The sequence below is a fragment of the Esox lucius genome, chromosome 7 (assembly GCF_011004845.1).
Source record: "Esox lucius isolate fEsoLuc1 chromosome 7, fEsoLuc1.pri, whole genome shotgun sequence".
NCBI classification, from domain to species: Eukaryota; Metazoa; Chordata; class Actinopteri; order Esociformes; family Esocidae; genus Esox; species Esox lucius.
In genome coordinates this window covers 10,547,946-10,677,050 of record NC_047575.1, presented here as the reverse complement: position 1 = coordinate 10,677,050, position 129,105 = coordinate 10,547,946, and the positions used below count along the sequence as shown (strand labels likewise).

General features: G+C 41.5%; 10 protein-coding genes and 1 long non-coding RNA gene across 14 annotated transcripts; 8 read left to right on the top strand and 3 right to left on the bottom strand.

Moving 5' to 3' along the window:
* Positions 1–3,302: 3,302 nt before the first annotated feature.
* LOC105010878 lies at positions 3,303–4,917 on the bottom strand. Its single transcript, XR_828042.4, has 4 exons — positions 4,804–4,917; positions 4,332–4,472; positions 4,164–4,226; positions 3,303–3,883 (listed from the first exon to the last, which is right to left on the bottom strand). It is a non-coding gene; the product is annotated as an uncharacterized LOC105010878 (long non-coding RNA).
* A 1,561-nt stretch (positions 4,918–6,478) lies between these two features.
* On the top strand, positions 6,479–39,340 carry zbtb20 (zinc finger and BTB domain containing 20). Its single transcript, XM_010870539.5, is given in 6 exon segments — positions 6,479–6,915; positions 10,386–10,489; positions 29,766–29,938; positions 33,634–35,136; positions 36,659–36,963; positions 36,965–39,340. Coding segments are annotated over 3 exon segments (2,025 nt in total). The 5' UTR covers positions 6,479–6,915; positions 10,386–10,489; positions 29,766–29,938; positions 33,634–33,653; the 3' UTR covers positions 37,202–39,340.
* Positions 39,341–50,574: 11,234 nt separating this feature from the next.
* On the top strand, positions 50,575–58,817 carry si:dkey-251i10.3 (Utp14 domain-containing protein). Of its 2 annotated transcripts, none has more exons than XM_010870542.5 (15): positions 50,575–50,745; positions 51,252–51,342; positions 54,536–54,606; positions 54,772–54,836; positions 55,033–55,181; positions 55,275–55,430; positions 55,522–55,641; positions 55,798–55,892; positions 56,145–56,268; positions 56,402–56,479; positions 56,681–57,077; positions 57,181–57,620; positions 57,758–57,942; positions 58,071–58,170; positions 58,260–58,817. In XM_010870542.5, the coding sequence occupies exons 1-15, from the start codon at positions 50,693–50,695 to the stop codon at positions 58,539–58,541; spliced, it is 2,406 nt and encodes an 801-aa protein (XP_010868844.2). In that variant the 5' UTR covers positions 50,575–50,692; the 3' UTR covers positions 58,542–58,817. The 2 variants fall into 2 exon arrangements, with proteins under 2 accessions (XP_010868844.2, XP_010868843.2); XM_010870541.5 differs by having other exon boundaries at positions 57,178–57,620.
* A 4,878-nt stretch (positions 58,818–63,695) lies between these two features.
* On the top strand, positions 63,696–66,318 carry si:dkey-251i10.2 (Reeler domain-containing protein). Its single transcript, XM_010870543.4, has 5 exons — positions 63,696–63,962; positions 64,901–65,013; positions 65,253–65,362; positions 65,812–65,876; positions 65,989–66,318. The coding sequence occupies exons 1-5, from the start codon at positions 63,773–63,775 to the stop codon at positions 66,096–66,098; spliced, it is 588 nt and encodes a 195-aa protein (XP_010868845.1). The 5' UTR covers positions 63,696–63,772; the 3' UTR covers positions 66,099–66,318.
* A 1,402-nt stretch (positions 66,319–67,720) lies between these two features.
* On the bottom strand, positions 67,721–70,191 carry si:dkey-251i10.1 (uncharacterized protein LOC100038774 homolog). Its single transcript, XM_010870545.5, has 4 exons — positions 69,988–70,191; positions 68,551–69,034; positions 68,311–68,451; positions 67,721–68,159 (listed from the first exon to the last, which is right to left on the bottom strand). The coding sequence occupies exons 1-4, from the start codon at positions 70,096–70,098 to the stop codon at positions 68,002–68,004; spliced, it is 894 nt and encodes a 297-aa protein (XP_010868847.1). The 5' UTR covers positions 70,099–70,191; the 3' UTR covers positions 67,721–68,001.
* Positions 70,192–76,693: 6,502 nt separating this feature from the next.
* wdr55 (WD repeat domain 55) lies at positions 76,694–79,690 on the top strand. Of its 2 annotated transcripts, none has more exons than XM_034293287.1 (10): positions 76,694–76,747; positions 76,868–76,927; positions 77,026–77,064; positions 77,183–77,328; positions 77,423–77,523; positions 77,695–77,782; positions 77,931–78,110; positions 78,235–78,334; positions 78,554–78,723; positions 78,962–79,690. In XM_034293287.1, exons 1-10 carry the CDS (start codon positions 76,700–76,702, stop codon positions 79,296–79,298), a joined length of 1,269 nt encoding a protein of 422 aa, XP_034149178.1. In that variant the 5' UTR covers positions 76,694–76,699; the 3' UTR covers positions 79,299–79,690. The 2 variants fall into 2 exon arrangements, with proteins under 2 accessions (XP_034149178.1, XP_034149179.1); XM_034293288.1 differs by lacking the exon at positions 76,694–76,747 and adding an exon at positions 76,751–76,768.
* A 5,159-nt stretch (positions 79,691–84,849) lies between these two features.
* LOC105010885 (UDP-glucose 6-dehydrogenase) lies at positions 84,850–89,209 on the top strand. Its single transcript, XM_010870547.5, has 12 exons — positions 84,850–84,962; positions 85,882–86,050; positions 86,137–86,238; positions 86,393–86,593; positions 86,695–86,892; positions 87,008–87,155; positions 87,301–87,395; positions 87,512–87,642; positions 87,758–87,900; positions 88,086–88,177; positions 88,333–88,443; positions 88,604–89,209. Exons 2-12 carry the CDS (start codon positions 85,889–85,891, stop codon positions 88,706–88,708), a joined length of 1,488 nt encoding a protein of 495 aa, XP_010868849.2. The 5' UTR covers positions 84,850–84,962; positions 85,882–85,888; the 3' UTR covers positions 88,709–89,209.
* An 814-nt stretch (positions 89,210–90,023) lies between these two features.
* Positions 90,024–91,834, top strand: LOC106024347 (putative nuclease HARBI1). 2 transcript variants are annotated; one of them, XM_013134355.4, is made up of 4 exons: positions 90,024–90,510; positions 90,599–90,714; positions 90,808–90,919; positions 91,010–91,834. In XM_013134355.4, exons 1-4 carry the CDS (start codon positions 90,075–90,077, stop codon positions 91,408–91,410), a joined length of 1,065 nt encoding a protein of 354 aa, XP_012989809.1. In that variant the 5' UTR covers positions 90,024–90,074; the 3' UTR covers positions 91,411–91,834. The 2 variants fall into 2 exon arrangements, with proteins under 2 accessions (XP_012989809.1, XP_019903998.1); XM_020048439.2 differs by lacking the exons at positions 90,024–90,510; positions 90,599–90,714 and having other exon boundaries at positions 90,724–90,919.
* Positions 91,568–100,972, bottom strand: LOC109615974. The gene is made up of 9 exons (XM_020048440.2): positions 100,903–100,972; positions 98,414–98,644; positions 92,974–93,044; positions 92,718–92,891; positions 92,557–92,624; positions 92,412–92,471; positions 92,196–92,261; positions 91,934–92,071; positions 91,568–91,648 (listed from the first exon to the last, which is right to left on the bottom strand). The coding sequence occupies exons 2-9, from the start codon at positions 98,626–98,628 to the stop codon at positions 91,643–91,645; spliced, it is 798 nt and encodes a 265-aa protein (XP_019903999.2). The 5' UTR covers positions 98,629–98,644; positions 100,903–100,972; the 3' UTR covers positions 91,568–91,642.
* On the top strand, positions 100,432–110,889 carry LOC105010884 (M-phase inducer phosphatase 1-A). Its single transcript, XM_010870546.3, has 15 exons — positions 100,432–100,589; positions 100,923–101,043; positions 101,283–101,368; positions 101,771–101,813; positions 103,597–103,630; positions 103,716–103,781; positions 105,247–105,435; positions 105,583–105,666; positions 105,746–105,952; positions 106,038–106,130; positions 106,228–106,290; positions 109,295–109,393; positions 109,496–109,629; positions 109,799–109,910; positions 110,097–110,889. Exons 2-15 carry the CDS (start codon positions 100,934–100,936, stop codon positions 110,241–110,243), a joined length of 1,467 nt encoding a protein of 488 aa, XP_010868848.1. The 5' UTR covers positions 100,432–100,589; positions 100,923–100,933; the 3' UTR covers positions 110,244–110,889.
* A 1,877-nt stretch (positions 110,890–112,766) lies between these two features.
* On the top strand, positions 112,767–128,703 carry LOC105010888 (GDNF family receptor alpha-4). The gene is made up of 8 exons (XM_020047926.3): positions 112,767–113,291; positions 120,778–121,041; positions 121,141–121,233; positions 121,429–121,780; positions 123,169–123,278; positions 123,712–123,846; positions 125,301–125,458; positions 126,321–128,703. Exons 1-8 carry the CDS (start codon positions 113,240–113,242, stop codon positions 126,513–126,515), a joined length of 1,359 nt encoding a protein of 452 aa, XP_019903485.1. The 5' UTR covers positions 112,767–113,239; the 3' UTR covers positions 126,516–128,703.
* Positions 128,704–129,105: the final 402 nt, after the last annotated feature.

Below are 129,105 nucleotides of genomic sequence, written 5' to 3'. Positions count from 1 at the left end.
ATACAAACTAGATTAAGCAGGCAAAAGCACACACGGCAAGTAGGCAAAGAATCATCAAGGCAGGCAAAAAAGGTCTAAACACAAATAATCTATACAAAAAGCACTCACAGACTCACTATCTTCACATTTTGTTGTTATAGACTTCATTTATAATTGAGAATTGAAGTTCTCTTTTTTTGCCATCAATCTATTATACGCTATAATGACAAAATTAAAACACGTTTCTAGAGGTTTTTGCCAATTTACTTAATACAAAAAAGGAAATATCTCATGTACATGAGTATTCATAAACTTTATTCAGTACTTTGTAGAAGCGCCTTCAATAGCAATCTTTTCCCTCAAGCTTACCTACCTGACCAAGGCCCTTCTTGATCATTTTCCCAAAACTTTCATTGTTTTAGAGGTCCTGTCGTGGACTGTGAATTGTGGCCGCATATATAGACGTGTGCTTTTCTAAACCATGTCCAATCAATTTAATTTGTCATTGGTGTACTCCATTGGTGACATTTCATGGATGTTCTAAGATGACTTATGTACCGTTTGCTTACACTTGGAGAATTGGTAATATATGTACCATTTGTGCAGAAAACATGAGTGAGCAGGCAAAACACGTCTTTTATTTCTTATGAGATTCACATTCAACTGTAGGTCATAACAGAATGGCACAATCATAAAACAAAACATGGCAACAAAGAAGAAAATGAACTGATCCCTGTTCAAATGTTTGCATACCCTTAATTCTTAATACTGTGTATTGCCCCTTTAGCATCAATGACAGCGTGCAGTCTTTTGTAATAGTTGTCTATAAGGCCCCAAATTATTGCAGGTGGTATAGCTGCCCATTCGTCTTGGCAAAATACCTCCAGGTCTTTTTTTTTTCAAAGCACATTTGAGATCTCCCCAGAGTGGCTCGATGATATTAAGGTCAGTAGACTGTGATGGCCACTCCAGAACCTTCACCTTTTTCGGCTGTAACCACTGGAGGGTCAACTTGGCCTTGTGCTTAAGGTCATTGTCATGCTGGAAAGTCCAAGAGTGTCCCATGCACAGCTTTCGTGCAGATTGGCTGCCAGTATTTTCTCATAACATGCTGCATTCATCTTGCCATCAATTTTCACAAGATCCCCATGCCTTTAGAGCTCACATACCCCCAAAACATCAGTGAGCCCACAACATGCTTCACAGTGGGGATGGTATTCTGTTCACTATAGCCCTTGTTGACCCCTCTCCAAACATAGCGCTTATGGTTGTGACCATAAAGCTCTATTGTGGTCTCGTCACTCCAAATTAAAGTGTGTCAGAAGCTTTGAGGTTTGTCAAGGTGTTGTCGGGCATATTGTAACCAGGCTTTTTTGTGGCATTGGCGCAATCAAGACTTCTTTCTGGCAACTCGACCATGCAGCTCATTTTTGTTCAAGTATCCTCGTATTGTGCTCTTTGAAACAACAACAACGTTTTTTTCCAGAGCAGCCTGTATTTCTTCTGAGGTTACCTGTGGGTTTTTCTTTGTATCCCAAAACAATTCTTCTGGCAGTTTTGGCTGTAATCTTTCTTTGTCTACCTGACCTTGGCTTGGTATCAAGAGATCCCAGAATGTTCCACTTCGTAATAAGTGATTGAACAGTACTGACTGGCATTTGCATGACCTTGTTACACAGGTCTTTTGACCGTTCTTTTCTGCTCCCCATGGCTCAGTATCTAGCCTGCTCAGTGCATCCGTGAGAGTTAACAAACTCATCGACTATTCATACACAGACACTACTTGCAATTTAAAAAGGCAAAGGTGTGGGAAATTCACCTTTAATTGCCATTTTCACCTGTGTGTGTCACCTTGTGGGTCTATAACAAGGCCAAACATTCAAGTGTATGTAAACTTTTGATTTCTGTTATCATTATGATTTAAAAAGGAGCCAAACAACTATGTGGTAATAAATGGCTTCATATGATCGCTATCCTTAAATAAATGATCAGTCATATTTTTTTTTGCATGATCAGTCATATTTTCAAAATCAATTACAGAATTTCACAATTTCAGCCAGGGTATGCAAACTTACGAGCACAACTGGACATGAGATATTTCATTTATTTATTTTCACTAAATTGGCACACAGTAAAAGTTTTTACTTTGTCATTATTGCAACAAAAAAAAGTATTATTAATTATAAATTAAGTCTATAAACACAACAAAACATGAAGCAAGTGAAGGGGTCTGAATAATTTCCAAAGGCACCATAGATAGCCATGATGACACGAGGGACAGATTTTTGCCAGGCGAATTGGGTTAACCCTCTTGAGATAAGTTCCATTGGATCTGCGGTGAACAGAGTCAGAACAGAGCCAGGACCCTTGTGTAACATCCTATCCAAAAGGTGGCACATTACACAGGACAATGCCCCATTTCCTGGGACATTGGAATTTGATCTATTTGACCAGAGGACCCTCCAACAATACCTCTAGTCAGAACCAACTCTGCTCAGCTGTAAAGGCAAGCTAGCAGTGGGATACAGGGTGCTAATACAGCCTTATTTAAGCGTAATAGCATGTTTGTCTGTTTTCTTAATCTGCCATGACCTGCTGACTGTAAACACTGTAGAATCAGCTAGAAATGTGGAATCTATGCTGGATCAGATTTCTGCTTTTCTGTGACAGCATGAACAATCTCTGAGAACTCTAAGATATACTTTGACAAGTTGTTAGTATTGTTGTTTGTATATACTTCACATTTTAACATAGTTTGGATTATTTTAAGTGTTTTGCTAGTTGGAGATTTTACTGTTTAATACTTTTATACATGGTTTTTGGTATGATTGTAAATTGGTTAATAATTTGTTCTATGACCTTAAGATACCATTAGAACTTACTACTACCATAGTACAGTTGGTCTTCATGGTGACATAACACAGAGTAATCAGCTCACAAAGGATAGTTAAAATAATTAGAACCCCAAGTAATTACTAGGAATTAAATTCGGAACAATCTTTGTTACTCCGAGTCTCATTATTTGCAACACTGTGGTGCTGTGGTTGCCTACCCATATGAAATGCATCAGGAGTTTCAAGGTCACTGTGTAGCTATGGCAGAAAGAGAGGCGCCATGGCCTGTTGCGGTCACTCCTTCACATGCAGAGTATGGTCAATGAAAAAGGGTTGGGAAAAAGTCATAAAAAATAGGCGAGATAGGGCATAAGGGAGGAAAAAGACCAGGTGCCCAGACAGATACCAATAAATTATAGAGATTGCCTGAGGAAGAAATTCTTCCAGAAATATTTGTCTAAAAGAGACATAGATGAGACCCTTCTTCAATTCATGTAGTTAATGCTTTTAATGAGCTCCAGCCTTCAACACACAGTAAACATTGACTAAATATCTTGAAAACGTCAAAAGCCTGCATCACTTCTTTAGCATATTAAGAGGAAGTATTTTCATTATGGTGGATAATCTAAATAGTCTTTTGGAAACTATCTGCCTGGGACAATAAACTGTACATTTGTTTTGCATTTCATACTGAATTGAATAATTCTGCACTTCTGATTTTAAGCACGTATCACATCTATCATAAGGTTGTTTGAATGTCTGGTCTTGCTAAATTGTAATTTTGGGTATAAGAAAGCTAGCCGATACACATACATTTAAATAATTGGTGTATAGATTTCTAAGAGTTTATGGTGTGACAGTATATGTTTATTCCTGCAAATGACCTATGCTAGCTGATGTTTTGAAGTCTGCTAGGGATATACAGGCAAACACTGTTAGCGTTAAATTATGATTTACTCATGGCTGAATGAGTTAGTTGTCTTCTGCAATGCATGGTAGAACAGGCTGCTAGCCTACTCTCTTTCCTCTGGTTTGGCATTGGATTCCTTTTCTCGAATCATCAATTGCACCTAAGTTGAAAAAACAGAGACTTTCCATTAGTGAGACTGAATTCTTGGTGAAATTACAGGAACCCAAAACAATTGACCACTTCTACTAAAACCCCATCTCTGACAACTGTTTATTTGTAGCAATACAAACTGGATTCATAAAAGAGACAGAAAAAGGCTAAAGACAGTTCAGACTAGGCCAAATATCCAACTGATTTAGTAACAGTACCAGTATGGTCTCTAGGTCTACACACATACACGCACACTATGGTATATAGTCAACATAAAGTTGTTATCTAACCTGTTCTAACATGAACTGAAGAGGATCCTCTGGCCTGTCAAAAACCAGGTTTTCAGTAATCTCCTATAGAAAGATCACACAAAAGGATGATCCGACTGGAAATACTGAATGTCTGTCAATGGTTCATTAAATACAAACTTTGGTTTCACTAAAGACTAATTTTCTCACCTGAAAGATCTCAAGGATGTTATGACTTTCCATGTATTTTACCGATCGCTCATAAGGATCCATATAAGTTGGCACAGAATGTATAGACACATCAGCGGTCTCTGTTATAAGCACGTTGTCTGTTTTTCCTGGGTCTACCATCTGGACCAAGACGTAATTACATTGTAATTTATCAGTACCATACTGCATGAAGCTAGCAACAATCTACATGCATTCTGAGTTTCAGTGAAGCAGTTGGCAGGAACTGGAATTAAAGAAACATAAACAATAAAATGGTCTGGCAAATCACCAGAACTAGTTTTTTCACTAGTGGTGGCTGAGCATTTTAAAGTGACAGGTAGCATTTTATACGTGTGGGTCTCAAATTACGTTTGCTTTTATCAGGACTAGCTCTTACCTATCTCAGTAAACAAATACATGTTAACGAAAATGCCTGTAGTTAACGAAATGCCTGACATTTACAAACACCCACCTTTTCATTAATTATGCGTTGTTTTTCCTCAGACACTCCAAAATATCAACGCCAATTATGTTTTGGCGCAATGGTGGCTGGACGCAAAAAAAAAAAAAGCAAGTAACCTGGGTGTGTTGGTGTTTCCCTGGCAACTGTAAACAAGAACTTTAGTGAAGTAATTTTCTACACATTTCTAACGCATAGAAAAGGCGCCAAAGGAGCTCAGACAGTGTTCATTTGTACACATCCTGGACATAACCAGTCTGTCTAGTAGATGTGGTGAATATCCTAATGATTTTCCTCCTCATATTTTAAATGAAACAGTCGAATATGAATACCCCTATATGAAATGTTTTTTTACATATATTACATATAATTTACAATAATTCTTGAAACACATACGTGTAACTAAGGCTCTCTCTCTCTCCCTCTCTCTCTCTCTCTCTCTCTCTCTATAACTAAAAGCTGTGTGGCGTCAAACAATCGCCATTTCTAATAAATGTATATATATATATATATATATATATATATATATATATATATATATATATATATATATATATATATATTTACATTTATATATACATTTGTGTAGCCTATTAATTTGCCTATTAAGTTGTAGCCTATTAATTTGGCGCAATGTCTATAGCAGTATATTGGTTTATGTAGACTTAAGTAGGTTAACAGTATTTTTATGTAGGCTGTAGAGTGTGTGTCTGTGTGACACCTAGTGTGTCCTCTCTTGAACCCGCAAGGAAATTACATCTACAATATCCGCGAGATGGCGCTCCTAATCAACTAAATGTACAGTTCACATAAAATCCGGAAATTTACCATTCAGGATGAACACTTATTAGAAATGGCGATTGTTTGACGCGACACAGCTTTTAGTTGAGATTTGTCTTGCTTGTACTAAGAGAAAGAGAAAATAACGCGTATTATTCATATGCTACATTTGCAGAATGGTTCTCGCCATGTGTTATTTCGTAGCGTTATCACTGAAGGCCGAAGCACGGTTATTTTTATTATTAGGCTATGAGTCACATGTAGCCTAATTATCCTAAAACAGAGCTTTATTCACGTATCAGAACTTCTTGATAAGAATTGTTCTATGTGAATATGTGGGACTTGGTATTTTGTCATCAACATCTCGCGATGTCTGTAAAGAAGCGTCTATCTTCTTTTAAAATATACAATAAACATTAACTTCAGCTTTAAGACTGATTATTCTGGTCTAGACATCAGACAAGCGCGCGCGCACACACACCTGTCACTGTCTAGACAGGGAGGGGGCATGAAGGCTGGAGGAGGGTGGGGGGTCCCACACGATTCAGTATTGCTTTACTTCATGCCAGTCAGAACATATCTGTGAACGCATTGGAGAACAAAAAAATTCAATATTACTTTACTCAATCTGATTGGCCAGCTAAACCGTCAACGTTTTTTTCACTTGGCTTGAGGTCAGCTAGGGACGTTAAAAAATAAATAAATGAGAAAATAGAAATGCGTAGAAAGTAAAAGACACGGCAGGCAATCTAGCTTGTTGGTACTAACAATGATAGGCAGCGACGTCATCCAATATGAAGCTGCGAACCAATCGGTAGCAGTTACTGACAACGACTTTGTCCAATGCAAAGTACAGACACATGATAGACATTATTCTCAGTTGACTGCCCTTTTGATCAAGAATGGAGTAGTGCGACTTGAGAGATCTTTTTGTAAACCAAGCGTCATGATTCCAATATAGGCCTACTATTTCATTTTTGTATTATTAGTAGTATTTTTTTTAAAGTGTGTAAGATTACATTAACACTTGATGACCTGAATTTACAAAAAAATTGTTACGAACATTCTGCGAACAAGAATAACATTCTGCATGGATGACAATTCAACAACCAGAAAGTGGAAATTAATAAAGAAACTACGGACTTGGGTTTTCCATATTGGATCAAACAACTTCCCTGTCTGCATAAGAGGAACGTTTACAATTTCAGAGCCACAATGGAGACAGTTTCACCGTCCCACTGCGCTCCGTAGAGAGTATGTACGGCTCAATGATTGGGGCAAAACCACGCTGACCGATTTATGTTCCAACCTACACCGCTCAAGAGAGGGCTCTCTGTTCCTATCGTAAGTGAAAAGGCGTGCCTGTCCAAAATATTCAACGTATAGTTAAAAAATGGGAGGGCACACTTGAACTCGTTGAGGTCCTCTATGAAGGTAGGCTGCAGCGTGTGTTTATTGATGAGATGAAAGAAGATGGAAGTGGGAAATGAAACAAAGTAAGGGAAAATATTAAAAAACTCGAAGCCTTGCCGGGGAAAAACCGGGGAAGCTGTGAAACGCTGTCGCCACTGGAGAACAAGCTTAGGACAGCAGGTAAGAAATAGGAAAAGTGAGGGAAGTGGCGGGTGTTATTACTACCTATGTTAGGATATTTATTTATAAGAATGCAAAATTACAGGTATCCCAAATATATGAGATATACTAAACTTAATACTAAGTAAAGCTTAGAACATAGGTGTAGGCTACAGAACATTTTACCCTGAGTTCCATTGGCTACATTTCTGGATTTCCCACCCAAATGTAAAGCAGAATGAAAAACTTTATTTAATTCCAGCATTCCAAAGGTTAATTGAACAAGAACTTAAATGCAGAATTATATATGATATTGTGGGGTTTATTGATTGCAGTCTGGTTTTACAATAGTCCGTTTACATTACACCGGACAAAAAGACGCGCTGCTGACTGTCATGACGTCCTAGGTCGCCCATCTGTCATTATTCTCAACATCAATGCTTATTTCCTTAGTTTTACTCCTTTCGATTTTGGTCAGAGATGTGAATATGGTTGACTATTCTACTTTTGACGGTTTAAAAGCGCCATTATGAATTGGACTCCATGATTAAGATTGGATGAGACAAAATAAGAATCATTTACATGAAACATCTGGGCTGCGTGCAGGCGGTGTGCGTAAAGCGGAATAAACCCATTTTAAGGGTCAATAATTTGTGAATGAGAAGCAGCGGACTTAAAACTTAAAACCACACTATGCTGTAGTCTGTTGGCTATTTTCTTGGAATATGTCCAAAATTGTCAAGCCTTTGCAAGTCAACACTTGTTGGCCCGTATATTGGACGAAATATAAGTACATTTCCACGAAAACCCGCTGGCACATGCAGTAGCTTACTAAATTCAAATGTATGCATGGTGTCTGACATTTTTCAAATTAAACGAGACATTAAGAAATGACAGAAAGATAGTTATATATACGGCCAGTATCCTGAGCTAAAAGTATGAAAGACACTGTGGATTTAGTTTAAGCGATAGTAGAAAAACTGTCCATCTGCTCTGGATTTTGGTGCCATGTTTTACAAAATGAATGCCCTCTTTTATTGTCACGATCTGTGTTGCGCAATGCCAGCTATATTAATGCACATGACCGTATAGAAGAGAGGGCCCATTTTAAACACATTTTAAACTAGAAACATATAATTAGGCATACGTATATAGTTTATAAGCTACTTCTCACTATTTCCCCACATAAATTTAGCCCAAAGAGATGGTCCGGTTTGTGTGATAATTGACGGGTGCCTGAGGCAGTGAATTGGCTCATCAAGACGCGGGCTTATCCACTGAGATGTGGGCCTACCCACGAAAACAGATAGTTTTATTAGTTTTGTCAATTTTCGTGACGGTTGATGTGACAGTTGATAAGGGGGTCAAAACATCCTATCCATCTCCCAAAGTTATTCAGACAAATCGCTTATTGCCTCTGCACCGCATGTAGGATATCAACAGCAGACTTGGTCAACAAGGTTAAGAGTATATCGTATTAGAATGAAACGGCAGAGAAACATAGATCTTCAAATCCTTTGAAGTGATAGCAAAAGATTGTTTCGCGGCACTGGTTAAGGAGTTGACTGGGACTATTTGAAACACTCAAAGAGATGACCTTGGAGCTATGACTGACTCAGAATAAGACTCCTCAGTATGTGGTTCTCTGATATTACAGCAAACTCAGTCGAAACTATAATCATACAATCTAAATTGCATATACTGAAGTGTCAGATATTTTTTTACAAATGTTGCAAGGGTTTTGTTGTGAACAGCATGCTACTTTATAAGCATAACTTTGTTCATTATGTCAATCTTTATTCAATTCAGTCATATTGTTTACTATTTCCCTTTCGGATAATAGCATTTTTAAGTAACGGGTTTGGCTTGTATCCCAGTCATGGCCTAATAACATGGTCATACACTATTAAGGCTTATCTGACCTATATTTTGTATAATAGGCTTACCATAAATATGTTGGAAATACCGGTTACTTCACAACAAAAACTTTGCTTGGCATCGTTAGTTGTAGTGAATATCCAGTCGTAGGGTCTACGTTTTTACTGGACATTTGCGCTGTCGGATGCAGACATGAGTGAGTTAGGTGCCGCATCTCCTCCTAAATGTATGCAAATGTGGTTTGGCTGTTATTGTGACGTAATTTACATCAATAAATAAATAGGTACATTTCCATGATGAATGTCTATGATCTTTGAAAAATAATTTGACCAAAAGTATTATCTCACTTGTTCAGTTGAGGGTGCCATTAATTGCAGTGGTGTTGTCCGTGATTTCAGTGAGGTCTGAATCAAGGAGCGTCAACAGGTGTAACCTACATCATTCACAGGCCTTTATAAAGTGAAAATCTATTCATAATGAATGAACAGCTGATCTTCGGATTGATTCCATAATGTTGTTGGGCCAATAGGGTAGGCAATAACCTGAACAATTTCAATTACAAATTTCCCATCACAAAATAATAATAAAAACATTTAATAGCTCAAGAGCTTTACTAAATTATAATGTGAATAATAACCTAGGATATACACAAATAATAATATAGAAAATGAGGTCATATATATATGAACATTATTGTTTCAAATAACTGTTGATAATTAGCCAACATGAATGATCAAAACATATCTTGCACTGAGATACAATTCCAAACAGAAATGTAAATGCCTACAAGTATGTCCCATCCAATTTAATGTATCTATGTCATGCTCCATTTTCTTTTTGATAACGAGACAGAAACCAGCAGTTTTATGTTAAGTGTATTGGTTTAAAATGTGATGTTTGACATTATTGCACTTACTAATGGTGTACAGTATGATGGATTCAATTATAATTGTTGTAATAAGTGGCAGTATCACACAATAGGTATTGCAATTGAAGCCGGTTGGTGGGACATGTTGGTACATTTTTTAGACACACATTTTGGCATCCAACAGCCATCTCTGCTTTTTGGGTTCAGTTCAATCATTTTTTATTTTTTTTTATTGTTCATTAATTGAAACCCAACAGATTTTAAACACGTCCAGTTTCCATTATGGTCAAATGTACATTCTAATTACAACAAATAATATGTTTTTAGATTTTGAAGAAAAACCTCACTTATTCATGTTACTATTCAGTGGGTCTAGCAAAGTAGGGAGGTTTATTTGGAAACAATGTTTTACTAGTGTTTTCAGTTAGTATTTATTTATATGCAAGATGTCAAGTTTTGATTCATGATAACTGATTCAATTTTTTGTCCTTAGCAGTAGGTGTGTATTGGCTCACCAACACACTGCCAGGACATCAAATGTGATCTGTGATGACATTACCACATGGGGAGGTTTCGGAGGTGTCCAGTTTAAATTGAAAGGTAAGCCATATGTCTATTTGTTTTCAAAGGCCAAAAGTATGATTCAAATTCCCTTATTATAAAATAAGTTCCAAGATGCATTTTCTAAATTATAGCTACTAATCTAGAGTATTTTTTATTTATTTAGCAGTTTCAATATTCCGGTTCTCTTGTGTAGCCCATATGTTAAGTTTCAGCCTCTCAGTTTTCGTGAATCCAACTTAGGCCTGATGTTCATTCGACACTGCCCTTCATGCAGAGTGTTTTATAGTGTTAGTACGCCCAGCTGTCGGTTTTCTGGCAACTGGTCACTAAAATATTGACATATCAAGACATTTGTAAATGGAGGACCCCCCCCCCCCCCCCCCCCCCCGTTATTGTGCATCCCTTCCACAAATGCTGGGGCTTGTCTGTCTCTCCAGCACAGCAAGCCTTTAAACGGAAGACGTAGAAAACCGTCAATTAGCTCAGCAACAGCTGTGTTGTTCTCATTTGCTGAGTAAATCAGTAAGTGGGAAACTAAGGCTCTCCAACACATTATGTAAGGATATTTGAGCATTAGGCTGTAATTAATCTTGTTCTCAGACAATTCTGCCCCAAATAAGTGAACTGGGCTTGTGGACCAAGGTGTTTAACTTGGACTTTGGTAGAATAGAAAGATCGGGAAAAACTCATGGCAAATAGGAATTGGCTTATTCGGCCTAATTTAGCAACCAGTCTTCATCCACAGCACCTTGCCCCTAAACCTCCCCAATGGCCCGATATACTGAAATAAATTATGAAAGACGCTTTACTTGGCTTGACAGGTAGTACAAGAGGGGGCTGAACACAGACCCCTGGGGCACCCCCCAGTTGAAAGTCAGCATGTCGGATTTGCATTGGCTACCCTCGACACCTGGGTTCTGCTTGTTAGGAAGTCCAGGATCTAGTTTCTGAGAGAAGCATTCAGTCTCAGGGTCCTGAGCATAAAGTAGAACTTGGCAGAGATTACAGTATTGAACAGTTAGCTGTTGTCGATGAACAGCTTTCCCACATAGGTGTTTCTCTGGTCCAGGGCAGCGTGTTGAGCAATAACGATCATGTCATCCATGGATCTGGTAGGGCGGTGTGCAAATTACAGTGGGTCAAGGGGAAGCTGATGCGGTCCATTATCTTCCTCTTGATGCACTTCACAAAAAGAAAAAAGTGAGTGCTACACAACAATAGTTATTTAGACAGGTAACCTTAGTTGTCTTGGAAAAATGGTGGACATCGTGTAGCATGATCGCAGACTGGGATAGGAAGAGGTCCACCATTGTTCCAAGACAAATAAGGAATGGACAGTATATTTCAGTGTATTCCGTGGCACAGATGACAACATTTGTCATTTCTTTTGAGATATATTATAGACCTTTCAGAAGGATGCTGAGATGTCCTACTGCTTATATCTCCTTTTTGTCCTAAAATATATCCTTACAAACAAATGTTGCAGAAGATTAATTAATTGTATTAATAAGATGACGTTATCATAGTCTGCTTTCTACATCAGTGCTAGAATCAGGCTCTACACAGGTTTCATCTGATTGGCTGGTTGAGGGGCTGAAACACAAGTGTAATAATGTACACTGCAAATTGTACAAAAACAACATACTTTTTCAATTAATTTCTTTGATTAGAATGAGACACAATCACAAATGTCATTCTTTTTATTATTATGAGTTCCTGGTCACTTTACAGTCTTCTCTGACTCATAAATTGGCTGTTGACTTCTCTATCTCCGCCCCCCCCCCCCCCCCCCGCGACGTAACTTGGCTGTTGACATGACTTGTAATTATTTGTACATTCCTAGTTTTGTATAATTTGCTGTTTCACTTACTTTAACTTTGTGGGTTGTAGCCACCTTCTGTTAGCAGCCATTCTTATGACTACTGCCAAGGACATATGCTTGGTAGGCTGTTGAGATAGTGAGGGCACCCTGCCATGGGTGTGCCTATGTCATGTGGAGGTGTTGGAGGGAAAGTGGAGGGAAGTAAAGAGGAGTGAGCCTTCCATTGCTAAGTCTACTACAAACACATCTAGGAGGGTTACCATGAAAACTATGTAGATGTTCAAACCACAACTGCATTGATCACTAGGCAAACTATCTTAACATTCACAACAGGAAGAAGCTTCAAGCTTCAATCTCAATGTTTTAATATTTATCTCAAAGCAAACTACACTGCATTACTACTTACACGTTCCTTCTCCACAATGCCAAAACCCCCCACAAAAAAAACAGAGAGATAGTAAGTAAGCTACCAAATTCCGGTAGCTGACTGGCTAGATGGCCAGTGCACTGTCTGAGCAGATCACTGACTGGTGTTAACATTCTTCCCCAGTGACAGTCATCTAGGCCTCAATACTGACTTCAGAACTGTGTATGTAGTCTGAGATGCTCAAACCCAATAGATTTTCGAGTAGGTTTAAGGACAAATATCCACTGAGTATGCCTATAGGGCTCCACCTAAAAACTGTCATGTCAACTGGTGATTACATTGCCGCTCCCTGTCCAATTAACTAGATAGTAGTAATAAAAAAACAACAAAGAGTCTGATCAGATACTTTTTTGAAAGCATTTTCTATATGGCTTTCGGCCACTAGGCCTATATTCCCTCCTCTGCCTAGGTTACCAAGGTCAGGTTTAATGTGACTTCTCCACACAATATGTCCTTAAGTGAATCAGCTTGATCGTCAGATAGTCAGGCTGAATTCAATCAAACCCACAGTGCAGCCAAGCCACACGGTGAGGAATAACATTGTTTCGCTGTTTATGTATTGGGATTTGTTAGACAATGTTTGAGTGAAATCAAATCCAACAAACCCATTATTATTCAAACCATGCATTTTCTCAGTACACTCAAAGAGTTATGATGGAGTAGCAAAGGAAACACTAGCACTTAAAATATTTGTGTATACTGTATATTGTAATTTCTCTCATGTCAATATCTAAGGACTTTGTAGCTACAGTAGTTTATTGTTTCAGAATATCTTTTTTCTCTTTCCTGTAAGCACGGTCTGTCGGTATGGTCTTTGTTGAACTTGTTGTGCTGTACTTTAATTCCTTAACATACTTTATTTGGGTAAAAAACTTATGGCATGTAAATAGTTTCTCCTCTGCTATACTCTTTAAACACACACAAAGCTCAGGCATTTCACTGATGTGAGAAATGCATCTTGGATTCTAATAGAGAAGTTGTATGTTTGCCAACGTGCATGTGTGTCCTCGGCTAACCCCGCTACCCATATGGTTTTCTACAAGTCATGGTGAGATCACTGTGTATTGAAAAGGGAAAGGATCTGGAGATGGTTTTAGAAAATAAATAAAATAGACTTTTCAATACTTTTTGCCAGAGTAAGTTAATATTGTTCTTGTTTACACCTAGGCATCCTGAAAAGCCTTTTAGGCCTAGTGAACAAAACTTAAACAGGCTGGCCAAAACAGTGAGACAGACTATAACCCATAAAAAACAGTGACATTTGTGTGCAATGGAAAAACCTAAGACATATTATCTACACAATGGCATTTGTGTTAAAGCAAGAGTTGACCCACTAAAGTAAAGACTATTAGGACTTTCCACACTTCGTTACTGCTTTTTATATTGCTGGTAATCATATCTTTAGATGTGTCGCTTTACCCATGTAAACAGTTAGCCCTAGTATTACGAAACACTTTCATTTTGTTCACAAACAAATCTATCTTTGCCTAATGAATATCGACTGAAGAAACAGACACTCTGCTTTTGCGTTCATGCTCTATCCTAACACATCCCGCATGAAATGGATCACGATTATCAAGTGATTCTCATAATAGACTCTTTACATAAGCTAGCTTTTCAGTATTATTTTTAGAAGGTATGCTGCCTGATTCAGACAATTTAACATCTAGGTAGTTAACATATTTAGAAGATGGTGAGACAAGTGTGCTTTAGGGGTTACAAGAACACAGGTAACCTAGAGGATATGACCTGGTGATCCAGACACTGTTATTATTCTTTCATGTAAAACATACACTATTTTTGTTTGTAAGAATTTCTTAACACTCCTTGCTTTTACATGTTGTAGCAGTTTGCATGTCAAACACTGTAAAAGTAGCTTGTCCTACATATTTTTTAAGGTCTGTTGTGTAGTTATACTGTGTAGTATAATACATATCTGTAGCCTGTACAAGCGTTGGTGACCTAGTGCGGGACATTTTACATTCTCAAGGATAATGACAAAAGTATTCTATGTACATTGGGCCTGAGGAATTATTTGGTAGATTGTAATGTATATTAAAACAAAATTGCTGGTCAACATTTTATTCGTCTTCTGACTGCACCTGCAACAGCCTGGTGTAGTATCCAGTATATAACCAATGGTTTAGTCCTACCCAGCTTTAAGTATTATTGCCATTATATGTATTAATTTAAGAAATATATTTTACATGTCGTCTTGTGAAGATGATAGCAGATTCAAACTATTTCCATAATTGGGTTGTTGTACTTTTCTAGACACTGTTTCTGTTCAGCAACAACACAATATTTGTAATCACTGTTACCTTACATTCAACCTTAGATTAAATGGGTTAAGAGTCCCCAATAGGACATGTCAATATTGTGACAATGACAAGTGGTTTATGTTTTATGGGACTTGTAAACTTTTAATGCAATTCTAGTAATCACAGACTGTCCTGTATGTTGGTTTGTCTCTTGATTGAATCATGTTACTATTATTCTCTAAAACAGAAAAAAACAATAAGCTTCTGGTTCATTGCTTCATTCTTGTGTAATGGCTGGCATTCTTAACAAGTTCTCCTTGCAACACAGTTATTCAGCTGTGGGTCATATTTGTAAAGACCTTATATTTCCAGGTCGGCAGTTTGGGTCAACACTTCTGGATTAACAGCAGACAACGCCATTAAATGACATACTTTATAAATACTTGGTATAAATGTGTATTAATTATTTTTTTCTATTTTGGATGTGATGTGTAATTGGGTACTAAGCTTTTGTAGCTAGTTACAGTAGATGCCCGAGAAGCTGGCCAGCAGGCCATTAGCACCGAAGTAAGCCTAGTCTCCATTTGCCAGCATAACAATTATAGAGGTCAAAGGTTATGGGAGCTAACAAGATACAGGGATATTGTATCTCTTTCATATAACATACCCATCTTCAGAGATTTATGTTGTGTTCGGCTTTGGAGTGTGTTAGGGTGTAAAGCGATGGGAGTGCTTGCGGTGTGAAATCTATGATTCTTTTCCCAAAGATTCCTCATTACATCCGATAGTACAAGTGTTTACTGTTTCTCTTGAATTCTATTTTTTTTCCTTCTTTTTTTTCATTCCAAATTTGGCAGTTGGTATGAACACCTGCCGTGCCAAAATAATAAGACTGCAATTGTGCAAAAATCTGCTTCAGGGTTAAAGCATTTTAAAGACGGTCACATGAGTGGTCAAATGGTTTATCTTCTGAATGGCTTTGTGAAACACTAAAATGCATATCGAAAGGCAGCCAACCATGAGATTCAAGCAGAATCCTGATATTGACTGCTTTTCCAAGTTCTGCATTTAGGCCTACGGACACATGAACATTATACTAAATCAGTGGTTTGGGAATAATTAATGGTTGAGCCTTTCTTTTAGTTCATGTTTTGATTGATGTGAACATTCTTGATATTTCTTAGTATTTATGAAAAAGCCTCATGAATTCAAATTAAATCATGTTTGAAATTCAGTAGAAGGGGTGTTGGTCAGGAGTTTATGACATGCAAATATTTTGGTGAGTTTTCCAGCTATAGTTGGTGAGACGTGCTTATGCTTGTTTCAATCATGATGGCATAAGATCATTCATCAGACATTGCTGCAAGCTGTTATGAATGCTGATGTCATGAAAGGTTTTCAGGTCTTTTCTTTAAAGTAGCCATGGATCACATTATTTGATTTCTTTCTAATAGGGCTGTTGTCAGACCGTCTTCTCACTGCTAAGTATATGTCTAAAGGCACACCTGCATGTGTGTATGTCTGTGGTATGCATGTAAACACCTGTGCTTGTGGGAGAGTGCAAACCCACTATACTTTTTTACTCCTGATCTAATCACACAGGTTTATACTCATCAGCAAAAACAATACTTGGAAGAGCATGATGGTTCTCTTTTTGTGGGAGAGGTGCAGAAAGAGGGAGGAACCTGTAGCAGGCTGCACTCTCCATTGACTTACATAGAGCTGGCTTATTCTGTATACTCTAGTTGTAAGTGGGTTTATTGATAGATAGATTTATATATAGGTCCAGATCATTATAAAGAAGTGTACATCTTTAAGATCTAAAAAAAGAGAGAGAAGGTTATAAAATCAGAATGGCTTGGCACAGATGCTTAGGAGGAAGACATGCCCTGATCTTTAATGCTTCCAAATCCGTTTGTAGTTGTTGCATTGAGACATAGCCACGGGTACTATTGGTTATTATGAGATTGGGGAAAGGGAGTAGAAAGGTGGAATGAGATGCACAGTAATATTTGACATGCATGAACACACATTGGCCAGTTTATTAGGTACACCTATCTCTTACTAGGTGAAACCTTCTCGCTTCCAGAACAGCCTGAATTCTTCAGACCATGGATTCTACAAGGTGGGGGTAACATTCCTAAAAGGATGCTGCTCCATGGTGACACGATGGCATCACACACTTCCTACAGATCGGATAGTGGTACAGCCAGAAATTGTCATACCTGGTGTGTTTGTCTGCTGCAAAGGTCTGTCCGTAACAAGAAGCTTACAAGTTCCATGATGCCCGTCTGCCATGGTGCGCCATTATGGTACTGCGCCTCTTCATGGCCCGCCTTCATTTCTTACACAATTCTTGGCATTCTCTTTTCACCTCTCGCGTCTTCACACAGTTTTCAACCACAGTACTTGTGCTGTATTTTGTTTGTCGTATCATTCCCAGTAAACTATTGTGTATGAAAAGCCTAGGAAGAAGGCCATTTCAAAATGTCTACAACATGTAACCGAATGCCTTGATGCCTGTCTGCCGGCTTTCTGTAACAAGCTACAGTCACATGGTTCACTGACAGTATAAGGGATCCATTTTGGTAAATGGGTAGGTGTGTCTAATAAAATGGCCACACGGTATATATCAAAGTATATATGCAAACGTAATAAAAAAAAGTTTCCTTTTTTTCCTGTTTGTGCGGTCATCAGGAATTACATGACTTGTGATCTATTCCTGTGTTAGGTTGGCATTTTAAATTTTTGTTAATAAAATGGGATACTAAATAAATGTGAGATCCGGATATTATTTAATCTGTTCATTTGCCGACACGACCGTGCAAACCTCCCTCTTCAGCATAAGTGAAGTTAGTTAAAAAAACAGCGAAAGTCGGCTTCTTAATAAGTAAGAAATAAGCAAACTTTATATGTCGACACTCAGAATCAAACAGGCTTTTCAAAATATGGCAGAACATTAATTTCAGACATTAAGCCTCATCAGGTAGCCTTATTTCAGATGTGTCCATGTAAACAGGATTATTCGAGACATCGTTCTTCTTTGAAAGCATGTAATGTTATGTTTAATCACTATTATATGAATCTGCCCCCCACTGCTAATCTCCTGGCATTGCTGAACGGAACACATCTTCTCATCATGGCTAATGCTAATGAGTGGACTACTGGTTTACACATTACAGTATTTGGCTTCATTACATACCTACATTACTCAGCAAATATCAGAAGGGTCACAACATGTCTGCCAGAAGAATGAAAAATATGCAGAACCTTTTTGGTACAAAAATTGAAATAAAACAAAAGTAAAGTCAACAGCAGTTTAACGGACAACAGAACACTGGGTATACTTGCGAATAAGCCTTTATTCAAGAGGGATGTTAGTCACTCACTGTGTGCTTTACTTTTTTCAGCCATCCTGCTTTTCATACAATCTTTCCATTACATTTCTAGCTTGTTCTGGATCTTAAATTTTTTTTTGCAAAGCAGGCTCCAGTTATGTCACAACCAAACAGGACCCTAATGTATGTATTTTTGTAGGTTGTTACATAACATTCTCAGTTGTGCTTTTGTAACATTTCATAAATGGTAACAGTTTTTCTACCGTTTCTAAACTTTTATGGTAATTTTATTGGAATCAATCATTTCAACAGCCTGGCCCTTAATTTAGTATGGAGGTCTGAGTGACTGTCAAGGGAGGTCTAACCACTGTCAAGTTCATTGTTTGCAATGCAATAACAGATATCATTCATTATAATATTTTTAAACCGTTGTTGAAGCTATACATTGAAGCTATACAAACCCACATGACCAAAAACATTAACGATGGAGTATGATTAAATTAGACTAGAACATTGCCTAAACCCTCCAAATCCTATTATTGTTGGGGGGTTGTAAGCTCGTGTTTCGTTGATGAACTCATTAACGTGTTGAGAATTGCTAAATTTCTTCGTTCTACCTTTATAAACATGCCCACTGTTTATGCTTCAGCTTTTTTCAGTCCAGTACATTTTGAAAATGTGAAGAATGTGTAAGGAATGGAACATCTCATGTTAACACAATGTTATCTTTTTTATTAGGGATTTTATTTATAAAAGCAATCTGTAGGAGTTTGTTAATGTTGTTTTTAAATGTGATGGATTTTCTGCCACCAGAGTTCATCAGCAGACAAAAGGTAAATCAATTAAAACCTGAGATTAAGCTGTTGTTTTCCATTCATTCGAATAAAGAGTGTGGGTGCATTTTGGGTGCATTAAGCATATTATTAGGTATTTTTCATGTTTACACTTAATAGCACGAGAGCTTGATTTTAAAACACTCAACTGTAATAAGAGATTTAGTACTGTATATTTCTCATTAATTTAATTACCCAACAAATATTGTCTGGAAAGGACTGAACATCCATATTCCCAATAATGTATTTATTTGAGTGGCATTTGCCATATTGTTCCATTTACAGCACCTTGTGATTATTAATTTATTTGTTAAAATAACGTGAAATGTTACACTGACTGAGTAGATGTGCCCTATGTATATTTGGTTATTCAAGTTATTTAAATACATTTTAGATTTGTGTGAAATTCTAGAAATGCTGTGATGAATCAGTGGGCCTGCTGAGGCTGGGGTTGACCTCTGTCAGACTGTACCTCAGCTACATCAACAATACTGTGACAGAAAACAAATTATGTATGAATCACGTGTGCCACTCTTATGACATTTGTGCCCATAATTATTTCATCTGGTGTAAAACAGTTTTTTTTTTGTATATTTGCAATTTCGTCAGTAAGCAAATACTTAGCATACAAGTGTTGAAAGCTGACCCATTTTCAAATGCTTTATTTCCGGCAGTGTGAATTACATGGTGACGAAACAACGCTTGAACCAGATTGTTTTAACATATTGAATCCCTCATTTTTAACTTGACCATTATTGATACAAATCAGGTGCAACAACAGAAAGCCATGAAACACTGCATGCTGTTCGCTGTTAGCAGTTTTCGGACTCATACAGTAGGTCCAAATATCCTTCTGAATGCTACAGTGGGTACAACACAATACACCTCACAGATTATTCATCCCCCAAGGAAACAAATGGGTCGGTTCATTTCCATTAAAATCAGCCCCCCCCAACACACACACACACACTCTATAGGCTCACATGTATCAAGGAGAAAGTATATGCTTGTTGTGTGTATTGTAAGTCGCATTTGCATATTCAAGATGTATATTATTCACATGGCTGACATAGTCTCCTTTCACAAACCCGCCTCTCATCTCCGTCCTCAACCCCATCCCCCACCTTTTCATTTTCCCCCTAGATTAAACTGATTTCCAAATTCGGCGCAGTATTCTTCAGGAGGTTGCCAACTAATTAAGGCAGCTCTGATTAACCTGAAGTCTGACTGTTGACGGTCCTCTTTTCCCTTTTTCTCTTGCTTTTTTTTCCTCCTGTGGTCTTTGTTGTGGCAGCAGGGCAGGGAGCTGGCAGTCTGTAGCATTGTGTCTGATTTCTAGCAGACGAACTGACCTCTGGGGACTTATTGACAGCTAACCCTACAGAGTAGAGGGAGACACATAGTGAAAGAAGGGCGAGAGAGTAAAAAAACAACCAAAGGGAGAGCTGTGGAAATGTTTCGGAGGAGATCAATATCAGACAAACGATGCATTTTGCCTTTTTCTTTTCTTTTTTTTTTAAGAAAGAGCAGAGTATTTCCCCAAGTACAGTTTGACTCCCTCTAAATGGGGGACGAATATAGAAATGATACAGATTTTTTGGCAGAGGCTTAAGGAGTGAAAGAAAATGGCTGCCTCCAAAAAGGATCTAATTAATTTTGAAGGATCATCAGCCCCTTTCGTCCAAGGCAGGGGAGGGAGGAGGGAGGGAGGGAGACCCCTGGACTGATTAGCATTCACCGCAGGTAGGAGCTGGCTGCTGCTCACCCACTGTGTCACAGCTAAAATGGAATCAGTGTTGTGAGTGGCAGTCTGGGCAGCTGAAGCTTGCTTCCCCCCGGTCCGCTCCTTTGTTGCCCGTTTTCACCTCACTTCACCCCTCAGGCAGGTGGATTTACATGTCTAGATTGCAACTGAGGGGAGGAAATGTATATGCTTGTGTTGTCTAGAACCAGCCATGCAGAGGCCTTTGTCGTCGGGTCACCATAGAATGACAGTCAACACACTATTAAAACCGGCATCGACTGGCTCGTTGTATACCACCGTGATTTCCTATTTCATTTCAGCACTTTGTGGCACTTTTCAAATGATCTATGGTCAGAATAGAACGAGGCCTTTTATTTTCTTGGTGTTTTTTTCTTGGTGTTAGGAGTTTGTGAGTGACTGAGTGAAGGAGTGTGAAGGTGTGAGTAAAGGAGTGGAGATAAGATGTGAGTAGGTGAATGAGTGTGTGAGTGGAGTGAAAAGGTGAGTGAATGCATAGAAGAGAGTGGGGTAAATTGATTTACATTCAGCATTAAAATAATATTATTCTTTCTAACAGGGATATCTACATGTGTTTTAGGAAGTTGTACGTACCTGGAAATAATTTGAATGAATGTGAACATAACAATTTTGAAAACCTAGCTTCAAACGTGTGATCTCATGGTATAGAGTTAATTGAGCACAGGGACAGAGCAATTTGAGCTGCCTTGGGGTAAATTGGTGATGGTGTTTTGTGGGTAATGGACCTTGCTTACCACTTCTTTCAGGCGGTTTTCTTTTTTCACAGACTCCATGAAATTATGACCTTTTCTGAATTATTTGGTCACAGATTCATTTTGTGGTTATTTCCTAGATGTGACTCAACTAAACCATTGGCTTAACTAACCCCACCCTCCCCTGCTGTCTATACTATTTGTGTTAACCCCACCCTCCCCTGCTGTCTATACTATTTGTGTTAACCCCACCCTCCCCTGCTGTCTATACTATTTGTGTTAACCCCACCCTCCCCTGCTGTCTATACTAGGTGTGTTAACCCCACCCTCCCCTGCTGTCTATACTAGGTGTGTTAACCCCACCCTCCCCTGCTGTCTATACTATTTGTGTTAACCCCACCCTCCCCTGCTGTCTATACTATTTGTGTTAACCCCACCCTCCCCTGTTGTCTATACTATTTGTGTTAACCCCACCCTCCCTCGCTGTCTATACTAGGTGTGTTAACCCCACCCTCCCCTGTTGTCTATACTAGGTGTGTTAACCCCACCCTCCCCTGCTGTCTATACTAGGTGTGTTAACCCCACCCTCCCCTGCTGTCTATACTAGGTGTGTTAACACCACCCTCTCTCGCTGTCTATACTCGGTGTGTTAACCCCACCCTTCCCTGCTGTCTATACTATTTGAGTTAACCCCACCCTCCCCTGTTGTCTATACTAGGTGTGTTAACCCCACCCTCCCTCGCTGTCTATACTAGGTGTGTTAACCCCACCCTCTCTCGCTGTCTGTACTAGGTATTTTAACCCCACCCTACCCTGCTGTCTATACTAGGTGTGTTAACCCCACCCTCCCCTTCTGTTTTTACTAGGTGTGTTAACCCCACCCTCCCCTGCTGTCTATACTAGTTATGGTAACCCCACCCTCCCCTGTTGTCTATACTAGGTGTGTTAACCCCACCCTCCCCTGTTGTCTATACTAGGTGTGTTAACCCCACCCTCCCCTGCTGTCTGTATTATGTATGTTAACCCCACCCTCCCCTGTTGTCTATACTTGGTGTGTTAACATGTGAAAAACAGGACGAATAGAACTATGCACCATGCATTTGACCTTTAGTTACTGTTTGGGACAGTGGCCATATTTTTTAGGCAATGTATGTTATAGGTCAAACAATGACTACTTTCCCAGCAAGTGTGTTTACACAAGAAACTTTATAAGGGATCCGCAAGCGTAGAGGCTGGGACCTTGTTTTGATTGTATGCATTATATGGGGTCAGTAAACAATTAAGGGTGTCATATTGGCATTGATGTGTTCCTGCTGTTGCCATGCAACACTCAAAATCTTTTTAAAGCTGCATAGCAATGGCTCCAGACTCGGTTCATAGTATCACTGGAAGGTCTTTTGGTAAGTTCTGCAAATATTGCTGCCTTGAGAGAATCACCAAAATCCTAGCTGTGATTCAAACACGAAAATGGCTACAATTTGGCTACAAGCTGAACTGTGATGTTGATGTACAAGTTAAACACCAATGTTTTCAAACTGATAGGGCTGGGATAAAAACCACACCCAAGAAAGAGCTTAGGTATACAGTAAAACTGAATGACTGAGCCTGTAGTATAGCTGTGGATTGTCAGGAACCTCATGATAGAATATTGTCATAATACTTAAGTGTCGATGCGATATACACTGAGATTTGTTGTTCCAAAAACATTGCTCAGCGTATGTCTGCTGCAGAGAGACAAGAGCGAGCCATGAGAGAAACATTGTTTTATCAGCCATGAAAGGAAATGTGCTGCAACCAATTGATTCTCTATTTTAAAAGAAGTCTGAGAACAAGTTTCCAAGGAACAACTTTTGCGTTATTGTCCAAACGGTACGGTTTATCATCCAAAACAATATGACAATAAGTAACTGTATCAAGTCTTCCTCCCATCTCTAGTCTGTAGGGTGGTTTGGATCAGCAGGCAGGCTCCTCGTCTTTGCTCAGACATATAGAGGGATGATGATGTTTTGGTATGGAATGAAATATGTATTGAATAGAGAATTGACAATGTGTGTTGTCACACTGGGAAGAGTGAAGGTTATCATCGTTTTTTGTGTAAAATAAATGCATTTAAGAATGAACATCCTTTCAAGTGTTTGGGTAGAGCATTGGTATTCAGTTCTGTCCCTGGGGACCTGAAAAACATCAGTTTTTTGTTTCCACCTGCACCTCATTGTACTCACCTGGGGTCTGAGATCTGGATTAGTCCCTATTAGCTGGAGGGGATGAAAACCAGAAGGGTTTTGGGTCTCCAGGACTGGAATTTATTAGCACTGGGGTAGAACATCTGGGAGGTATGTGTATTCATAGGGGAAAACCAGAAGGGTTTTGGGTCTCCAGGACTGGAATTTATTAGCACTGGGGTAGAACGTCTGGGAGGTATGTGTATTTATAGGGGAAAACCAGAAGGGTTTTGGGTCTCCAGGACTGGAATTTATTAGCACTGGGGTAGAACGTCTGGGAGGTATGTGTATTTATAGGGGAAAACCAGAAGGGTTTTGGGTCTCCAGGACTGGAATTTATTAGCACTGGGGTGGAACATCTGGGAGGTATGTGTATTTATAGGGGAAAACCAGAAGGGTTTTGGGTCTCCAGGACTGGAATTTATTAGCACTGGGGTAGAACGTCTGGGAGGTAATGTGTATTTATAGGCGTATTAATATTGTAGACCAGTGGTGGGCAAAAGGCAGCAGTTTTTGGCTGCCCCATAATGTTTTTGGTAAATAAAAAAGAAATATTCCCGGTTTTTCAAATGAGAATTCACTAAGCCCAAAAATAAGTTGTATAGCTAATATTTCCTAAATGAAACTTTATGGTCTGAGTTCCTGGATATTACAGTCTATGTTGACAAAAGAAGGACCTTTAAAAACATTTTAATGCTGATGTTGGACGATAATTATTTAAAGGTCTTTGATCCCCAGACTCAAAGAGTGGGATATCTTTTTTTGGGCAGCTTTCAAGGAACAACATGCGATTGAATTAATTTGTAAGGTAAAGGCTTAGTAATTCAAGAAGAAACTGATATCACTTTAGAGACACCTGGTGTATTTAACCATGATAGAGGAGGTAGAGTGCCTTTAATGTAGTCCATGGATGTCCTTAACTTTTTTCTTTGACTGTGAGCAACCCACACTGTCAAATAAGTCATTCAATGTATTGGTGGATTGCTTGGCCAAGTTAACCATGACTTGTTTCCTTTGAGTGGAGATTTGTTGGGCTTACACATGATGCATGGCAGTTTTCTCTTTAGAAACATGGTGCCATTTTGTCTTACGCAACCAAAAAAAAACATTGTTACAGCTTTATTTACTGAGCCAGAAAACTATAGTTCAGTTTGACAATGGAGTGACAAATACTATTTATGTTGATGGACACAAACATTTACGATGAGGTGATGGTCTGTGTCAGTTGTTGGTACTATCCGGAAAAAAATTATTCCAAGTCGGTGCTCCAGCTGTCCATGTAGAAGAAAACTTTTTACTACCTGAAACTTGTTAGAAAATAGGTTTTACCTGGAAATAGTTATACTGGGAACAGAGAATGTTGCTCACTGGGACCAGCAAAATAATTATGCTACAGCGATAAATTCATCATCATTTGTTTTGTCTAGTATAACCACCACAGGTATTATTTAGCAAACAGGTTACAGAAAAAAAAGTTTATTTGTTTCTTTGAAGAACACTTTTTTCTAGGTAGAACCCTTTTGGTTTCAATGTACAACACTTTCCACAGAGCAATCTACATGGAAACCAAAAAAGATATACCAGGAACATAAATTGCAAAGGAGAACCCTTTTAGAAGCTTTTATTGTATTACTAGATATGCACGTCAGTGTATTCTCTTACTTTATGATATTTTACTGTATGTCAATGTCATAGTTTTTTTCCAAAATGTTGTTTTTGACTGCTGCTGTGCATCTACAAAGCAGTGTTTAATTACATTCATCTGGCTGGTCTGCCAGGGGCATAGGCCTACTAATACAATGGAAAGTATGCAAGGATAAACAAAGACCTTTTTAGAAAAATAAATATTTTAGCTCAGAGCAGACTGCACAAGATAACCAAAAGCAAAAATCTGATGAAAAGATAAAGCATTTATGGAGAAAAAAAACTCTGTATTCATTGTAGTCACATGTTGAGACTTTTTTGTCTGCTGCAGTCAGGGATTCAGGATTGGCCTCTTATAAAGTTAAAACATGTTGTCTGATTGGATGGCAGTCCATATTCCCTCTTGTAAAGTTAAAACATGTTTTCTGACTGGATGGTAGTCCATATCCCCTCTTGTATGTTTAAAACAAGTTGTTTGACTAAATGACAGTCCATATTCCCTCTTGTAAATGTAAAACTAGTTGTCTGATTGGATGACAGTCCATATTCCCTCTTGTAAATATAAAACTAGTTGTTTTACTGAATGACAGTCCAAATTCTCTCTTGTGAAGTTAAAACAAGTTGTCTGATGGGATGAAAATCCATATTCCTTCCTCTACATTTAAACAAGTTGTCTCACTGAATGACAGTCCATACTCCCTCTTGTAAATTGAAATGAAGTTGTCTGACTGGATGACAGTCCTAATTCTCGCTTGTGAAGTTAAAACAAGTTGTCTGACATGATGACAGTCCATATTCCTTCCTGACAATTTAAAACAAAGTTGTCTGTTTGGATGACAGTCCATATTCCTTCCTGTATATTTAAAACAAGATGTCTGACGAGTTGACAGTCCATATTCCCCCTTGCAAATTGAAATCAAGTTGTCTGACTGGATGACAGTCCAAATTCTTTCTTGTGAAGTTAAAACAACTTGTTTGACTAGTTGACAGTCCATATTCCCTCTTGTAAATTGAAAACAAGTTGTCTGACTGTGTGACAGTCCATATTCCCGCTTATGAATTTAAAAAAACTTGTCTGACTCAATGACAGTCCATATTCCCTCTTGTAAATTATAAACAACTTGTCTGAATGGGGGACAGTCCATATTCCCAGCCAGCTATTATTAAGATGTATATCTCCTTAGAAAAAAAGTTTTGGTTATCCTGATATTCCTCAGTTTATTTAACATAGTCCAGTGGTCCTGTATGGCTCAGTTGGTAGAGCTTGTAACTCCAGGATTATGGAATCATATCCTGGGGCCAACCACACTTAAAATGTATTCATGCATGACTGGAAGTTGCTTTGGATAAAATCATCTCCAGCATGGCATACATTATATATGTTTCTGTATTCTATTTTAACAAAGATGAGGGGGTTATGGGGGGGTTATATAGGTCGTGTGGTATATGGCCAATACACTACGGTTGGACAACTTTGCTTCCAGAACTGCCTTAATTCTTTGCCACCTGGATTCTACACGGTGTCAGAAATGTTCCGCAGGGATGCTGGTCCATGCTGATACTGTTGTACTGAACCATTATTTGCTTGTATGTGGCCCGTCTGTTAGCTTGCATGATTCTTGCCATTCTCCTTCGACCTCTCTCATCAACAATCTGTTTTCGCCCACAGGACTGCTGCTGACTGGATGTTTTTTGTTTGTCGCACCATTCCCTGTAAACCCTAGACACTGTTGTGTATGTGTGAAAAGCCCAGGAGGGAGGCTGTTTCTAAATTACTAGAACAGGAGTGCCTGGCACCGACGATCATATCATGCTCAAAGTCTCCAAGGTCACTTGTTTTGCTCATTCCAACTTTTTTCGTTCTGTAACTGAATGCATTGATGACTGTCTAGCTGCCTAATATAAAACTAATTGTCTGTGGGAGCGATCCATTTACCTGAACAAGGAGGACTGAGAAACAGGCCTCTGAAACGTCCAACCATGTTGTTCTGTTTCTTATCACACAACTCGGTCAATCAGGAAGTAGTCCAAAACCAATGCATTTAGAGGAGAGTGCTCCTCCAGCTAATTACCACAGTTTAACTTGAAGGTGCCCGACCTGCCACAAGGAGTCACTAGATTGAGTTGTGGCAAGGGAATCCAGTCTGACCAAACGCCCCTTCAAACTGTACAGTGCAGGGGCAATTTTCACATCTAGTGCCTTAGACCACCTTTTTAAAGGCATTTACATTTAATTCAGCTCATGTTACTACCAGAAAGAAAATAGGATCTATTCGTTTTTGGTGTTCAATATATTGTCAATTATATGTTAGGGAAAGACCCCACAGAATGATTCAGAACATTAAAATACATAATTGTCTTGGTAAAATGTTTTATAACAGAAGGAATTGAAATTTCTCAACCAAAGCACACATTCAAAGCGTATGTATAGTGCTTTTCATACAGAATCTGAAAGATGCTTTAAAAAAGTTCATAATTTTTTTGGAAGGTAGATGGCAGTTCATGAGAGATGGCCTTTGACAGCAGTCTGATGATGCTGTGCAGTAAAGAAAAGCAGCCTGAGTGATTGAGTGCAGGTATGGCTAGTGTGGAAGAAACAACAGTGAGTCAGTGAGGTCCATAGTTTTTCCTCGGGCCTTTCTGTCTTTGAACTTCAAAGCTCTACTACTCATTCTCTGTAGGTAAGTAGGCTGGAACATCCACCGGCAAATGCGTGGACCTACCTGGCCAATGCTTCGGTAGCTTTAAAAGCCCTACAGACCACCACACCTGGGCAATGTCAGTAAGTCACAAAGTGCTTTTACAAATCCCCAGCCAGAAACCTCAAAGAGCAATGCAGATTTGAAAGCACAGCGGCTAGAAGCCTAGAGTAAATCCGTGGCTGCAAGAGGGCGTCAGTCCTTTTCCAGGTGTATTGAAATAATGATACATGAACATTAAGGCCATATGCAAGATGTTCAGACCCTCATTGATGATTAGCAGGATGGGGTCACCTGTCCATTAACAGTCTCCTCTGAGGCCCGCCTCCATCCCTCCCAAGCTCACATCAATGGCACCATCTTATCAGAAACCAGGACAGGTAGGATGAAAAGCTGGAACCGTGTTGATCCATCATACAAATCTAGCGATCTATATGAATGAGTGTGACTGGCCAGACCTAGTAAACAGACAAGACCGCCAAAGACAAACCTACAACTCTGTGAGTCACCATTAGCTGGAAAGAAATGTATTGGAAATAAATATATAAAAACCCTTAAAATATTTAGTCATGTACAATTTACAATTCACAGAGCTGTCCGTCTAGGCTTCTTTCCTGCACCATGGCAACAGTGTTTAAATGAGAAAAAGAAAGAAAGAAAGAAAAAACAACAGGACAGTCGAAAAAAATATGAGTATTCATGATTTGATCGGGTTTATATGAGAATTACATTTGGACATTTTGTGAACACGGTAAAAACTTGAGGATGCATAAATGATCTATAGTTGTATGTATGGCCTGTTCTCTGCGAATCACATGCTTGTCATTTTGTCAATGTCTTTTTGTGTTTCTTCATGAATGCCTCATGTGTGATGGTATAGATCAGTTGACTGTCACAGGGCCATACTATAGGATGCCATAGTAACACCATTTTGGGTTATTGTATGAAACAGTACAGTGAGCTATAGAGAGCTACGATTGCGTGGGTAAAACATGGATTTGAAATTCCATTCAGTACTGACAAGGTACACACACCCCCTCCACAAACACACACACCACACAGTTGGAGACTTTTGTATTGAAGAACTGTTGTTGAAACATTTTATTAAATCTATTCAAGCTTCTGTGTCCTCTGCAGGTCCACTCAAGGCATGTTCTAGAAATGTCCGGTCTCACTAAATGTTTTTCTGACATGGGATTATGAGCACATCGATATGTCCAGAACCTTTGACCTTTTAATCAGAATGAGTAAAAACATGCTTTAAGGATATCATATCATTGTGGGTCAGTCAGACTGGAATGCGGAATGGAGGGTGAGGTTTACTGACCAGTAGTTTAGATAAAGGCTGAAAGGAGATTTGGCCCTGTGACCTTATGATTTTCAACCTTGACATATAATTGGCGGTAACGTGTCCAGTAGAGTAAACTGCCTCAAACTGGTCTAGAAGGTTCTCTTACTCTTGTCGGAAATTCCTAACACCTCCGGTGAATTACGTCCACATCACCGATTCGGCCGTTTACTCCGGTGTCCGCGCGTCAAGGTCAGAGTGCGCGTTGACTTATGAATTGTCTCTTTTCTCTCCCCCACCCAGGGTGGTATTGTAGAGACCACTGTGGCAGAGCGACCTATGATAGAGGCGGCAGAGAGGACGGAAGCCTAGCACTGGCCTTCCCTCAGCCAACTCCACCAGCAACCTGTAGCGGCGTAGCCCCCTGCCTCATCACCAGCCTCACACACATCTTACCAACAAAGCGTCATCTGACTGTGAGTAGACCCACCCCCTCCCATAGCTAGCCTGCTCTGGCCGCTGTATCTCTAGCAGGGCGTGTTTCTCATTTATTAACAGGCATTCGGTAATGTTTTATTAATATACACCATAGCTGTCCTGCTGTCACTGCAGTTTGCAATCATCACACTTTTTCTGTTTGCGATTCAATTAAGCTTAATGGCTGTGAGCTCATAATTTATTTATTTTATTTTGTTATACACTTTATATATATTATAATGTCATATATACATATATATACACTCACCTAAAGGATTATTAGGAACACCATACTAATACTGTGTTTGACCCCCTTTCAACTTCAGAACTGCCTTAATTCTACATGGCATTGATTCAACAAGGTGCTGAAAGCATTCTTTAGAAATGTTGGCCCACATTGATGGGATAGCATCTTGCAGTTGATGGAGATTTGTGGGATGCACATCCAGGGCACGAAGCTCCCATTCCACCACATCCCAAAGATGCTCTATTGGGTTGAGATCTGGTGACTGTGGGGGCCATTTCAGGACAGTGAACTCATTGTCATGTTCAAGAAACCAATTTGAAATGATTCAAGCTTTGTGACATGGTGCATTATTCTGCTGGAAGTAGCCATCAGAGGATGGGTACATGGTGGTCATAAAGGGATGGACATGGTCAGAAACAATGCTCAGGTAGGCCGTGGCATTTAAAAGATGCCCAATTGGCACTAAGGGGCCTAAAGTGTGCCAAGAAAACATCCCCCACACCATTACACCACCACCACCAGCCTGCACAGTGGTAACAAGGCATGATGGATCCATGTTCTCATTCTGTTTATGCCAAATTCTGACTCTACCATCTGAATGTCTCAACAGAAATCGAGACTCATCAGTCCAGGCAACATTCTTCCAGTCTTCAACTGTCCAATTTTGGTGAGCTCGTGCAAATTGTAGCCTCTTTTTCCTATTTGTAGTGGAGATGAGTGGTACCCGGTGGGGTCTTCTGCTGTTGTAGCCCATCCGCCTCAAGGTTGTGCGTGTTGTGGCTTCACAAATGCTTTGCTGCATACCTCGGTTGTAACGAGTGGTTATTTCAGTCAAAGTTGCTCTTCTATCAGCTTGAATCAGTCGGCCCATTCTCCTCTGACCTCTAGCATCAACAAGGCATTTTCGCCCACAGGACTGCCGCATACTGGATGTTTTTCCCTTTTCACACCATTCTTTGTAAACCCTAGAAATGGTTGTGCGTGAAAATCCCAGTTACTGAGCAGATTGTGAAATAGTCAGACCGGCCCGTCTGGCACCAACAACCATGCCACGCTCAAAATTGCTTAAATCACCTTTCTTTCCCATTCTGACATTCAGTTTGGAGTTCAGGAGATTGTCTTGACCAGGACCACACCCCTAAATGCATTGAAACAACTGCCATGTGATTGGTTGATTAGATAATTGCATTAATGAGAAATTGAACAGGTGTTCCCAATAATCCTTTAGGTGAGTGTATATGTGTGTGTATGTGTGTACACATTTTTGGTAGCATGTCTCAAGATAAAATCTTGATGGTAAATAGACTCTCTGCTACATAGATTTCATTTTCACCGACAGGTGGTCAAAGGTAATGACTTGGGTGTTCTCCTTTTGTTGACCTAAAAGCAAGACGTGTCCATGAATATGCATAATACTTCATTTAGGAAGATCTTGATAATTGCATTTTACATCAAGGGATGATGCTAGTTATTTTGCCACCATGCTGTCATCAAAGACTAGCCTAAACCCATTTTAGTGTCACCGATATGACCAACTAAACTCTGTGTTTAACCAATAATTTTGGAAAGGTTAGTCGACTGTGGACAGGCATGAAGGGTTGACCGGTTTAACACTTAGTAACCCCATCGAGACCTCGCTGCTCTCAAAGTGCGATAGCATCTTTGTCCTGACCAAGTCTGAGGCACTCTTCAGTTTCCAAAATCCAAGAAGAATCTGTGTATCACTATGGTAGATGCCAGATGACAAATTATTTTGCTGTTTACTTTGTGCTATTTGCTTCTTTCTTTTCTTTTTTTTTTTTTTAAATGTTTGGAGGGACATTTGTTAAATCGGTATATAAACTTTGTATTGCATAAGCTCATTGTAATTACCAGGTGATAGCAGTCAGGGAGGCCAGGTGCTGTAAGAATAAACGGTGTTTGATGTGCTCTACTGTTTGCAGCCAGAGAGTAAAGGGAGAGCTGGGTACCGAGTGCTTTTAAGAACCCTTGTGCTCCCGATGTGGGTTATGTGGATGAATGAAATTATGTAAAACCTATAAGCCTACAGATTGTATGAACAGGTGTTCAGTCTTACAGAGAGGCCATTCATGTTTTTTTTATATAATAGAAAGGCTGTTTGCTAGAAGGCTAATGCTATATAATATGTAGTGATATGATTATTTTTCAAAAATCAGAATGGTTAATTATTATGTTATGTGGATGAGATGTTATGGTCGAATAGTAGTCCAAACACCATATTTTTGCTGTTGTTTGAATCTAACTTGCATGATGTGGATTGACAAAGCTATTGGACACCACTGAATTTCATTTCCATATTCGGTCTTGTTAAACTGATTTCCAATTGATAAAAGTAAACCATTATTCAAAGTCAGATTTGTGTCGTCTTTGTTGCATTTTGCTAATACTACATTTAAAAATGTGAGTAGAGCTGTAAGAATGCTGGACTCGAGAGCAATACCGTAATGATGAAATATAAAGGAGCCATCTTTGAAGATTTCTCTCTAGCTGAGCCAATTTGGAGACGTTTGAGTAAGTTTATCATTTAGTTTATGTTCAGGGCAGACACTCCTTTATATGGGAGACTGGCCTAAACAATCGTCAGGTAAAATGTTAGCAACAATAGGTTGGGAGAAAGGTCAAACGTAAACACTGCTTAGACCTGATAATGTCCGGAAATTCAGAGAGAGGTGTGTCGGGTAGTTAGGGAGCACCATCACAGTGCATGTGGACGGCTGATGAACGAGGCCTAATAGTCTAAAACCCAGAGCACCACCTACTGGGGATTTGAAGCCTCATCCAAAATAATATCACCAGACTTGTAAGATGGGAACAGAACTAATGAGACGGGAACCATCTTGATTGTCTCCTCCCCTCCACTGCACTATACATCCTTGTTTTGGTCCGTCCGTCCGTCCGTTTGTCCGTCCGTCCTAAGCAGCCAGTTTACCTTGAATGATTCGATTGTTGCAACATCAACAGTTAGCAAAGAACACAGGGCTGAATGGAAAAGGTCACACGGTAGAATGAATTACATTTGGCCTGGCTGTAAATCCTGATGACGTGCCTGGACCAACATTACCCTGTCGTTATTGAGTAATCTATATCATCTTTTTTTAATTTAGACGCTTCTCATCGTGTGGTTTACATGTAGACATTTTTAAGGTTGATTCATTACGTAAAGGGAAGAGGGCCTCTGTCTGCGTCTGAGCTGCACGTATTCAGGGGGTGCCTGACGAAGAGAAAACTCTGTCAATCTTGGAGGAAGACGGAGTTGAATAGCATTTTTAGTTTAGGTCATTCCACCACAGTAAAACAAACACATTTTGTTTCCAAGAAGGCCTTGAGCTGAGTCAGGTTTGTAAAGGTGTGATTTAATGTCACTGCCTTCAAAGGGTTACATAATGTTTTAATTATCTCGTTAAACCCTGTGTGTTCTCCTTCCAGGTGACATCAGTTGCAAGGGGATGACCGAGCGCATTCATAACATCAACCTCCACAACTTCAGCAATTCTGTACTTGAGACCCTCAATGAGCAGCGCAACCGCGGCCACTTCTGTGACGTGACCGTTCGGATCCATGGGAGCATGCTGCGAGCCCATCGGTGCGTGCTGGCTGCCGGGAGCCCCTTCTTCCAGGACAAACTGCTCCTGGGCTACAGTGACATCGAGATCCCCTCGGTGGTCTCGGTGCAGTCCATCCAGAAGCTGATAGACTTCATGTACAGCGGGGTGCTGCGGGTGTCCCAGTCCGAAGCCCTCCAGATCCTCACCGCCGCCAGCATCTTGCAGATCAAGACGGTCATCGACGAGTGCACCCGCATCGTATCCCAGAACGTGGGCCTGGCCGGGCCGGGGGGGTTCCCCGTCAACCCGGGGGACTCCGGACAGGAGACACCACGGGGCACGCCCGAGTCGGGCACGTCGGGGCCCAGCAGCGACGCCGAGTCGGGCTACATGCAGGCCACATCCCAGCAGAGCCTGGACCGCGCGTACACGTCGCTCTACTCCTACTCCGGCCTCTCGCTGCAGAATGGAACGCGCGAGCGCTCCCACTACGTGACGGGCTACGACCCGGCCCCCGGCGCGCGCCGGGACCAGCACGACCAGGACCCGCCGTGGATCACCCGAATCCACGAGAGGTCGCAGCAGATGGAGCGCTTCCTCTCCACCCCTGAGACCACCCACTGCCGCAAGCAGCCCCGGCCGGTCCGCATCCAGACGGGAGGAATGCACATAAAGCAGGAGGCGGACGACGAGTACGGCTGCTACGGCGTGGACGAGTGCGCGGATGACCCGGACCACGTGGAGGGCGCAGAGAGTGAGCCGAAGGGTGAGAGCTTCGACTCGGGGGTGAGCTCGTCCATCGGCACGGAGCCCGACTCAGCGGATCAGCAACAGTACCTGGCGGGCTTCGGGAGGGACGGGGGCGCCGACGGGCAGCAGGGGGAGAGGACCCCCGTGCAGATCGAGGTGGACGACTCCTCCCCGGAGCAGACCAACGACGGGGAGGACGGGGGCACGGCCCAAGGCGACGGTAACACGCCGCAGAGCCTGCCCGGCTCCATCATGGCTCAGTCACTTCTCTACATGCGCCAGGCAGAATCACACACCAGCAACCTGAGGATGCCGATCACCATGACCAGCAACACCCCAGTAATGGGCACGGCGGGCAACTCATACCTGCCCACTCTGTTCGCCACGCAATCGGCCGGCAGCAACAAGCCCTTCCTATTCAGCCTGCCGCAGTCCATGGGAGGCCAGCAGACCCAGTTCGTGGCCGGGCAGTCCCCGTTCCCCCAGCAGCTGACGGCACAGCAGCAGACGGCGCGGGAGCAGCAGCAGGCGGCGGCGATGGGGCAGGGGGAGAAGAAGCCGTACGAGTGTACGCTCTGCAGTAAAACCTTTACCGCCAAACAGAACTACGTCAAGCACATGTTCGTACATACCGGTGAGTACGACACGACGCCGCGCGAGGCTTCGGCACAAAGTGACACGCGAAGTGGACTGTCGTTTTAGTTTCGACGTAACAATGCGTAACGTTCACTTAGGGGTGGTTAATTAAATCTAGCGGTTTGCCGCGGTTGACTCCAGGATTTAGGGTTTTTAATTAAACAAACAACCTCCCCTCCGAACCTTGCTCCTCTGTCCTCTGTGGCCTTTTGAAAAATGTAAAAGGTAATCTGGAGACTGAACGTGTAGTAAAGTGAGCCTGTTTGAAATGAGATTGTCTTTCTCCGCTTGCACGTTGTCGAGCAAATTATGTTTACGGAGGTGGATCCCAAAATTAATGTGTAAAGTGATAAAAACCTATTAAGTTAGCCGTGCAAGATTTTTATTGATAAAACAATGAGTAGAATCTTTCTTTTAAATATGATTTTATGTTCCAAAAAACTAAAGTTTATTAGTTCCGCGTCATAGAGAAGAGAGGACAAAGAGAAAATAATTCAGTTGCTTTACTGGCTGGACAAGTTCATTCTTCCTCTGAATTACTCAAGTAAAGAACTGGAAGTTTCTGGAATTCAGGGCAGTTGGCCAAATGGAGCTACTATTGTTTGATTACAAACAACCAAGTAGCTAAGAATTGGTTGCCCAATTCATTTGCCAGAATTATTTTAATTAGGAGTTTTTTTAAGTGTTTATAATGGGCCATAATGATCGGGCTACCAAAGAAATGTGCCTTTGTGATCTTAATGTAAATCCCTGATATTGATTAAGCTGTGCTGTATACAGTAGTTCAATTATTCCTGGTACACTGAAAAATGAATGGAGGCTGTCTGCATCATAACTGATATAATGTATTTGATTAATGCAGGAAGTAAAATAAGTCCTGTATGCTTGCCAGTGAAGCTAGTTCTGAAAAATATGACAAATTGATTAGGTACCATTTTTTATTTTAGAGTTTTATTAGTGTGTGGTCGCTGCATAAATATTATGAGATAAAAAACAGGGATGGCAACTACGACTGAGCTGGATGTTGGAACGGGTTCAAATTTGACCTGAATACATAAATGGGCTTCACATCCAGTTAAGAGCAGAATGAAAAACCGTTGAGTGATGCACATCGCATTGTTCATTTTTAAATAGTTTTTGAAAATATATTCAAACCGAGATCATTCCATTGATATCTATTCACACACTGTGATACCTATTCAGAAACCGAGAGAGAGAAGTATTGGCGCCTATTGAAATTTCAATAATCAGACGCAGGAGGACGAGTGCAGCCATCCACACAAAGAGCGCCTGGCAGTGACGTCAGGCAAGGGCATCGGGTTCGGCTCGATTTCTGATGGTCGCTCTCGCCCGTTTTCGCGTGAAATAAACAAAACACGCTACGTTTTCAAGGCTGCACTGGAAGAATTGAGTTCCATTGTCCTTGGTTGTTGGTGGGCTTTGTCTTGTGTTGTGTGTGTTTCTTTCCATGACTCCCCCTGTTCCTCCTTCTGATGACTGTGGCTTCTGTCTTCATCCAGGTGAGAAACCGCATCAGTGCAGCATCTGCTGGCGCTCGTTCTCCCTGAAGGATTACCTAATCAAACACATGGTTACACACACGGGCGTGCGGGCCTACCAGTGCAGCATCTGCAACAAACGCTTTACCCAAAAGAGCTCGCTCAACGTCCACATGCGGCTGCACCGCGGGGAGAAGTCCTACGAGTGCTACATCTGCAAGAAGAAGTTCTCCCACAAGACCCTGCTGGAGAGACACATGGCCCTGCACAGCACGGGGGGCGCCGTCACAGGGCTGTCGGGGGCGGCGGCGGCGAGCGGCGCCGGGGGGGGGCCCCGTCTCCATACCGATGCCCATGGCCATGCCCGAGCCCGGTGCCGGAGTTGTGTCCCTCGCCATGCCCGTCAGCGGAGGCGTAGGGGGCGGGGTCGGAGCAGCAGTGGGCGTGGCCGCGGAGGCAAGCTGCCAAGAAGGGACCAGCTATGTGTGCTCCGTCTGCCCTGCCAAGTTCGACCAAATTGAGCACTTCAATGACCACATGCGAATGCACGTCTCTGATGGATAAGTACAAATAGATACACTTCTTTAAAAAAAAAAAAGAATGAAAAAGAAAAATGGCACTAGAATTTTTGTTTTTGTTTTTGGGGGCATGAAGAGTAATGAGTATAGACACTGGCACATTAAGTTTCCCAGAAAGGATTTTTTTGTTTTGTTGTTATTCTAAAAGAAAAACAAGATGGTGGCCTTAAGGCTTTGTAGTTTGATGTTGATCCACTGGATGGATCCTAACTACAGGCCTCTAAATGTATGCTTTCCTAAAAATACTGATTTATGTGTTGAACACTACCGAAAGGCCTACGAAAGAAACACACACACACACACACACACATACACAAACTCAAACTCACACACCTATATTCAGTATAGATATACAATTGTATGAGTGTACGTTCTCATGTGTGTATGTGTCTACTCGTGTGTGAGACTTTGTATTAGTACGTGACTGTTTGTGTGTGTGTGCGCGTGTGCAAACATTGCCATGGAATTTCGTACATGGTAAATGTGATCCCGTATTGACCGTTTTGGACACTATTATAGACGTCCGAGCTTACTGTGGTATAATTTTCAACAAAAAAAAACTAACTAACAAAAAAAGATCTGGCTTGGCCTAAAGAGTCACAAAAAAAATATTGTTGGTCACAAGTTTGCCTTCTTATGTTGGATAAGAAAAGGAGAGTAATTAATTTGACACTGGGTTTTTATTTATTGTTATGGTATTGAGGGATTACAATGCAGCTGTTCTGGAGGTACAAGTTTATTTGAATAATTGTACTGAAATGTAACTTCCTGTGAGTTGGTATAGGAATGGTTATTTTGGAATACGTTTTATTGTCCATGCATTTTGAGGGTTCAGGTTAAGTTTACTAAATTAGGGTTGTTGAGAAGACAGTATTTGAGCAAAAATGTAATATTGTTAAGATTTTATTTCATTTGCATACTGTACACTGCCACTAAAATCTTAGAAGACTGTTAAGGCTGTTAGACCTCTTCCACTTTCAAATATGTTAGATGACAACAGACGGAAGATTCTTGACATGGGTTTATAAATGATTTAGTTCTGTTTAGATTTGACGTACGCAGCTGTGGCAGACTTGAGTATGCTACCAGACTCATCATAACTGCTGCTCTTTAACTCGCACCAGACTGTTATCAGCTGTAAATTACAAACATGATTCGTCATTATTACTACAATACAAAATATGTTATTTGACAATGGAATAGTTTACCAGGGGAGTTTAGAACAGCAGTCAAATGGATTACCAGGAAATTGAAAATTATTCTGTGAACTTGCATCGGACAGAAATATCAGGTTGTGACCCTCCTTCTCTGTATATCCTGTTTTAAGGACATGACATGGCTATTTGAGCCGGTGGAGGAACAAAAATGCACTACTCCTGAAATGATAGCTCCACCTGGTGGAACAAATGACATGTCATGTTTGGACAGGAAATACAGACTCGAGAAACACACGAGCCAAAAGAAACCACAATTAACCCTGGTTAATAATTACTTTATAATATACCACAACTTGCAGATGGACTTTCCAGACAATAAAATACATTCCTGTTTTCAAAGACCTAGCAACACAGTGTACATTATATATTTGGGAGTAGGGTTTGTCCTTCAAGAGTCCCGTCACTTATAAGCTCTGCTCTGATATTTGGCTTGTCGTTCTTGCATTCTATCCAAAATAAGACAAACATGTCCGCCTGCAACTGCAATCTGATGATCTTGCTAATTTCTTTGAGTAGACACACCCTGTAGTTATGACGGCGAGAGAATAACTAACAACAATTACAGTAAAGTCTGAAAAACAAACGTTGTAGATTTAAAAAAAAAAAAACAAAAGTGCTACTTTTGCACATTTTCTTCAAATGCCTGTGCTTAATATTGAATTGTTTTACTTAAGAAATGAAATTCTATGATTTTCATTTGTTAATTTTCAAAGGAAAAAAAGCTTAAAAGCTTATTAAGAGGACTGCATTACTTTCTTGCATATATGTTGCACTGCTTAAACCCATAAGTGCACTACTGTTACCAGAGATATTATAGTTTTAGAGAAAAAAAAAGAATCATTTTTGTATCTATTGTTTGGTTGTAGAATTCACGTGTTAGAATAGCTTTATTCCATTTTTTTTTTTTTCAAATAAGGCAATTAAATGTTTCTTGGCTTTTGTTATCGCTTGCTATTATATGTATTTACTTGTGCTGTGTTTGTGCAAGCGTTTATTTTTATTTAAATCCGAACCATCGTGTGAGCTTGTCTCTGTTTTTAACCTTTTAATGTATTCTTTTCAAGAGTTAATCCCCTCTAACAGCAGTTATCCCATCGCATACATTAGAACAGATGGTGAATTTTCCTACAAAAGCATTCATGCCAAATCAAACCCCCCCCCCCCTTGCCCCCCACCCCTACCCAAAAAAGGAAAAACATATAGTGTGAGTGGACAGAAATGACATTAGTGTTTTAGGACACATTTCTTTGAGAATATCTGGTGGGGGTGGGAGACTGTACGCAGCTTATTGGCTATTTGTAGATTATACACAAGTGTGCGTCTCGTGCTTGTGTGTGGGTCTGTGTGAGTGTTTGTGTGTGTTATATAAACTGTCGGTCCCTCACGTGGAGGTGGACTACCTGAACTGTAGGGCTTCCTTTGCAATATGCAGTACAGGTAATATGAGAAGCGGTTTGGCTCACCCTCTTGGGCTAATAAACATATTTCTGTATACATTTACATCTATTGATCAAACATTGATACCAGTTTATATATTGCCCCTATTGGAAGGAGTGCGTGGCATTTTGTGCCTAGCGCTTTAGTGAGTTTCAAATGGTAGCAGCTGAAATAGATTAAGCCTACCTGAAAATTCTGCGTTCCGTCTCTGGCCTATTTCAATGGTGGAACAGGGATGTGATGAGGACTATTGGTCAGAAACTTCATACCGACTGCATTCGTCAGAGAGGGGTCCTCGTATTATGGTAGTATCCATCTGGACATTGACAGTCTGTAGTCTTGGGGGAACAGTCTGTAGTCTTGGGGGAACAGTATGTAGTTGTGCATTTGAAGAGGCAAAGTCCGTAACAGATTGGCTACAGTGTAAGGTACTGCTGGGATCTATTTTTATCACGTTTCTATTGCTCTGCCATGCAGTTTAGTTGGTGTTAGTGTCATTCTCTGCTTTATGGAATAGCCTAGACATGGTCAACCAGATAGGCAGGGCAGTACAGTCACTTGTTTAGCCCAGACAAACACAGGACGAGCAATGCACTGTGAAAATGAGTCCAATCTTCAGTTTTAGAAACATTTTAATAATGTCTGCTCAACAATCTCACTCCACAATACCACATATTTATAGTGAAACCAAGACCAGGCAATAGTTGCTTCCAAATCTAGTATCGGTGAGATATTCTAGCATTATTGTGTGACTATGTCGCAGTCTATTACAGTCAGCCTAAATTATATTTATGTAATAAATGAATAAATGCACTATCGACTGTAGATGTTTTTCTAAAGTACATCCTGAGAGGGATTGAATGGGAACATGACATTGATTATGGTGAGGTATACTGCAGTCCTCTTGGCCTTCCTCTGCCCAATGGTTGACCTCACTCAAACCAGTGTTTCGCAAACTTGACGTAGAAGCAGAGGGTTAGCATTATTAACAGCTTAACGTTATATAAATGGGTGTTTTGTCGGAAGTCTCTCCCTGGCCTTACTTATTATAGCTCTCTTTAGTTCCTTATTGTACCAGTGGCGGATGTCTTATCGTTGTGTTCAATCAAGTCAGTTAAAAAGTAGGGAAAACATGCAATGCAACCCTGAAATACACCCCCTTGGTTTATATATATACAGTCAAGAAAGAGTTTGTAATTTATGTTTGTAAGATTCTTATAACAATGTATTTTTCAACTATACAATATATTCACAGGTATAGAATTACGTAGAATTAAGCCTTCAGCTTTTTGTTCAGTGTTTTAACAGTCATTTTCTTATATCTCACGTTTTTTATTTAGTGTACAGACACAGGGTCTGCTTCGTTGTCAGTTTTACAGTGTGTTTGAATCATCTGTGTGCTTGTGTTTTCCAGGGTTTTACTTTACCCTTATTTTCCTTGCAACCATTGTGAACTGGTGTATTTGTGACTGGGTTTTTTTTTCAGTCAGTGGGCATAGAGAGGATAGAGAGCCATCACAGCTTGCCAGAAGCGCATATCTTCTGGACGGACACATTACAAAACCTCTTTTCAAACAGGAGATCCATTCAGAAAGACATATTTTGAGGAGACACATAACTTGAGCGGTGATAAGGCTTTCGTATTAGCTGAGGGTGATGTTTCTGGCGCCTGTCATATTCACTGTGATGTTATTGAGAGTTCTCCTTTTTAACGCCACACCGCATGTGATGTAATCGGCAACTGGTACAGCTCCCGTGACTTAGCGGGCTTATAACTGCTCACGCTGTTAATCTCACAGCTCCCGGTGACTCTACGTTAGTGTCCTCACAATTGTTTGATTCACTCACGGTAACTTGCAGTAACTCGGATATTAACAGACAGTGTGCTTACTGGCATACAACATATAGGTGAAATCCAACAACATGATATCAGTTGAATCTAATGGATATACTGTATAATACACGTTTTTCTTCGTCAACAACTTTAACATAGATAAGAGAAACATTTTGAGATACACAGAACTGCAGCTAAATGAATATGCTTTGAGGGATATAAGGAGTATGCCTGTCTATCAAGTGCCTATTTGTACATTACTAAATCGTCATAAAGTAGTTTTGCTCTTCTACAGTGCATTTCCCAAATATATACAGTATATACACATGATAATCTATACACAAATGATAACAATATTTATACTACTATAACAAAAATGTTGGTCACCCTCAACATACTGCATCCTAAGAAAGCCCTTTACAAATATCTTTATCCACCTCAAATCATCTATTTATATAAGATAGATTTGTGTTTTTATTTCCTGCTGTCCTACATAGTTTTGTAACTAATACATATGAGAAAACAGCCAAGCTAAACAACTGGAGTTCATCAACTGTAATAAAGATTTGCTTTAAGGGTGTTTCCCAAACTCCTCTTTAGTAAGACAATAAGTTAGCATGTATAGTAGTTTGATATAGTAGTTCTCATCCTCATGTTTGCCATTACACCCAGAAAGCCCTGTTCGGTTTGTCTAAATATAAAAACGATGTCATCCAAAAGATTTCACATGGTTTTCTGTAGTTTTCCCGGGTTTTTAAGCACACCTGCAACTGTCATGACTTCTGGCTTATCAGCGCTATCAGTCTTCTGAACCGTCATGATTACATTTGGGGGGTGGATTTTGTTGTAAAAATAGAAGAAGAAAAATCTAAAAATAAAAGGATAATATTGATTTTCTTGCCTTCCACGTTTTGTGAAAATGCCTAACATAAAGTCAAAGGTTGTCCGTGGACATATCCTAACCGTTCTGAGAGAATACACTGATACCGATCTCACTTCAGACACCTCAGTCAGTTGAGCGCAGTACCTGCATTCACTCTCTGGTTGTAGTTCATATAGACGGATTGCGTGTATTCTTTTCTTTCTGCTGCGCAGGTTGGGCGGTGGTAGGCTAATGATGCTTCTAAACCCCTGCATCCGGCCACATGTGCACCTATAGCACTGTACATGATCAGTGACACAAGGGCAATGCCAGATTTGATTTAGCTACTCCAGTCTAGCCTGAGTACCAGACTCTTTAGCGAAAGTTCCTTGCCACTCTTTGTCATTGCTACACGAAATGGAGTACAAGGAGTGGAAGGTAAGCTGAACAGAATGGGGCTTTGGCTAACTCCAGCCTACAACACCACAGCAATACCAGTTAGTAGTGTAATCAAGTTTAACTTGAAGAGTAGCAAGCATTTGTCTCAGTGTTAACTATAACTTAAAGTGTCCTTGGAACTCAGAATCAGACCGCTACCCCGCCATTAGACCATCTTCAGCATTCTTGTCATCAACATGGTTGTATTTGAGTGTTTCTCTAGACAGGGGTCAGCAAAAGTGGCTGTTTTTTGCCCCAAAAACATTTTGGGTAAAAAAAATGTAGGAGTTGTTTTATTCAATTCTTTTATACTATATAATCACTTAGAATTCAGAAAAACAATTCCAGTGTTCCCACAAATTAAATAATAGACAATGTATGAGTGTATATTAATTTAATCAACTGATGAAATCATTGGTATTCTCAAATACAAACAATTTTGGGGTTAAATTGTGGTTAATGTCTCTGTGTCTTGAATTTATAGGGAAAGTTGTTATATTAGTACCCAATATATGTAGCCGGTTAAACTACAAGAATTATAATCAACAACAAGAATTCTTATTGGGCTAAGAGGTGAAAAGTGTTGGAGTCTCTATTAAAAACGACAGATTTAAGGATCTGGATTCAGTCCACCAACACTATTTGCTGCTCAACTCCATTGCAATTTGTGGTATTGAGTTTTCTCGGCTATATAACACATAGCATATCAGAAATATGCACATTCCTGTAAAGTCTAGAACATTCCCTGTACCCCTCGTTGTCTGACATCAGTCTATATGACTATGTTGTCGACGATTTATGACTCCAAAAGATGACAAGATCCCAACCCCCTTACTAGAAAACCAGATCAATTACTTCTTTTTACAATTTGCTGGTCTGCTGGTTATTTGTCATGTGACATCTTCCCCTCTAAATTGGTTTATGTTTAGCTGAATTTCTGTAATTATCCCACTCATGCTGATGTTTATTTTAGTGTCACTGGCTTGCTGAACTTTATGATTACAGATCATCAGTCTCAGAAAAGCATTGCTTAGCATCTCAGGCATTGATGATCCGGCGAACATGTCCCTGCATACAGGACGATGGCCTGCTTTCTGGCACGGTGTGTGCTCTTTCTTCTGGAAATGTCCAAATATAGGCTGCCAATCGGATAGTGTTTCATATGCAATATCTCAAACTCTCCCATAAATGTTGTCACTTCGATATGGAGAACACTGAGTCATCCAGAAGCTGTAGAGTTTCAAAGGTGCTGAATAAAAGAGCCTCTACCGTAGCTTGCTTAGCACCTTGGATAATCGTCTTGGGGCTTTCAGCAGGTCTCTTGCACTTCTCACATGAAAAACATCACGTATGTCTATGGTGAGACTAAGCAACATGCACTGCATTTGTGTAAACAATATGTTGTTGGTTTATTTTCTTTTTACACCTAAAATGTTCGGTGAACACTTTTCTGTTGACTTTCTGCTGTGTTCCACATACTTGTGGTCTGAATCAGCATGCAATCATATATAATTTGTTTGGACATGCAGAGCTTCCATTACAATACATTGCTTTGTGTTGTTTTTGAAGGTGTTGTGGTTGTAATTATATTTACCTGTTGTGATATGGAACCAAGCAAACCATTAGGGATCTATTGAACATGTTGGATGACATATGTTTGTTTCCATAAACACCAAAGAATGATAGGAATATCACGATGTCTGAGTTATAAGCAGAGAGAACATTATCTGTTATGGACGCGATAACAACAATTACCAAGATGTACTTTCCTGTACATTTGTATGCGTTCAAATCTGGCTAACGTTATATATTTCTTTTGATACTCAAGACAGGGTGCTTGTGAAAATGCGTTTCTGCGTTTTGTCCTCTGATCACTATTGGTAGGCTGTAGTTTAGTAGTTGTGTTTATGTGCCTAATGTAGAGCAAAATAGCTTTTCTAAAGAAATTCAGCAAAACCTGAAAAATAATAATAAATCTGACACGTAGTAGCTGTGATGTAAAACTATAGCATGGTATAACATGTATAAGATTGTAAATGTTTCATTGTCCCCTGCTTAAAAGTAATACACAATATCCATTATTATTCTTTCTGGATACTTAGCCAATTGATTTAGGCCTTTCCAATACACATTTGTCTTTTATTTGCTACAAGTGTCTGTTATTCCAGCTTTTAGTAATGAATTTCTTCCTTCAATAATGTTGATTTCAAAGCTTTTTTCTCAGATTAACAATATGCACTGGATTGGTGGAAAATTGAATAAAAAATTTGGTGCCATGCACAATTTATCTATTTGCCAGACAAAAAAAATAACAGTTGCAAAATGGTTTTTTAAACATTGAAAGATTAGTAGTGAATTTATAACGTTTCTTTTCTTATTTTGAGATGGACCAAGATGTTAGTTGCTGTTGCACATATTTGTTTATTGGTTTTGCGATGTGTTGATGCCATTAGATAAGAGTAGAAAGATGTATTTTGCCATTGCCCAAAACAATCAATCAAATTAACGCTAAGATGTCTAAATCTGATGTAAGGGCTCATTTTTGTACCCCAATATCATATGAAAAGTTGATGCCTAACCTAGAGCCTGCTAAAGATATTTTTTCCCAGAGAGCATTAAACCCAATAACCAGCTGACATTTGATAAATAACAACAGCAAAAACAACCAAACAGTGAAATAATAATAATATTAGTTGAGTTGTATTTAAGCCCCTTTGAAGTCTTTGTAATTTTATTTTTAAGTCATCACTGTATGACTATTACATCACTGTGTGCTAAAAGATAATAACTCCAAAGTATATTTTAATAATGTATTTCCCTGAGCCTAGTATGGCTCTTAAAATGCTTTTGGAAACAAATTGGAGGATATTTATAAGGTCTAGCACCACATACCCGCTTATCCAGGAGAACAATCATTGGTCAATTGTAATCAGATTGAGATGTCATGATGTAGGACAAAAGATCCATCCCACCTGACTAGGCATTTGTTTTAAACAGCTCTTAAAAGGCATTATCATAACTTTCAATGACAAAGTGTGGAAATATACTTTTTTTAACACAGAAAAAAAAAAAACATTTTAAATGCACTGCCCCTTTTAAAATCTTGATGATGTGGACCAAATTTCCTATCAGTTGGTGGCATACATGATGTTGATTACTACATTATATATTTTTTGTAATATGAATTGTTCATATCAAAGAAGAATGTAACCCCATGGCAAATTTGTATTTGGTAATATTTCACTTATTGGTGAGGTATGACATAGTTCAAAGCTTTTTTCAAGCTGGATGTGTGAAATATGAAATGAATATGATAAGTTATTTGGGTCATGCTTCTTTAGTGTGGTGGTGGCAGAAAGTCATTGTCTCCCTTGGACATTGTAAGATCCAATCAGTGCTGAATCAGAAATTCTGTGTGCTCATGTGTAGATTTATGTTACAGAAAGCGTAGCTTTTTAATTAGACATTCAAGCTTTTTGCTGCCATATCTTATAGGTGTTTATGAAAAAATGCACCTGCAGTGAAATATGAGGTGCACTTATATATAAATGTATTTAATTAAGAATCTTTTGTTAGGTTGTGTTGCCTGCTTTGGCTTGCGATTTCATTATCTTCCTGATCAAATACTCCATATATATATATATATTACAGTAATGAACTTGGCAGAAGTGGAGCTGTTGTAGTAAAGGTAGTTAACATCACAAATAAGCAACCCTGACTTATATGCTGCAGTAATGTTGTTTTTTCAGTTTGTTTCCTTTTATTTGTGCTCCAAGTTTGGTTTGTATTTTTATTACTGTTATGAAACAACCTTGTTTGAATTGTATGACTGCTGTTTTGAAATAGGTGATAAGGGTTTTTTAAATGTATGTACAAGGAAGTTTTATACTTGGACTTGTCAAACACTGGACTGGAGTGAGTTATCCAACATTTCCAAGTTGAGAGCTATTATATGAGAGACATGAACCGACTGCACAGAATACAGCTTTATCAAACCCATTTCCCAACCAATGGTGTGGGCCCACCCTACTGGAGAAGGAACTGTGACAAAAAATGCCTAGACTTTTCCTGTCTTTATTGGGGGGCTCATGAGCTTTTAGTGAAAATTTTAAAGTATATTTGCACCATTTTAATTCAGTTCAATACGGTGCTCAATAGATCAACTTTGTAATTTTTTTTACATTTCTGGACCTTATAAAATCTGGCCTTCACTATAAAATAATGTTTTCAAAATTCCCTATTCTAACAAAAGACTGATAAAGATAGTAGGCCTATTTGCTAAAATATCAAAAGGGATACCACTTGATAGTAATTTACTAAAGAAACAAAACCACTCGGTATATGTTGTCTTTCCATCTCAACCAAACATCACGGTTGTGCCCTGCATTGACCTTAACGTCTGTCTTTTGCGAAGCCAACTACCACTTATCAAACCAGAAAAGATATTTGCACTAAACATATTTTGGTCTTTGTTGATGAAAAGCAATACAACACAAAACAATTAACCTATTCTTCAATTCAAAGTATCTGAAATAACGGAGCTCTCTGTGCACAGGGGTAATGCTGTGTAAAAAGGTTATATTTGAAAAGTTTGTTTTTTAACATTTTGTGTAAAGGTACGGAATTGAAACGTGTTGCCTTGGCAATGCACATTATGAACTTGGACACATACATATTGTTTTTTTTATTTTAATTTTTTTAGAGTTGACGTGTTTGACCAATCAGAAGTGTCCGAGTCTGGGGCGCATAGTCGATATGTTTCCTCTTGTGATTGTTTTGAACAAAATTTAACGAATCTTACAAGCCCTAAGTGAGGGACAGGAAGGAGTTGGTAGTCACAAGATGTCCCACAAACATGCACTCATTGTAAAATGTCCTCATCAAAAATATGGTGGTAACTGAACAAAAGGTAATAAGTATGTTTTGTAGACAATATTTTCATTCAAATGATGCCAACATACAAAATTAAACTTCCTTCATGATAAAACGTATTTTTCTCGTCACTGACTTACTCATTTTTGTTTAAAAACAATCGTTGAAGTCAAATCTCGGTGCACACACCTTTTAAAGACAAAAAGATTACAACATGTCTGAAGATAAACACTGATGGACGGGAACTGCACCTTTCTTTGTAAATTCTAACACCAGTTTAGCTATCCAAAGAATCAAATTCCACCCAAATATATTATTATTGTTGTTATTCATAATTTCCCATAAGGAAAAAGGCAGCCAGAGTAAAAGGGTGATATCATCTTGGAGTCTTAAAAATCATCAATAACTTACAATAGCAGTCATGACAAGTATGATTTTTGGTATCTGGAAATAGTAGCTTTCCTGTTATTACCGCTTTGTGGTGTTGTTAAGAGGTGTTGCAGTTTGTCTAAATATGTTACGTGTTAGAGGAAGCATAAGTATGTGCCTTCTTGTAATCTCCTTGGTGAGCTTGTTATTATTGAGAAGCTGAAGCCAGCCAATTGTGTTTGCACTAAAACCAAATTGCTTTTGTGATGTAGGCTATTTAAGCAAGCTTGTTACGTCACTTTAACCGTACAGTATGCATGAGGGTGAAATTGGTAAGTTCTAGGGTTGAGCTCCCTCCTGTCTGTTGATCTGTTAACTAGTGCAGCTTATGGAATCCTCTGAATATATCTGAGCTCCGTACTGTGTTCAGTTTTTAAATCCATCTCATTCATTATATCCCCCAAGCACGCTCCACAGTAAATAGTCTCTGTGGGCTATCCATTCTCTAAAAGATAAGCAAATAACATAACTCGAGTCCACCTTTTTATGGTCACATGCCACAGCTGAACCGCTGCATTACTGTAGTAAGAGATATTCAACCGTTTGTCTCAATCCACGGGGATGCATGAGTACAAGAGGTCGCCTCAAGACTTGGTCTACTTTATATTGGTTGTTCTTGAAAGTTTGTGTTTCTAAATTATTTTTGTTTGTTGAAATCTAAGAGAAAGACCTACATGCTTTGAGTCTTACAAATGCACCTTATTCATGTTAGTCTGAGTGGAAAAAGGCTGGCTATGTAATATCTCGGATTTAGCACCTTACTACACAGCATGTTTTCACTTTATGCCAGTTTTGCTATTCTTCCGTGCATATGATTTCCAAAATAAACCTTGTATATTTTGTGAAAATGTTTAAAGGGATGTGCCAAAGTTTGGAGGCGATCTCCCGAGTTTTTATGCTTAGTCTATAATTTTTTTCTTTCTTTCTCCTTCAGTTATCACAATGGTATGTCAAACCTTTCCTATTAATGTGTGAAAGCAAGTTATTTCAGCAAACAGTATCATTACCTGCCATTTTACAGTAAGCCCTGTATTTCACGTATATTTACCAGTGATGTGTATTTGTTATTATAAAGAAAAATAGCCGTAAAGCTTCATTATGTTACATAATATTGTGACTTTTTTCGAAAAACTGTGAAGACTTATCTTGCATATACTTTATACAGAAGTATTAAGCCTTAATACAAAAGACTAAAAAAAGTGTGGAAGAATAAACTGATTGTTGCTAAGTAAGGATGATTTTTGTAAATGTTACCAGCACTTTTTTTGTAATTTTCACTCTCTGAGGTATTGTAAAAGTTCACGCTGTTTGTGAAGTTTGATTATGAAGGAATAAAAACTAGTACTTTCCTGTACTTCACAGAAAGTAATGTGGTGTGTTTTTATTTAATTAAAGGACTTGCCCAGTATACAATACTTCTTACCTGTTGCTTTAATTATTTAAAGGGTCCATACTACATTAAAACCACAAATATCCAAATAATATTGACCTTTTTGAATGGTCAACTTTCTAGAAGGCTAACTATTGCGGTTTAGGAAACAACATTTCCCGCCATTACAAAGTGATCTTATTAATGTATTCAAAGTTATCATAAGAAAGAAAGAAAAACTGGTAGGCAGATAGGTAGGTAGACACAGTCAGGTAGGAAAAACAAAACCTCTCAAGTACAATCAACATCAAACACCAGAATCGACTAAATAGAATCTCAGTTAACACAGAAGTACAGAGGGCCTATTCGGGCCAAGGTTCAGCTCAGGAGAAGAAATGTCGAATTTGTGGCCTAAGTTATTGGAAAAACAAATACCTATACATTCAAGTTGGATGGGCATGATTAAAATAGTTATTTTAGTAGAATGTCGGGGTAAAGACAAAAGGTCAATTTCAGCAAGCTCTGATTGCAGTGTCCCGTCAAAGATGTTTACAACTACACCAAGATACCGGGGAACTAATGAAGCCAGTAGGCAGAACCTGGTGAAGGTGGTAAGAGCCAAACGAGATCATAGTGCGCGTGTGCAGTAACTCAATTGCTCATACAATCTTAAAACACACACTTTTTAAAAACGTTGGCAAAGAATTAAGTCTACAAAACCTCTTACATGGTTCAAAACATATTTTACTAAAAATACTGAGATTAGACGTTTCATTGATGAGAAAATTAACTGAATGTCAGCCCCTGTACAATTTGGCTCCAAAGAGTTCCACTTCCTCTATACGTAGGGACTGGAAGTGACGAAAGTGAGGCTTCAGATTTACCATCCTATCTGTCTTCCATCTGTGGCGCAGCATTGATGTTTCGAGCAAGCCGGCGGAAGCACGAACTTTTACTACAGCTCACGACATATTTAACTCTCATACGGCACTTTCATTGCACGTGTGTTTTTAGTCAAAATGGCTAAGTCAAAAACTACAAGAAAGAAAGGAAAAGTTACGAAGATGACAAGGTTTGTAAAATGAAATATCTAGGCTATCTAACTATATTCTTTAGCATGCGATTTGTTAGTTGAAAAGTCAAGAGCCAATAATGATGCCAAGTACACTAAATTACGTAAGCCGGATAGCTAGCGTTCTACATACCTGTCTGACTAAACATGTAATCGTGACTTTCCATAGCAAGACAATTGACTGAATTGTTTGTTAGCGCCGTAGTTTGTCACACAGAGCTTCTGTGCTAACGATCACTACAGTACTATAATAGCCAAGATCTAGACACATAAGAATTGTACGGTACATAACTGTTTAGCCAGGCATATTTGACCAAGTGGTGTATATAAGCAGGATTCAATAACACAGGAAACAACACGGAATTGTGCCCTGTAAAATGTTACATAAAATTGTTTGATACCTTCACCACCCCTGCATATCTTAACCAAGCATAATACGATGGCAATAGTGTACAATTGTAGGTCTAAAATGTGTACAGTAATAACAGATTTGTCACCTTCCTTAGTGCTACGGTAGTTGTTCAAGGAACAGAGGATGACGAAGAGGAGCTTCATCAGGCGCTGACAGAGGATGTAATCAGTGCCAGTGAGGATGAGGTGGGATATATGCACACGCACTTATGGCAGACATACAGGTGCATTAAAAGAAATATGGATGTCATGGAAAAGTTTTTTTCCGTAATTCAAAACACATGAACCCATGATTGAGGTTGGGGGGTACTGAAGGCTAAGGGAGTTAATTAGCTGACTAGAGCTCTTCTCAGGTCGTCATTGCGATATTATCATTTTAATATTTTGCGATACAAGATTTTTGATTTCCATGAGCTGTTAGCCTTAATCATCACGATTGAAACACAAAAGGCTTCAAATGTTTTACTTTGTGTAATTAATCTAGAATATATGAAGGTGTCTCCTTTTGATTTGAATTACAGTGGGAAATGAGCATTTTCACAATATTGCTAGTCTGTGTCTACAGGTGCATCTCAAAAAATTGCATCTGACTAGTAACTGAAAGATTGCCAGTCCGAATCCCATTCTGTTGTTTTGCCTTTGAGAAAGATAAACTGGAGTTGCTCCCTGGATCCCCAATGTAAGCTGCCTCAAACATCTCTCCAAAGCAAAAGGGATATTTTTTATTGAACCTTTGTCATGCAAAATAATGTCATATTCCCCCCCCCCCCCCCCGCCCCGCCCGTCGTTGCTGTAAATAAGAATTGGTTCTTAATCTACTTGTTTGGTAGAAAAATAAAGTAAATCTTGTGGAAATGTGTGTCCAATCAAAACAAAAACTCGACTGATTTTAAACTTCACAATGCCACATTAGTTTTTGTACATTATAAATCAGTCTATCTGATTATTGTTTCCATATTATTCAAAATATAGTAGTTTGGAAACTGGCCTACATTTTTTGTTCCTGCTTATTAAATGTTCTCCATGCATGGGTTTATGCCGATTTACAATTGAAAGACCATATTAAACACTAAAACAATTAAATATATTGGTAAACAAGTTTAGCATGTCAAAAAAACATTTGCTGCTGCTGGTATTGGCATAGTGTTATGGTTTGTGTTGGAGGCATTTTCTGATGGTGCAAATTATTGTTCTGAAACTGTTGTCAAATAACCTATTGCACAAACATCAGTTTTTTAATCAACTTTTTATTTGGTTATTCTTTCTTGCAGTTGATTGTTCTCTTATTATTAGTTCTACCAGTAGCCCACTAGTTTGGTTTATGAAACTCTGTCATGACTATATGTTGAATATATACATTCAATGGTTGAGCATGAGTGTCCTACACTATGCCTAGGACACATTCCAAATATGAGTGTCCTACACTATGCCTAGGACACATTCCAAATATATGAGTGTCCTACACTATGCCTAGGACACATTCCAAATATATGAGTGTCCTACACTATGCCTAGGACACATTCCAAATATATGAGTGTCCTACACTATGCCTAGGACACATTCCAAATATATGAGTGTCCTGCACTATGCCTAGGACACATTCCAAATATATGAGTGTCCTGCACTATGCCTAGGACACATTCCAAATATATGAGTGTCCTGCACTATGCCTAGGACACATTCCAAATATATGAGTGTCCTGCACTATGCCTAGGACACATTCCAAATATGTGAGTGTCCTGCACTATGCCTAGGACACATTCCAAATATGTGAGTGTCCTGCACTATGCCTAGGACACATTCCAAATGAAGGGATGTGTCTGCAGAGGCCCTGTAGTGATCCACGGCCATCCAGCAGTAGAGGAGACAGGGAAAACCACGTTATGTCATTTGGCACAGCATGTCTTTGACGCTGTCCATTCATTTACAATCTACATTTATTGCATTCTAACTACCACATGTTGAACATAGTCTGGGGACAATAGGGAATGGGACATTTGTCTATTGTCTTTGCTGGTTGCCTCCTGTGTTGCACGGTTGTGCGTTCTCAGAAAACAATGTCTCAGTGTCTGCCAAAAAGTAACACAGAAGTTTCTTTTTTACATATTAAAAAAAGAGATTCAGATTTCAACATATTAAGAATTGACTCAGTGTTTCTAAAGCAGTGTGCCCAACCCTTTTCTTGGAAAGCTGCTGTTCTGCCGTTTCTTCGGACCCTAATCTAGCACACCCGATTCTACTAATGAGCTGCATGAAAAGCCTAGTCAGGTTAGTCACGACTGGGGTTGGAGAGAACCTACAGGATGATGGACCTCCAGGGACAGGGTTGGGCATCCTGACCCAGGGCCTTGTCCTTGGGAATTTTGTGTTTGAGTCCCCCTGGCCGACCGAAGGTCCAGTTGAATGACACAGCCTATTTTGGTACAGGACATGAAACATAGTTTTAAATGAGATCCAGCAAATCTCAATCATTAATAGTGACTAAATGCATTAGACATACTAACTGTTATCTGGACTATTGTAACTCATGTCTGTAGTATGGCATCAGCTGGACTATTGTAACTCATGTCTGTAGTTTGGCATCAGCTGGACTATTGTAACTCATGTCTGTAGTTTGGCATCAGCTGGACTATTGTAACTCATGTCTGTAGTTTGGCATCAGCTGGACTATTGTAACTCATGTCTGTAGTTTGGCATCAGCTGGACTATTGTAACTCATGTCTGTAGTTTGGCATCAGCTGGACAGTAAAGTGTGTGAATACTATGACTACTGAATAGGCTCAACTTGACTTTAGAACGTTTTCTGAAATCCTCAGAACATAGGTAAGCTAGAAATCAGTGTTGAGGCATGTAGTTTGGTTATATTTTCATATTCAGTTCTTCATCAATCTTTTTTGTTAAAGATAAGTCACTAAAATAAGTATACCTTTGAAATGTCAAAGCACTGAGTGTACCTGAAGCTTTTTATTCTCAAAGACTGTCATCATACTAATTTTGCTGTGAGAAACCTACTCTGTCAACAGAGCTCTGTGCTCATTATCAGGTTATTAGGTCATGAAGTCCAAGTTCTTGGATATAAAGTTAATGATCAAGACCCCACTGAACTATTCAGAATGTGAAAAATCATATTTCTTCTATAATGTATGCTCCATTGAGTCATTAAAGTGCATTTTAACAGTAGCACCATATTTGTCTTTGACATTTTCAAAGCATGCAGAAGGTTATCATGTGCCTCATTAAAGCACATCATGAATTTTAGTACCATGTGGAACTTGTTGTTATCTTGCACCGTTATGCCTTTGACCGGGACGTCATTGCAATTGAGAATTGGTTTTCCTGGTAAAATAAAGGTGAAATGATTGTGTTTTGGGTGGTGCAGGGAGGCAGCGATGATGAGAGGAAACACTGCAGACTCCTGGAAGCCATCAGCTCGCTGGGGGGGAAAACAAGGTTAGCCATGTCAGAAGTGGATAATCATGCTTGAACGGTATCTTCCTGGACACGGGTACTCTGCCCTTTCACTTTTAGTTTTTTCTGGTATGTTATGTTCAAATTGTGCTTTTTGCTCTTGTGTTAATTAATTTTTTTGTTGATGTGCATTATTATCAATCTTAGGAAGAAGCTTACGGAGCGTTCGGAAGCAAGCATCCAGGTGTCAGAGTTCACAGTCAATGCGGAAGGTAAACAGTGCTGAACGTCCCTGAGGTCCCTGGACACACTGCTGTTGTAGTGATATTTGGACAGTTCAATAGTGAAAACATAAAAAGATTTCTGTAGTGACAGGATCCAGAAACAGTGAGGGAATTCCCAAACTGTGATATGACATTTGACATTTGACTGAGTCTGAACTGTACTTCCACGGGTCATTGCCCACAGGGGAAGGAGACAAAATCAATTTGTCGGACCTCATCGGAACCTTGGATAAAGCCCCAACTGCCTTAACAGCGACGAAGAAGCAGCTGAAGAACCTCGAGCACAACCACACTGCCCTGGACACGCCACTGACCAGGAAGGAGACCGAACAGGTAAATCACGAACACAGGCAACATTCTGAGTCTCGAATCCAGGCTCTGTTCACGCCTGGCAGGATTTGCAAAAACTGATACATCCTTTCACAGATCCAAAGGGTGGTGGCTTTTGAGAAAACGTCAAAAGAGGTGTCCCGCTGGCAGTCTGTGGTGGTTCAGAACCAGAAGGCTGAGCAGCTGGTGTTCCCTCTAAACCAGGAGCCCTCTGGCCCCAAACGCATGGAGCATGTGGTGTCTGGATGGAAGGTGGGTGTGGAGAGGAAAAAAGCACCGTTGGATTTTTCTGTTTGTGATCCACGATGATAAGCTAATTTCAGATTCTTGTCTATCGCTCCAGGCCCAAACTCCCCTAGAACAGGAGATCTTCAACCTCCTGCACGTGAACCAGCAGCCCCTCCATAACCCTGTCCTAACCCAAAACGAGGAGGCCACTATGAAGGCCATGAGTCTGGAGGAGGTGAGTCCTTAGGTCAGACACCACCTCCACCGTGTGGTGAAATGGGAGATGATGGGTGAGGACAAACGGCAGGCACGCGAGGCTGCTCTGTACTTCATCTAGACTCAGTACGTAGACAGAAAGGGACAAACAGTATCGTGTGTTATTTCTTTTCAGGCAAAAATTCGTCGCGCAGAACTCCAGAAAGTCAGAGCTCTACAGTCTTACTATGAAGCAAAAGCCAGACGGGAAAAGAAAATAAAAAGCAAAACGTGAGTTATATATATATCCTTAAGTCTCATTTGGCACGTACTTCATTCAGGACTGCATTGGAGGTAAATTCCTAGCTTCTGTGTAAGCTCTGCTGGAGGACCATTCACACAGAGCAAATGGAAACCCAATGAACTGGGAAAAGGTTGTTTAACTCACTGCAATCAATGTGGCACATGTATGGTGTAGCATCACTGACAGTAGATGCGTGAAGCACAACAATATCATGAATAGTATTGTGATTCCTTCCCCAGATACCACCGGGTTCAGAAGAAAGTCATGCGTAAGGAGTATCTGAAACGGTTTGATGAAATGGTGAAGACAGACCCGGCTGCCGCCTTGGAAGAACTCAAGAAGATGGAACTGTCAAGAATGAAGGTGAGTAGCTTCCTGAGACCCTTTACATGAAACGAGAGATTGATGGGAGCAACTTGACAGGGCCTAAGAATAAATTGTGTTTATTAGCATGAAAGCGTCATCTTTTTGCTCTCTTTCATGTCTATTCCACCAGGAACGGATGTCTCTGAAGCACCAGAACAGTGGCAAATGGGCCCGGTCGAAGGCCATCATGGCAAAATACGACGACGGGGTAATGTGCTTTCAAGCTGTTTTATACGGCTGTCTTTTGATCTGAAGGAAGTGACACTACCACTTCTATTGTTTTCTGTAAACATACTTGAAATGTATTGGCCTGGAAGTTTGAGAGAACCAGTGTTTACAGATCAGAGAATAGTAACACAAGACCCAACACTGGAATTGTAAAAAAAAACATTTCGATTCTGGTACACAGGCTCGCAAAGCCATGCAGCAGCAGCTGGAGGTCAACAAAGATCTGACCATGAAGTTGGTCATCCCGACTAACGAAGAAGACGAGGACGAGGTCGCAGAGGCCTTGCCTGACTTTGTGAACGACGCTGAGCCCATCCTGGACCCGATTAATCCTTGGATGAGGGGCAAGCTTTCCACAGAGCCTGCGGCGCAGGAGGAAAGCAACTGCCTGGTGCCTCCTGCAGCGGGGCCCGGAGATGTGAAAGCAGGGGATGGACCGGACCTCCTCCGAGAGGAAGAGGAGCAGGTGGAAGAAACTGAAGAGGAAGCCATTCTTAGAGGCTTTGAGGAGAGGCGGAAATTGCGTCGAGCTAAAGACGCTGTGGAGGTTGCCCCTGTGGTCATGGAGGAGAGCGAGGGTAAGGTCAAGCAATTGATCACTACAATTCACTCAAGAATGAATTGTCAGCATGCTAGGGAGAGTTGGACCATATTTATTCGCCCTAATTTTCCCCTTAGCAGAAATGCCAACTGGGAAGAAAGCTGAAATGGTTACGATAGAGAGTTCTGATGATGACGACGAGGTCGTTGAGATCTCAGAGTTCACCAGCCTCTACCGTGGGCTAGTGAAGGACCACGTGGAGCCTCCAGTAGAGCCTCCCAGGGCAGGGGCAGACCCATGTGTCAGCCAGGGGGAGGGCCCTGCCCTGCTGGAGGAGGGCCTGGTGCGGGTTAGGACCCTGGAGGATATGGAGCTGCTCGGTCAGGATGTGTCTGCCTGCGAGCCGGCACCTCAGACCACCCAGACACTAAGCACAGAGCAAACAGAGCCTCAGTCTGCAACCAAGCAGGCAGATGGAAAGAGAAAGAGGAAAAAAATGATTGATCCCAATGAGGTTTTGACCAAGGAAGCAAAGGTCATCAAAGTGCCGTTTGCTCCAACAGCCGTTGAAGATGTTGAGGTAAGGAACACGACTACTTCAAACCTGTGTACTTTGATCTGCATTTGGAAAAATCTATTTTTTTATCTGTCCAATGTTGTTATCTGGTTAAATAAACTCTGCTTTTGTTCTTGTTGTGCAATGTTTTTCTGTTGCAGGACACAGATGAGCAGAGGTTTATCATTAAAGAGGCCTTTGCTGGGGATGACGTCATCTCCGACTTTCTGAAGGATAAAAAGAAACAAGAATCAGCGGGGATGCCGAAGGTTGTCGACCTGACGTTGCCAGGTTGGGGAGAGTGGGGGGGTGGCGGTCTCCAGCCATCTCGGAGCAAACGCAAAAGGTAAGTCCATGACAACGGCATCGCATTTCTTCAGCCGGACTTGCATGTTCCACCATGCAAGTACCTTCAGCATCGTCTGGGTGGTCCTCCTAAAGTTGGTGTTCAAATTTGTTTTTGGTTGGCTAAAGATTCAGGATCAAAGTTGCACCACCACCGCCAAGGAAAGACCAAAAGCTCCTTAACGTCATCCTCTCAGAGAAGCGGAATTCCTCCGTTGCTGCACACCAGGTGACCTAGCTCGTTGACTTACTGTTTGACTCCACTGCTAACTGTTTTCAGTTTTTTTTGTCCTGACCGGTCCTCTCCATCTCTTGCAGGTGAGTCAGGTAATGTTTCCATTCACGAACCCTGCACAGTTTGAGCGCACCATCCGCGCTCCTGTTGGACACACCTGGAACACCGGGAATGCCGTGCAGAAGATAACAGCGCCAAAGATCGTGACCCAGTTAGGCGCCATCATTGAGCCAATTTCTCGGGAGGAGTTAGTAAAGGGCGAAAACCAGGCTGTTACAGGGAAGTCAAATCTGAGGTCAGACCAAGGCCCTCAACAGAAAAGACGCTCACAGCAGAAGAAGAAACACAAACACAAAAAGAACTGATTGTCCTCCTTTAAATGTCTTAGACTCACTGTTCTTGCTACTTTGTAAGGAAAGCAAGTTGACCTCTATAGGACTGGAGCTGGTACGTCTGATTTAACATGGAACCGTAGTAAGATCATGACCTTGTGAAATGTATTGTAAACCTGAATCTGACATATTATCAACAAAATAACAGGTAATCATAAAATCTGAACATGACTAATCCAAACACCTCTGGGGTTGTCATTTTCTATGAGTTATTGGTCTTAAAGTTATTAATAAAACATTGATGTAACAGATCAGCGTTGTCAATACACCCCAGACTGGCTCTTCCAGGTCTGTTCTGCAGTGAATTTGAAGCATGCTATTAATGGAAAGAGTTGATTTTATTGTTGGGAACAATTTTTTTGTTGAGTATGAAATCGCAGCTGTTGCATCACACCAAGCTGCTTGGGTAACTAGAGAGGGCTGGACTAATCACACCCACGTTCTGTCTTCCTGCTGAGTCCTCTTTCATTTCTGGACTGAAATATACTACCTATTAGTGAAATTTTTTACATGGACCACTCTTTAAATCCACAACACATACTCCTTGGAAGGACCCAAACTCATTGGTCCTCATCAGTTATGTTCCATTTCAGAATGCTGAGAATAATTCTGAGGCTCTGTTCAGTGGCTGCAGTAATAATTAAAATATATACTGTTACAAAATTCACTGTGCCCGCATTTTAATTCTGGAAAGTGGAAGTGTGTGAGACTTGGGACCTGTCAACCCAAAAATGTGGATTCAGTGGAGGAAGTTTTCTATCCCCACTGAGATTGAAAAATCAGTCTCAACAATATTTCTTTGGCCGGGGAAAATACAATTTCTGGCTTTGAGGGTTAGATCTAACAAAAAGGTACAATTGAGCATATATAGTGTTTGAATTTGGGTTGGTGGCAGGGGTGACTGGTCATTACGAGTTGTCAACAGAAACAACTGCAACAAAATTATTTGTATTTCTTGAAGATTACTTCCTATAATTTATTATCTATGAATATAGCATCTTCCTAAACTGCGTATCATTTGTCTTTGGATTTTATTTCATGTTCATTGGTCCCTGCCTTGCTGCTTCAGGCACGTTCTCAGTCGGATCATAACGTATTAAACTTTTTTTATTATGAAACCGCACTGCAGGGGCACGACGGGTCGCTGGACTCCCTGAATCCTGGAATATTCATATACATTTTCTAGACCGTGAGGGCAATTCGAGACTTCAGAGGCACTATGTCGCTCAGCCCATCTTCAAAGGGACATCTAGCATTGTACAAAATGAACCGTTACACTGTATGTATGAAGTGTGCAGGGAGGAGATAGCCAAGCAAGTGGACGAGACATCATTTGTTGCCATACAGACAGATGAGACAACTGATGTCTCCTGTAAATCACAAATGGTGGTTGTGTTGTTATACATGTTGCCTGACAATACAGTGACAGAGAGGTTTTTGGAGTTTGCGGAACTCAAAGATAAAACTGGACTCTGCCTCTCTAATAGCATCAAGGGTGTGCTGGAACCACTGAAGCTGATCGCTCAGACTTATGATGTCTGTAATGAGTGGAAACGTCCGAGTGGTACAGACACTAATGAAAGAGACATACCCACATGCCCAGTTTGTTCACTGCTCACCAGCTGAACCTGACCTTGCAGCAACATTGAAGGATGAGCATCCTGAAGGTGTTTTTTGCAGATTTAACTGCTTTTGCCACCATTTTCTCTGGCGCTCCAAAACGTGTTGCGGCACTTGCTGAGGCAACATAGAGATGCATTCCAAGGCCACCCGCTGTACGATGGAACTTTAAAAGTAGAACTGTCAATGCAGTTTGGGAAAACCATGCTGCGCTGCTCCTGTGTATGGAGGACATACGCACACAACCAGGATGGGATTAGGCCACCATAAGTGAGGCAACCAGCCTGTCAAAAACACTCCGGGGCCGAGCCTTTCTGCAGATGATGAATTTTTTTTCTTCCTTCTGCCAGAAGTTGATGTTTTATACAACACTTTGCAAAAACGGAGGATCGATGCATCTGGGATTAGCAATGCGCTCACCCGTTTCAAGGAGAATGTCCAGAATATGGGAAGCAAACTGATGAATGGGCTGTCACCGTTCACGATGGAACAGAGGAGCCAGGCTGACGAGTAACCAACACAGCGCCGGTGATGAAGGAGGCATGCGACACAGTCATCTCCCAGGTGGAGCAGAGGTTTTCACAAAGTGACCACCTGATCGCTGCTAAGCTGGTTGACAGCTCGCTCTTCCCACAATTTGTCCTGTCATTCCCTACATCTGAACATATACAAAGCATATTTTATCATCCTGCCTTTCTGGTGCTGGTCCGTGCATTGGTCATATTTTTGTACTGGATCGATTGATATAGATGATGACGAGTGTCAGTGTGTCCATGCTTATCTAATAAGGTTGTTGTCATAGAATGGATCTGTATCCCTAGAAAGTAGTTTTTCTGCTTCCTTGTGGCCTTCAGTGGTGTTGAGCTCATTGCTGTTCGCTTATGGCCCTGTAGGCACATTGGTTCTAAGCTTGGTTGCATTCCTAATTTAGGTTTGTAAATGTGACAGTGGTAATTTTACATGTGTGTGAGAGAGAAGGAGAGCAATTACACAAGGAGGTCTCTCTCCAGTATGTGTACTACAACACCTGGTATAAGCAAGCCGCTCTGTCGTTAGAAGTGTTTTGTGGAGCCACGCTGTTTGTTGATGTGTTAAATAAACACATCAGTAGCAAGAGGGAGTTTTGTAGCTTTACTGGTATGTATCCTATATTTTGAAATGTTTTACATATATAAAAACGCCACTGCTTGGAGGTTAAGTGTTAGGGTTTAGGTAAAGGCATAGAAGTTATTGACATTAAGGTTGAGTTAGGGTTATGGGTAGGCAACATGATTTCTCAGTTTGGATCCACACAAGGATATTGTTTTTGTCCTTTGTTTATTCAGAGAAATGAGTCTGAGACCAAGGTCTATTTTACAGCTGAGCTCTCTGTACATCAAAGTTAAAAGACGTTTAACCAAGAAAAACAACACAAAATATCAAATAACACTTCAGGCCGTGGAACACTGGACCAGCTCTATACCCTCTACAGGGTGGTGGAGGGTTCATGGGAGTTTGCCCAACCAGTCCACATGTAGGGTGACCAGACGTCCCGAAAAATTCGGGACAGTCCCGAAATCCAAGCAGTTGTCCCGAATCCTGCCCTAATTGTCCCGAAAATTAGAACGAAGTCTCAAAAGCAGACTCTCGAGTAATGATATATATTTTTTTTTGACTCTCGATTAGTTCTAGGATGATAGAACATTAAAAACTGTCCATGCATTGAGGCGTCCTGCAGCCAGCTCCCATCGGCTGCTCATTGGCTGCAAGTTGCAATAGTATCTATAGGTGGCTACAGGCGCGAATTTTCATTCATTCATTTTTGAAATGGAGGCTCAGGCTGGTGTCAAGGTCAACACGTAGCTAAAAAGCAAAAACGCCTCTGCAGATACCGGGAGGACTGGGTAGGGAAATACCCCTGGATTACTGCAGTTTTACGCGATGCTGACCACATGTGTTTTGTGGATTTGGAGAAGGCATTCGACTGTGTCCCTCGCGGCATCCTGTGGAGAGTGCTTCGGGAATATGGGGTCCTGGGTCCTTTGCTAAGGGCTGTCAGGTCCCTGTACGACCGAAGCAGGAGCTTGGTCCGCATTGCCGGCAGTAAGTCAGACTTGTTCCCAGTCCATGTTGGACTCCGGCAGGGCTGCCCTTTGTCACCGGTTCTGTTCGTAATTTTTATGGACAGAATTTCTAGGCGCAGCCAGGGGCCGGAGGGTGTCAGGTTTGGGGACCACACGATTTCGTCTCTGCTCTTTGCGGATGATGTTGTCGTGTTGGCCCCTTCAAGCCAGGACCTTCAGCATGCACTGGGACGGTTTGCAGTCGAGTGTGAAGCGGTGGGGATGAAAATCAGTACCTCCAAATCCGAGGCCATGGTCCTCAGTCGGAAAAGGGTGGCTTGCCCACTTCAGGTTGGTGGAGAGTGCCTGCCTCAAGTGGAGGAGTTTAAGTATGTAGGGGTCCTGTTTCACGAGTGAGGGAAGGATGGAACGGGAGATTGACAGACGGATCGGTGCAGCTTCTGCAGTAATGCGGTCGATGTATCGGTCTGTCGTGGTGAAGAAAGAGCTGAGCCGCAAGGCGAAGCTCTCGATTTACCGGTCAATCTACGTTCCTACTCTCACCTATGGTCATGAGCTTTGGGTCATGACCGAAAGGACAAGATCCCGGATACAGGCGGCCGAAATGAGCTTTCTCCGCAGGGTGGCTGGGCGATCCCTTAGAGATAGGGTGAGAAGCTCGGTCACCCGGGAGGAGCTCAGAGTAGAGCCGCTGCTCCTCCACATCGAGAGGGGTCAGCTGAGGTGGCTTGGGCATCTGTTTCGGATGCCTCCGGAACGCCTTCCTGGGAAGGTGTTCCGGTCCCGTCCCACCGGGAGGAGACCCCGGGGAAGACCTAGGACACGCTGGAGGGACTATGTCTCCCGGCTGGCCTGGGAACGCCTCGGTGTCCCCCCGGAAGAGTTGGAGGAAGTGTCTGGGGAGAGGGAAGTCTGGGCATCCCTGCTTAGACTGCTGCCCCCGCAACCCGGCCCCGGATAAGCGGAAATGATGCCATGCCATGCCACTTCAGGGTTCTACTGTTACGTGTCTAAGGTCACCATGTTTTTGGTTGAGATCCAGTGGTATTAAATAAAAGCGAAAATGTCCAGGACGAGTACAGTAATCCACTGTTTCATAGCAGTTCCTCATAATGGTCAGTTAATGCTTGCTGTAGACGTGACTTGCAAAGGGTATTTGCTGTGAAACGTCTTTACTTGGTCATATGGCGAAAGCCGAAACCTTCAACTGCTGCTCAAAACGTTTCATTTCAAGACACGAGCTCAGTGGGGCTAATTTTCATTTTTCACAGCTGTATGTGGAGAAGAATGAGCTGCTTGTGTCTTCGGACATCAGAAGGGGAGAGGATGAAAGGAATTGGGATGGGGGAGTTCAACTGTTGTCCCTGCGCATGTCATATAGCTCATCTGACTCCCCTGTTTGTCCAAGAGTGACTCAGCAGTAAACTCAGCTTCTTAAAGCCATCTCTCCCGTTTCACTCACTTCACCCACCTGCCCTGTTTTGTACATTGTCCCGGACTGACTGGGGCTGACCTGAACTGATGGAGTTGCTGTTTGTTGCTGTCTTCCTGCAGCTGTCCTCTCCCTGCTTCGGCTATCCCACTGGGGCACCCACCTCCACCTGTGAGGACATGATGCCTCGACACGCTGGGGTGCAGCCACAGCCAATACCAGCACCCTACACCATCCTCACCAGCGCCAGGAAATTTCAGACGGGCAAGCCCGTTACAGGTAAGATGTTGGGACAGGATGGCTACACCTTTGAGCTCTGGACATTTTCAATTAAACTAGATGTGATTTGATGGGACCTGTGAGACTTGTCTTGTTTGTGAGGACTGACATTATGAAATAACCCAAACGAATAGTCCTCAAATGAGCGAAATCTGTTGTTTTGTCCTAATATCCAGTTCAACTGTATGTTTGTGGCAGCAGGAATCAGGCTGGATTCCTGAACCTGGAAGAACTTTAGTAATGTCCAGAAAATACTAACAGGGACAGTAGAGAAAGAAAACAGCCAACTCCCTGTTTTATCTGATTGGATAGGGTCACTTAAGTCAACGTAGACTGACAGCAACCTTTGTTTTACAGTGGTTAACAGCTATACTTGGTTATCTTCATTTATCCAACATGTTTGGATGCAATTATGTGTTATGTGTTTAACTTATTGTGAAAAGTTTTTTTTTTTACTGGTATGTTTTTTAGAATGCTGTTATTGAGGAGTATGTGTTTTCTATCCCCAGAAAGATCAAATCAGTCCCAATAAAGAAAATTCTGTCCTAACAATATTTATTTGGCTGGTCCCCATTAGGGAAAATTATTGTGTGTGTTGCTGCATGCTAAAAGTACAGCTATCATGATTATAAATGAATTCAGAGACGATTGATTAGTTTTACTCTGGTAATCTAGTAATCACCAGTTGGAGGGCCATTCAAGTGGGGTTTTCATTTCTTCTTGTGAGATGTAACTGAATTCACTTCTATCAGAAACACTCAATTTCTCTGAAAGCAGCCCGTGGGATCCCAACTATCAGTAGGTGAGATTGTGATGTCTTACATTAACTCTGTCCCTATGCCATAGCATCAACTACTAGTCCCAGATTTCTGCAGATAATTGGTGAAGTGGCACATCTGTACTGCTTTGAACTATGTATGTTTGTGTTTCCCCGTAAGTGACCATAACTGGGTCTGACTACAAGGGTGTGCTTCTGGAGGCCCGATCAGCAGCCAGCCAGACAGCATTAGGAACCTGGGGAAATCCTCCTACAAATACAAAATTCCTGAAGGTACGCGCAAACCAGTTGGTGTTCGGCATGGACCCAGTGGTTCCACAAAATAAACAGAACATTTTAGAATGGCGGACAGTGGGGGGATCCAGGGGTACTGATGCAGCGTGGGTTTGAATCCAGCCCACTGGCCTTTCAACGACAACTACATCGTTCCCCACTTCCCTGTCAAAAATTGCATGAAAAAATATATATTGAAAAAGGCATAGATCTGATGAGCATATGATGTTGTCCCCAAGTGTTCAGGGAACGCACAAGGTGCCATCACCCATGCAAACACCAACACCAAGGACAGCACCACTACGTTTTCCTGGATTCCACCCAACATCAACAGCACTATCTACTTCATGTAAGAGCTAGCGCATGCACACTCCTTTGAACAAATCCTTGGTAGCTCTATAGTCCCATTCATACCTGACGTCCGTCCTTTATCCTAACTAATGTTTCTACAGTGTCCTCTGTATTTACAATACTAATCCAATGCCCATAAAAGTGTTTTTATTTTCATTGAAATGTGACAGGGTCAGGGGTCGCCCTGATACTAGTTGTAGGTTTTCATACAGTACCCTGACCAGTCTGATTTCACGTAAATATTGCAATGCGTTTGACTGAACTGCACCCTTCATTATCCATTGTGGTCTTCAATAACTACACAAATGATAATGTTGTTAAATGCGAAATAAGAATTTAAATAAAGTCAAAGGTAGCATTAACTGTTGGAAAACAAACCTGTTTACCTCATACGCAGCTTGAATTCGACAGTCGACCTTTCATTAATCTTCACTGCACATTTTACAGGGCCACTGTAGCCCAAGAGCGCACTGTCTACTGGTTGAACATTCGATCAGAAACGTTGACCAGAGGTAGGTGTGCCAGTGGCATAAATGTACTACGGTAAATTAGATCACGAACCATGTAACTTTATCTACCGGGTATGTTGGAATATCAATTTCTACTGTATTTTATCCATCGCAGAATCGGGTGGAATTGATCTGGCTGCAGGCGGACACCCAGGGATGGCTGGTCAAGGATTTCTGAAGCTTTTTGCCCTATGTCTCCTGGTGTTACTGATCACCCCAAGATAGTCACTTCTGTTCCCTGGAGGTTCTTGTTGATTAAATACTATTGAAGCGCTGGTTTTCAGAGCTGCTTGAAATAAAAATAAAAAACACCATATACATTCTCCTCATGTGCTTGTCATGGGCAATGGTCTAATGAGGTCCTGCGTACTGTAATTCATTGCATATTATCCCAGGTGTTGTTTTCTTAATTATTAAAGGCATCATACAGCCAACATTTGTATTACATCTGTTTTGTTTTTTTGCTGGTTCTCTTGGGCATTAAATCCATCCATTATTTTGCCACACCTATTCCTCTATTACAACTAAGCTGTAGCCAGGCAGCTGAATTCAAATATGTTCAGCCATTTTTCTTAACCCATCCAATCAAATCAACTATAAAAAGCTCTTATGTCAAAAGGTCTGGGGTGGTTGGGCGAAAGACCAATTACTGGAGAAATTATGCATATATTGAGCTGCTGTAGAGAACATACTAAAGATATAGAACCACAAAATGTTAGTCAGTTACATAGTCAGAGGTGTGAGATTTAAAAGCTTGTGTTTTAGTTTGATTGTTATAGTAGGTGGGCAATTTGCATGACATTGTTTGAAAGGGTATGCAAAGTATTTACCTCCTGGCCTTACTAGGAGCCTATTCAGACTGCAGCAATTGTCATGAAATCTATTTAATTTAAATAAAATGAACACCATATGTAAATACAACTTTCAATACACAATGTGAAACTCTCGCTGCACTGTAAACGCAATACATTTGTGTGCTTTGGGCAGACCCCTGACCTGGTGAGCAATAAACTCACTGGAAATGTCTACTTGGTGACTAATATGGTTCTTTCTGCGCAACCAGTGTTCTTACTGGTGATAGAACTGTGTGCGAGTGAGATATTTTCTGTTGCTTCCAAAAATTTTCTCAGATTCCATTTATGGAGGTAGAAGATACAGGACTTGCTATGTCTACTCTCATTCCACTCCAATACACATTGAACAAGAGTGTCTTTAGAGAGCTCAAGTAGCCACAGTGTTTGCTGGAAAAGGTGTCCCACATGACAATTGATATTTTCACCCACACAATAATTTTTATAGTATCTCCCACACAAATCTGGCAATAAGCCTCTCATTTGAATAAAACTATTGTAGCGTAAAATCACTCACAGGAATTTGCCAGTTTTCCAACTTAAAATAGAAGAACCTGAATACAACCACCATAAAAAAATGACAGAGGGTTTGCTGTTGCAATCCTAATGAATATGCATAGGACCACAACAGACTTGTTGGTCCAACTGGTATAAATTCTTGCCATAGACAACAAATTTCCTGACAATTCCCATCTGCTCAAAAAAATTTCCCAAGACTAAATTCTGGCACCTTTTAAAACATCCTGTAGCAGTTCATTACATGCAAAAACTCAAAAAGGTTCACTAGTTCAGAGTAACTACAAAAATAACAAGTCAGAGACTAAGGAGATAAGACCAAGTAAATATAGCAGCAACTTGAGCATAATCTCCTTGATTATCCAATCAGTGCTCACTTCCCAATATCTCAACTAAGCAGACATTCCACAAACCTACATACCACTAAAATAGCTGACAGAATGATAGCAACACCCAAATGAAGACACATTTGACAACATCTTAGTAGGCTTGTCCAATACAATGTATTTATTCAAGTTGTTTACAAATAAACCCACTGGAGGACAGGAGTTCTTTCTGAGGTATCTTATACAGGAATGACACAGGTGAGAGAATGAAACGTTTAAATTGTAAGATGCACAACTTACAGCTGCCGGCCTTTAACTAGTTCAATACTAGTTGGTTCCCATAAATAAGGCAGAATGCAAAGTCCATAGGAATGAACAATTTTGTTACATTTAACAATTTAATGTAAATTTGACAGTGACGTTAAAAAAAGGACTTTAGAGAACTTTCTTAAGCTCGTCGTACAAGACGAGCACGAAGGCGCCTCCCATGCCGCGGAGAACGTTGGACCAGGCTCCCTTGAAGAAGGCTTTGCCACCCTCATCGCGCAAGATCTTCTTCCAGCAGTCAATGGTCCCACTGTACATGATATCAGCTGGGGAATAAATAATGGAAGATGCCGCAAGTTAGGACGTAATGCCACTGGAAAAGCTTTGCATTGCTGCAAGTCTTCCAGATGCGAAATTCCTCCAGACACATTGAAGCACAATAACACTAAAAGGGGTTCAGTGGACTGGGACACTCACCGCCTTTACGGCCCGACTGCATCATCATGCGACGGCGGACGGTGTCGAAGGGGTAGGAGGTCAGTCCAGCTACGGCGGTTACAGTCTGAGCAATCGCCCAGCTCACGAAGATGGAAGTGTTCTTGGGGTCAGGAAGCATACCTGTAGGCACACGCAACATGAGTCACACGCACGTCTAACAAGTGTCCAGGAAGAAACGGCTTTAAGAAACAGTCTGCATGAAAAATAAACGCTATATACCTTTAGCTGTGTCATAAATGCCAAAGTAGGAAGCTCTGTAGATGATGATGCCCTGGACAGACACGTTGAAGCCCTGGTACAGACCCCTCAAGCCATCAGACCGGAACGTCTTGGCCAGACAGTCGGCCAGGCCATTGTACTCCCTAGCACCAGCCTTTCCCACGTCCGCTCCCAGACGGGTTCTGGCGAAATCCAGAGGGTACACGAAGCAAAGGGAGGTGGCTCCAGCAGCGCCACCGGAGGCCAGGTTGCCAGCGAAGTACCTCCAGAACTGCTTGCGCTTGTCAACGCCGTCAAGGAAGATACTCTTGTACTTGTCTTTGAAGGCGAAGTTGAGGGCCTGGGTGGGGAAATATCTGATGACATTGGCAAGGTTACCTCTCCAGAAGGCAAGGAAGCCCTGCTCCTTGGGAATGCGGGAAACACAATCTAAAATACCCTTGTACTGCTGGTCTTTTGCGATCTGCTTGCTGGCATGTTGGACCTGTTAAGAAAGGAGAGTTGAATTACATTTCAATCAGTTAGATGAAATATACAACCCAACCTGACAAGATGGTGAAGCAATCTGACATTGTAAGCCCTGAAGCCATACACCGTTGGGCCTCACATTCCAACAGTCACTTAAACCCTTTCTAAAACTGTCATCAATTTACCAACTTTACCAACGCATAACTAAATAAACAGGCACAACGTAGGTAACCGTTGGGTACTGTCAGCAGGTAAAATTTGTCTGAAATGTCAGCAGAGGAGTAAACACTGGAATTTAAAGAAAAGGCAGAAATCTAGGCCAACATCGGAGTTCTACAACTACACTACCATACCTGGCAAACTGTTCGCTATCTTGGCCTACGATTCATTAAATACAATTGATATCACTGGTAGTTATTTATAACTAGAGTTATTAAACCAAACTAACGAGTTAGTAAGCGTATTCAAGTACTGTACATTGTTAAACGAGTTGTATCAATAGCCAACGTAAGTTATACAAGCTGCCCTCCAGAAAGAGGAATTGTCCAATGTCACACACCCGACCGGCTTTGTTCGCTAAAGTTAGCTAGCCTTGTTAGCATTATGTGGATAAGCTAACCAACTAGAATGCGTCATGTCAATGACATCGTTAGCTAACTGGCTACCTGTTAGCTTGGCTCGTGTAGGTCATTTCAAACATCTCATGACCTCGAATAAGTCAACTACTGGAGTATATTTATTGAATTAAGTTGCACGTTCTGCATATAATAAACACAATATACCATTACAGCGAACTATCAGTGTAATAGAAATGGGAAAAAATAACCTTAAGGGTGATAATCAACGTGCATTTCTCTAGTCTTTAAATACGGCTAGCTTGCCAAGTTTGCTAGCAGTCACGCTAGATGATGCTTGGCAATGCATGCATTGGCGCCGCAGCATCGCTAAACTACGCCGGATCATAGCTACCTGAAGAAGAAGCTTGACTCTCTCGATAGGCGCAACCGCAGTTTTGGAGATGGCAGCGGAGATACCACCAGCCAAGAAATCCTTGGCGAATGATACTGCAGTTTCATTCATTTTAAACTGATTTTAAGTTAACGTGCAAAAAGAAATATCCCCACTGCCCTCCAAAAGCAGATAGCCTACCACGATGAAATGGCCGATTTTATAGATGCGTATAGATTTTTAGAATTTCAGCAGATCGCGAGACACAACGGGAACTCATATTCCATTGTCATTGGTCCATCTTAACATATAGGCAGCGTAGACATTGCCTATATAATAAGAATGTCCTCCCCAATCCTAATCACAACAATTAAGACCCTAAATCATTACCCATGTTTCAGTGGTAGCAATTTAAATCTACTCTGATTACACAAAAAACTATTTATATTTTAGGATTTAATATAAAGAGAAGCAACATTACACATACAACTCTGTTTCCAGTCTCTACTGAATGTCCAGATGATAGGAGGTAGGATATTTGTATAAAGTAATATTTTTTGTTTGTCAATAGTAGGGCCACAGTGTCACCGGACCCCCCCCCCCCCCCCCCCGTCTCAGTTCCAAGGTGTTACGCTGCTATATTATTGTGCTGGGGGATATGAGGGATGTACTACTAACTTTTCTCAGTTTCCTCCAGTTTTACATTTTAGAAGGAGATGAGGTCCTGGTCCACACCTGCGGATTACCTGGTTTGGGGGGGCCCGTTGCTGTCCCTGTCCTTGTCCACCTGGTCATACTTCTGACCTAGTCTAAAATCAAATAGACTCTGGATTTAGCCCAGAGAAATGTATTTATTATTCCAATTGGACTCTTAATATCTCACCTGGCACAGCCAGAAGAGGACTGGTCACCCCTCTGAGCCTGGGTCCTCTCTAGGTTTCTTCCTAAAATTCGACCTTCTTAGGGAGTTTTTCCTAGCCACTGAAATTCAACGCTACTGTTGTTTGCTCCTAGGGGTTTAAGGCCGGGTGTCTCTGTAAAGCACTTTGTGACAACTGCTGTTGTAAAAAGCGCTTTATAAATAAATTTGATTGATTGATTGAATGTAAAAGTACACAAATGACATTCAATATATTTATACATTAAAATAACCCAGTAATCTTAAGGCCCCAATGTCTCTTGACAACCATTCACAATGTAAACATGAGTCAAAACGTCTCCACATGGAGCTTGAGCTGATGTTGGGGAGTATTGTGTTATAATAGTTAAGACAGGAGAAGATAAATGCATCTATTAGGATTTATGTGACAGGAAATAGGGAGGAGCTGACTTTGACAATGATACGGTACATATTGACAGACTTTTAAAACACCTATTTACAGGTGACATCCTCAATACAGATTTAATACCAAATGGAGATAGAGACATACCTAGAGGAAAAGCAGTATCATAACATCTTAATCATCACTAACACATATTTGATCTTGAGAATATGATCTTGTTTTTATATTTAAAATAAAACAATTGAATCAAAATTACAGATTCATAGTTATGTTTAAATAGAGACCAAGGCATATCATATTAATATCTTCTCAAACCATTCAAGAACTACCCAGACTGCTGAGGTCCAGCTGCACTCACTCACCTGTAAATGAATAACGGATACCGGAGTTAAAAACAATGTTAATTCTAATCCCTCCACGATTGTTTCCCAAATCGTGTGTAAAGGTTTTATAACATGATGTCAGAGGTGTCAATTTCACCTAGCCATCATTCTAACAAAACAATGCATTTGGTATGCTTTCATTTGCAGTGTAGATTAAAGTAAATCTGTTCTTACTTGGGGCAGTAGAGGTGGGGGCTGTGGAGATTCGTTCAGGATGTTTGATGGGGGCATGCTCATTGGAGGAGGAGGGGGAGGTCCTGATAGTGGAGCCAATCATTGTCTTGTTCTCATTGTCTCCAAGCACCTGTAGAGTTGTCAACAACATTTAATAAATAACAGTGAATGAACAACAGGTATTAGCCTGTGTGTGTTTGATACTCCATAGCCTGCCGCCTCAACAATTGATTAGACAAAGTCACCAAAAGGTATGAACAGGTTAACCTGGATAGGTTTCTTGTCCTGCATTTCTCTCTTTTGACCATAAACCCAGCAAATGGCTTCTATCCGTCCACCAATCACATCAAGTGACACCCAACTTGCTACAAAATTAGAAACATATCTTTACTTTCAATGCAAAAGCAATGCAACTTCCAAATATAACCTAAAACTGACAGCTTAATGCTATCTCTACCAAATTTTAAAGAGGTTCTTTGAAAACGTGGGCGTTCTAAAATGTCATACCATGAACACGCAGAACTCCATTTACCTATTGGTCAGGGTCAGGACAAAATCAGGGGGAATGTCTGCCTTGTAATAAGGCTTTATTAAATAGTTCTTTATCCTAAGTGGATGTCTTTCTCCATTAAACTTTAATAATAAAAAAAACAATTATTTCCACAAAATGGGACCAATAGTATAATGTAATCCACATTATGTTAGTACAAACCCGATTCCAAAAAAGTTGGGACTCTGTACCAATTATGAGCAAAAAGGTATGGAATAATTTAGAAATCTCATAAACTTATATTTAATTCACAATATAATATAGATAACATACCGAATGTTGAAAGTGAGACATTTTGTAATGTCATGCCAAATATTGGCTCATTTTGGATTTCATGAGAGCTACACATTCCAAAAAAGTTGGGACAGGTAGCAATAAGAGGCCGGAAAAGTTAAATGTACAGATAAGGAACAGCTGAAGGACCAATTTGCAACTTATTATGTCAATTGGCAACATGATTGGGTATAAAAAGAGCCTCTTAGAGTGGCAGTGTCTCTTAGAAGTCAAGATGGGCAGAGGATCACCAATTCCCCCAATGCTGCGGTGAAAAATAGTGGAGCAATATCAGAAAGGAGTCTCTCAGACAAAATTGCAAAGAGTTTGAAGTTATCCTCATCTACAGTGCATAATATCATCCAAAGATTCAGAAAATCTGGAACAATCTCTGTGCGTAAGGGTCAAGGCCGGAAAACCATACTGGATGCCCGTGATCTTTGGGACCCACAGACAGCACTGCATCACATACAGGAATGATACTGTAATGGAAATCACAACATGGGCTCAGGAATACTTCCAGAAAACATTGTCGGTGAACAATACCTTTGCTGGCTAAAACTCTATAGGTCAAAAAATAAGCCATATCTAAACCGGATCCAGAACCACAGGCATTTTCTCTGGGCCAAGGATAATTTAAAATGGACTGTGGCAAAGTGGCAAAGTGTTCTGTGGTCAGACGAATCAAAATTTGAAGTTCATTATGGAAAACTGGGACGCCATGTCATCCGTACTAAAGAGGACAAGGACAACCCAAGTTGTTATCAGTGCTCAGTTCAGAAGCCTGCATCTCTGATGGTATGGGGTTGCATGAGTGTGTGTGGCATGGGCAGCCTACACATCTGGAAAAGCACCATCAATGCTGACAGTTATATCCAAGTTCTAGAACAACATATGCTCAACATATGGTTAGTCAGCCAGATTGTAAACAACAGTGTATTTATTATTGATTCCGACACAATCCAGACCGTAAGGAGGCTGAAAATAGAGCATCTGACCAGTAAATGAAGGGTAGCTAGATTGAATCCAAGGCCCTTCAAAAAAATCTGTTCTGTCTTTGAGCAAGACCGTTACCTTATTTGCTTCCTAGCTGCCCAATTTGGCTTCTTCCCACTTTAGTAGAATATAATGGCTGGAACTTGTGTTCCGTTAACGACTAAAACCAAATATAACCCATTAACAAGCATTATTAGACGGTAAAATATAATGAACAAATAATGGCACATTGTTTGGGAGAAGCAACTGTCCCTACAGATGAACACATACACTTACATATAGGAAAGTTCGCTAGTTTTAATGTTACTGATGGTGACCTTGACATCATCGTCATCATCACTGTCCTCTTGACCTTTAGAACCTTTGGCTTCCTTTTGAAAAAAAGGTAAAAGCATGATAACATTAACACTAATGAATTCTCACACCTGCTCACCATTATTATGCCAACACACACCTCTTTGGTGGCCCTGGAGAGATTCCTCTGAATTCATTAGTTGGATTAATATCATTGCTGTGTTCAAGTATGAACCATCAGAGGTTTTGAAATATATATTTTTTCTATAAAAACAAATCAAACATTCTAGTGTATACAACTTCTCCCTGCCCAGAACAAAAACCTCAAAATGTTTCTCTCTAAGCAAGTAAATTCATTATCTATACATACAGAAAAACTGAAGAAAAAAAAATCGAACTTAATTTGATTATACCTCCAACTTTTTCCAAATAACAAAAATTATTAAATTTACTTAAAATCAATGTCAGAATAACTGTAAAAGTTAAAAGATAATGTGACATTTTGTGTTATTGAAAGCATTAAAGTCATCTTACATCTTTAGCTTTCACGCGGCGTGTGTGAAGTAGGAGAGGTACAGTGGCCTAGGCCTAGAATTTTCTTCAGAGATACATTTATACGTTCTTACCTAGGCAACCCCTCTGGGTCTTTGTTTCTTGGTGTGTTCCTCTAAGAAAAAATGACATGATTGTTAATTTCAGGTTCAGTTGCAGTTTCTATCCTAAGACAAAGTTTTACGGCAATTTCCTTTGGCACACTGCATAGCCTACTACACTGCTTATTTTAGATAAGGCGTCACTAGGTGAGCAAATCTACGACGCACCAGAATTCCTATGTGCTCTCAACCATCATGATGAATATTTATCTACATCTGAGGGAACTAGTAAAGCATGACAAGTGTGTGCATCCATCTGGATACATTTTATATTCAGCCCCATAGAGACAAAACTACACTTCAACCTTTACAGCCTCAATCAATGGGACCGACGATTCTGAAATAGTAAACACAGCCATGGTTTAAATGCATACAATGTTTTGGTATTTTTCTTTGATCGATCCGGAAGCTAATGTGTGCAGAATATCGATGGGCAATGGCATATAATATGCCTGATACACCTCTGCCATTATCAGGTCCTCAAAATCCAATATAGGATCACCTGATGACAGAGGTTATGACAAATAGCCTCCCTCTTTCAAAAACACCCGTCTCTTAGCCAACTCGTGAAGGGGTGCTCTTTGGGTCAGAGTGCCTAATTTGTAACATCACAGGGTGTTTTCTCATGGCAGTTATATCATCATGACTCAATCCATCAATCATGATTGGTAGTACTCCCACTGGTAATATTATTTCCCACAAATTGCTACAAACAAAGTATTATTTTTTATAGAACTTGTTTCATTCACAACACTCTAGGGAAGAGCCTTGTCAGAGACCTGAAGACTAATTGCAAATATGCCTAGCCTACCTATGCAGTTATTCACAAATAGAAATTGGCAAATAGTACTTCAACATTATCAACATTTCCCAGAATGCTTTTTTTTTTACGTTAATGCTTCTTCCAACTGACATAGCTAGAAAGTTTTTCACAATTTACAGTCATTCTGATTGCAGATCTTAAAATAGTACAATTGTTGAATACCCAATCACTATTGCTTATAACATCACAAACAGTGTCTAACATGTATACCTGTGGTATAAATATACCATGGCTATCAGCCAATCAGCATTCAGGATACTAAGCTCCCAGTTTATAAAAGAGCAGTAACAAGTGACATGATGTCATACCAGCGGTGTATACAGCAGGGACATCACTAGAAAATAATGGATGGGGGGCTAAGCTTCGTTTTGGGGGGTAAGGGCATACTCCCCAAAACATATTTTCATCATGTATTTTTAGAGTAACAATGGATGTAAAATCTATCAGAATAAGGTTATTTTTTGTCACGGTTTTTTGTCTTAATAAAGAAATTGAAATCCACTGTCTTCATCCATCCAACACCAACACAAGTCAACTGTAGTTTATAGTAAATTAACATCTACATAGAGTATATTCATGTTTCTGAGTAAGATTTCTCTGAATTATTTCAAAAACAGATTAGCCCATTCATCTCAGAATAAAGTGATTAAAAAATGTATCAATTAAAAAGAATTACATTTAACAACAGGCTCTCCTTTCCTCTGAACAGAATACGTGGCAATACGTTAACTTAAAACCCAAACAAACATGAATTTGTGAAACAGTTACTAGCAGGCACTTTAGGGAAGCATCTACTGTAATCACGATCTAAGTAACCAGGTAAAGGGAGTTCATAACTAACCAGTCATCAATTCAATAAAAAGGAAGAGTGTAAATGTCCATTTAACATCACTTGCTAGTAACGAACTTTGTTTCTCTGGTAATTTTGTTCTAAATTAGGAACTTCCCAAAACTGGTGAACACTGCCGAGTACATTTACTTTGTACCTTTTCCACCTCTGGTAACTGGTTAATACACGCAATAGGCATTCGAAGGTTTGTGGCACATTGCCAATGTACCACAGCGTTGTAACCAGGCACTGAGAAAGAAATTAAGCCTAAGAATAGCTCTTATTGGCGTTATTCACACGCCTTTCCGATTCTGGAAAACAGTTTATTAAGACAATAAACATGTTTTCTCATACCCGTGATATATACATATATTTTTTTATTAGTCGATTGGTTCGAATCAGCTCTTTTATAATTCACCTACAGCTCTGGTGAATTTAATAACATTCGAAAACGTTGCAAGATTTGCGTGCTTGAATGTTTCTGTCATGTTTGACGTCATCATGCATCATGGCCGCTTCCTTGGTGAGACCACGAGTATATTCAGTAAACGACAATTATTGTGTTGTCCATCTTAAATGCAAATGTCTGAACGTGAGAGTAGCCTTTAAATAGTGTTGTTTTTCTTTCCCCCATGTTGTTCAGGAAGTGGATACTTTTTCGACAATGACTGGTTCGGGTGACTTGAAAACAGAAGATGTCGAGGTATCAACATACTACAGATCCAGTTTGAATGTGTGCCTGTTACCAATTCTAAACTATTTTTGCAAGCCAATCTAATTATTTTGCAATCCTTTCTATAGGACAAGTCTGAACAGGAACCAAATGACGAAGATGCCGAGGTAGCAATTTAACAACAGTCATGCATGCAGCTGAATATTAATGCTCTACATTCTACCCCAACTGTGCTTATCACCAGCAGTCTATTCTAAAAGTCTTCCCTCTCTCATATTTGACTAGGATGACGAAACGGTGGAGGAACCAAGAGAACCAAGGATTCGTGAAACACCAGAGGACATCAAACTCGACGCAATTGTCAACACATTGGCCTTCCATCCAAAGCAAGACATTTTTGCTGCCGGAGATATTGACGGAGATATTTATGTGTAAGCTATGGAACCACTTGGGTGATGTTTATGGACTTTTCCATAGATGTGAGTGTCACTGTGTACCGAAAATACCATTGTTTTGCATTCACAGATACTCCTACTCCTGCACGGAAGGGGAGAGCAAGGAGCTATGGTCATCTGGTCATCACCTCAAGTCGTGTAGGGAAGTAGCTTTCTCTCATGATGGACAGAGTAAGTGTGATACCCGGTCGGGTTGTCTTTATTTATTTTGCATGTATAATACCTTCTGTGATATCCTAAACATATTTGTAAACACAACAACACTTGCTGGAGCCTGTCTGTTTGAATGTTACTTTCTAAACGTTTGAACATAAACTGATATTTAATTTTCTGTCCCTGTAGAACTTTTCAGTGTGTCAAAAGACAAGTCAGTCCATCTCATGGATGTTGAAGAGGGAAAACTTGTCACGCGCATCACCAAAGCCCACAGGTAAACTGTCTTTAGGAGTGTATATATGTAGAAATTGCTGATTTGTTCATTTATGTCTGAGATTGTCCAAAGCAGAGAGTCTAATGATTGAACCCACAATAATCAAATGCAATCTCTGGGTTCCTTCACACCTCACCTTGGACCACAGTGTTCCTATCAATGCACTACTACTGGTGGATGAGAATGTGCTGGCCACCGGGGATGACGAGGGCACCCTGAAGGTTTGGGACATGAGGAAAGGCACATCATTCATGGACCTGAAACATCACGAAGATTACATCAGCGGCATTGCTGTGGACCAGGCTAAGCGAATACTTCTGACCTCCAGGTGAGATTTCAGTTCACAAAGCGATGGGGGTGAACAGTGTAGTGTTTTCACCGGCTCTGGTCATTGAGACCTGCACAAACCGATGTGACTCATCAACTGACATGTACCATGTTTTCTGCAACAGCGGCGACGGCACGATGGGGGTCTTCAACATCAAGAGACGGCGATTCGAGCTCCTGTCAGAGTTCCAGAGTGGCGACCTGACCTCGGTGGCCATTATGAAAGTGAGTGTTTATCTCCTTAGATTTTATGTATGAATGAATGACCTCGCTCCTTTCAGAGTTCCAGAATGAAGACTCTACCTTGGTGGCCATCCCTAAAAGGGACCGTTACATCCTATGTTGCCAATTCTGACCGTCTGCGCTTGAAGTCCATGCGTTATCTATAAATAAGTTCAGACTCAGTCACTTAACAGTTCCACCTCCACTCTGCCCCATGCACAGCGAGGGAAGAAGGTGGTGTGCGGCTCCAGCGAAGGAACCATGTACATCTTCAACTGGAACGGCTTTGGAGCGACTAGCGACCGCTTCGCTGTGAAGGCGGAGTCAGTGGACTGCATAGTTCCCATCACAGACAGCATCCTGTGTGCTGCCTCAACAGACGGAGTTATACGGTATGCAGTAATCGTTACGGTCAGCAGTACTTGGGCTTTTCTCCTCTCCACAGAGCTCACTGAATTGTAGCTGAATCTCAATGCACCAGAGACCGGAGTGAGATTGAAGAAAGACAGTTTTGCGAATTTCCACCAGAGTGCTTAACATTTCTTGATACTTATTTTCATGATCATGTTTAGTTTTCAGTGATTCTATACTGAAATGTATACTTAATGATGACCATTTCTGTGTTAACAGTGCTGTAAACCTCCTGCCTAATCGGGTTCTGGGCTGCATAGGACAGCATGTTGGAGAGCCCATTGAGCAAATTGCTTGTTCTCGTGACTCACATTTTCTAGCAAGCTGTGCCCATGACCAGATGATCAAGTTCTGGGACATTTCAAGTCTGCGGGAAATGACAGTCAGTGACTACCGAAAGCGGAAGAAGAAAGATGGAAATCTAAAGTCTCTCAGCAAGAAAGCTTATGGAGGTGGGGATGACTTCTTTTCTGGACTGATGGAAGAGACTGAGGCAAAAAAGGAAGTGAAAGAAGAGGATGAAGAAGAAAGCGACAGTGAAAGCGACAGTGATTAAAGGTTACTTGTAGAAGTCAAGTCTGGTGCGTGATGGGTTGGTCTTGGAGATGAAAAACGCCTTCATCCATTGCTTGCAGTGTTGTTTTCTCCTGAAACATTATTCCTAAAAAATCTAGTGCAAACCAGGCTAAAGTATTGTCTTGTTAAGTAACTTTTATATAAATCCGACAATCCTAGGTTGTGACCATCTTCCAGAGATTAACAGTAACAATTATCGCTAAACCCTGCGTGTTTCTGCAATTTATTTTTATACATTTGATTTTAAACCTAACTATATCCAAACGCAGGGGCATCGTTAGGCCTGGGCATCGGATGTCAAATTATTTATTTATTTTTACAAAAAAAGTATTATTAAAATCTGTAGTTCTGCATTAAAGCCCTCAAAAACAATATGATATAGTCAGAGTTGGGGAGTAACGGATTACAGATACTTTTGAAAAAATGTATGATTACTTCAATTGAAAAAGAATAGGAGCGCGAAATAATTGACATATGTTTGAGTTTATTATTTAATGTTATAAAAACATTGTAATTTTAACCAAAATATGAATTGCAAAGGTGGACGCGCATAACCATTTTAGTGACAGAGGAAGAACTAGTTTAAATGTCTCCAGTTTTGGTTGGTTGGATGGCTGGTAAAACAGTACATCTTCGATAACATCAGGGTCATATAATTAGTCATATTATATTAGTCATATAAAATGTTATATAGTTATCTACTCGACACATAATTCTCAGAACAATGATAGGCAATAGGCCTACCTGGTGTTATATCTTTTTCAAGTTTCAAGATTTATTTGTCAATTGCAACGAACAACACAGCCAGGTCGAGTTGCACCCAATAACTTTTACAGGAATTGTTTAATAGATTAGGCAACTATTTGTTAGCTGTAACATGGTGCTGCCTTCAAGATAAAACATGGAATTTACCATGACATTTGAGGAGAAAAGGTGTGTTTGGAAGCACTCTGCCAAAGGATGATTATTTGCATTTGATGCGGCCACACGAACTCCGTCCATACACGTAGGCCAGGTGATTCTGCTTGCTTTGCATTTCTGAAAATTGTGTTAATTGGTTATCATTGGCAGCTGACATCATTTACTTGAAGCTAAGGGTGCAGGTTTATAATCACAGTTTTTCATTTGCATTTTGAAAATCCATCACTGGTGGCCATAATCGCAGGTTACATTTGCGCGGGTAAATCTTATTTCTATGCGGGTGTTCACGATTGCAAACGTGCAATCGCGTGCCGCTGTTACTGCAACATTTTGACAATGTTGGTTGTGGAGCAAATCATCAGACTACTGCAGATTTAGTTTAAGCGCGAAAAGCTACAGAAATCTTCATTTTTATATACAACAATGTCAATACCCTTTGAGTAATTTTGAGTAATGTTTTGAAGCAATTAAAAACATGAATAAAACACATAACAGAATAGGCTTATGCATCATTCGATTTTGGGTTATGTTCAGATAAAGTCAGATTCTGGAATATCAAGGTTTATTGGATTAATTGGAATGACTGAATATCTGATAGACCTTTAGTGTGTAACGTAGAGATGTAGCCCAATCATGTTGAAGTAAAAAGCAATGGTTTAGAAACCCATTTCCAAAGGCACTGTAGCAGACACAACCCATAAGGTAAAATGCCAATTCTGTTTTTGGCCACCTATGTAAAGTCTAACCTTGATTGATCCCGCAATAGGTGTTCAGTTAGTTATAGGCTCTTCCTATTTGTTTTCCAATGCCTCTTAATATTAAAGTAATCTAAAAGAAATCAGTGTCACTAAATTTGAGTAATCAAAAAGTTACATTTTCTGATTACTAATGTGGACAGATAACTTGTAACTGTAATGGATAACATTTAAAAAGTAACCTACCCAACCCTGGATATAGTTGATTAAACATAAAACCTAGGTCAGCCGGACCGCAATAGAAAGTATTGCCCTAATTCACAATGCGTACCTCGCTTTGCCTGCGAGGAGATACGACCTTGGGATTTATAGTTCACAAGTCTGCTTCTCTAACCACTACGCTATTTAACAAGAGTTGCTCGCTCGCTCGCTCCCTTGTTCTTCTTAGCCGGCTACCCTTACGCGGTCCAGCAAAAAACAAATGTTTTGGGTCCTCTGTATGTCATTCATGCAGCAGATCTATTTTGCACTATTTGGCACATATGCATTTTGTGTGAGTCCACCAAGAGTGTGCGCATGAGTAGGTTACAGGGCTTGTCATTATTAGCATCTGATTCTGGTGGCTATGGTTTTACAATCATTTTTCAAATCTAAGAGCAATATAAGAAGTGCAGCTAAAGAGTTGTCTGATTGAAAATGTGTAAGCGTAATCAGCTAGCATGTACACTTACATTTTTGTCAGTGCGGGGCTAGGCCCTGAATGAAGTGATCATAGCAACGCCTCTGTCCACACTGCTTAAATAATGTTAAATTCAGACCAAAAATCTGTTTTGTTTCTATACAATGTATACAATTGTCTATGGCATCTACTGGAATACATAAATATCGGAGTCCGCTACTAGAGTGCTGAGATACAGGAACTTGGGTTAAAGGATGTCTTGGTCTGTTTATAGGGTCAAAGGTCAAATGTCACTAAAGAATGTACTGATTACTCCAGCTATTTGCAGGTATGGTGGTGATAAAGGAATCTTGTTCTCATTGCCCCCTTTAACAGTGAAGTCTGCCACAACATAAGACACATTCCAAGCGCTATGTCTGTGCAGGTAAAAGATGGGTCCATAAACAGCTCAAAACCAACTAGCATTTAACTCGAGCAGCATTGTTTGAGGGTGCTGTTCATCACCACTTTGCTCTCACATTTGAGTTTTCCTCACAGTTTTGGGTTGAATTACATGGCCCAGATTTTTTTTCTTTTTAAAAGTGTCATCATAAATCTTACTTTTAGTATGGTTCATGGAGGGCAGTTAAGTTTGACCGTGTTATCTAGAACAGATGTTTTGCAAGACCTGGGTGCTTTGAGTAGATACTTTTCTCTCTCTACTTAGGAGAAAGGGGCACCTGAAAGTAGGCTATGGGAATTACTTTTACCCTAAGGGTGGAGAGAGAAAAGTGAATGACTAGAGAGCTTTGATGGTGGGCAGGCAACGATTTTGGGAGGCTGGGTATTGCTCAATTTGATGAGTGCGTGGACCTATGCCTTGTTTCCTTGGTAACACAGCACAAAGACAGCATTCATGATGCTAAAGAGGAACAGACTTGTGAAATAGGCCAATTTCCCTGACCAGGAACACGTCACCAATGAGTATGTTAGGGTGTATTCACATATACTCTTAAAAGATCCAAATTCCGTCTTTAAGAGGTAACTCGGGGGTGAAAAAAGCTAAAATAACCAAGTTCTCATTGTTTACAATGCCAGTGCCTGTGCATTTGGACTCTGCTCTCTTGACAGTTCCCCTAAACATGTTTGTGCTGTAAGTTCTGTTTTCATTCAAACCTCATTTTCATTCAAAACGTTTTCCCATCAGAACGTAATTCAATGTCATAAAGGTTCCTTGATTTCATCCAATTGCTACTCTGTTCCAAAAATATAGAAAAGAGATCAACCAAGTAAAAGGCAAATATGAAGTGATATTTTTCCCCTGTGAAATGCAACAGTGAAGATCAAGCTTGATGGTAGAAGGGAAGGGAAGGGAAGAAGTCAGGAGGCATGTTGTTGGATGGGGTGAATAGTGGCAAATTAAGTTTACTTTTCTGTTAGATTATGTTTAAAAATTAACCGGATACCTGCATTTCCCCTTCATTTGAACTATGTGAGATTTCCAATAGAGAGCATAGTGTATGTTTTAAGGATATTAAGAGAAAGACAAGGCATCAGAATCTGTTCGTAACCACCTAAGGATGTAAAGACTTACATTCTGGAAGCTCATGTTTTGCATCTAGTTAAAGATGAAGTGCCATACTTATTTAAAAAAAAAGTAAGCCTATGTCAATTAACTGGTTTCAGTAAACACGTAGAGGATTCTGAAAATGAAAATGATGCTGCCAGGTGTTCCTGTAGACCAGTAATTTGTATGGGAATATTGAAACGCCAACTTGGTATGCTGTTTTCACATTGCACTAAAGAGATGGAAACCAGGTACTTTAAATGAACCAAACCCTCTCACGAAATGTGCTCAGTTTGATTCGCTTCCGGGACTCTTGAGGACTCTCAGTTCCTTTGGAGTATTCACACTGAGTTCTAAAAATTGTCAAACAGGGACCAAGTGTGAACACGCCCTTATCCTCCCCATTGAACAGCATTAGCCAACTATTTCTATGACCATAATGTGTATGGAATGAGAGACTAAGAGATGTTAGACAATTCCTTTGGCTTTTAATAACAGGCCATTAAACTCTGACTTGTCTCTCAACCCAACATGGGGCCAATACATCAGCTGTGGTATGACTATGTCTGGTCTCAAATTGAGCCGGATTGAGCCTCATGTTTTCCATGCTCATTCATGGGTGACTGGACCTGGGTGTGAGTTTTATGGTTAAATCATTACATGTGCAGCTATTTTCTTGGAAAATCCCTCTTTATATTTCTATATTCCGGTCACCATTCCTACATCCGTGTGATGTCACATTATCCTTGTTGGATGACTAGATGCCTCCCCCTTCGACCACAACCTCTCCCAGACACCTAATCAGATTAACTCTCCTATAGTTGTCTTCAACTCAACGTCATGTTCTGTCCCGTAGGAATATAAATCCTGCTTAATCATAACATTTCATCACAGAACTAAGCACTGGCAGTACTTATTAGCCTAGATGAATTGGTCAGTACTGACCAAAATGAACCCCTACTCATAGTGTATTGGCCATATACCTAAACACCCTCAGGTGCTTTATTGCCATTATATGGTTGTCTGCTGCAATAGACCATCTATGACAAGGACAAATGTGTGGTGAGTTCCAAGAAATAGTTCTTTACGCCACTGTTTTAATGGGCAGTTATTTGCCCGTTTGTGGCCTGTCAATGTCTTAACATTCTCTTTCAACCATATCAATAAGTAGTTTTCCCCCAAGGGAATGTTTACTGCCCTGATTTTTTTTGTTTGTCCTACCATTCTCTGTAAACCCTAGACATGGTCGGTTGTGAACAGGATGAAGGATATTTCGATAATACAGAGCCTGGCAATGGAGAACATATCACGCAGAAAGTCACTTGTTTTGCCCATTCTAAAAGTAACTGAATGCCTCCATATAGTAAACAATTTTCGTTAACAAGGTAGTGTACCTAATAAACTGGCCACTGACAGTATAATAACTCTGTAATTACTTCTATAATATTACCTATTGTAACTTCATGCCACGCTAACAGGTCGTATCTTCTTGATCAATTCCGTTTGGCCCTTTCTGGAAAGCATCCGCTGTGATGTCAATGGAATGTGAAGACCCGCCCCATCTGGGATTTTCATAGAGGTGGCACTTGAGACGTGCAATTCGGTGTTCCGAACTCATCACCAGAGCAAGTAGATACACATCGGACCATCACTAGAGACCAGCAAGCTGCTACACATCGGATCATCAGTCCACAGATCCGCAAACACGCCCTGGAATAAAAGAATACGTCTCACTTTAATACAGTTGATAGTCTCGGAAATAGGTTTATTTGGTTATATAGGTATCGTCAAGTAACCGTACTGGTAAGTGTTCCACTGGTTTTGTCTACAGTACTCTAACGGTTAATTAAAAAAAAAAGCTATTGTTCGCTAAAGTTAGCTTGCTAACGTCTGTTAGATGGGTCTAGATTATCATGTAAACACGTCTGGATTAATTATGTGGCTGGTACTGGCGCAACTCAGTGAGGTCCCGCTAGGTAGCAAGCTAATTTAGCATCAATGTGTGTATGAAGTGCTGGCTGCCATTGAAACATTTGGCAAGTTCTAGCCCCATTTGGTTCAGTTTTTTCCCCTTGGATTGAATAGCTACAGTACTGTGATAACTTTGATTTACTATTTACTAATGATAGACGGTTTAAGGCTGCCAGTTTAACTTTATTATAACTGCTGCCAGTAAGATTAATTTACCGGTTTAAAGTTAAGAACATTTGTTTTTTGTATCTAGAGCAGTGAAGGGCTAGTATTACAGTAGTCGGGCCGCGTGCGCGCGCTTGTGCGCTTACCTCCAGGAGGGAGTTCTATCTGACCAAATTGCACACAGAGCCCTCTGTGACCTAGAGACAGCGTGGCATGGGGCAAACTAGCGAAATAGACTTGGTCTGACTTAGAGTTGCTCCACAGAATGTTCATATTGGATTACTCTGGTAGCCACATGACAGATTGAAGCTCATGTGTTGATATATTAAGATTATGCGTTGGAAGGAATTCATTTCTTGTTGACAAAGGTTCTCAAAAGTGTTGGATACCAGACATTCTTTGAAAAGCACACAATTAAAAGGCTTTACTAAAACAAGCATAGACCATGTGCTATGAATACTTTTTTTATTTGAATGTTCTTTTCTTAGCCCATCTGCTTAGTTGCTTTTACTTGGAAACATTTAACAACCTATCGCTCCATTGATGTTTTGTTTTTAACTGTGCCCCTTTTTTCTATCTTTTGTAGAGGGACAATGGTAGAAGTGAGAAGGATCTGTTGTATTGGGGCTGGCTACGTGGGCGGGCCCACCTGCAGTGTCATCGCCCAGATGTGCCCAGAGGTGACCGTAACTGTGGTGGATGTGAACGAGGACCGCATCCGTGCCTGGAATTCTGATTGCCTTCCGATATTTGAGGTGAGTGTGAGATTATATGAATCTTCTTTCACTTGGTAAAACCTGTCAACTGCAGCACCAGACTAAACGACTTCCCTTCTTTCTAGCCTGGACTCCAGGAAGTGGTGGAGTCCTGCCGTGGTGTCAACCTTTTCTTCTCCACAGACATTGATGAGGCCATAAAAAATGCAGACCTAGTCTTCATTTCTGTAAATACTTTTTTTACATTTCTCCTTGTAATGTAACAAGTATTCATACGGTCCTCTTGGAATCATCATTAAGATGAATGTGTCTTCGTTTTGCATTCATTAAATGTAAAAATCCAGTGATTGAAAAAGAACCCGAACCCCCAACCTTTTCCAGGTCAATACGCCTACCAAGACATTTGGGATCGGTAAGGGTCGAGCAGCTGACCTGAAATACATAGAAGCGTGTGCCCGGCGCATTGCTGATGTGTCCAGCGGCTGTAAGATCGTCGTAGAGAAAAGCACAGTTCCTGTACGTGCTGCTGAGAGCATCCGCCGCATCTTCAACGCCAACACCAAGAGTAGCCTCAACTTCCAGGTGATGACAGGGGACAAGGTCTCAAGGGTGGACATCAAACATCTACACTTATTCCTCTGCCATGTTATAAGGGCTTAAATGGAAATCGTGTCCTCCTGCAGGTCCTTTCAAACCCGGAGTTTCTTGCTGAGGGAACAGCCATCACTGACCTGAAGAATCCAGACAGGGTATTGATTGGAGGAGATGAGACTCCTGAGGGCCAACATGCTATTGGGGCCCTGCGTAGTATCTATGAGCACTGGGTCCCCAAGAGCAAAATCATCACCACCAACACCTGGTCCTCAGAGCTCTCCAAACTGGTATTATTAAATACATTTATGTCTATATTTTATGTACAGTCTCAAGCACTTCCTGCAGTGTTTCTTCTGCACTCATTGGTTCACTTCCATCCTTGTTCTTTTCCCATGTTCCCAGGCAGCCAATGCCTTTCTGGCCCAACGCATCAGCAGCATCAACTCCATCAGTGCCCTCTGTGAGGTGACTGGGGCGGATGTAGAGGAGGTGGCACATGCAATCGGGACAGACCAGAGAATAGGCAGTCGCTTCCTGAAGGCCAGCGTGGGTGAGTGAGAGGGAAGGCAAGCTGGAGGGTCTCAATTGTGGGGCAGTAACAGTTCAGTTGATGACTGAATGAGTGGGTTTCCATTGTGAAGAAGCAGGAGTTGAGTGGGTGAATTCGGTAATGATACAGTCGGTTTGTTTCACAGGATTCGGCGGTAGCTGTTTCCAGAAGGACGTTCTCAATCTTGTTTATCTATGCGAGGCGTTGAACCTACCAGAAGTTGCGAGATACTGGCAACAAGTGTGTTTTTTTTATCAACTCAAAGTGGTGCAAAACTAAGCTTTCTTATCGTTTGATATACAAAATTCACAGTCTCTCAACAGTTTAATTAAAATGGCAAAAATATTGTCTCCCAGGTTATAGAGATTAATGACTACCAACGAAAACGATTCTCCTCACGGATTATCAGCTGCCTCTTCAACACAGTGACGGACAAGAAGATAGCCTTGCTCGGATTTGCCTTTAAGAAAAACACTGGCGATACAAGGTATGGAGTAGTTATCTGCTTACATCTGTAGTTCTGTGAGAGCATATTATTTGGCTTCCCCCTCAAAAGCTGTATACATACATTCATATATTATGGTCTGTATATTATTTTTCAGGGAATCCTCTAGTATCTACATCAGTCGCTACCTGCTTGAGGAGGGAGCCTGTCTACAAATATATGACCCCAAGGTTAAAGCAGAGCAGATCATGCAAGATCTTACTCAGCCCACCCCCTCAGAGAGACATGACCCAGACACAGGTGGGCAGTGTTCATTATGTCAAGTCCACAAAATCCGTACACTAATTCCAATGTGCATTAGGTTTTCACTCGTATACTTATCCCACACAGACTGTTGCATATTCAAATGAGACAGAATGTTCATTATGGTGTACATTTATTTGCGGGAACTAATCTTGATTGTGCTTCATACTCTCTGGTCTTAGTTTCTCGTCTAGTCACCATCGTTACAGACCCATACAAGGCTTGTGAGAACGCCCATGCAATTGTCATCTGCACAGAGTGGGATATGTTCACGGTGTGTATGATTATTTTGGACATTACCCAGTCATGGTTTAAAGGCATCAGGAAGACCTGTACTTTCCTGACAATTATAATGACATTGTGGCATTGGACTGTTTATGGATGAAAGGGAGCTCTTGCATGTAAAACAAGGAATCAATTGTGTTGCAGGAGCTGGACTATGAGAAGATCTATAATGCCATGCTGAAACCAGCCTTCATCTTTGATGGAAGAAGGATCTTGGACAGCTTGCACGACCAACTCCAGACTATTGGCTTCCAGGCAAGCAACCACTTTCTACGATTAGAAAATGGCCACTAGAGCCAAAGATAATAAGTATCTGCTCTTATCAATTGCTTATCGACTACCATTAGTAGTTCACAGACATTTTGGGTAATAGACAACCCTGCAGTTTCCATAGTAACAGTTTGTTCTATTCTAGGTGGAGACTATTGGGAAAAGAGTTAACCAGAGAACCCCCTTTGCTGCCAGAGGCAACAAGTCAGAAATGGACCTACAGCAGTCATCGAAGAAGATGAAAGTGTGAATTATGCATTAGGGACAGAGATGGTTCAGCACAGTAATATTAAACCAATAGAATGTTGCTGTATTATCAGTTGTTTCACCAACCACACCCACTTTGTGGCTTCAATCCAATAATAATATCAACTACAATGAAAGAGAGAGACCGGGGTGAATGTTTGGAAGTTAGGGTTAATGACCTTATTTGTATGTTACACATGAAACAATACCCCTCCCACCTCATGCTTCGACTCTGGTTTGTGCATGTTGCAACACTACCAGGATTTGGGGGGTTTTACTTAACACTGGGTTAAAACACCCTAAATTTATGTAATAGATTTCTGCATTTGCGCTTTTACAATTCTCTGGCCCAGTATTCATTTATGAAAGCATTTTTAGATGCACGGAATTGATTATTCTTCTTAAAAACATTGAAATAAAGCAACACTAAAAGGCAGTTATTTTATATGGTGCTAATTGAATGGGAACTTGAGCAGTGTGTCAACATGTAACTGAAGTATGAAATATTTGTATTTTTTAAAAATAATAATTTTGTAAGGTAAAATGAATTTTTTTTTTACATGCTAAATAAAAAGCATAAAAAGCAAAAAAAAATTGTAGCCACGTACCTCCCCTCACATTGTTATTATTCATTACATGATGCTTGTTTGGTCAGGCATTCGCCTAGTCATTCTAACAAGTTAATTCCAGGGAAAGACTTTCCTCACGCAACTGCATACCTCTGTTGCCAGTCTTTACTTACTGCTGGGTTTCCTGTGGTGAGGCAATAAGACAGAGGCTTTAATTAAAAACAAACTTCATTGTGAACATCTGTTCTACTCTGACACTTTCACAACAAGGGCCAAATTACGTCTTACAAATGTGTTGTTCACTATTGATCACGAGTACCACATTTCAATTCCAGCTGAGTGCAAAACCACTGATGATGACGCCAAATCAGATTAATTGCTGGTCACGACAACCTTTGCTCAGGTCAGCAGGGGAACAGATTTTTTTTTTAATGGAATTACTTCCATCTAATATAAAGTGACAGACAGCAGTTACAGGGCATTCATGTAATTAGTGTTTTCAAACACACCAAATATATTCCTGAAATGTATATGTAAACGTGTATGTAGCATATGATTCCCTCTATGACTCAAAACTGTATTTAAACATAAGCGAATTGAGGAAGTACATTTTTCATTTGCCATTTTTTTGCCATACTTATTCATGTTTAAGCAGTTAAAATGAACTGTTTTTTAAATGCCCATTTTGGGGTGCTTTTATTTTGAAGGTTGTAGAATGTATAGTTTGAGAATTTCATCCCGGAAGTTCCGTCCTTACAAATTAAATGTTTACATCTACGATCTTGACACAAATAGTTTTTCATGATGGCGTGTCCTTTTTTAACAGATCCAATTGACATCGGCGCACAAATTGTAAGAAAAACCATACGATCTAAGCGTTTGTTCAAAGATAGACAAAATCCTCTAAGTTTTTCTGAAGAATACATTCATGAGCGATATCACTTCTCGTCTCATACTATAGTATACCTCGCGGATCTCTTGACACCGACATTGAGCAACGATACACTCCGTAGCTGTGCACTCACAGTAATGCAAACACTTTGCATTGGTTTACATTTTTTCGCGTGTGGAGAATTTATACATACAGTCGGTGACGCTGAAAACTTGAGCAAATCCACTGTTTGCAGAGCTATACGGAGAGTTTACGTCGCGCTAGCGAAAATTCTGGCTAGTTTCGTTAAGTTCCCAGGTCATTCTTCTCTACAAGAAATTAAAGACCGTTTTTATAGAATAGCAGGTGATGTATTGTTTTTTTTAGTAAAGAATTGCACGGTAGGCCAATGCTTTTGGTACCAATTGTAAACCGTTAACACCTGTGATTCCAGGGCTACCTAATGTTATTGGTGCGTTGGACTGCACACACATTCCAATCAAAGCGCCTTCAGGCCCAGAGGCACCTGCTTATACAAATCAGAGGTCATTTCACAGCATAAATGTGCAGGTATAACATGAAAATACGATAATTCTACTGATTGTTAATGTGCCACAAACGGATTAATGAATCCCAGAGCAAATCTGACATTTCATTTTTTAGATGGTTTGTGATTCGCAATGTCTAATCACAAACATTGACGCAAAGTGGCCTGGATCTGTGAATGACTTCCACATACTCAGAGAGAGTCCGCTGTACCGTCAGTTTCAGCAAGGTGACATGAACATCACACAACCTCAATACCAATATCAATGTACCACTGGTTCCAATATCAGCTTGTGTCTCTTACCTGCCCTACTTTCAGGTCGTTTCAATGGCTGTCTTGTGGCTGACAATGAATACCCCTGTCTTCCGTTCATGATGACACCATACCTGAATCCTAAACCAGGCGCAGAGAGCTGCTTCAATGAGGCACTGTACGAGACAAGAGCATGCATTAAGACAACATTCACCATGTTAAGGGCTCGATTTGGTTGTTTGAAGGGTCTCCGGGTGTCGCCAGACAGAGCGTGTGACATCATAGTGGCGTGCGCGGTCCTGCATAACATCGCCATGATTCGCAAGGAGGCCCCACCCTGCATCAACTGGATGCCCAGCAATAAGCCTGAGCCGCTTCACTGTGATCATCAAAAGGGAACCGCACTCAGGGATGTCATCGCTGCTCAGCTCTTTGCATCTTCTATGTCATGCAGCCAAGTGTTATGACGTGAGATCATATTTTTAACCCCAAGATCAAAGCGAGTAAGTGTTGACTCGCCCAAGTAACTGACCCAAAGCAACTACAGACTAAAGTGATATGCTCTTCAGAGATCAGTTAATGGTATATGAATAATCTGTTCACATATGTTTTGTTGAAAAAAGAACATTTATTCAAAAGGTGAAACTGAAAGATTAGAATATCTGTATAAAAGCATGATTCACTTCCATTCCTTATGGTTCATGACTGAGAAGAGAAACACAGATGAGCATAAGTTATGAACAATTCCTATTAAAATTGGTTAAATTAGAAACACGAGAACTGGATTTTAAAGTGATGTGGAAGTTTAGAGGTTAAGTCCAACAGGTATCCATTTTCTTTTTCCAATACTGGATTTTGAATAAATGTTTCCAATATTGGATTTTAAATCAACTTTAAGTTCATTGTTTATTGACATTTTTACAATTCTAAAAACAAAAATACTGCCAGTGCTGACATCCTGTAAGCATTAAGATAGATAGGGGAACTTACATTTAGTTGTTTCTCAAGTAATTTCATCTCCAAGGACATCTTTTGCATCTTTAATTTCCTGTAATCTATCTCCTGTTGCAAGTATTTCATATACAATTCCTTTACATTAACACTTGAGGGCTTTCTTGATTTGTCCTCCTGAAAAGCATTGTGATTCAATGTTTTACACAATTTCAGTAGTGGCCATTTCACTTATTTTATCAACACATTATGTATGTAAAGCTATCAGACCTTAATAATATCATCATCATCATCATCTCACCTGTCTGTCCCGTGTTTGGGAAGTGGATGGTACTGCCTCGGGTATGGTCTCATTTATGCTTGGATCCTACGGAGGAGTCATGTTGAGTCATTTGTCGTTAAAAATAGACTGTGGTATTATTAGCCCATTAACATAATTATTTCCACTCACATTAAGAAATTCCACTTGATAAAAATGCTCGTAGTGGAAAAAAACTCAAACCATGCTACGCCCTACCTCATGTATAGAGGATCCTGACGTCATTTCTTCAGCATTGTCAATGTATATAACCGGTACCTGAAGAAGAGAGCATACTTAGTCTAACAAATAAAGTACCATAGCCTTCAGGAAAAAATGTCATCCAAAGATTTTTATTACTCACATTATTTAAAGACACTTCGGACCCCGATTCTGCAGCCGCCTCCTCTGATGTCATATGATTTGCTAGCACTGGAAATGCATTTTGCTTTAGTTAAAATCACAGTGAGGTCCAAGCCAGATCTAATAACAATGCTGCAGATTATCCCAATGGGCCAGACTTGCCTCTCACAAAGTTTGAGTGGGAGAGTGTTGAATCGAGCTCTGTGGAGGAGGTTTCTCCTGTGATACTGTCTATGGTGGAACAGAATTTTTGGGTCTCATCCATCAGTTCATCTGCAGCAGAAAAGCAAGGCTGCAATGGGCCTTCCCTGGACTTTCGCCTCTCCGCTTTTTTGGCTGGAATTGAATATCACATTGTAAATGGTCATCTTTGAAAAAACTTCACACTGGAGTTAGGTTCATTGATTGCATCTCTCACCTGTTTGCACCATGTTCTTATATTTCACTTTGACCTGCTGCCAACTTCGCTTAACTCCAGATGGATTAACCCTGTTATAAGAATGAGTGTAACGTCTTTTCAATACATCTAAAACAGGGTCAGAATGGTTTACTTATTCCATGAGTGTGTGCAACTTCACCGTTTGACTTGAAAGCTGCATATGGTAACTACAAAAAACACCTATCGCAATTCTGCAAAGAATATCCACAGATGAGGTGAATGGGAAAACCAAGTTGGAAAGATTTAGTTGCTAACGTTAGCTGTTCGAAGATGCCAGACAGCTAAGTGGAGTATTGTGTACTGTTCTTGCCATTAGGCGCTACAAACCTAGCTATGGTGTATAGTGTTGACGAAAGGTAGTTAGTTCGCTAATAGTTCTAGAGATCAACCAATGCACCACCACTAATATATATTGCATGAGTAACAACATTAGCTGGGCTAGCTACAGTACTAGCTAACTTACAACACACTACTGTCTATACTGCAGGATAGACTAACACGTTAGACTGCATTTCAATATGGCAGGTAGCTAGCTACTTACGCGTTGACTGAATCGGCAATTTTCTGCCATGCTTCTTGTCTAGCTTTACCAGCAGCAGCTGTATTATTTTTGAGTGTAAAAATATGTTTAAGGTCCTCAAACCGTTGAAGTATAACTTGCTGCTCAGCAGCACTGAAAAAGGCCGCCCTTTCACCTCTTTCCATTTTTTAAATCACGTGGTGTGGTGGTTGTCATGGAGACTTGACATCCTCCTGGATCAGTTGCTTGGTTCTTCTTTTTGACTTTCATTGTATATGAAAATTAGAGAACATTTTAGTTAAGGCACACAGGAACATTGGGATGTATTTTTGACCTTGTTCACTGAGGTAGGGTACGAGATATCACCACAGGGAACATAAGTGTGAAGCCTACCCATGAAAACAATGTTATATACAAACAAGGTTATATCCCAAAGTTCCCTTTCAGTTGGTCACTTCAGTGCCACAATGAGGACAGCACACACTAAGCTGGAGAAGACTGACGTGTGACCAAGGCAACATGGCAAAAAATAGGGGCCATAAGAACAGTCCTCAACGGGTCATGCTTCCAGGTTATCCACCCCTCAATCAGAAAGCATTAAAGGCCAGTGACAGGAAAATAAATGCAGGAGAACCACATGCAAAACTGTGAGGAAATGACCACACGGCCACCACACAAATGTAAGCCACCGAAAATGCATAAGGGGCCACCACCCTCCTGTTGGAGTGCACACACACCCCAGGATGCAAAACCTGACCCCTGCTACCGTAAGTCAGAGATTGTCACCACAACCCAGAAAGTCAGACATCGTTTGGAAAGCGCAGGGCCGGAAACACCAAATCTGGGCCAGGCAACTTGGAGGCACAACTGGGCAGGGGCTGCTGGTCAGCAGATACAAAAGGAGTTGCAGAAGGAATGGAGGATCATGGCATCATAGGCACTAAAGCCAGACAGATCGCAGTACAACATTGGAGTCATCTACTGCGAACGTGCTGGAGGGACAGCCTTAAAGCGTGCAGAAGACTCATGCGCCAAAAACAACACTGTACAAGACAAAACCAACAGGCTATGTCTGGCTGTGAAAATCTTGAACGGGACCCCACACAGTGAGCCGAGGACGACCAGACGTTCCTACAACAACTTCCACATGGCATGCCTAGCTGGCTGCCCAATATGAATGATGGGAAAAGCATAGCCTCACCCCAAAACCCTTGCAAGAAAGCATGCAGATTTGCAACTGAACTGCAGTTCGCAGGAATGCCCCAGACCTGGCACCAGGTGGCAAAGGCCTGCCCCTCATACTCCTAAAGGGACTTCACAGAGGGAGCCCTAGCAGCCCAAACAGTCGCAGTGACATTCAGGGGGAGGACTCTGTACCAGAGATAAGTGTACTTAGGGGAAGACTCTCAGAACACAGGCAGCCAACTGTTGGGTTAGGGACCGGTTTGGGCTTTCCGGTTACCATGAGCACAGACCATGACCAGGTGTTACGTGAGAGTAACGGCCAAATTGGGGGCAGAAACATTTATCCCACAGGACCGGAGATGCCTAAAATATGGGATTCAAACAGGCACTAGGGATTTGTTCAAGGAAACCCACTGAGATAAACAGCATGCAGTGACCGGAGGTGTCGATTGATCCAAACCCATGTGTTCTAACATTAACAGAGCGGGGGAGGACCACCATGTCTGTTGACTCAAGCCTCCTTTATCCGCTCATCAGTCAGACGAGACACGCTGGCCCAACAGGGAGCATTGGAACTGCTGAAGGGTTAGAAAAATAATAGGACAGTACTGAGGGAGTCACCAACATATCCACTGGCCAAATTGGGGCTCTGCTCAGGGGCAGACAGCAGCTGGAGAGGCCATTATGTCCAACTCTCTGGGCCATGTGTACACATGTGCTGACTCCTGCTCCACTCGTTCCTCCAGACGAGTGTGGTCATGTTAGCCAACACAAAGCTAAAGAATACGTGGGGGAAATGGACCTGTCCAACCAAACACTGTTTGGAACAGTCAGGGACAAGGAGACTCCGACCGAGACAAGCAAAACCAGCGCTATACCGAAAACAATGACCACCTCCATTTTCCCAGAGCTGAAACCCCACAGGAAAGTGATGACGTTAGAGGAAGCCACTGTTAATGTGAACGAGCAGAAGCCATTTAACTGGACAGGCTCCACGAACCACACCGTCAAACAACTACGACAGCAGTGTGTTGCAGCATGCAAGCAGAAGAAAGGGAGCAAACACACTGAGCTGAACAGCTGTGGTGGGGACGTTTCTGAGAATACCTGGACTTTGATATTCCAGTTATGAACAAAGCATGTAATCGTGGTTCTGTTGGGGTGCAAGACTTATAGATTGTAGTCAGCTAATTTAATGTCACCAGCAAGGCCGCTGCTCATTTAATGTGTCAGTCATTACTTTAAGCCACAAGTAGCCACTCACACCACAAAGGATCAAATGAACTTTAAACTATATTCAAGAACGCACAAAAAAAATTCAGGCCAACCTGAGATTTAGAAGCCTTTAGCCTGTTTTGGAATGTAACAATCAAGTGAATTGAATGCACCTCAGGCACATACCAACCAGTGCCTATGCAGATAGGCAGACAGACTACTGATCTGCCTTGTATACTTAGGTAGAGACTGTCAGAAGGTTGCTACTCATTGGATTTCAATTAAAGCACAAATATTCAGAGAAAGTAGCAAACAACATAGCTGGTGTTGCATTTTTCCCACCAAGCACTTTTTCCCATTGTCACGTGAGCTGGGATGTCCCTCTCTGGGCCACGCCCTTTGTGGGGCACGGTCAGTATATATAGTGGATCATCCCCATTCCTATCAGAAAATATAACAAGTTGCATGTCTCTGTAGAAGACTCTAAGGGGCGATGCATATTGACCTTGCCTTGCATTGGGCTAAGGGATCTGCAAATCATACCATGGTGCTGCAGAAAAGCAAGGTCATATAGAGCTGACGGTGGATAGGTAACTTCCAAGAGTCCTTCTTGAAATAAAAAAAGCCTCTGTTGCTAGGCTGATGTGGACTACTGATTATCCATATTTTGTTAGCAGACAACGCCTATGCATGGCAAATCAATCATTTATCTAATTAATGAGATTGCAACACCCTACTGGGACATGCAGGTTTAAACAGTTCTCTCTTAACAGTATTTGAAGCAAAGAGTAGAATAGCAAGAACAGAAGCAAGGCTTGGCTCCTAAAATCCTGGATTACTTCAACACTACCCTGAGCTCCAACCTTTCCAACTTAGACAACCTCTGACTGCAGTTGATTGCAGCAGTAAAAAACTAGCATGATAACTTTATTGTTCATAGTTTGTCAGCTATTACCCAAAGAGTATTTGTCAATGACTTGGAAGTATGTGAATGCATCCAACTGGTATTTATGATTCCCCAACTGCTAATTTCAAGCCCTTTCATGACTTAATCATCCTATACAGGCCAGGGCAAGTTGAAAGTGCACTTGCCTGGTTAATAAGTGTAAAACAAAGCACAGACAGAATATTGATTACAATTACATTTAATCTGATGTCTTTGAATATCTGTTGTTCTCTGTTGCTGTCCTCATGCAATGGGAGTGAACTCTGTGGGAGATATTTGGCCCTCTATCAGGGTGATTGTGGTTGGTTGGTGTCCCTCTGGTTGATGCTTGGCAACGTGGGTGGAGTGACTTCCTGCCTGTTGGGCCCTGTCCGGGCCCAACAGCCCCAAGGTTTATGTTGCTATATTAATGTGCCGGGGGAGTAGGATCAATCCTTTGTAAATATTCCTTGAGTTTACACTTGAGGACATGAGCCCTTGGACCACACCTCAGGACTACCTGACCCAAATGACTCAGATGTCTGTTACGCCCCACCTCCTAGGGTATGGCTCGTTTGGAGGTGGAGGGGTAACTGCCGGTGCCTGAACACTCACGGATGTGAACGTGATGAGTGCAGAGGGGAGCGTGGTGCCAACAAGATAGACATGACACCAAGCTGAAAACCTACCCTTACTGGGAATTTTACGACACAAAGTACATAGCACAACAAACAAACAACAACATGCCAAGGGTAGACAGCGGACAAGCATTACACAGGGAAAAACAGAGAAGGGCTGGGCGAATGGGGTCCAATCAAAGAAATAAGGAAAACCAAGGCCCTAAGCTTCTCTGCACCGCTGACCCTGCCTACACACTCTAACCCCTATCCAGCTGCTACAAACAAAAATACAAGGGTGATACCCACTCGCATCTAACCTAGGGTGTATAACAGAGGGTCATCTAACCTAGGGTGTATAACAGAGGGTCATCTAATCTAGGGTGTATAACAGAGGGTCATCTAACCTAGGATGTATAACAGAGGGTCATCTAACCTAGGGTGTATAACAGAGGGTCATCTAACCTAGGGTGTATAACAGAGGGTCATCTAACCTAGGGTGTATAACAGAGGGTCATCTAACCTAGGGTGTTTAACAGAGGGTCGTCTAACCTAGGGTGTATAACAGAGGGTCGTCTAATCTAGGGTGTATAACAGAGGGTCGTCTAATCTAGGGTGTATAACAGAGGGTCATCTAATCTAGGGTGTATAACAGAGGGTCATCTAACCTAGGGTGTATAACAGAGGGTCATCTAACCTAGGGTGTTTAACAGAGGGTCATCTAACCTAGGGTGTATAACAGAGGGTCATCTAACCTAGGGTGTATAACAGAGGGTCATCTAACCTAGGGTGTATAACAGAGGGTCATCTAACCTAGGGTGTTTAACAGAGGGTCATCTAACCTAGGGTGTATAACAGAGGGTCATCTAACCTAGGGTGTATAACAGAGGGTCATCTAACCTAGGGTGTATAACAGAGGGTCATCTATGGGCAAATATATACCCCAGGGTTTCTTACCTATTCCTTCTCCTTGGATAAAGGTAAGTGGATGAAAACAGCAAGAAGGGCAAGCAAGCAGACAAGACAACGGCAATGAACACAAACTCCGGAACAGCCCCCTCTCTCTCCTGGAAATACAATCTCTCATGCTGCCGCAACACAAGTCCCTCATATACTGCCAGGCTTGATTGAGAACTGGACTCCAGAGGACAGGCCATGCCCACCCTCATCATCAGCAACTCACCACACCTGCAAAAGACAGACAGACAAAGCACCCGGTCACAGACACAAAAACAACCCACACTCCGCAATGGAGATGTGGAGAAGCAATACAGCATACGTAACACTCCCACCCTTAAAAAGCAACCTCCAGGGTTAAGTAATGGTAGAGTAGCGGGACTGACTGCTATTAAACTTATGGGAGTAATACCAGACGGGATGATCAAGCCCTTCGTCATCTTCCTGAAGCAATACAGCCCCAGCCCCCACCATACTCCCGTCTACCTCAATCTTAAACGGCTTAGCAAAGTCTGGGGCGGCCAGAACCAGGGAACTGCAAAGCAATGCCTTAGAAGCCTCAAAAGCAGTCTGACATTCAGGGGATTAAATAAACGACACGGATGGGCTCAGCAGACCAGTTAGAGGGGCAACCACAGTTGAAAAATTCCTACAAAACCCACGATAGTATCCAGCCATTCCTAAAAACTTACCCAGCTCCCGCCTGGTGGTCGGCCGAGGAAAACAAGTGATCGCTTCAATCTTGGCAGCAATAGGATGCACTTCACCACCCCCCACCAGCTTCCCCAGATACGTTACCTTAGCTTTACTAAACTCACACTTGGCGAGGTTCAAGGTCAATGAAGCCTTCGCCAATCGATCGAACACGATTCTTAATGAACACACATGGTAAGACCAGGTGGTTGAGTACACCACCAAATCATCCAAGTAGGCTGTACAGTTAGGAACATCTGCCAGTACAATATTCACCAAGCGCTGGAAAGTAGCCGGTGCGTTACGCATTCCAAACGCCATAACCGAGTACTGTAGGAATCTATCTGGGGTGACAAAGGCAGATATTTCTGAAGCTCGAGGGGTCAGGGGCACTTGCCAATAACCTTTTAGCAAGTCTAACTTAGTGACAAACTTGTCAAAAGTCCTCCTGGTTGTGTGGCAGATCAAGGAGCTGACCATACCTGGCAATTTCGGTTGCCACTCCACTGACCCCTTCCCCTGATTGTCCATGTCCTTGTTCATCTGGTCATGCATCTGACTTGTGTTTTCTAGACTCTGGACACAGCCCACATGCATTTATTTATTATTACAATTTGTATTCTTAAAAGGTTCCCCCGGTACAGCCAGAAGAGGACTGGCTAACCCTGAGAGTCTGGTTCCTCTCTAGGAAGTTTTGCCCCTTTTAGGGAGTTTTTCCTAACCACTGGGCATCAACGCTGTTGTCGCTTGATCTTTGGGGTTTCAGGCTGGGTGTTTTGTAAAATCACTTTGTAACAACTGCTGATGTAAAAAGGGCTGTATAAAATACATTTGATTGATTGAATAATCAGCTATTGTCTCAGAAACAGTCCTATTGAGTATGTTGCCCATGCAGTGTGAAGTCTAATGGTAATTTATTTTCTGTGAAATACCTCTTACCATAATAACCTCCAGGTCTGAAGGAAGATTTATTGGAGGCTTAGTTCTCAGATTTGGCAAATATTGAAGCAAATACACACACAGTTACATTTGATTATAGGTTATCATTGAATAATCAATATTGAATGATTATTAAATTGACTGGAATATTATTGTATTATAAAGGCTATGTTAACAGTCATCACGGTTTTCGTTTGAAACATGTTAATCATCTGTTTGTCGCAATGTATTTGCAGTCAACTTCACTATGACGTTTCCGGCGTTCACAGACAGAAAACCCAACACCCGAGATCTTCCCGAGATCTTCTGTTTACAAAGTGACGCAAAATAGTACCCAAGAAATGCGTTTCAAGTGAAACCATAATAACAAGGGCTGTGGACAACAGCCGGAAACACTTTTTGGAAATCAAGACCTGACCGTAAAACATACTGAACGCAGCCCTTTCCACATTTGTGACGTGAGATACTCTGCCATTGGTTCTTTTTTGGCGACACATTTAAAATCCTGTTGTCTAGCTACTCGTTTTACGGATATTGTTTAAGCGTAAGTTATTAATCTAAAATGTTTACATTACAGTGTGTAGCAACTACAAGTAACATTATGTACTGCAATGCTTTTATGTCATGATGAGTAAAATAGCTAGCTACATGAAGTACTGAAGCTCATTAACGTTAAAATGTTTAGCAAAATGGCAAAGCTAATGCGTAGCTAAACCTAAACTAGCCAACATCATAACTTAGTTAACTACTCACTACAGTAGCTAGCTACTATAGCTAACCATAAACCCGAGATCTAGAGGTTTGACTGATACAACGCCTTTTATCTGCTCCAGCTATCATTTAAATATTTTGCTTACTGTGTCGTTTCACCATGTAGCCTTCCCACTGATGGATGGTTACATTCTATCGCTGCCTGGCCCTCACTCACCGGACTACCATGCCTCACCAATGTCAGATCTCGCTCACTGCTTTACGGGACTCGGCGCCTTTCACGCAGGGTAAAAAAATTAAATGCTCTTCAACCTATACGGGCCAAAAATATGTGATCAGTATGTTAAGTGTTGGTCCCATGTTTCATGTGATTAAATAAAAAAACATGTCTCATCTTTACCACCAAAATCTTGTTTCACTTGTGAAATCCTTAGATTAGGGAATCGATTTCAGTTGGTTGATTTCCTTCTATGAAATGCACCCTCATGTTTGCCCATTTCTCTAATCCGTTCCCTGAATTACTCAGTGACACCCCTCGCCGATGTCTGGATCTGTCCAACCTCAGCACAGGGAGTGTAGAAGAAACTACTGTACAGGGATCACCACACAAAGGTCAGCAAGGCATTCACGGAAAACCCATAAACGCACACACACAGCTTAACATTTATTCACAAACCTATGGGAAATCCCAAAAGAAAAGGCAGTGCTGACAATGGCCAAGCACAACTCCTAAGGTAGGGACCTTGGGAGGAACACCTTACCTTGGGTAGACGTTCAGAGTGTATTATCATCTATGCTTTTGTGTGCAGTACATATTTTTGTCAGTAAAACCGCTGGGGCTTTGCACTTCAAGTTAAGTTATTGCTCCATTTGAATTTCAGTTGCAAGTCCTTTTCAAAATGTTTGGGCATTTGATTGTCTTTGTGTTGGTTTTAGCTCATTGTGATGTATTGTTTTCCGTCCATCTTTACCATTTCATGCTTTTCTGGTACATAATTTCCAATTAACTTTCAGACAAGCCTACTTCTCCTGTGGACTTGGACTCTCCAGCTCCGAGGTACTGGTCATATTCACATTCTCTTTGAAGAGCACCATTAACTACAACCCTGGGTTTTACAGTTACGACAGACCTATACATGCTGTTAACATTTGTGGAGGGATGGCCCAGTGTTTTCTAACTGTACTGTGATGATGGAGGCAGTGAAAGGGTTAGTAGTCTGGGTAAGGCATCATTACAGTGGTCACTGGTTTCTCCAAAGGCATTAAACATTGCACATGAAGTATACCCTCTGATTTTCTTGAATTAATATACCTGGCCTATTTAAGGGTCTCATATAAACGGTTAATGGAAAGTCTGTTACTGCAAGAACAATTTGCTTTCTTTCTGGGGTCTTCCAGGCCATCAATGCCACGAGATAGAAACCTTGTTATCAAATAAATTCCCTAAACCGAAGCTACAATTTGTATTGGACATCTACATTCACCTAAAGGATTATTAGGAACACCTGTTCAATTTCTCATTAATGCAATTATCTAATCAACCAATCACATGGCAGTTGCTTCAATGCAAGCTGATAGAAGAGCAACTTTGACTGAAATAACCACTCGTTACAACCGAGGTATGCAGCAAAGCATTTGTGAAGCCACAACACGCACAACCTTGAGGCGGATGGGCTACAACAGCAGAAGACCCCACCGGGTACCACTCATCTCCACTACAAATAGGAAAAATAGGCTACAATTTGCACGAGCTCACCAAAATTGGACAGTTGAAGACTGGAAGAATGTTGCCTGGTCTGATGAGTCTCGATTTCTGTTGAGACATTCAGATGGTAGAGTCAGAATTTGGCATAAACAGAATGAGAACATGGATCCATCATGCCTTGTTACCACCATGCAGGCTGGTGGTGGTGGTGTAATGGTGTGGGGGATGTTTTCTTGGCACACTTTAGGCCCCTTAGTGCCAATTGGGCATCGTTTAAATGCCACGGCCTACCTGAGCATTGTTTCTGACCATGTCCATCCCTTTATGACCACCATGTACCCATCCTCTGATGGCTACTTCCAGCAGGATAATGCACCATGTCACAAAGCTCGAATCATTTCAAATTGGTTTCTTGAACATGACAATGAGTTCACAGTACTAAAATGGCCCTCACAGTCACCAGATCTCAACCCAATAGAGCATCTTTGGGATGTGGTGGAACGGGAGCTTCTTCCCCTGGATGTGCATCCCACAAATCTCCATCAACTGTAAGATGCTATCCTATCAATATGGGCCAACATTTCAGCACCTTGTTGAATCAATGCCACGTACAATTAAGGCAGTTCTGAAGGCGAAAGGGGGTCAAAAACAGTATTAGTATGGTGTTCCTAATAATCCTTTAGGTGAGTGTATGTCCAATTCTAGACAAAGGTTTATTTTTCCATATGGCTTTATTTCTTTTTTTGGAGTTGGTGAAGCTGGAACAGAAATGCTTTACATAACGTGCAGGTCGGGATGCGTGTGGTGGTACATAGTTGTGAAGATGCAGTCTATCCATGTGAGATGAAACCTCCAGTTCCCTTGTAGCTATGACCCTTTGACCCGAAGTTAATATTGGAAACGATTGTTGTTCTTGCGGATATCTCAGCGTCCTACTGGGGATTTAGGCTTTTCTTATCTGGCTTGCAGGGTCTGGAGAACTCTAACAGAGAGACGGTATTATAGAAATTGGATGTGTAAGCAGCTGTTGAGCAGAACATGCTTGCGTGTGCAAAGGAAAAGCTCAGGTGATTTCTGACATCTCCCATTGCAGTTGCCCTCCTGCATCATTCAGTAATGTTCTCCTTTGTTCCAGGAAAAGGCGCATGAAGACGTTCCGGTCCTTCCTGGTAAGGACCCTTCTATGGATGGACTCAACTATGTGTTTTTAATGGTAACCTGTTTGTGTTTCACATGGCGTCTTCTCTCTCTTAGCCAAAGCTGCTGTGCAGCAGTCCAGAGCCTCTCCCACGGGACCGTCCAGTCATTAACAAGGAAAATGTAAGGGGGTGTGTTTGGGTATTCAGGGTCAACGTGCATGCACATCATCCCATTTCTTCTACAGCATGATCCTTTATTGGTTGTTCAATAGGATTTTTGAATTTAAACGAAACATTTCATATTTGCCTATGGTAGAAGTGGTTGAACAGGCTCTTTTTGGAATCGCCCAAACATTTAGGAAACAAAGGTTGTCAAAGTGGACACCTCTTGCGTAATCCCAACCCTGCCGTGGAACATTGTCTGAATATCTGGAAAAGATATACTATTTAATGTCATGTTTATAACTTTATAGAAGTGCTATTTTATTTAACCTTTTGTCTGTAACCCAACTCCTTTTTCCTCCATTTTCACATTGTAGCTTAGAGCCCGTTTTACATAATGTGAGGAGATTGTGTTGTCTGCCATCAGCTGACACAGGGTATATGCCTAAATACAAGTGGCTGTCATTTCAATGATGTCAATAGAACTGACATATCAGACCACTGCAGTTCAGCTGGCTGCATTGAATTGAAGCCTGAACTTCCAGTTACTTCCACAAAGATGGACACTGGTACAATGTCTATATCTAAATATTTCTTTAAGGTTTACTATTGAAGATTGTAATACACATGTTGCATATTTATTAGCCAAAAATGACACCCATCCCGTATTCAATAGCATGCCGTGTCTCACCGAATGCTCAGCACAACACCTGTGAAGATTTTAAAAAGGTTCTATATTCATTCTATATTGGTTGATAATCGTTAAAAAATGATGTGGACATTTAAAATATTTGTAAATTATATAGAACTCAACTGTTTTTCTCACTTGATCCTTTCCTTTGATGCTTACATTCATGTTTCATGGGTCTGGTTTAAGCACTTGCATTTCCTAAAGGTTTTGGCTCTCAGGTCCAAAGTAATTGTATGACCACTACCAGTTGCAAATATTTAAACACTATTTTGTTCAAAATGTGATTGATGTTAAATGAAACAACCCGTGTTTTAATTCATTTATTGAATCCTTTAATTCTATATTATCTAAAGGCCCTCTAAAATCCTTTGGGTCAGTGGTGTCAAACCGGTTCCATGGAGGGCCAAGTGTCTGCTGGTTTTCGCTCTCACCTTGTACTTGGTTGATTAATTAGGACACTAACTGGTTGGTTTCTACCTTCACCTGGTTATTTAAGTCTGAACTGGGAATGAATTTATAGGAAGAACCAAAAACCTGCAGACACTTGGCCCTTCGTGGAACCGGTTTGACACCCCTGCTTTAGGTGGTAAGATCTCAGTCAGTGCCTGTGGTGACTTATTCAACTGGCCACTAGAGGACAGTATAGGATTGCTCAGTTTTCCCCATCCACGTAGCTTAAAACAGAGAACTGCATGTAGGACAGGCTTTTGACGACCTACCCAGTACCTTTTCACTGCCTCTCGCCTGAATTAGCAATGCTACTGTGCGTCTCTCTGTTTGCCCATATTTCTAGACTGCCCCAGGGCAGAGGGTGCAGCACAAGCCTGTGGGTTTGCAGCCCATCCTAGATGCTCAGCTCCAAGGCAGTCGGAAGCACAGCACCTTGGGGAGCCCCATCTACTGTGCATCTCCCTCCCTTACCCAGCTCTCCCCCAGTGATGCAGACGGGTTCATGGAAATCATGGAGCAGGAAGCTGATGAGGTGATTAGAATTCCATAGGCTGACCTCCAGTCTTCCCCTGTTGTGTTCATCTGTGAATGGTTCAAGTCAGTCACAGTGAGTTGATAGCCTGTTTTCAACGTAAAATCTGCCCCCTTTCTAACGGGTCCATCGTCTTTCCCCTACCAGGGTTCTATTGCCGTCGCCATGTCATGCAGCATGGCTCAGTTGCTCTCTGAACCCCTCATGAACCAGGAAGTGGATCTCTCTTCTGTAAGTGTCCTGTTCTGCCACCCCTGCCCACACATTCGCAGTGGCCCCGAAAGGCCTAACGCCACGTCCACCTTCACAGGTCTCAGCGTGTCGCAACGAGGGGCGCCGGCTCTTCCGCTCCCCCTCCATGCCGGAGCGGTTGGCGCGTCCGGTGAAGCGCTCCTGCGCCTCCCCCGCCCTGCCCAACACCAGGCCGCTGAAACGACACTGCACCGTCTCGGCCATCTCAGAGGAGCTCGGCCAGGGAGAGAGGGAGCAAGAGGCTGCGGTCGGCCACGAGAAGAGGGTGAGTAGGGGCCCGGGCATGTTAACGCACTGCTGAATGAGTGCTGTGAGCGTAGCCCAACTGGTTCTGTTCCTCGCACTGACAGCACCTGCATAAGAGAACCCACTCTCTGTGTGATGTGGAACAGCATCTGGGAGGGGACGGGGTGAACGCCGACCTCATCGGAGACTTCAGCAAGGTAGCGTATCAAGACTAGAACCACTAAACCTCTGTTGAACAGTTCCACAATCACAATGACCTACTCCTGGCAATTGAAACGGATGCTTGTGTTGTAGGTGCATGCCTTACCCACTGTGACAGGAAGACACCAAGGATTGAAGTACATCACAGTCGATACAGTAAGTCAGGGCTATTGAACTCTATTATTAGCAGGAACACATTAAAAACTAGTTGTAGGGAAACCTGTATAAATTTTTTTAATTTAAAGCTGCTGAAGTATGTTTTAAAAACTCATTCAGTGTAGTAACTTCAATCTTACATTTTTGGAACCCATTCTTATACCACAGATGACCTCTATGAAATGAATGACTTTCTGTCTCTTACAAATCTGCACATCTTTAGTGTTTATTTGAACATCGGTAACATTATCAGGTATTTTCCTGCATATAAAACTCGCACCACCACTCCGTGTCGACATGGTAAAACATAATTATGCACTCATACGCTAAATAGCCTACCAGCGATATACTGCAGCCAATATGACCGTAGGAGGAAACCTTTTTCACATTGGCAGTGTTGCCAGGTCGATAGGTTTCCCCCACAATTTGGCTATTTTTAATGGGCTTGGGTGGGTTGATTTACAGATAGGGTTGGATAGAAGATATAGCGTTTGGATTTCACGGTTTACTGTAAATGATCTGGCAACCTTGCATACAGGACCTTACCTGTCACAGAGATGAGTAACGTCAGAAAAACAAGTGGAACCTAGTTTCTTTTACAGCCAAGCATGTCAAAATATTTCAATAAAACATAGTAACTGCATCTAATCCTCATAACATTTGTTAAAGTTTCACATGACTACCTGTAGAATCACAGATTCTTTTCAATAGAGTTCACGAGACAGACAAATGTGAAAAGATGATTTGGTTTAGGGTGTGTAGGCTACTGTCCCCAACAACATTTTATATGCCATATACAGTGTAAAAATATACAATTAACATATTTAAATCACTAACAATATAAATATATGTACGTGAAGACGCTGGATGAGCGCAAGCAGCACAGCCAAGTAGCTTACAGCTGAAGGAAGTCGAGAGAGGGAGATAAATGATGTGGTGTCAAGGCAAGGATGGAGGAAAGAACAACGCAACAGTAATATATAGGCCAACAGCTCTAATGCGTTTTTAATGAACAAGATGCATCCCATCTTGTTAATAACAATGAAAATAGACAACAATAATGTTGACTGTGATTAATTATAAAGCTTGATGAGTTATTTCTAGATCTTTTAATAAACTTAGTTTTCATGATCAATGGCTAAATGTTTTGGGGTGGCTCAGACATAATGAAGAGGGAATGATATGCTCTGTATACTAGAAGCATTGTGGAGCCAATGTGTTTGAGGGCTTGGGAAAATAGCCAAGCAGAACTATAGGCTGGATGCACTTAATTCCAATAAAGTATCTACTAGCCCTGGACAGACAGAACAAAAAAGACACATCAGCGTAAAATCCTACAAATGCAAAAAAGAAAAAATCTAATATGTAATGAATAGATATATTGCTTGTTTTTTGGTTGCTTTCAGGAAGGACATTGTGGCGTACATTAGCTGCTCAACTGGACATGGGCAACAGGGCAGATTTAACACTGTAATAGTTTTCTAGTGTGTATTCAGGTATTATATGAAGTATATCACAGAGTCTATCTAGATATTATATGAAGTATATCACAGAGTCTATCCAGATATTATATGAAGTCTATCACAGAGTCTATCTAGATATTATATGAAGTCTATCACAGAGTCTATCTAGATATTATATGAAGTCTATCACAGAGTCTATCTAGATATTATATGAAGTCTATCACAGAGTCTATCTAGATATTATATGAAGTCTATCACCGAGGGGGATCCATATATTATATAAAGTATATCACAGTGTGTCCAGGTGTTATATAAAGTATATTACAGAGTGTATCCAGATATTATAGAAAGTATATCACCGAGGGGTATCCAGATACTTTATATAATATATGGATCCCCCTCTGTGATATATTATATGAAGTATATCACAGTGTGTGTCCAGATATTATATAAAGTATATCACAGAGTGTATCCAGATATTATACAGCTCCGGAAAAAATTATGAGACCAATGTACCTTTTTCCTTCCTTTCCAAAAAAAAAAAGTTTTTGAGTGAGGAACAGAAGGGTTAAAATTAAGAGACCACTGCAAATTGAACGTTTCTGTTCCTTACACAAAACCTTCCTTTTCAGCGCGGGGTAGCGGGGTTTGAGGTACCACCTTTGCCTAATTTTCAGCCAGGAAAAACCCTGCCTATGCTTTGCACATCTGAGTGGACTCGCATCACTTGTTCTGTTTTAGAGTCTTTTATTTTGTCTTGTCTTTGTGACATCATAGGTAACCTTTTTATGGATGGCAATTTTTTTGTATTTCCTCATTTGATTATTTTCCTTTACCTTTTTTTTTTTTTTATCTGCAAAGGAAACCATTCATGTTTGACATTTCTCATTTCAGTAACTTTTGTGAGAACCTTACCCCCTCAAATCAGATATGGGGAGATGTCATCATGTCGGAGCGTTGTCATTTTAGCTCAAATCCGACAAGGAACCAACTGAATAGCTATGCTATTGAATCATGTCAATAACTGTTTTGTCCCTTGGGTGCAGTAATTTCACGTGATTAAGGATCTCTCTTTTGGCGGTGATAAGCAACTAGGCCTATTGCTATTGTTTGCGTACACTGTTGACTTTCTACAGCAATGAAAGTTATGATGACCAACAAACGTCTTTCATCACAATACAAATGTTTATATCCTACTTTAATTTTAGCTGAGTTTTCAAGCCAACCTTTGACCAAATTAAGATTATGATAGCTATAACTTGAGTGTATTGTGTTGTTTAACTGTTGATTGACAGCACCTAATGTGTGGAACGACAGGAAAATGAATTGTCCCGGGGTTTTTTATGTTCAAAACGTATATAATAAAAAGGCAATTAAATATTTATAAACATGTGGGCCACCTGTTAAATAGCCCAGGAGTAAATGGAATGAGTAGTGATGCTTCTATTATTCATTTATTAATTATTATACATTTTTATATTATATTTACATTTGCAGGAACAAACGTATGTCTAAAATACAACTTTTTCTCCTTTTCCCAGATGAGTGCTTTACTGGAAGGGAAGTTCAGCTGCTTGGTTGAGTCTTTTGTCGTAGTGGACTGCCGGTACCCATACGAGTATCAGGGAGGACACATTAAGGTGGGAGCTTGACCAAAACATTCCCTGGACAGCCTTAACGTTATTTGGCTGTCAGGGTGGACTTCTGGTCTGAGTTGATGTTTTCCTGGTGTTCGCCTGCAGGGGGCTCTGAACCTGCCCAACACAGACGAGGCGGTGGATCACCTGCTGTCCCAGAGGCTAAAAGCCCACTCTGCTGATAAAAGACTCTTGCTGGTGCTGCACTGTGAATTCTCCTCCGAAAGAGCACCCAGAACGTGAGACGTGCAGTTGTGTTTCTCTCTCTCTCTTTGTCTGTGTGTGTCTCTGTGTGTGTGTGAAAAAATCTGCCTGTAATCAGCTTCTGACCAGAAATGAGGTATTCCTGCTTCTAGTGAATTTTGAGATTAATCCCCATCTCACGGGAGAGTCTGTGTCACTCTGCAGGTGTCGCCTCCTGCGCAGTGTTGACCGCAGCCTAAATGAGTACCCGGCCCTGTACTACCCGGAGCTGTACATCCTGAAAGGAGGCTACAGGGACTTCTATCACTCTCACCAGGTAGAGCCCTGAAAACACAACAGGCCTCCAGGCCACTGGACTAAGCTCATGTCCCAGGCCGGCGATCTTTTCATCCAGCTCCTCGAATTGGGTGTGGCGGATGGGGGTCGGAGAACCCGTGGGGAGGGCAGGTGTGGGGACGTGGTGGTACTAACCCCGGGCTGTCTGTCTGTCTCTGTGTGTCAGGAGCACTGCGAGCCGCGCTCGTACTGCCCCATGCACCACGAGGACCACCGCGACGAGCTGCTGAGGTGTCGCACCCATAGCCGCGCCTCCGCCGAGGAGCGCCGCCGACGCCACCACGTCCAGACGCTCGTTCGACTCCATCTCTGAGCCAGGAGGAGAACGGCCGAGACGGGGAGGGCGGAGAGTTTAACAGTGCCAACGCCGTATGAGACGAATTGACGCAATCGCGAGTTGCCCCTTTGTTTGCTAGTTTCCCGAATACAACGGTTTTCCCACACTGCCATGGAGACGATGCAAAGCGGTGAGGTTCAGTGCTGCCTGGCTTTCATCTTGTTTGGATGGCCGCAAATTTTAATAAACACTGTCCACTTATTTATTACCGCCTGCCAGCTAGACAGGATGTGTAATCCACTAATCCCAGTGTTGTCTTTTAATTACGCTAGCGACCACAGGTTAATGGCTTTAATTTTTCTGCTTTTCAAATTGCTTTAATGTCATTTCCACAACAGGGAAGGAAAAAACGTCTGGTGTTATTTCCTGTGTCAATCATGGATGTATGTTTTTTTTCTTTTGTCATTGGGATTTGGAATCATGAATTAATTTTAGCTTTTGTGAACACCACTGTTTGTTTGTTTTTTTTTAAACCGGAGTGACTGGCCTTGGTGTCGATATTGTGTTTTAGAGAACTGAAAGTGGTGATATGTTTTAATTATGTCAGGGACCTACATGTTATTTACTGCATTAACTATGACATTTATTATAATAATAATAATAATAAAAGGTCATATTTGAATTAGTGTCATATGCTCTGTGGATAATTGAACACAAACATGATGGTGACAGTCTTGAGTGGTATTTTGTTGTGTGAATATCCTTAATCTATCCATGCTTGTGCTGCAGGTGTTTCTAATTTGCAGCTCCCCCAACACAGCTGGGTTAACTCAACCCCCTTCTGTGTTAAAAGGCCCCCTCCTTCCTTGCGTAGCAGCTGTAATTGCGGAACAACTGTGGGATTTCACAGGCCCTGTAAAGTGTTATCTGGCTATGCTGAAAGCAGATAGGGTGGGAATAGTCACGGTTCAGCCTTCAGAGCTTTCCCGGGGGAAAGGAAGTGCTGCTGGCTGTTGCCGTGGAGGGCCTTTTGGCAGCCGGTGGGTTTTATGGGTATTTAATGCCACCTATGGGGCAAACGACAAAGTCAGATCCCTGACTGCAGCCAAAAGTCACTAGCAGAAACAGCCCAGAGTCCCAGGCACGGCAGATGGGGCTTGTTGAGCGGAGAGATGAGGACAGTAGTGGAGAAAACAGTGAATTAAGAAATGGCTTGAGTGGCCTTTGTGGTCACAGCCGCTGGGGAACGTGTATTGCTGCAGCTGTAGGTTCGATACCAGCCTGTAGCTATTTCAGCACACTGTTCTGTCACTACAGCTTGAAATACCTAAAAGAAGACACAAATCATAAATTGGGGATGTTTTTTTCCATGTTCTAGAAGTAGTCTCAAACTCCAGTTTTGGAAATCCACAATAAAATCATATTGCGGCAACTATGACAGTCTTATAAAGCTTTATGGTGTAGTGTAATGTTTGAAATGTTTATATATGTATATGGGCTGGATTCCACTGATCTTAAACCCTGCTCCTTAAAGCCAAGCGGTCCAGACTGGCACAGTAACAGGAAGGAACGTGAAAATCCTCCATTCCATATGTTGCATTAATAGAGTGGTGATGATAGAAAGATTAGTTCTTGTCCGTCAGCGCAGTTTGCAGGAAGCCTATGTGCAGTAGCCTAAATGTTAACAGTGAGGAAATCCATTGTAGTGGTTGATTGCAATATGCAGGTTTTTGTAGTCTAGTTATTTTTGGCATGGTCAAATGAAAGTTCAGTAGAGAAGGCCATCATGACCTCCCGTATGTAAGGCTTCTGCCAAGATATCCACCCCTTTATGACATAGTGGGTCACTGTTGGCACTGCTGAGATTATTCTGTATGTCCTCAGGCTGGTAGCCAAACCACATCTGACTAGAAAAATAAATAAAAAAGTTTCTAGATCAAATCACTGAACCAGCAAGGTGAAATAACTATCATCCTGTGCCTGAGCAAGGAAGTTAACCTTCATTTCTACCCAGGTCACCTAAGGTGTTAAAAATAAGGATTTGTGGTAAAGTATGTGTTTGAGGTGTGAGAATCATGTTCTACTGTAAGTTTATGACTGTGTAGTGCAAGGCTTAATAGCGCACCGGTTCTCAAATATTCACCTATATCGTTTTTTGTGACCTGAAATTTAAATGCAACCATATCGTTTTGCCTAGAAGAACTAAGGAATATAGCTACAATACATTTAGTTGTCCACCAAAATGACCGTGTACGTCTGAATTTTTCATAACAATGTCGTTCCAGAAGTCTATGAGCAAGACAGTTACCCGAATTGCTCCCAGGCTGTAAATAAGAAAATGTTCTTAGCATACTTACCTTGTAGAAGTAAAACAAAATGTGTGGTAGTTGTAATCATACATGACATGCATGCAGAACTCAAACCTCAAGAACATTGGACACACGCTGACAGAGGCGCGCAGCATCACTGTGCATCCTTGTAGGTTATGCACGGACTTTTTCTGTCGGTGTACTCGGGGGCCAATCACAACACCGCTGTGTGTTTGAGATGCGCCATGCAGTCTGGCTGTTCTATTCTCAACTCTTGCAAGCACATGAGGACCGACGTCGCAAGGCGACATAAGTGCCATTGAGAATTATTCCAAGCTAATTAAAGTGGACTGGACTCAGTGTCGCTTGACAGCTTTCGTGAAACTTTGGAGTTACATATTTCTGTATTGATGTTGATTAAAGACCGCGCGGAACGCTTTCACAGTGTGATGCACGTAATTTGGAGTAGCCTATTTCTGAGCCCTGTAGTATAATCAAAATACGCAATTTTAATGCAACTTCTCTATTCATAAAAACGCGACAACAGCTGCAACCGTTGCATTCCTGCGAGCGCAGGTTTGGGAATTGTCACACGTTTTCGTGGATCTCTGTCGTTCCTGGGACATAGCCTACGCGTCGTGGCTGGATGTTAAAGGCGACGGGTCACTGAGCGCCAGGACCAAGTGCCTCCAAAGTCCTCAACTCCCCAGCCTCTTTTACCTGATGCCGAGCACGATGATTGTCCTTGGAATACTTCTGAATGTCCTCAGTCACGGTAAGCTAAATTCGACACAGACACTCTAGTCTAGTAACATTTCTTCAGTATCTCTCAGTAGTGATGACTAATATTTTGCTCTTAAATGTGCCACCACGTTTAGAAAATCCATTATATCCTTACTGTAAATGTAACAGCCTTTATCACATTTTCTGGTTGTCTGTCACTTTCCAAAATAGGGTTCAACCGACAGATAGTCGGTCAGGGGAGTGTTTTTTCCTGAGGGATCTCCAGGGATCATAATAGTGGTGCTTTTATTTCTAAGTATAGCAAGTCATTGGTTCAGAAAGCACTCTGAATGAGACCAATACTTAAATTGTTTATAATGGTTTTACTTCAGTTTTATAACAAATAGAATTTTGATTATTCTTTTACAGTATGAATAATTTACAGTTGCTCCGTTATTAGTTTTAAAGCAACATCTCAACATCAAAACTCTTCCCCCAGCCAAGTATTACCCAGTTCAGGCAGTGAACTCAATTTCGAAAAATAACAATCATTTATTTAGGATCAGTATGGATAGTGTTCCTTGTGTTTTCATTTAATTGCAATTCACACAAAGTTAATGCAGTGTCTGAACTCATGTAGGTGTCCTTGCTGACAAAGGAGCTATATATTTAATTGCTGGTCTTATAAAATCTGTTGTAATTTTTCATACCAAGACTTTGTAACTGAAACTGAAGCACTTAAATCAACTCCCAGAGGTAGGCGAGAGCATAAGACAGGGTGATCTATGGTTATATAGATATAGTTATGACCATATCTCGATGACATCATTTTGAAGGTCTTATCCTGCTCTTATCCTTACTGGACTGGAAAACATGTTCTGTCTGGGCCTTTTACAATTCTATTCTGCTTTTATCACTTGTTTCTTTGACATTGTTTTCCTGAGACAGATGCATATTTTTGTTAAAATATCCTTATTATTTGTAATAGTGTTGGAAAACTGACTGTCCGGTTTGTCCAATACACCTTATCACAAAGGTATGAACCAGAAGACCTGTAGAAGAAGACCTCTTATTGTATTGTAGCCTACGCCATCCATGAATACATCCACACATACAACAAGTTAAAAATAGTGTCCAGGGTTTTGTCACACTGTCCATATTAATAGTGGCTAATAATATTCCTATGAACAGCGCATAATGACCTAATCAATCCTTATAAGTCATATCCCCTCAACATTCACATATTTCCATCAGAGTATTCAAATCGCTGTTTGCTCTGGACGTTCCTTTTTGAATTGATTAAATGTAGTCCCGAAGGATGAACAATGTAGTTGTCTTTGTCCATTGAGCTGTACATCCGTCACCATCCCACTTCATGCATCGACCTAAAAGTTCTGCTTGGATCCCATTTTGCATCCCTCTGGACCGAATGCGAGTCACCGAACCGGGCCTGCCTCTGGCTCATAATGGGACCAAGTAGGTGTTCATATCAAGGACTGCAATTAGTAAAAAGAAACCGTGGGTCACTTTGAACACTCAGTATAATGGCACTGAAGCACTCAATCGTCTTTAGTCTTATTTTAATGGACCAGAGATTGCCAGACAGCCATTTGGCTCCTGAGGCAGACAATTATTCAGAGCCGTGAGCTACCTCCTGGCAGTTTCACTGTGATGCCCATTTTCAACCATGTCTGTTACAAATGATACTGCCATGGACATACCTAATGTAACCGAAGTATTAGCAGTTCTGCCACACCCCTCCACTGTGTCTGCCGTGTTCGTAAAAATGCCACAACAACAGGCTGTAAATAACTACAGTCTGTAAACACCACAGTCTGTAAACAACAACCGGCTGTAAACAACAACAGGCTGTAAACAATAAACAACAACAAACTGTGACAGATGAACGCAGGTAAACTGGTGTTGCTGTAGCGGTTTTTGTTAGCCCATCTGATGAGGTTTTCCTTTGTGGTCGGTGTTTCTGACACACAGCTCCTTTCTGACTGTAAAATCCAATCCCAAAAACCCCTTTGTCCATCCAAGACAGGGCATGTTAACTCTTGTTTTGGGGCCCTCACAGACAGATACACACATACGTACATCTCTCACGCACATTTTGATAACATTACTCAACTGCACGCTACCATGAGCCATTTACAATATCCACTACCCTTAGACCAGAGGTGTCAAACCGGTTCCACGGAGGGCCGAGTGTCTGCAGGTTTTTGCTCTCTCATTGTACTTGATTGGTTAATTAGGTCACAGTTTGGTTAGTTTCTACCCTCACCTGGTTGTTTAGGTATGAACTAGGAACCAATTTATAGGAAAAACCAAAAACCTGCAGACACTCTGCCCTTTGTGGAACCGGTTCGACACCTGTGCCTTAGACAATGGAAACAAAAAATGATATCACCTTTAAAGTGTCATCAAAGACTTGGACACCGCTGAGTCGCAAACTGGGTCGCAGCTGGCAGTAGGGTTGACATGATGTTTAAAACCAATAAAGGCAAATGTTTCAAAGTGACTTACCAGCACAGAGAAAAAGATACAGCAAGTCAGTCAGTTCGTAGAGGGAATGTCTGCATGTGTGTGTTTAGTTGTCAGTTCGTAGAGGGAATGTCTGCATGTGTGTGTTTAGTTGTCAGTTCGTAGAGGGAATGTCTGCATGTGTGTGTTTAGTTGTCAGTTCGTAGAGGGAATGTCTGCATGTGTGTGTTTAGTTGTCAGTTCGTAGAGGGAATGTCTGCATGTGTGTTTAGTTGATAACCTTGATTTGGAACACACTGTCAGTCTCCAGGAGCAGATGGCACAGAGCTCTATCCCTGTTTGGGAGGGTCGCCCAGAGTCTGTCTGTCTGTGTACCATTGTGACTAAGCCTTGTATGTGTCTTGCATTTGGATGTGTTTGTGTGTCTGCGTAGGTCAGCTGTTTGGGTGTGTATAGGCCTAGGCCAGCATATGTGTGCCTTTATGAGTGTGCTTCCATATTTGGCTGGACGTGTTCATCACATCTATATGTCTGTCTACAAGATGTACTTCTTGTCCCTCGAAATGTCAAGGAAAGCTGAATGCCTAGACATGTGTGTATTAGAACCTGGGGTTTTGTTTGTATGACAGAGCTGCCCAACCCTGTTGCTGGAGAGATACCGTCCTGTAGGTTTTACAAAACGCTGTTCCTGGAGACATACAGTCCTGTAGGTTTTACAAAATGCTGTTCCTGGAGACATACAGTCCTGTAGGTTTTACAAAATGCTGTTCCTGGAGACATACAGACCTGTAGGTTTTACAAAATGCTGTTCCTGGAGACATGCAGTCCTGTAAGTTTTACAAAATGCTGTTCCTGGAGACATGCAGTCCTGTAAGTTTTACAAAATGCTGTTCCTGAAGACATACAGTCCTGTAGGTTTTATAGAACACTGTTCCTGGAGACATACAGTCCTGTAGGTTTTACAAAACGCTGTTCCTGGAGACATGCAGTCCTGTAGGTTTTAACTAAAGCTGTTCCTGGAGAGATACCTTCATGTAAGTTTATTTTCTAACCTGATTAAGCTTTTCACCTAGGTAGTTACTAAAATCAGGTGTGTTAAATTAAGGTTTGAGGGTACAGTAGATGTCCAGGGACAGGGTTGGGCAGCCCTGGTCTAACACAAGAGCATGAGATAAAATTCCACAAATGGAATAGATGAAATTTTTTTGTGTTTTCATGTTTGCATCTAATCTCCTGTAGACAGATATGTTACATAAATGGTATACTAGATTTGTCATGAAACAACGGTATGAGTAAGATAACATGTACTTTGTGGAAGATAAGATACACTTTTTTCCCCACAGACCTGCTCAAAATGTTCAAAGAGATGGTGGCGCTCATCATTTCGTTTCCGATGTCTTATCTTAAGACTTATGGGACCACAGCTTAATCAAGGTTTCCTTCTATTTGCCAAATCAATGCGTATTTAGGGTACCTTCGAAAATACTGTTTTTTTTCTGCCATCATATTTTTACCCGTTATCTTGTCTATGTCCTCTTATATGACTTCTGCCTTTTTTGTTTGTCAGTTTAATAAAGCGATTGGGGTCCTCTTGGCTTTGCCTGTATATTTTTGTTGTTGGTTGATGAAAAGCGATTTGACGACACATTAACAATACATCAAACTTGTTCAGGTTCAGGTGAAAATAACCAAACAAATCATCTTTGGTTGTGTATATGGCACTTTACAATTGCATGTATATTTCATTTAAAACTCCGGTTAGTGTAGTTGTTATAGTAGAAGGTAGCGCTCCATTTTCTCGTTAGTGTGAAATGTCCATGTCCATTCCTATGGTGGGGGGGGGGGGGGGGGTGGGGGTTGGAAACCTTACACTGGGTCGCCCTTGGACCCCAGCCCTCCCAAAATGTCCGTCATCATCTCCACTTTACAGAGCTCACTGTGGCCTGGCTCATTTCATTCATTTTGTTCCTCTACGTTTGGAGCAGAGTTCTGACCCTCTAGTCAGCCCTCAATAACGTCTGTAATAAAATCCTGATGTGCCTTGGGTGAGCACTGACTATATTACATCCTAAAACTCCTCCAGCCTTTTCCACGTCTCCAGAATAGTTTGGAGGATGTGTTCTAGATGAGAGAGGCTAGGCGCTGGAAGTCACCAGCTGCAGAAGGACTCGCGCTGTTTGCCGGTCATCTCTTTTATATCAGGGAAAGCGGTGTGCTTTTGTCTGTTTAACTTGTTACGTTTGAGTGAGAATCGATGAGTAAGTAAATTTGTGTGTATTTTAAATGATTTGGACCAGTGTGGGTGTGTGTGTGTTTATTCGTGGTGTGTGGCTGCTCTCGTGACATTAACCTCAAGCGGGTCGCTGAGCTAGGAAGCTATCAGCTTTGCCTCACAAACTCCATAAATCGCCCCACTGAGAAATCAATAGAGCGCATTAAGCCTCGCATATCACAGGTATTCATCTCTCCTCTTCACTCTTTAGATGTTCAGCCCTCCACCACCGCTTCCCTCCACCCGGCTACGCCACCCATTTTTGTCGCAAGTGAAGCAGCCCAATGTAGCGTGGCGAATATTCATCATTGCGCCAATAAAGAACGCTCAAGTCATTAGCATAATTATGACTTCTCCGCCAGACAAGATTTAACCAAGCTAGCCTGTACCTGATAGGGGTTCTAATGATGTGCTGTATGAAGACAAGCCCTCTGAAAGTGAAGTTGCTGACTGTGTCAGTGTGGTTCCTGGTCAGCCTTAGGGAATGTACACAGAGTGGAGAGTAATGAACAAACCTCTGTCCTTAATGGAGATCACTGGCAGGCTGTTTAATTGCACAACTAAAGCCGGGGGCCCGCTTGGTTTTCTGTGTTATTACTTTAATATGAGGTGTCGAGAATTCACATGGTGTGTTTACCATCTATCACTTTGTCTCATCCGCCCTGCACTTTGTCTCATCCGCCCTGCACTTTGTCTCATCCGCCCCGCTCTTTGTCTCATCCGCCCTGCACTTTGTCTCATCCGCCCTGCACCTTTTCTCATCCGCCCCAGACTTTGTCTTACCTGCCCTGCTCTTTGTTTCATCCACCTTACAGTTTGCTGGGAAAAACAACAAAAATATAAATATCCTTTGTGAATTGGGAATTCATGTTTTTCACATTTCCATAATTTCAGTAACTGTAACTGGGGAGCTTTAACAGTGCAGTGGCCTTTTCAGATGAACAGACTGTCTTCCCCATGACTCCATATTCGCGTTTCAAAGGTGCTTAGACTTTACGTCATTATTTATCTGAATATGTTTGATTAGGATATTTATGGCATTCTGGATTTCTTAATGATGCACATTTTGCATTTAGTTGAATATTTATGGATTTAAGTACTTGGTGTCATTAATATGATCCGTTACACATACATGCCTGCTCTCATTACCATAGTTACGCCTCATCAGCCTGTGTCTCACACACAGCTTTGACACACACACACATACACACACGCACACTTACTCCAGACAAGCCACATGTGGTCTTCTTGAGGGGTGGAGCTCATTAGAATAGTAATACCCAGCTATTTTGGAAGTATTTATTTTTACATTTTGGGCTTTTGGGCTTTTAGTATCCAGAGAAATCTACAGTTAGTTCAAGACTGTTATTGAAGTTCAATGGGTCCTTGGAGATAAAAAAATCCCTGTATTTAAATTAAATATAATCATTTGCAGGGATTTCTTTTATTTATTTGAAAGCATTTGTTTGCAGGCAATTTTGTAATTTTTAAATATAAGGTATGCCCATTTCTCATTGTATTTAGTTATGGTTGCCTGAGTCTCACTTTCAAATTGGGTAACTGGGGCAAGCAGAGCAGTTATCTTAAAAAACCAATGAAGTAGTACTTGTCGTCACACCACCAGTTAAAACACCTGATCTGTATGCTGTACGGCACCATCATGTCCTTTATATTTCAAATGGTTTTTGATTGTCCTGGTCTTTTAATGCTCTGTAATATGTCATGTTAAATGTTAGACCTCAAGTAGAGTATCTGCCACTTCTACACCAGCTAATGGTGATCCTAATAATATCGACAAGCTCTATGTCTTGGTGGAGTGGTGGGATCTCCAGGGTTTGCCTTGCCAGTCTGGACTGCTAGCGTCCCCTGCCCACAGCGATGGAGTGTGTCCCTCCATTTTTAATGTGTCTCGTATTGGAGTTAGATGTGGACGTCATGGGGCCTTGACGAACCACACGCCACTGGAGTTGGATTTCAGCTGTGCTATGTGCTTCCTGCCAGCGTGGGCCTAATTAAAATATGTGACCATTTAATCTGGATGCCCCTCTGTGTGTGTGTGTGTGTGTGTCTGTCTGTCTGTGTGTCTGTCTGTCTGTGTGTCTGTCTGTCTGTGTGTGTGTGTGTCTGTCTGTGTGTCTGTCTGTGTGTGTGTGTCTGTCTGTGTGTCTGTCTGTCTGTGTGTGTCTGTCTGTCTGTGTGTGTGTGCGTCTGTCTGTCTGTGTCTGTCTGTGTGTGTCTCTGTCTGTGTGCGTGTGGCTGTCTGTGTCTGTGTGTGTGCAGGTTTGGGAGCTTGGTTATATCCAGGCTTGTAGAAATATTATACTGTGTGTTTGTTGGGTTTCAGGTACATGTGTGTGAGAGTAAAAGAGAGTCTCAACAGCTTGAGAATAGAGCTGGAAATCAGTTTTCAATGTGTTGTCCGACCCATAAAACAAGCTGAATTTCCCACTTGCCAGGAACAATTTAAATACTTCAACAAATGAGCTAAATTGAAGTCGCTCGTAAAGCAGTTAATTGACAGATGCGAATTAAACGTTGCTAGCCACTTTACTAAACATTTTCAGTGGGTGCTTCTCCTACGACTGATGGCACTGCCAGTTCTTCGCAGGACATAATCAATACTCCGAAGCGTTTCGGAGGCTCTTGCTTATCAACGAATAAGCACTGAAGGTCTTTGTTGAATGGTTTCCAAACAGAACAGTTCTCCTCTGCAAATTAAAACAAAACAGTAGCTCAGGATCGTAGGTGACCAATTAACATCCGTGGCCCCCTCTCCCAGGTGGTGCGCTGGCTGGATCTGTGGACTGTCTGGAGGCGGAGCAAGGCTGCGTGGAGGACCCAGGCTGTATGGGGGTGTACAGGGTGCTGGAGTACTGTGCTGCTGAGGAGGCTGTGTCGCCCTTGGGCCCAGACGCCCGCCGCGAGTGCCTGGATGCCCAGAGTGCCCTGCAGCAGTACCGCCCCCTCCAGGCCTGCAAGTGCCAGCGCAGCTCCCGCCGGGAAGAGCTCTGCCTCGGGGTCTACTGGACCGTCCGATTCGCTAGTGGGTTCCGCTGTGTTTATGCCGTGTTTTATGATTTTTTTACCCGCGTCCCCGGTCTGACGCGTTTCCTGTCCTCACGGCCTCTTGTCGTTGTTGCAGTGTACAACGAATACGAGGTGTCGCCGTACGAGGACCTGGAGGCAGAGTTTGTGAGGCACATCGAGAGGTCTCGCATGGGCTCCATCATGGCAGGTAAAGATGTGCCTCGGTACCGCGCCACCCCCACTCATCGCGTCCAGCCTGTCTGAGTAATGACAATGTCAGGCAGGGATGTTTGGGCTGTGCAGAGACATGTTTTAAAAATATTTTTAAGGATGGCTCTTTGTTTCTCTCTTACTCACTTCCCCTTTTCTTCATCCTTCACGGTGTCTCGCCCCCTCCACCCAGCTTCCTCTCTGCCCCTGGATGGACAGAACCAGTGTCTGAAAGCAGCCCAGGACTGTGGCCTTTATGAGAAGTGCGGGTCTCTCAGGTCCGAGTATGTTGTGGCCTGCACCAAGCGGGCCCCGGGCTCGGATGGGAGCTGTAACAGACAGAAATGCCACCGGGCCCTGCGGCGCTTCCTGGAGCGAGTGCCAGAGGAGTACAGCTTTGCCCTGCTCTTTTGCCCCTGCTCCGACGCCCTTTGCGGGGAGCGTCGGCGGAAGACCATCGTGCCGTCATGTTCCTACGAGGAAAGAGACGGGAAACCCAACTGCCTCAGTCTGCAGGGATACTGTTTTCGGGACGAGCTTTGCAGGTGAGGAAAAAGTTTATCGTGTTGTACAGGAAACCCTGAGGGCTGTGACACTCTTCCACTTTAAGAGCTGTACCCATGCCCATGAACAGTCATAGTCACAATGCAGTGATTCACAACTTGTATTGTCTGAGGTCTGAACTGATCCAAACACCATGCGTGTGAATAGAGCTTTTGGACAGTGTAGACAGGACTGAATGTCCATGCATTTTTCATCAGCTGCCGCCTCTCGACACTGGGGTTTAGCTAACTGGGTACAGAACAAACCGTTCTGAGTACCCGATGGAGAAGAATGTGTACAATAACATTCATCATTGATAGCATGTATAATAATAGGCACTTACGGTAAGTCTACAATGGTTTAGTCTGTGTTTCCTTCTCCTGCTTGTACTTCGGTTTTGTTTAGATGAGTCTGTGTTTCCTTCACCTGGCTGTTCTGTATGGATGAGTCTGTGTTTCCTTCACCTGGCTGTTCTGTGGTGTTCTGTATGGATGAGTCTGTGTTTTCTTCACCTGGCTGTTCTGTGGTGTTCTGTATGGATGAGTCTGTGTTTTCTTCACCTGGCTGTTCCATGGTGTTCTGTATGGATGAGTCTGTGTTTCCTTCACCTGGCTGTTCTGTGGTGTTCTGTATGGATGGGTCTGTGTTTTTTTCACCTGGCTGTTCCATGGTGTTCTGTATGGATGAGTCTGTGTTTTCTTCACCTGGGTGTTCTGTGGGGTTCTGTACGGATGAGTCTGTGTTTTCTTCAACTGGCTGTTCTGTGTTTTTTTGTATGGATGGGTCAATGTTTCCTTCACCTGGCTGTTCTGTGGTGTTCTGTATGGATGAGTCTGTGTTTTCTTCACCTGTCTGTTCTGTGGTGTTTTGTATGGATGAGTCTGTTTTCTTCACCTGTCTGTTCTGTGGTGTTTTGTATGGATGAGTCTGCTTGTGGATCAGGTGAGACGTGTTAGGATGAGATGGATGCTAATTATGAATGCACCACAGGGTGCTAACAGGCACACTGAATGTTCAGTCAGTATCCACTCAAAAGGAAACATCCAATGGGAGGATTTGATAAGTTCATGATAATATTGCAGTACCTAGAGACTAGCCTATAAAGAAACAGTGCATGAGCTACGACTAAGAATTCAACCTGGAAGGTTCTCTTTCTGTAGGCTTTCATGTGCTGTGGATTCTGCATTGCTCGGATTCTGCCTCGCTTGGTACAGAATCCAAAAAACATAATTGTAAAGACGCCCTCAGAAAATTACACTGCCAACTTGCCAATCCAGTATTGGCACCTGTTTACAGTGATGCTTTCTCCCTTTGTGTGTCTGTTTGCGTGTGCAAATTGGTGTTTGTGTGAATATGTGTGTTGGCGTTCATGTTTGTGGGGGTCTGTCAGATCTCGGCTGGCTGATTTCCAGCACAACTGCCAGCCCTCGTCCCATTCTCCCTCTGGCTGCATAAGAGAGAGCGGAGCCGTCTGCCTTAAGGCCTACGCTGGACTCATAGGTGAGCTGGAAAGAGAAATGGACTGGGGGGCGAGGGATTAACAACATGAGGAACAAAGACAGAGAAGGAGTGCTGAGTTGACTCCGAGGGCATTTTAATCAGGCCTTTGCTGCGAGCGCTCGTTAACCCCAGGGTGTGGCTAGCCACTCATTTCATTGCATTTACATTTCACTCATTTAGCAGACGCTCTTATCCAGAGCGACATACAGTTAGCGCATTCGTCTTAAGATAGCTAGACGAAACAACCGCGTAACCCAGCAATTGTGAATATTTTTTACTCGGCGAAGGTACTGTAGCTTTCAACAATGCAACAGCAGAAAAATAAAGCGCTGGCATTAGCACCACTAGCCTTGTTTGGCTTTGAATCAAATGTTCCCCGTTGGTATTAAAGACAAGCCTGCTGATACATCTGTGTTTTTCCGTGTGAAACCAGGCACAATCATGACGCCCAACTATGTGAACAACGTGAGCATGGACGTGTCCCAGTGGTGCGACTGCGAGGGCAGTGGGAACCAATGGCAGGACTGCCAGCGTATCCTGCACATGTTCGACAGCAACATCTGTCTGCGTGAGTAATACTCTCTCACCCCCACCCACCCACCCACATTGACACGCCCTGGAGCACGACCAGCCAGTAGGCTTGAGTCTGTCGGAGCGGGTGGCTGGGGGGGAGGCGTAATTATTGTAATTCTATGAAATTATTTATACATGCAGATTGACCACGACCAAGTTAGCCCAAGAAGAGATTGTGCTTGAAAGTAATAATCTTATACTGTGATTGTTACATCCAGGCAAGATCATGCACTGTATTGGAAAGACTTGGGTGAGATTTCCTAAGTTAAATTCATTTTGAGCTGAATTTCTGTTTGTTTTGACCTAAAATAAAAACAAGCTAGCCCCGCCCCCTGCCCTGGAGGCTGCTCCAGTAATAGCTGTGGTCCTGCGAGCCCACTTCAAAAAAGGGAGATAACTCCAACACATTAGAGGGTGCTCTCTAGTCCAAAAACCCTGTTTTGTGTGCTATAGCCCAGCAAGTACAATATTGATGGACAAGAACTTTCAGTTGCACCATGCTATTCACATACTGGGCTTGCAACTGAGAGGAATAACTAAATAACCAAATGAGTATCATGCCTTAAGGCTCCAATGACCAGTTGATTAATGAACTCCTGTCTACTATGAATAATTCAATATTCTGAGGACATTTGAATTATCAGCATTGGCTATAATAGAAACTGCAGTGATGATGATATTGCAGACGATGTGATTTTATCCATGATGATGGTAGAGATTGTGGTGATAGTAATAACATTAGTGATTGTGATGATGATGATATTGATGGTAATGATAGTGATAATAATGGTTTTGATGACAGTAGTGATTGTATGGATAATGATGATGATAGTGATTATGATATTGATAATTGAAGGAATAATGATGATAGTGATAATACATTATAGTGATAATGATGATGACAGTAAATTTAACAATGATGGTAATGAAGGTGATGATGATGGTAATGATAATGATGACACTAGTAGAGATTATGTTAATGTTCATAACAGTGAAAAGTATTATTGTAGTGATAATGATTATACTGATAATGTTGACAAGGATGATTTTGATGAAGATGATGTTGATGATAGTGATAATGATGACAATAGCAATGATGATCATAATGATGATGTTAATAAGGATGACAATGATATTGATGATGGTAATAATGTTTAAAATGATAATGATGGCAGTGATCAGGATAGTGAGGAGGATAGTCATAATGATGATGATTATAATGATCATAATAGCAGTTATGTTAATAATGATGACAGCGATAGTAATGATAATGATGGTTATGATAATGACATCGATAATGATAGTTATGATTATGTTAGCGGATGATAGTGACAGTGACGGTAATGATGATGATAGTTATAATGGTGGCAACGGTGATGATAGCGATGATGTTAATAACAACCATTATGGCGGTGATGCTGATGCTGATTACTCCTCGTTGTGTCTCAGGTAATGCTGTCAGCTATCTGGGTAGCTCTCCGCCACGCCCCGTGGAGATCACAACTTTGCCCCCCCGTCAGCATGTGTCCACCACTCCTTCCCAACACATGTTCCAGGACAAGGACCAGGTCAACGTCAACGTTTTACCAGAACGCAACAGCGTGACTGTGAGTACAGTCAGTTATTCCACCACAGCAATACTGCCTAAAGTCTGTAATGTCTTTAAAAAACAGTGGCAGACACAAAGCTGGTTCGTCGTCTTTTTTTAAAGTAGGTTATCACAGGGACAGAGATGTTCACATAACAGACCAGAGACCCACTCCCATCTCATCCAACTTAACACAAGGCTCACAGTCCCCCTCAAAACATGACTGTGGAACAGAACGCAGCACTTCATCCTCACCTTTTTTCACCCAATCTGTCCCTCTCTCTCCCCCTCTCTCTCACTCTGTGTGTGAGGATTAGCCAGAGATGTTTGCGAGAGGAAGCATCAGTCCTCTGGGGTTGATATTCATTTATTCCCACCCATCTGTCTCCTGTACCCTTTCTCTTGCCTCCCTAATCCCTCTCCTGTTCTCCTCTCCTCTGCCACAGTCCTCCACACCCTTCTGGTTCCGCCTCTCCTCTCTCCCCCTAACCTCTAAGCCCTTCTCCCTTTGGTTAAAGGTTCCCCGGTAAGACTCTTCTTTTCATCCACTGTATCCTCCTCACTCCGTTGATCCTGCGTGCCACAACCAAGGCCTTTCTCATAATAATGACGATGACGCCACTGGATCCTAGTTTATGTGGAGAGATCTGCTTATAATCCAGTTTGATTTTTTTCTCTGTCAGGAACCTCTTGATAGCCTGTTTGTCATATTTAATAATGGATGGTTTTAACTAGGCTGTTTACTGGCACAGTGGTTAATATCTCCACCCTGCCGATACCTTGTGGACTATAACGTGATAGTTACTTGCCCAAGTATTTTCTCTCTATTTTAGTTCTGAATCATCACATCCTCGCTCTTTCTCTCTCTTTCTTCATCTTAGGGGGAAGAGAGTGAGGAGGATGAAGAGGAGGAAAGCCAGCAGTTCAACGTCATGCCTCCATATTCGGAGAAGGATAAGTCCAGCGTGGGTTCTGGAGCCCGTGGGGGCCATAGAGGCTCGGCAGGTCAAACGGAGCCCATGTTGCCACTACTGCTGCTGTCCGCTGCCATGTTGGGCTGGAGGTGCCGGGGTTAACCAGCACGTCCACCTGTACCCCACTTACTCTCAGCCACAGCCCTGTACCCCACTTACTCTCAGCCACAGCCCTGTACCCCACTTACTCTCAGCCACAGCCCTGTACCCCACTTACTCTCAGCCACAGCCCTGTACCCCACTTACTCTCAGCCACAGCCCTGTACCCCACTTTCTCTCAGCCACAGCCCTGTACCCCACTTTCTCTCAGCCACAGCCCTGTACCCCACTTTCTCTCAGCCACATTGTCACATTTACTGGCACATCTCCTCCATGGCACCGGAACGGAAAGGACTGACGGAGACTAAAGCGCCAGGGGAGAACGCCCATGCAGAGGAAATGAACACTGTTTTCCGGGTTTCATTTTTTACCCTATGACCGCTGCCCTCTTCTGTCATCTGTAGGTCTCCTCTCCCACTTCATATTTAGTCCTGGTAGACGGCCTCCTCTTTGCTTTTTACCGTTCAGCAGTAGACGGGGAGTTGAACAACATGCGCAACTAAATAAGTAAATGGATAAATTATTAAAGCCGCTCTGGTGAATCGATGGGGCCGTCTGTCCTGCTTCCTTATTGGGCATCCAGCTTGGCTCTCCCCCTTGGTCCTGAGCCCAAAGCCAGAGGCCAGTTACAGCAAATTTCTCAAAGACAACATGACAGCTGATTGATGGAACCATGACAGTTCATTTCTTTGATTTGTTTATGCCATGTCTCACCTCAAAGGTTTTCTTGATTTTGTTATTTCTTTGATCTTGCTGTGTTCCTTCAGACAGCAGGGTTGTGGGTTATGGCCCTCTGTCTTTGTTGGCTTTTCACATAAGCCGAACAAACACAGAAAAGATTGAGGGACGTTGTACCATAAATATTCTGTTTCTCTATCTCTGACATCTTTGTTTTTCTCCTTCTTCACCTCCTAGATGACCCTGACCAGTTGTAACCATTTGTGGTTTATTCACCACTTATTTCCAGCTATGAGGAGTTCTGAGAAAAGGCACAGTAATGAGACCACATTTGAATAGTGCCAAAGGAAAACAATATAAGCCATACAACACCAAAGCAGGTGCAAAGAGGCCGTCCCAGGGTTGGGCTCAAGGGAGAGACGAACCAATTTACTGCACTCTGAGGTTCATGGTGTCTTTCTATCCCGAGTTTTAGATGTTACAGTTCAAGACAATATCACACTTAGCTGTGCCTGTGTTGGAGTAGTGTGTGAGTGTGTGTGTCGGGGGTGGGTGCAGCTCTGAACACTGAGCGTCTTTCTCGCTCGTTCTCTCTCTCTCTCTCTCTCTCAGCCCGATGCGTCTTTTGCTGATGTTCATGTTTCTTTTCTTGCTACGCTCACTTTCTTGTGAATTTGCAAAAATTCCCTCCCACCTGAGGGGAAGGTGAGGGAAGGTTTGTGATGGTTAGAGGGGAAAACGGCGCCACTGTGGAGTTGTCTACGTGATGTGTATTCTTCTCTTTCTTCTGGGGATGGGCTGGGGTGTGTGTGCTCGTGTGTGCGCGTGCGTGCGTGAGTGGGGGGGTGTTAGATCTGACTCACGTTCACGCGGATAGTACACAATGCTTAAAAGAGATAAACATCAGCTGGGCATATCTGCACCACAGCTCATTGCATCATTCGTCACAAATGTCTAATGAATAAATGGGGAAAGGAAGAGGGGAGTAGAGGGGACTTCATTTGGAGTGTTAATTAAGCAGGCAAGATGGCATTAGTGAATCCCCACACCCTCCCCAGTCTGGACAGTGACAATCATGACCACTGTTCTCAGATTCTTTCTTTTATAGGCGCCGTCATTTCTCCCTGCCTGGCAATAGATCCTTATGCTGGTGGTCATGAAAGTGACTGGCAGCACGAGCGCTGACGTGGAAGCCACAAGCCTTGATTCACACACGGGAACATCCTAAATAAATATGAGCATAAGCCATACAAGCAGACATCAAGGGGGATCAACTGTGCCAACTCTAAATTTATCACGTTGGCTGTGTTTGTACAGCTGTATTCACGCACCGGCCCAAATTCTTTAAATAATATCCAAAGATGTCTTCTTCTTGATTTAGGGGTTTGTACTAAAATGAAACCCATGGATAAAGTTGAGGGTAGATGGGGAATGAGACACTGACACAATTCGACAGGTTTGGAGAGAAGTGGACATGTAGATACAGAGAGAGAGAGTGGGAGAGAGACAGGGGACAGAGAGAGAGAGTGGGAGAGAGACAGGGGACAGAGAGAGAGAGTGGGAGAGAGACAGGGGACAGAGAGAGAGAGTGGGAACGACTAGGAGCGAGAGAGAAAAGGCACGGGGACCAAAAGCTCTCAGTAGCATTAGTGTTACAGTCAGGCCTTTCAGATTTGTTTCCATGCCTGTGGCTAAGAGGCCGCCGTTCTTCGGTGTACCGCTCCTGAGTTTTAATGTCCGTAGCTGTACTGCTTCACCTCAGTTTGGCCTCGCAGATCGACAACGCCGTCTCTCCCGAACACAAATACAGATCATTCCCCTCACTGTCTGTCACTGTGTCTATTCTGGAATCATCTGCTGTCCATCTCAGTCAACATGCTTCAGCGTCAACCCTGCCTCTTCTCCTTTCACCATG

Bases quoted from the DNA above. Each gene is read 5' to 3' on its own strand.
- si:dkey-251i10.3 (XM_010870541.5), top strand. From the start codon at position 50,693: ATGGCTAAGTCAAAAACTACAAGAAAGAAAGGAAAAGTTACGAAGATG. The intron at 55,893-56,144 runs GTGAGTTATATA...TTCCTTCCCCAG, and splicing joins AAGAAAATAAAAAGCAAAAC to ATACCACCGGGTTCAGAAGA. The intron at 57,943-58,070 runs GTAAGTCCATGA...GGTTGGCTAAAG, and splicing joins TCTCGGAGCAAACGCAAAAG to ATTCAGGATCAAAGTTGCAC.
- si:dkey-251i10.2 (XM_010870543.4), top strand. From the start codon at position 63,773: ATGGAGTTGCTGTTTGTTGCTGTCTTCCTGCAGCTGTCCTCTCCCTGC. The intron at 65,014-65,252 runs GTACGCGCAAAC...GTTGTCCCCAAG, and splicing joins CAAATACAAAATTCCTGAAG to TGTTCAGGGAACGCACAAGG. The intron at 65,363-65,811 runs GTAAGAGCTAGC...CACATTTTACAG, and splicing joins AACAGCACTATCTACTTCAT to GGCCACTGTAGCCCAAGAGC.
- si:dkey-251i10.1 (XM_010870545.5), bottom strand. From the start codon at position 70,098: ATGAATGAAACTGCAGTATCATTCGCCAAGGATTTCTTGGCTGGTGGT. The intron at 69,035-69,987 runs GTAGCTATGATC...CTTTCTTAACAG, and splicing joins GAGTCAAGCTTCTTCTTCAG to GTCCAACATGCCAGCAAGCA. The intron at 68,452-68,550 runs GTATATAGCGTT...GTGTGCCTACAG, and splicing joins CATTTATGACACAGCTAAAG to GTATGCTTCCTGACCCCAAG.
- wdr55 (XM_034293287.1), top strand. From the start codon at position 76,700: ATGTTTCTGTCATGTTTGACGTCATCATGCATCATGGCCGCTTCCTTG. The intron at 76,928-77,025 runs GTATCAACATAC...TCCTTTCTATAG, and splicing joins TGAAAACAGAAGATGTCGAG to GACAAGTCTGAACAGGAACC. The intron at 78,335-78,553 runs GTGAGTGTTTAT...CCCCATGCACAG, and splicing joins CCTCGGTGGCCATTATGAAA to CGAGGGAAGAAGGTGGTGTG.
- LOC105010885 (XM_010870547.5), top strand. From the start codon at position 85,889: ATGGTAGAAGTGAGAAGGATCTGTTGTATTGGGGCTGGCTACGTGGGC. The intron at 86,239-86,392 runs GTAAATACTTTT...AACCTTTTCCAG, and splicing joins CAGACCTAGTCTTCATTTCT to GTCAATACGCCTACCAAGAC. The intron at 87,156-87,300 runs GTGAGTGAGAGG...TTTGTTTCACAG, and splicing joins CTTCCTGAAGGCCAGCGTGG to GATTCGGCGGTAGCTGTTTC.
- LOC106024347 (XM_013134355.4), top strand. From the start codon at position 90,075: ATGATGGCGTGTCCTTTTTTAACAGATCCAATTGACATCGGCGCACAA. The intron at 90,511-90,598 runs GTGATGTATTGT...CTGTGATTCCAG, and splicing joins CCGTTTTTATAGAATAGCAG to GGCTACCTAATGTTATTGGT. The intron at 90,920-91,009 runs GTGACATGAACA...CCCTACTTTCAG, and splicing joins GTACCGTCAGTTTCAGCAAG to GTCGTTTCAATGGCTGTCTT.
- LOC109615974 (XM_020048440.2), bottom strand. From the start codon at position 98,628: ATGATGAGGGTGGGCATGGCCTGTCCTCTGGAGTCCAGTTCTCAATCA. The intron at 93,045-98,413 runs GTAAGAAACCCT...TTCTTATAACAG, and splicing joins TATCCAAGGAGAAGGAATAG to GGTTAATCCATCTGGAGTTA. The intron at 92,072-92,195 runs GTGAGATGATGA...AATGCTTTTCAG, and splicing joins CCCAAACACGGGACAGACAG to GAGGACAAATCAAGAAAGCC.
- LOC105010884 (XM_010870546.3), top strand. From the start codon at position 100,934: ATGGATGGTTACATTCTATCGCTGCCTGGCCCTCACTCACCGGACTAC. The intron at 103,631-103,715 runs GTAAGGACCCTT...TCTCTCTCTTAG, and splicing joins AGACGTTCCGGTCCTTCCTG to CCAAAGCTGCTGTGCAGCAG. The intron at 109,911-110,096 runs GTAGAGCCCTGA...TCTGTGTGTCAG, and splicing joins ACTTCTATCACTCTCACCAG to GAGCACTGCGAGCCGCGCTC.
- LOC105010888 (XM_020047926.3), top strand. From the start codon at position 113,240: ATGCCGAGCACGATGATTGTCCTTGGAATACTTCTGAATGTCCTCAGT. The intron at 123,279-123,711 runs GTGAGCTGGAAA...GTGTGAAACCAG, and splicing joins GGCCTACGCTGGACTCATAG to GCACAATCATGACGCCCAAC. The intron at 125,459-126,320 runs GTGAGTACAGTC...TCTTCATCTTAG, and splicing joins CAGAACGCAACAGCGTGACT to GGGGAAGAGAGTGAGGAGGA.